At 43.8% G+C, this 121,896-nt stretch overlaps 4 protein-coding genes across 10 annotated transcripts; 2 read left to right on the forward strand and 2 right to left on the reverse strand.

Annotated features, from left to right (window-relative positions):
• The first annotated feature begins 16,517 nt into the window (after nucleotides 1-16,517).
• Nucleotides 16,518-37,089, forward strand: SEPTIN8 (septin 8). 6 transcript variants are annotated; one of them, XM_036106412.2, is made up of 10 exons: nucleotides 16,518-16,712; nucleotides 27,923-28,043; nucleotides 28,998-29,193; nucleotides 29,504-29,690; nucleotides 30,201-30,362; nucleotides 30,925-31,021; nucleotides 31,244-31,412; nucleotides 31,578-31,710; nucleotides 31,808-31,998; nucleotides 32,812-33,551. In XM_036106412.2, exons 1-10 carry the CDS (start codon nucleotides 16,683-16,685, stop codon nucleotides 32,987-32,989), a joined length of 1,464 nt encoding a protein of 487 aa, XP_035962305.1. In that variant the 5' UTR covers nucleotides 16,518-16,682; the 3' UTR covers nucleotides 32,990-33,551. The 6 variants fall into 6 exon arrangements, with proteins under 6 accessions (XP_035962305.1, XP_035962313.2, XP_035962310.2 ...); XM_036106420.2 differs by lacking the exons at nucleotides 16,518-16,712; nucleotides 32,812-33,551 and adding an exon at nucleotides 34,466-37,089; XM_036106417.2 differs by lacking the exons at nucleotides 16,518-16,712; nucleotides 32,812-33,551 and adding an exon at nucleotides 34,734-37,089.
• A 2,888-nt stretch (nucleotides 37,090-39,977) lies between these two features.
• Nucleotides 39,978-45,433, reverse strand: CCNI2 (cyclin I family member 2). Its single transcript, XM_036106422.2, is given in 6 exon segments — nucleotides 39,978-40,115; nucleotides 40,772-41,046; nucleotides 41,955-42,099; nucleotides 43,840-43,914; nucleotides 44,537-44,665; nucleotides 45,030-45,433. Coding segments are annotated over 6 exon segments (990 nt in total). The 5' UTR covers nucleotides 45,258-45,433.
• Nucleotides 45,434-50,622: 5,189 nt separating this feature from the next.
• Nucleotides 50,623-104,968, forward strand: KIF3A (kinesin family member 3A). 2 transcript variants are annotated; one of them, XM_036106409.2, is made up of 19 exons: nucleotides 50,650-50,807; nucleotides 53,729-54,002; nucleotides 67,025-67,169; nucleotides 67,316-67,400; nucleotides 76,829-76,934; nucleotides 82,135-82,274; nucleotides 82,678-82,875; nucleotides 83,187-83,361; nucleotides 87,731-87,829; nucleotides 89,703-89,774; nucleotides 91,865-91,873; nucleotides 95,030-95,186; nucleotides 95,584-95,764; nucleotides 96,362-96,472; nucleotides 96,829-96,954; nucleotides 98,337-98,390; nucleotides 98,752-98,820; nucleotides 99,409-99,533; nucleotides 101,500-104,968. In XM_036106409.2, the coding sequence occupies exons 1-19, from the start codon at nucleotides 50,802-50,804 to the stop codon at nucleotides 101,546-101,548; spliced, it is 2,181 nt and encodes a 726-aa protein (XP_035962302.1). In that variant the 5' UTR covers nucleotides 50,650-50,801; the 3' UTR covers nucleotides 101,549-104,968. The 2 variants fall into 2 exon arrangements, with proteins under 2 accessions (XP_035962304.1, XP_035962302.1); XM_036106411.2 differs by lacking the exons at nucleotides 89,703-89,774; nucleotides 91,865-91,873 and having other exon boundaries at nucleotides 50,623-50,807.
• A 7,280-nt stretch (nucleotides 104,969-112,248) lies between these two features.
• On the reverse strand, nucleotides 112,249-120,102 carry IL4 (interleukin 4). The gene is made up of 4 exons (XM_036106423.2): nucleotides 119,968-120,102; nucleotides 119,655-119,702; nucleotides 114,578-114,697; nucleotides 112,249-112,341 (listed from the first exon to the last, which is right to left on the reverse strand). Exons 1-4 carry the CDS (start codon nucleotides 120,100-120,102, stop codon nucleotides 112,249-112,251), a joined length of 396 nt encoding a protein of 131 aa, XP_035962316.1.
• Nucleotides 120,103-121,896: the final 1,794 nt, after the last annotated feature.

Here is a 121,896-nt window from a genome sequence, read left to right on the forward strand (position 1 = left end):
CAAAGGCAGCCGCCCAACCAACTGAGCCACCCAGGCGCCCCCATACCCAAACTTCTAAATCAAATTGAAGACTAAGGATTTTTACTTAACTTCTTATATCTCTTTCTTCCCATACCCAATATGAAGTAAGCCTTTTACCTTTTGAAATGTCTGAACATTTCTTTATTCTCCCTTATGCTGAATTGACAGGTTCGCTTGGTATAGAATTCTGGGTTGAAAATAGTTTTCCATGAGAATTTTGAAGACATGCTCCATTTTCGTCCAAGCAACCAATGTTGCTATTGAGAAGTCTAATGCCATTCTGACATTTTCTTGTATAGGGCCTTACTTTTTTTTTCATTTAAGGGAGCTTTTAGTATATTTTCTTTATCCTTACAGCGCTGACATATCACTATGATATGTCTAGGTGCAGGTCTTTTAAAATTAACCCTGATCCACACTTGCTTGGGGAGGTGGATAGGGAGAAGTATTCGATATGCAGGTGGCCAGTTAACCTCTGGCTTTTAGCTTCTCTTCTGATGCCTGCTTTCTGTGACATCAGTGGTCTCTGAGTACAGAGGCTGGGAGGCTGTGTAAACAGGTCGATGCAACCCCTTCTGTGAGGGTTCTGGTCTTCACCCACTCTGCTTCATCCCTGAGCACGCATCCTTCCACTTGCTGCCTTATAGAAATTTGTTGAAATCTTGCAGCTATCTCCTCCTCTTCTTTTCTGTACTGAGGAAGAAAAGAATATACTTTACATCTTTTACTTGTAGTTATTATCACGGGCTCTTGGAAAGTGTGGAGATGGACATGAACTGGGAGTGCTGGCCTCGTCCCTCAGCATTCTTCCCTGACCTCGGGCTGTTCTTTGTCCTGCAAGGGGTCTTGCTTTCTCTGAATTCTATTCCTTCACCCCAGAATATTTCTCCTTCCCCACCTGCACCCCACACAGACTTTGTGCCTGGTAACTCCTGTTCATCTTCTAGTCTGTGCCCGTTCCTCGAGGTGATCCCCTTGCTCCTTCAGTAGATCTGGTCCCCCCAACTTGTGCTCCCCTCACATTCCCTGCTTTCCCCACTGTCACACATCTCCATCAACTCTCATTACGTGCCCAGTGGCTGTCTTCAGACTCTGAGCCCCTTGAAAGCAGGGTCTCATCTGCCTCCTCATGTAGCATTATACTCCTGCTTCAAAGATGTTCTCTGTGGGCAGCCAGGAGCCAATGTGAGGCCAGTGTGTTTTTGAGGAAGCTATCAGGTGGTGGTGTGGGTGATGAGCTGGAGGGAGTCATGTCAGGGAGACTGATCCGGAGCTGGAAAAGCCCTGGACTAGGACAGAGGCAGGAGGGATGGAGAAGAGAGCCTGGCTGTGGAGAAGTTTCCGAGGGTGCAGGATTTGGTGGCACTTCCTACAGAGGTGAGGGAATGGGAGCATTCAAAGATTACTCCACAGTTTCTGTCTTGCAAGAAGAGGAAAATAGTGTTGCTGTTTCCTGAGATCAGAAAGATTAAAGGAGGTGAAGGTGCAAGTTGAGTTTGTACAAGTTGAATTTTTATGTTAAGGGGTATTTGGGGGTCACCTGGGAAGTAGCTGCAAATGAGGACTTGGAGCTCAAGAGAGGCATCTGGACTGGGGCTATGGGAGTCATGAGGTTCTAGATGATGCATGACTTGAGGATGTGGGCGAGCCTCTCCAGGGAGAAGGTGTGGGAGAGTGGGAGGGAGCAGGTAGATCCCTGGGGAATCTCAGTCCTGCAGGGGTGGGTGAAGGAACAGCTCATGGAGGGGAAGAGGAAGGAATGGACACAGAGCTAGGAGGAGAGTCACAAAAGCCAAAGGAGGAAAGAATTTCAAGAGCTAAGGACATAGGGAGAGGACTAAATTGTGGCATGGCCATCTCCTTGGACCATGAAGAAAGGAGAGCTATATATACTGATGAGGAGTCACGTGCATGCATGATTTTTGCTAAATGAACCCAGCAATTTTATTCAACCAATATTTATTGAGGGCCTACTGAGTGTCCAGGCCCTGGGGATTCATGAGTGAGCAAAGCAGCCCCAAATCCCTATCCTTGTGGGGCTCACGATGGTGGGGAAGACAGATGACAAATAAGAAAAATGAAATAGCCAGTATTTTAGAAGCAAATGCTAGTGTAGCAAGCATAATTGGTAAGGGCTAAGGGGGAAAATAAAGCAGGGGAGAGGGATAGGAAATGTAGGGAGTGTTGTGATGTCACATAAGGTGGCCAGGGATGGCCACCTCACGGAGAAGGTGACTTTTGAGAAAAAACTCAGAGATTGAGGGAGTGAGCCATGTGGATATCTGGGGAAGAACATACCAGGTAGGAAGAGGACTGTGTGTTGGGAGTGCTCCAAGGGCTAGAGTGGAAGGAACGAGAGAAGGGTTCAGAGGAGCAACGGGGCTTATATTATGTACCGCCTTGCCAGCCACGATAAAGACCGAGGCTTTACTGTGAGGGAGGTGGGAGCCATTGCAGGTTTAGGAGCGTGGAAGTGACAGGATCTAACTTGTGCTTCAACAGAATCACTCACTGAGCAAGAGAACTGGGATTGGAAGTTCATGCTTGGAAGCCCCGAGGCAACAGTACGTAGAGTGTAGAAGGAGAAAATTCAAGAGTTGGAGGTGCACTCAAGCAAGACAAACATTTCTGTGGACCAGAAACCTCATCACGCCAGAGACTCCAGCCACAGTCCTGATAGACTCACAGTCTGATGCAGGGGAGATATCCAGGAGCGTGGCTCTTGTGAGGTGGCAGGGGCTAAACACATTCCCCACAAGCCTTGTTGCTGGAAATCAGGTGCTGGGGTGGAGCGTGTATAAGGGGATGTATAGTTTTTCATGTTTTTCTTTTTTTAAATTTTATTTTTATTTTTAACGATTTTATTTATTTATTTGACAGAGAGCACGGAAGCTGGGGGAGGTGCAGGCAGAGGGAGAGGGAGAAGCAGGCTCCCCGCTGAGCAGGGAGCCCGATGCAGGACTCGATCCTAGGACCCCGAGATCATGACCTGAGCTGAAGGCAGATGCTTAACCGACTGAGCCACCCAGGTGTCCCTCTTTTTTTTTTTTTTTTAAATCCAATCTCTTAACCCAGTATATAAATTCTACTTTTGTTTATGTGTGGACAAATATCTGGAAAGACATGCATGGGAGTGGAGTGGCAGGCTGGGACACGGGTCTCCCAGTCTTTCCTTTTTCTAAACTTCGGATGTATTTGGCTCTTCCACTCGATGAGTATGTAGACCACAAGAGAGAAAGCGGTGTGGGCGGAGTAGGACCGGAATGGAAAAGAAGCCACTGCGTTTGGCCAATGAGAGGTCATCGGTGGCCTCAACAAGAACAGTTTCCTGGATTTCTGGAGACAAAGGACAGGCTGACAAAAGACACAGACACATGAGTTGAAAAGTAGACTGCTCTTCCAAGAGGTTGGACAGGAAAGGGGAGGAGAGAGACAAGAAAGGGCTGTGAGCGGGCAGCGGGTGAAGACAAGGCTTGCTATCTTCAGGGAGCCTCCATGAGAGGGTGGAAGGAGGAGGGGAATGAGAGATTTAAGCTGTGGGGAAAGGAAGGAACAACAGACACGCTAACAGGGAATGCCCGGAGGAAGAGCTGGGGCACGACATCCTGGAGCCCAGAGGGTCGGAGGTCCAGGGGGTGCTGCTGGGCCCCGGCGTTGGGCTCGGTGAGCGGTGGCCAGCGCGGCTAGGGCTCAGGGCTCAGGGCTCTCGAAGCTGGCCCATACCTAGCCACTTCAGTTTCAACACAGCCTGTTGGCCTCTGCGTCTTGCCTGTCTGGATTTCCGTCTGGATTTCTCTGACTCTCCTGTGAGGGCAAGAACCACTCCTGCTTTATCCCTGTGGCTGCAGCACACAGTAGGCCCTTCGTTGATGTTTGTTGACTGAATACATGGATTTTCTTCGTAGAAAAGAGGTCAAGTCCTCAGCTGAGCGTGGAAGGGGTGGAGACAGGGCGGGGAGTGGGGAGAGTGACAAATATTTGGAGCAGTGGCATGGGAAATGGGCCAGGGCAGTGGCTAGGAGCAAGCTTAGAATTTCTAAGCAACTCTGGGAGGTCTGCTGAGCATGGAAACATCGGGAGGTGGTGCTGTCACGCAGCATGGCTGTGATACTTTTTTTTTTCTCTCATGCAACTCCGGGCGGTGCAGGAGCATGCCGAGAAAGCAGATGGGTTTTTTGTACTGTGAGTTGACCTGCTGTCATTCTCTCAGTGGAGGCCTGGAAGAGTTAATGTCACTCCCCGAGGCCCTGGCTTCATTCCTAGAGAGGGTTTCTGCCTTGGGTGGGCTTATCCTTTGTGTTTGTAGCCGCTGTGACCAGAGCAAATTAGTGTGTAAGCCTCAGCCCAAATGTCATCCCTGGGGAAGCCTTCTCCTTCCCTCTCCCTCCTTGCCTCCTCCTCTGGCTTCCCCGGCCCGGGTTCTGTGAGTCCCCCTGGGAAGCCTGGGCCGGGCGGGTCAGCCAGCGTGGAGCACTCACTGGGAGGGCGAGAGCCGGGCTGGGACATCAGGTACCCGCCAGCAGGCTTTCCGCAGGATTGCAGAGCCGCAGAGAGAAGGAACCGCGGTGTTAGCTGGGACCCAGAACCCCCAGGTTCTGGAGGCCAATGGAGAACCCAGCACAGGCAGGCGAGGAGGGTGAGACAGGTATCAGGGGACAAGGCGGAGGTTGGCGGGGACAGACCACAGCAGGTTGCTGGCACAAGGTGGCTCAGGATTTGGGCTTAATAATGCTGCTGCTGTACCTTTTGATTGGACTCCCAACACATTTGGCTTTGCTGAGGGCAGATCCTTAAAGGGGTGGCCAAGTTTGGCCATATATTGTTATAATTAATAATGTTTATGTTTTCATGTCCAGTAACCATGCCTTATCCTCATGCCCCCGGCACACAGAGCGTGCTCAGTAAATCTTTGTTCTGCGAAGGACTAAATGACCTCAGTCCGTCCCGAACCTTCTATAATCATACTAGCGTGGGCCAGCAGGACCCTGAGAAGCCAGCCAGTCCATCCCCTCCACCCCACGAAGGACTTCACAGATGAGAACAAATTCGGAAAGTCCCGTATCTGCAAGTTATCAGAAAAATGGACTCTTTGATCTCAAATGAATCTTTGGCCTGGAGTCAGAACAGGCTATTTTATTTTATTTTATTTTATTTTTTCCAATAAAGTGTAGCTGACATACAGTGTTACCGTAGTTTCAGGCATACAACATAGTGATCTGACAACCCGGTGTGTTATGCTGCGCTCACCGCAAGTGTCACAAGCATCGCTCACCATACAACGCTATTTCAATACCATTGGCTATATTCCCTGTGCTATACCTTTCATCCCTGTGACTTCTTCATTCCGTAACCAGGAGCCTGCACCTCCCACCACCTTTCACCCATGTTTCGGCCTCCACCCTACCCCCCCCACCCCTCTGGCAACCATCAGTTTAGGACAGACTAACTCTTGTGACTTCAGGCACCTTCCCAATAGCCATTCTCCCCTTCTTTCTGACAGGACTCCAGTTTTGTTCAGATAGCAATGCTTCCAGCCCTGAGGGACAAATCATTAGTGTTTGTCATGTGGGAAATTATCTTGATGGGATGCAGCTTCTAGCTACTCCATCAGGCAAGCTGTTCAGAGGTCATGAACAGAAGGACTTATAGACCAATTTAAGATGGTTGAATAACTCAGTTTAAGGATTCAAATTAAAGCTTGCAACGAGAAGCAAGGGGAAAGAGTTGGAGCAGGAGAACCCACTTCGGGTAAGGTGTATGCATGGTGGAAGGAGCCCACGGCCTGAATCCTGTGTTCCCTGGTGTTCACATTCTCCACCCACCTCTCCCTCCCTCCCACCATCTTTCCCCACTGACAGTGTGGGCATGAGAACCAGAGTTGAGGTTGAACAAAGGCGCTCAGCAAACAGAAGGTTCCTGGAGCCACCATATGCTCTATCAAAGACACATGGAGCAAGTACCCTTGACTACAATCACAGCATGAGGATGACCCCATGGGCAGCTAGGGAAGAGCACACAAGGGGCCAGAATGGGATCATAATGAGGGCCATCAAGGGGGTGGGGGGTCATCCCCAGCTGGGGATGATCCCTGTCAATCTGGAATTAGCATGATCCTAACCTTATAACTTGGTTTTTCCATCCCTTTCTGTATATAAGTAACATTCTTATGTTCTTGTATCTTTTTAATCTATGTTCAACGTCCATATGTTTCATTTATTCTATGTCTAGCACGTCTTGCAAGTTACCAACTACTGTCTATACTTAACACATTTTATGAATTTTGCCTGTCTTTTATTTTTCTTGCCTTCTATAGCAGACTTCAATATTCTCAGTAATACAGCCAATACACATTATATTCGTCTGAGCCAGTCTTTGGCAATCCCAGAACTTCTGAGCGGGCATGTGGCTCATCTCTGGTCAATGAGACTCCAGGGGGAATGTTTAGGGGGCATCTGGGAAAGATTTTCTTCCCTGACAAAAGGCAAAAGCAATGTAGGGAAGAAATCTTTTGTCTTCTTTCCTCCCTCCATGTGTCTTCAGCAAACAAACAGTGGCTGGCACATAATAGAACCTCAACAAACAGTTGGTTGAATGAGTGAATGAACAGCACTGGTGCCCAGCCTTCATATCTGTGACTCTGAAATCATGCTTTGTCTTCTGATCAAGCTTCATTCCTAAATCCAGGGTTGGGAAGGTGGAAGCAGGGTAGTGAAAATAAATCTTGTGACGATCATTTAATAATAATAATAATAATATCAATAATAACAATAATAAATTAACTACAGCTTACATTTATTGAAAGTTTACTGGGTCAGGAATGGTCCTAAGCACATGATAACCACAAAATGACTACTACCCTTGTTTTGCCCATGAAGACGCGGAGTCACAGAATTCAAGGCAAGTTCCCTGAGCTCACTCAACCAGCAGATGGTGGCCTTGGAAGTGGAATCTAGACACCTTGAGCTCAGAGTGCACACACTTGGACACAACGCCATCCATGTAAGTTTCCTACTGCCACTGTAAAATTACCACATGGGGCTTTACACAACTAGCAAATTACCTGTCGTACAGTTCGAGAGGTCAGCAGGCCAGCACAGTCTTCCTGGGCTAACGTTAAGGTGCTGGCAGGGCTGTGTGTGGTCCTTTTGCAGGCTATCGGGTGGAGCATATCTCCCAGCCTTTCCCAGTTCTAGAAGCTGCCCGAATTCCTTGCCTTGTGGCTGCATCATTCTGAGCTCTGCTTCCATTGCTACATCTCCTTCTCTGATGCTCCTGATCCCTCTTGCAAGACTCATGATTACATTGGGCCCTTCTGGATAATCCAAGATAATTTCTCTGTCTCAAGGTCCTTAACTTAATCACATTTGCAAAATCCCTTTTGCCTTGTAGGGGAACATATTCACAGGTTGTGGGATTAGGGCAGGGCTGTCTTTGGGGCGGTCATTATTCTGATTATGCCACCATCCTACCCGTGCAGGGCCTGGACCCATGGGCCCTGAGTCCTGTAGCAGAAGTTCTATCACACACGAAGGAATGGAGGAGTGTCCCCTCAAACTTTTGTCTGCTTTCCCAAGAGCTTCTGTCTTGTCCAAGCAGGGGAGGAATCCTTAGTAAAGCAGTAATATGAACCAAGCAGGCGAATTATGGGGCCTTGGCCTCTGGTCCATCAGTTCATCTAGATTGTGTTCTGTACATTGACCAGGTTCTGTCTTCATTCCTCAGTCGGCTGGCCTTATCCTTGTGTGTATGTTCCTTATTGCTAATCTGTTTTTATTTCTATTTTGAATTCAAGTTAGAGTAATTTCTCTCAGGTCCCTTGAAATCATTCCTCCAGTCTCCCTGGCCAACCCTTTGGTTCCAGGGAAAACCTTACCTCTCAGCTATCTTGACTCAGACTCACTGGTTTCTCAGGATTCCTTCTAGCAGCAGTCCTTTCCAGACCCAGTTTGTCTGTCTGAATGGATTCCCCCCACAGGTGTGGCTTTCAGGCTTATTTTCCATCGCAGAGGAACCCTTCATTGAAGTGAAAGCCCACTATGTAGGGCAGAGGGAATGGAGTGGTCTGCGGTGGGGGAGCGGTCCAGCCCCTCCAAGGGGCCCCTGCCCCTTCCCACGCTTGGGCCCAGGTTGAAAACCATCCCTCGGTATGCTGATTTGCTTCTCCCCAGTTAACTGTCTCCTTTCCTCATGGCTTGCTTCCTTGAGTCCCTTGGCCAGCAGGAAGCATTTGTCTTCTCTCCATTTCCCTTATGCTCTTTTAAGGTCACATTTTCCCAAACAAGCACAACATTTCAACTTCTCATCCCTGTCTAGTGTGTCGCCAGATGGGGCTTCCTCTCACCTGCTTGCATCTCACCTGTTCAACCTTCAGGGATGGAGGCCATGCTGAAAAAGGCTGGCCAGCCTGCTGCCCATCACCTGGTCTCTCCCCCATGTGAGCATTATAAGTCCTTCACGTCTACAGGCCATAGCTCTCTGGTTATTGGACAACTGACGTATTTTTTTCCAGAGGATCCTCTTTGGTCACAACTACCTTGGGGGAGGAGAAATGCTTCCATCTCAGGGAGGCTGGGATTCCCTGAGACTGTTAGGAGATGAGGGGGTGGGCAGAGCTGTGAGCAGGATCTTCTGACAAGTCCCATGAAGCCCTTTGTAAAGTTGGTATCAAGCCCTGTCCTCAGGCCCTCCGAGCCAGGTTTGGAGTGGGCTCTCCTCCCCAGCGGGCAGCTCTGGACCACAGGGATTGCTTCAGGAGTCCCTACAGACTGGGACTGGGGACCTGCGGGTGTCCCTGCGGCCCATTTACTGAGGGCATCCTGGACCCCCTGAAACACACGAAACTTAAATTTCCAGGCCTCTCACTTACGTGGGTCTTTTCCAAGTTCCGTTCTTTTCTCATTCTAAAGAAATAATTATTTCCATACCTAATCTTGTATTTATAATTGTGTATTCTCTTTCTCGAAGAAAGCCTTCCAAATTCTAGAAGCTTCAGGCCTTCTAAAACCTGCATGTGTCCCTGCAAACCACAGTCTCGGGGCTCTCCCAGGGGACCCAGGGACCCGTGCTCTAGGGGAGCCTCTAGGGGAGGCAAAGATGCTCACCTCCAAGGCTTTTCAAGGTATTTGGAGTACTTTGTGTACGGGACGTCCGTGACAGATGTTCTGGCGGAAGGCAGGGAGGCCCAAGTTTTGAAATGCTTCTTGTCCTGTCTGCAGAATGCAGTTCCCACTGTGGAAACCCAGGAGGCTAGGGAAGGGCTGCTTTCTGCTGGGTGCTCCCCTTGTGCCACACGGCTCCTACATCCAGCTTTGATGCAAACTTTGGCCAATCTTTCTGGAAGGAGGAGTCGACATGGTCCCTTCTCTCCAGGATGGCTTTTCCATCAGGCTGGGACTCCTGGTCTAGGTTTCAACCTGGCAGTCCTGGTGCTTGACTACAGTTCTTAAATCTCCTTTTAAGAGTCATGTCTTATGAAATGGGAGCATTTGCCTGCCTGGGACATCTCGGGACTTGTGAGCTCACTGCCTAGGACCCAGTCAGCTTCTTGGATCTGCTCTTGGCTTCACATTGTTTCGCAGCCATTAATTCGGTCAGATGTAGAAAAGCCAGTGACAGCTAACACTGTTGTATGGTTTTGTTTTAAAGATGTATTTATTTATTTGAGAAAGAGAGAGAGAGAGCACACAAACAGGGGGAGGGGCAGAGGGAGAGGGAGAGCATCCCAAGCAGACTCCCCACTGAGCATGGAGCCCCGATGCAGGGCTCAATGTCATGACCCTGAGATCATGACCTGAGCCAAAGCCAAGAGTCAGATGCTTAACTGACTGAGCCACCCAGGTGCCCAGCAAACACTGTTTTTAAAAATGTGTGCAGACACTTCTAGATATAGATAGTGGATTAAAGCTTCCTCATAGCATTTCTCTTTCTCAATTCCTAACAAAAGAAAGTAGACAAAACCACAGGGGAAATTTATTATCAGCAACCAATACAATAAACTTCAAATTTGGCATCCAAAGAAAGATACAGAAGATTCTGGAATGACACGGCATGGCATAGCACATCTCTGCTCCCTCCCCTGTCTTGAACGCCCAGAAATGGACAAAATCCTGAACATTCTCCTTAGTGCTCCTGAATCTGAAAGGAAACAGATGTGACTCATGCCCTTATATTCTTCCTCTTTTGAATGAACCATATTAAAAAGTGTGCTGAGGAGAAATAGGGGAAGCAAGGACATGACCCGTGGAGCTGACTCAGTTGATAGAAAGAAAACCCCTAGAACAACACTCCCACTTCAGAAATTGATGCAAAGCCCGGGTTCTCCCCTTTCCTTGCAAAAGGTGTATAGTATCCTCCTTTCCATCCCCAATCAGGTGACCTGAGCCTTGTGCAGGACATTAATCAGAACCTCAGGACGGGAGCAAACACATGCATTCCAACAAAGGCTGCAGCACTCTGCTTTGGTTGAGCTCTCCTCTTTCCCTTCCTCCACACCTGACTACCAAAAAGTGTACAAAGTCCAAATACCCTGCCTCTCACTTAGCTCAGAGGGAAAAACAGACTGATGTCAAATAGTGAGGAGATAGTCAATGAGCTCCTCTCTCCTGCCATCATGTTACAGCAGCATAAAGTAGGTCTGGACAGAGCCACCAAATCAAGATGAAAAGAAATGGATGCAAACACATGGCAGCACATAATTAATGAGAAGTAGAGGGAAAACCATAGGCAAAAGACAAGGCTCCTCACCCCACACCACGCCCCGCCCCCGGTCAAAGAAAATTGCTTTCAATTGCTTCACATAGAAAACAACTTAATTAGGGCGCCTGGGTGGCTCAGTTGGTTAAGCGACTGCCTTCGGCTCAGGTCATGATCCTGGAGTCCCTGGATCGAGTCCCACATCGGGCTCCCTGCTCTGCAGGGAGTGTGCTTCTCCCTCTGACCCTCCCCCCTCTCATGTGCTCTCTCTCATTCTCTCTCTCTCAAATAAATAAATAAAACCCTTAAAAAAAAAAAAAGAATTCAGAAATCTCTTAAAAAAAAAAGAAAACAACTTAATTAGAACATGAATTTAATAATCGAAAGCTCAAAGATGGGATGATTAAAGGAGAATCGATAGCAAAGAAACAAACTGAGGACAAAAACAGCATCATGATAGAATGAAGAAATAACTTAGAACTAACAAGAAAGCCAGTGACAGCTAACACTGTTTTATGGTTTTGTTTTAAAGATGTATTTATTTATTTGAGAGAGAGAGAGAGAGAGAGCAACTAACCACACTGAACTCACATTACTGAATTGGGCAGCTAAACTAAGTAAAGAGATTTGAGAAATTAGAATTAATAGAAATGGAATACATACAAAGATGATCCAATATAAGGATTAATTGGTATTCCTGAAGAAGGAAAATAAAAAATAGAGCCAAAAGAGAATGTCAAATGCAGAAAAAATGTAAACTGCTGACTGAAAGACCCATTATGATCCAGAAAAGCTTGATTCAGAAGGTTTAATACCAAGACATGTCTTAGTTAAATTATTGAACTAAAAAAAAAAAAAAATGTTGGAAAGAGACTTCTTTAGGCATGCAAGCAGGAAAAAAGGGTCACCTACAAGGGGGAAAATTCAGACTTGTCTCAGATTTCTTCCAGAGAATAAAGGGAAACACCTACCGTATTCTATGGGAAGGAAGGTGAGACCCAAGAATGTTATACAGGCCAGAACCAGCCAAGATCTGGTTCCAGTGTAAAGACAACAGACAGACATTCTTAAACATTCAAAACCCTTCTCGATAAAACGGCATAATGATGAAACTCAGTCCATGAAGAGCTGAATTGAAATGAAGAGTTTGCAAATGGAGAAGCCTTGATAAAAGGCTTAGAATTCATTTAAATCTAGAATGTATACCAAGTAACTATGCAATTATGTTTTTACAGAACAGAATATGTTTCTCATAAACCTGTACAATGTAATGACAATAAGTAACAAACAGGAGGCAGGGTTAAGGGAGATGGAAAAACCAAAAGAATCATGAGAGCTAAGATGTCTTCCAGGGCCCGCACACGTCTGCACACACGCACACACACAATTCAAATGTATCATTTAAAAAAAAAGACTGAATATCTTAATGTTTTTCACCATTTTTGTTTACCCTCAGAGGTACCTTTCAACAACTAATGTCTCTTGTGGTCAAGAAACATTACTTGAAGGTCAACTCTTCCTTCAATTTCAAGTAAAATTAAATGGAATACTTTGAATTAAAATAGCATCTGTATTATGGTCCAATTCTTATGAAGTATCTCTGTGACCTTTCCTCCTATCTTTATGCACAGAAAGCTTTCTGGAATAATGTGATGTAATGGTCATTTCTGTGGTCAGTTCTGAAAGGTCGTATACAGCTGATTATTTTCTTGCTTGTCACTTTTTAATATTTTAATTTTCCGATACATCTATGAATAAAAAAATTTAAATATTAGAAACAAAGTTTTCTCAGGCACCTCACTGGAACGGAATAAATAGTCGAAAAAACAGACATGGCAGAGAGGACTGCTATTTCCCAGTGTCTACTCTCTTAACATTTTATGGAATTTTTAGCGTATACATGGTGGCCAGAATATAGACCCCACTTCCCAGCTGGGGTTCTGGCTGATAGGATGTAAGCAGACGTACCATGAGGCAGCTTGTGCCTCGTTGGAGAGTACTTGCTCATTTTCTTTTTATCACCTTCATCCCTTCCTGCTGCCTGGAATGCAGATATCTCTATATGGGAGCATGAGGTCAAGACCTTTCAAAGCAAAGGGACACAGAAGGTGCGTATAGAATGTCACATCACTTAGACTGCCTTTGTGGATAATGTGAACAAGAAAGAAACTTTTATCTTGTGACGCCTCTGTGGCTCAGTCAGTTAAGTGTCTGTCTTCGGCTCGGGTCGTGGTCCGGGGATCCTGGGATCGAGTCTCACATCAGGCTCCCTGCTCAGTGGGGAACCTGCTTCTCCCTCTGCCTGCCACTCCCCCTGCTTGTGCACACACACTCTCTCTCTCTCTGACAAATAAATAAATAAAATCTTAAAAAAAAAGAGAAACTTCTATCTTAAGGAAACAACGGAACCAAATCCTAACTGATGCACTTACCTACACATATGCATATAGAAATCCAGACTGTGAACAAATCACTGATGGCCCTAAATGTGACAAAAATTTTAAAAACACTTTGTAAGAAAATACAAAGGGAATATCTTTATGAATTTGAGAGAGGGAAGGATTTTTTAAAAAGAGGTTTTATGGTGAAAACCATAAAGGAAACAATAGGTAAACCTTACAACACTAACATTTTAAACTTTTGCATGGCAAAAGAAACTATAAACAAATGTAAAAGACAAGCAATAGTGAAGTCTGTCATGTTCAAGTTCACTGTGGTGCTGGATGTGTACGTGGGTTGGGAACAGAGGGGTGGTCACCCAAATTTGAGGAGAGCTGCATATTCATTCCCTTTACCTCTCAGATAGTGGCAATGCATATTAGCTTATCAAAAGATCTGAGAACTTCTACAGAAATCATTTTTTTCCCTGTGTGAAACTCAGCATTCATACAGTTATTTTATTTATTTAACTGTGGGATCACTGTATGTGTGTGTGTGTGTGTAACATATATGAACTTCTCCTGCATGTATAAGGAAGACATGAAAATGCTGCCATGAGAAATAACACTTTGCTTCACGTGAGAAATGGTGGTTGCATTCACCTTTGTGTCCCCACGGGTAACTCTTACTCCTTCAGTAGTTTTGACCATAGTAGCACTGGAGGGAAGGGGAAGGAAGTAGAAAGGGTGGAGAAGGAGGAGGAGGAGGAGGAGAGAGGAAGAGAGAAGAGGAAGAAGATGAAGAAGGGGCAGGGGAAGAAGAAGAAGAAAGAAAAAGAAATTTGGGGCTTGGGGAGTAGGTGTAAATTCCCCTAGTGAAGTGAACACATCCCAAGAGAAGGAAATCAGTTGTAATTTGGGTTGTTCCTTCTCACAGCCATCAGCTGGGACTACTAGAAGCAGACATTTTGAAACATGCCCAACTAGGGAAAAAAAGATCATTTTAAAGATAATTTAGGGGGCGCCTGGGTGGCTCAGTCGGTTCAGTGTCCACCTTCGGCTCAGCTCATGATCTCTGGGTCCTGGGATCAAGCCCTGCACCAGGCTTCCTGCTCAGCAGGGAGTCTGCTTCTCTCACTCTCTCCCTCTGCCCACGGCTTGTTCTCTCTCTCTCTCAAATAAATAAATAATCTTAAAAAAATAATTTAGGGCAGATCTCAGAGAGTTGTAACGCGGGGAAAATGGCATTTGTGACAGATTTCTTGCTTATGGAGGAAAAAAGGAAAGAGCAGGTATGGTCTAGGGTGGTCAGTTCAGCATTGATCTCTGTCTCTGTCTCTCTGTGTGTCTGTCTCTCTCTCTATTCTGACATTAAGGGCTTTATAGTCTTTTTATTTTTTTAAGATTTAATTTTTTTAAAAAAGATTTTATTTATTTATTTGACACAGAGAGAGAGAGCACAAGTGGGGAGAGTGGCAGGCAGAGGGAGAAGTAGACTCCCCACTGAGCAGGGAACTCGATGCGGGGCTCGATCCCAGGACCCTGGGGATCATGACCTGAGCTGAAGGCAGATGCTTAACTGACTGAGCCACCCAGGCACCCCTAAGATTTTATTTCTAACTCATCTCTACCTGTAATGTGGGGCTCAAACTCACAACCTGGAGATCAGGAGTCTCAGGCTCCACAGATTGATCCAGCCAGGTGCCCCAAAGCCTTTATAGTCTAGAGAGAGAGATTTTATTAAGCATTTTATTTCAAGTACAGTTTAAAGCCCTTTACTTATTTTGTCTCATTTAATCTTGTGACAGAGGTACTCTAACTCTTATTTTTAGGATGAGGAAAAAGACAGTTAATTGCGTAAGGTCAAAAAGTTAGCATGGGATTGGAGGCAGGATTCCAACCCAGAAGGTTTGCCATTGGTCCAACTCACTTTACCACTGCTCTGCCTATTTCTTATAGGTAACTACTATATAGCATATGAAACACCATGATAGAGAGGAACAAAGTGAACACACTGAGTCCAAAAGGACCAGTGGGGTCAGTTTATTTTTTTTTTAAGATTTTATTTATTTATTTGACAGAGAGAGAACACAAGTAGGCAGAGAGGCAGGCAGAGGGAGAGGGAGAAGCAGGCTCTCCACTGAGCAGGGAGCCCGATGCAGGGCTGGATCCCAGGACCCGGGGATCATGACCTGAGCCGAAGGCAGCCACTTAACCAACTGAGCCACCCAGGCGCCCTGAGTCAGTTCACTTTAGTGACAAGCTACAATTTGCCTGGGAGAGAAGAGGAGAAAGCCATTTCAGGGTAACAAGGTCACCTACCTGCCTGTAAGCCAGTGGAAGGGGCAGGAAGGGGGCTCCTCTTAAATCAGGGTGTGCCAAGTCCAGATATGGTCTTTGGGCACCTCTAGCCAGCACAAGTTTCTCAGTAGGAGGGACAGGCCAGGTTTTTTCTCAGGAAGATATTGGGAGTGATGAGGGGGAGGTACGGAGGGTGGAACGTGGGGAGATGAGGCCAGTGGAGCTGGAGGCCAACCCTGCCCTATTTCCTGAGAGCAGAAAGGCAGAAGGAAGGGTAAGAAAAAAGGAAGTTTTTAGATTTGGAGCTAGATTTTGTACTGGTAGTCAGGGAAAAGGACCAGAGCTCGCTGAAGCCATCGGCTCGGGCAGAAGTGTTCTTTTTCTGAGATTTGTGCACATTTTGAGTAGTAAGGTTAGCAGAGAGAATGTGCATGCCTTGGGATCTGTGATTCTCTTTGCACAGGGCCCAGATCGCATCACGACGTCGCCCCAAGTCCCTGGGGCGGGGTGATGACAACTTGCAATCTGGTGCCTTGACCGTCGAGGTGAAACGAGCATCCTGCGCATTCGTTGCGCAAGGAGTCAACTTGCAGGAGCGGAAGGCTGGTCCCTTCCCGGGAAGGCCGCCCGGCCGGACTCGCGGGTCCCGCCCCGGCTCCCGCCCTGGCTCCGATCAGAGCATCAGGTGGGGCCCAGGGCACGGGCATACGAGGCTCAGGGGGCCTCTCCTGGCCCCGATGGGCAGCAAGTAGCCCGTGGACACTCTGGCCGGTGGTCCCAGGGCATTTGCAGGCTCCGACGGGGTGCAGGCGGCTTGGTGGGGGACACCCCTAGGCGCTCTCACCACCCCACTCTCTTCGCCAAGGAAGTGGCTTCCTAGCGCGCGGGGCCCTGTCAAAACCACCCGGGCTCGGCCCCAGCCTCCCAGAGAGACGCGCGTCGGCCCTTGACCCCCCAGGCACTGCCCTCCCGGCCCCCCAACTCGCGGACTACAAGTCCCAGCAGCCCCCGCAGCTTGCACCTCCCGCCTCGCAGCGGAGACCCCCGGCCGTCCAAGCGGGGCTCCGGCTGAGCTCGTGGCGGGGCCGGGCGGGGAGGCCGGTCCCGCGGGCGGGGGCGGGGGCGGCTCCGCGACTTCTCCCGCCGCCGCAGCCAAGGGGAGTTTCCAGGAAGTGGCCATATTGGATCCATTCAGCCGCAGCCGCCCGGGCGGAGCGCGTCCCGCAGCCGGCTGGTCCCCGTCGCGGCCCGGGTGCTCGCCCCGGCCCGCCCGCGCGGTGCGAGCTCGCCATGGCGGCCACTGACCTGGAACGCTTCTCGGTGAGGGCCCTGCCGGGCCGCGGCGCGCGCGGGAGGCGCGGGGCGCGGGGAGGGGGCCGCCCTGCAGCTGGCCGGGGGCGCCGGGCGGGCTGTCAGCTCCGCGCGGCCGGGCCTCGACGCGGGGCCGGCGTGGGGACCCCCGAGCGGGCTCTTGGCAGCGCTAGCTTGGGGTCCCGGGGCGTCGGGCGGGGGCGCCCCCCTTGGGCACACGAGAGGCAGACCCCTTGAGCGGGAAGGAGCAAATAAATAACCTGCCTGGTTCGGGCCAGGTGCGAGGACAGACTGGGGCGCCAGGAGCCGGAGGAAGGCGCGGGGTGGGGGTAGGGGGGGGATCCAGGATCCTCCCGACCCCCACACCTCCCTGGGGAGATTCCTAGCCGCGCAGGTGCTGTCGGATGGGCACAGCCTGTGAGAATGAAGCCCAGAAGGATCCGAGGGAGTTCTTCAGATGAGCTCAGGGTAGTTGCAGACTTGGATCCTGAAGACCTTGGGCCTGCTTTGCCTTCCCCCCCTCCACTCGTCTCCCAACCTCACTCCCTACTTAAGCGCCCAGATCCTGGGGGCGATTCCAGGCAGGTCCCGCCTCAGTGGTCCGGTCGGAGGCAGCCATTCCCCCGGGAACGAGCGATTCTAGATTCAGCCAAGTGGATGTTTGTTTGGGCCCCAGTCTGGGTTTGCCTTCTGCAGGGCTACCGGCTCCGGTGGTCCCTGCGGGGGTGTCTGTGGGGCTGAGCCCGGCAATAGCCAACTTCCTGAAGATGTTTATAGTTCACCTGGGGGAGGGGGGCCTTTTGGGGATTGTGTCTGCCTGTCCCCTGGTGTCTAAGGCTGGATCTGGGTGTGTCTGGGAGGCTGGGCTGTGACAGTAAAGGGAGCTGTGTCCTCTTGCCAGCATGTGAGGCCCTGGTCGGGCGGGAAGGGGGAGGGAGGGCCCGGGGCTGTGGGGGGGGGAGGGGGAAAATGGTGAATATGTGACTGATAAGGAATTGGTTCTGGGGCTAAATTAAGGAGCTAGGACTTATGTAATTAATGCTATAAATACTATCATCTGAATTTATGTATGTAAATTTACCCTTTAATCTGAAAATACATTTGTTGGTCTACTTTGGAAATATGCATAACTGAAGCAGGAGCTTTTGGTTTCATAATTTCTGAGGTGTTTTATTCCCACTGAGGAGGGGGCTCTGTGTCAGTCAAGTAAGTTTAAATAACAGGAGGAGCCGACTCAGAGGTTGGGTGAATCAGAGATTTACCTCACCCCTGCAAGGTAAGTTGGAATTTATGTACCCAAGGAGGGCAGTCCCTGAATCCTAAGAGACCTGCTGATTAGCTGGAGGCCAAGAGATCTGGGAGTGTTTGCGCATCTGTGCGTGCGTGTCTGTGTACATTTTCTGTGCCCAGCTGACCAGAAAGTTATGTCTGAGTCTTGTCTGTGGCCAGAGGTTGCTCTAACAGTTGGTCTTGCTGGTGGGAACGGTATGTAGAGTAACCAGAATCAGACTGCCCGATAGGAATCCTGGACTCCTACTTATTGGCCATGTGACCTTGAGCACGTTAGTTAACCCCTCAGTGTTCTTCTCTGTGTATTGGGATAAAAATATTACCTTCCTCCTAGGGTTATTGGGTGGATTCAGTAGGAAAATCCAGGTGAGGTACTTAGAGCAGTGTCTGGCACGTGGTAAGGATTCAGCAAATGACATGTGATGCCTAGTGTCCGGGTGGATGTGGACACTGGCCCTCTGTGTAAGAAGGCAGCGGAAAAGGAGTTGGCTCCGTTATTCGGTGCCCTCCCTGGGGCTCCTGTCACCGCACGCCCAGAGATGGTCCTCAGACCCTGAGCTGAGAGGCCCGATAGCACTGCCGGGAGGTGGGGTGGCAAGGCCCTTCCCCTCAGATTCCCGTGTTGGCATTTCTGTGAGGAGTTCGGGTATCATCTCCTTGCTGGGTCAAGGCACAGACGGGACTGACTCAGGTATGGTTGTACGGCCCGAGCTCAGGGGCCTTGGTTACTGTGCCAGGTTAAGCTGGCTGGTTGGACGCCTTCCACACCCTCCACGCTCTGAGCTGTCAGCCTCCTGGGAGGACTTGCATAGGGTTGAATTTGGGTGGAGACCTTGGGTGGGGTTTGGCCTGAATTTAGGAGTCTGGACTCCGTTCTCTTCTCCTGGCTTGTCATCCTGGGAAAATCATTTCTTTTTCTATCTTGCTATAAAATGGGCCCAACCATACTAATATTCTTCAAAGAGTTTGTGGAAGGTTAATTGCAGTCTATGGCATGTTTAGAGATATGGTTAGGTGTCTCTCCAGCCTCAGGGTTGACTTTGGTGTGAAGCATTGGCCATGAGGGTATGATTTGATGGAGCTTTTGTAGGTCTACACTCCCTGCACCCCCCCCCTCCCCCCGCCCAGGCTGGCTTGGTGGTCAGCTCAGCCCTGGCTGGCCTGGAAACTGTCCCATCCTGGAGCTTAGATGAGCATACAGAGTTGTACCTCGAGGTCAGTGCTGGGTTCCTAGTCCCCACATAGCATGATATAAGTAGTCTTGGTAGCCTTTACATCCGGGCTAGCCTCTGCTCAACCCTAGGTCAGCCGTGGGGTTAGGGTTGACATCTCCTGGATGTGTGTGTCTGGGACAGCCTTCTGGGGAGTTTCTGGTGCCTCTTGTCTTCCTTGAGCAGCCAGACTCCTGTGCACTCTTGCTGTGCTCCTCCTCCTTACTAGGACGCCCCCCCCCCCCCATACTGGGTCCCGGAGTTTCCTGCCTCCAGGGCCATCTCCTGTGTTTCTTCTGTCAGAATCTCCCTCTAAGGTGAGGGAGGCTTTAGAGCCAGGAGAAAGTGCGGCTATGAGGGGGAGAGGGAAGAAGCGTGCAGCATGGCAGCCTCACGCCTGGCATTCCTCCCAGCCAGTCACCTCCTCCCCGCCCCCCCCCCCCCCCTGCCATCTCCGCTTTATCCCCGGCACCATCTGTCACTTCCGTTGTCACCCTGTAATCTTGACACTTCCCCAAGAAGCAAGCTATCCAGGGAGTGCCTATTCCCTCCCTAAAGCAAAAACTGGTGGGAAGGGGTGTGTGGGAGGCAACTCTCTCGTGCAACAGGGCTCTGTCATGGAGTGGTACCTCCCTGTCTTGTAAAAATGGCCAGGCACCTCCCGCTGAGCCGTTCTGAGAGAGAAGAGAGCTCGGCAAGGGCCATCTGGGAAGCTGTCAGCGCCTGGTGGTGCTGAGAGGTCGTAAGTGAGCACCCCTGCAAGGCTGCAGCTCTGCCCCACCTCCCTCACGGGCATCGTGCCTTGCTATGGGTGCCGACTTTAGGAAGGGCTGCCTGGGACCTTGCTTGGAACGGGTCAGAGCAGGGAGGCTGCTGGGAAGCCACTGGCGATCCAAGGGAACACATGATAAGGGACTTACCAGGGTAGAAAGAGAGAAGGTCGCAAGAAGGAGCCTAATTACAGTGCCAGCAAGATGGGAGAATGGGTGGAGGTTGGGACCCCAGGCCTGACTTTTGTCGAAAGCTTTGGATGTCACGGAAGGCTCTGGATGTTTTGTGCCCGTCAGGTTGTTGAGGCCTGCAGCCCGCAGTTGGGAGAGGCCGCAGACGCTGGTCATTGGTAAGTTTAGGCCTGGGACCCAACCCCAGCGCCCAAGTAACCCTTGCGATGACAAAGAGGGTGAAGCCCTCTGAGTTTTGGGCTCTGAGATGGGCGAGGTGGAGGTATGTATGTGGGGCATTAACTACCACGAACATCTCTGTGGCTTGGGTCCAGCTACCAGAAGAAAGCAGCTGCAGGATGACAGAGCAAAGGGCCTGAGGGCTGGCTGGCCTCTGGGTGTCCCCTGCAGCCTCTCCAGCCGTCCTGCCCCTGTGCTGCCGGCATGGGTCTCGGGATCCCCAGGCATGGCCCCCAAGGCACAAGCTTTCCCAGACAGCCAGACCTGGAGCTGTGCAGGCAGGAGGGAGACGCATCTGACCGGGGAAGGGATGTTTTCCAAGGGCAGCATGCCATCATGCTAGAGTCGGAGTGTTCTTTGCTGCAGACTTCTGCATCCTCAGGACTTATATGAGGAACCGTGGCTGGGAAGAGGTGGTGGAAGACAGGGCAAGGGGCATCTCAGTTGTATCTGTACTTGAATTGCCTTGAGTGGTCTTGGCGCAAATTAGATATTCTCCTCCTCAGAACACCTGGCTTTAGGGAGTTCTTGGTCCCTATCCTGGAAGCCTAACTTAGAGGGATAGAGTCAGGGGAGGAGGGAATAAGGACCTATTTCAGATTGCAGGTGCCAGCTACTCTATGGGAGGTCTCTGGGGCTTGGGCCACCTGGGGCCCAGGGTTCCGGAGAGGCTTTGGACATGAACCCAAGTCCACTTTCCGGACCTGGTTGTGGGGCCAGGGTGCGAATCTGATACTTTGCCTGGGGCTGGGGTGAATGGGGCAAGCAGCAAAATTATAGTACTGTGGCCCTGAGCCTCCACTGGCCCATGTTGGTGCCCTTGCATTTCTCCACCCCTTCCCAGTGCCGGCATCCATCCTGGGATTGGAGAGGGGGAGGGTCACCTTCAATGTCCACATCCCCCCTTCCAAGGGTAGGGTCTCATTCACTGTGGAACACAGTCTGTTTCCTTCCGGTGATGTCCAGACTATTTACGGCTTTCCCTGTTGCAAAGCAGTGGGGGCTGTCGCCGGAGTCCCTGAGCCAAGTGGGAAAGTATGAACACGTGGGTTTCCAGTACCTTCTGAGGCCCAGAGCGTCTTTCTCTTCTCCTCCATGGTGGAAAGGACCACTCCTTCTCGGACAGCACCATAAAGCCCAAGAAGTTGTTGCGTCCTAGGCTTGGGGCAAGCTGGTTGGACCTAGAGACCAGTAACTGCGCTTGGCTTCTTAGAAACCTTATTTTGACTTGAGAAGTGTGAAACAAACTATCCTATATTGCTAAACGGCAGCCCTGGTTTTCTGTGTGCACGAAAAGGGAGGAAAGTGCCTGCTAGTGAGACAGGGAAGCAGAGAGGATGGAGTATAGGGGTCAGGGCGTGGGGTGGCCTTAGGCTCCTGGGGGGTGGTTTTGCTCCTAAAGCTCCTTCACTTCCCAGGAGGGAGGAAGAGATGACTGGCCTTTCGAGAGTGATGGTGGCCTCCTCCTGGGGCCTAGCTAGTGTCTGTCATTATGTTCACCATGGTGGCACCGTGCAGGTTGATCCCTGCTCGTGTCTTCCCCCCAGGTTTTTGGTTTTTTTGATGCTGCATTAGGAGAGAGACACTTTTGTTCACAGGTGTCTCCTTGATTACAGATAGGTGAATCCTGCCTCTGTCCTCCCCTTCTGGCCCAGGAGAGCAACATTCTCCCCTGCTCCCTCCCGCACACGTCCCTTTGGTTATTTCCCGTAACCTTTGACCTGGGCTTAGAGGCTTGCTGTGGAATCCTGGGATATGAGCCTAAGCCTTTCCTGGGAAAATTCCTAGGATTCCTCTCAGACTCAAGGACAGTTGCGCTATGACCACGGGTTCTGGCCAGTGGCCTCTGCTCTGGCTATTTAAGGCCCAGGCTGCTTAGAGTAGCTAGAGCTGGGGGTGGTGTGGTTTGTGCCAGGAACATGGGTGGGGAAGGCTCCCAGTGGGGCAATGACTCCTTGGTCCCTTGCTTAAGATTAATAGGGCTTCCCTAGGGCTGGGGCTTTCCTGGGGAGTGGGCTTCCTGTTTGCCTGGCAGGTGCTCAGGCCAATGGGTTCTAGGCCTGGGAGCCTGGGGGAAAAGAGTTGTCTGAAGACCAAGGCCCCGGAGAACTCTTTGGAAGGCCTCGGGTGGGGAGTTGCTCTTTGTCCAGGATTCAGGTGCCAAATACCCGTACAGTGGGGTACCATTTCTGCTTCCATCCCAATGACCAACCGAGTTTGGGAGGTTTGACCTCAGAGTTCTCTATTCATCCACACCTTCTTTGGCTCTGTTGGTTCAGGCATTCAGCAGATTTCTAATTTCTTCAGGATAAAATCATGTTTTTGTGTGGGCGAGCTCTCAGACATGGTTTCTCTCCAAAGCCCACCTCTCTTCTTGGTGAGAGGAGTAGCTCCTCTGGGCTGGCAATTAGGGATGCTCCTGAAAGCTGAGACAGAGCATTTCCTGGTCAGGAAAACGACGTCCTTGTTATCCACATCCTCGTTATCCACCGGGCTGCATAAGAGAATGCCATTCTCTACTTTGTTCTGCATGGCCGGGCACGGAGGAACACGGAGGAACATGGCTGGCCTGAGTGGTTATTTTGGTTGTTGACTTTGATGTGCCCAAGAAATGATGTCACAGAAGCCCGAGGCCTGGCTCAGGAGCGAAAAGCTTGTTAGGGATTAGAGAGGGGATAATGGCCCTGTGTGTGTAGAGCTCAGAGCTGCTGACTCTCTGGTCTGGAGCTCTGAGGACAGTTGGAGCCCCTGAGCCAGCACCTCAGGGACCTGGGGGTGTGCACAGGGCCAGAAGCTGGGCCCGCTCCTCACCAGGGGCTGAGCTGAGTTGTCTCGCTGAAGACTCCTCCTGCGGAGCGCTCTCCCGCTGGCCTCCGCGCCCCAAGAGTGGAGACACGGGTGGGTTGTCCTTCCAGCTCACTCTCCTACCAGACACCGTGTTGCGGATTGTCAGGCCACAGACCGGGTACAACCCCCAGACAGGTTATGTTGGGCCCCATGGCATTCCCAATTTGTATTGGGTGCCAACCTTTAAAAATTAGGGGATTGCATATGATGATCTAGATTCGTGGGTCCTCTTCAAACATTGCTGGATCTGTCAGCACCGGGCCTACGTTCCCACAGTTGGCTGGAGTTGCCGCACCATGGTGGTTGTGGACCGAGCACAGGCTCTGCAATTCCCTGGCGTTCCCACCTCTCCCTGGGGGACCCCACACTCAGCCAAGTCAGCAGGTCTCACAGCCAGCAAGCCGTGCAGTGATGTAGCTGGAAGCTTGGGCTTTGCAGTCATCCTGTCTCCATTCAGATCCTGGCTTCACCCGCCTGAGCAGTGCAAATTACTTAATCTCTTGGAGCCTCGATTGTCTCATCTGTTTGATGGAGGTGATATGACCGCCTAGCTCACAGGACTGATGCGTGGACAAAATGACACTCAGAGCCGTACGTGGTAAGCACTCCATAGCTGTTAGGTATTGTTGTCCTTGTTATGACTCTACTTTTTCCTCTTCACGCATTGACATTACCTGCCTGGCCTCTCTAGGCCTTTGAATTTAAACTGTGTTCGACTGAGCCCCTGAGGTCTAGGATCCGGTGTCCTCATTTTTTCCTTGGCAGCCATCCCAGTGCCTGGCACATGCAGCGGATGGGTCCTGCGCGTGTGTGCCAAGTGACTGAATGAAGGGGTCAGGAGCCTTGTAAGAACAGGGAAGGCAGTATGGCCTGGTGGTTTGGGGCCAGGGCTTGGCTACTCTCAAATCCTGGCTCTGCCCCGATTTGTTCTCTAAGTGTCCGTACTCCTCAGTTTCCTTACCTATAAAATGGGGATAATAATGGTGTCTGCCACACAGGGTGGGGAGGGACTGTGTGGGAGCCTGTAAGCCACTTAGCTTAGTTTACACAGAGCGGTCCTCAGTGAGGTGTTGGGTCATTCATTTGACATCTGTTCCTTTCTTTGGTTGCAAACACTGAGACGTTTTACTTTGTGCACTCTTTCCTTCCCTGTCCTTGCTTTCCTCGCTTTCTCTCTGTTCCTCTGCATTCAGAGTGTCACTTTGGAAACCCTAGCAGTCAGGATGTTCTCAGTTGTGAGTGCTGGATAGGCCCACTCAACTAGCTGAGGCAGTAAAGGGGAGGTGTGGCCAGGGGTAAAGGGAAAAGCCCGGAGGTAGAGTAGAAACTGGCTTTCTCTCTTCCGTGGTTTTCTTGGCACTGCTGTCCTCTGAGTGGGCCGCAGCCTGATGCTAGCTCCCCTCATGGTTACGAGATGGTCATCCAGGTTTAGCCTGGGTCACCTGCCTGTCCCTGAGCCAGCCATGGGATCATGCTGATGGGGTCAGGGCTATTAGGACCTACCCTTAGAGTGGGAGCTGAAGTCTTACCTGCAAATTGCAGGGCATTTTGCAGCATCACCAGGTAGCCATTGGGAGATCTGAAGTTTCTTTCTGAGCTGCGTTAGCCGAGACGTGCCGGTGATGCTTCGGGGGCTGCTGGCTCCTCCAAGCCTGGGTCAGCAGAGACATCTGGGTCAGGCACCTTGGAGTGAGCAGTGCACCTTGGATCATATGTTGTTGATGCCAAATATAGGATCAGAGAGGTTGGCGTTAGTGAGAGTCACACCGCAGTGGAGCCAGGAAGTCAGATCAGTCTCCCCAGACCAGAGAAGGAGGACCAGTCTGTCCTCCTCAGGACCAGTGGCCGTTCTTCTGTGTGTGTGCATGTGTGTGTGCACGCATGCCCTGGAGATTGACACTCCCATGGGCCCTGAAGCTCCTGAGCAGGCATCAACTGCCCCAGGTTTGTGGTCCCTGGAGTGACAGAGTGCAGCCTGGGCAACAGTCTGGAGATAAACACCTCCCTGGACTCCACACACTTCTCCAGAGAGAGCCTGGGAGTTGTGTGGGTGAAGGCAGCCAGGGCTAGCTGAGCGAGGGAGGATAGGTGGACTTTCGTGAGGACCCCCCCCCCCCCCCCCAGTGCTGCTCTTAGCCTTAGGAGCCTGGAACTGTGACAGTGTAGGAAACTCAGAAATGGGATGGTCTCTGTTCCTGGGCAAGCACTCTGCAGCTGAGTGCGTGCGCGTGGTTTCCAGACGCAGCTGACTGGGTGGGTTTTGGCGGCAGGCTACAGGATGTTGGATTGCATCCTGATTGTGTCACCCTTGGAAGAAGATGATGAATAAACACAGAGCCTGCTCTGCAAGCACAGCACGCCTTAAATTTTGGAGATTTTCAGTCTCGCCTGAAGAAAAAAAAAAAACGCTCTAGACTAACCGTTCTGTCCTCCATTTGATCCTTAGGCTTCGATGAGCAGGTGGAACCGAGACTACATAATGCAGCTCTGTGTGAGGTGGGCAGATGCCCCCGATGCCGTAGCGATTGAAGGCAGTGTTCAGTGGCTTATAAATGGCGGCGTTGTGTGGCTTGTTGGGCATACTGGTGGGAGGGTGGGAAGAGCAGAAAGCCCGACCTCCCCCAGCCTGCAGCAGCCTCGAGGAACTTACGAAGAGTTGGAAAACCAGGATGCATAAAAAAAGGACAACGCATAGTGCAAAGAAATGGGGTCACAGCCAAGGGAGGGGTGTGGAATGTAAGTATGTAGGGCCAGGTCGAAGCAGGTGCCAGGGAAAAGGGAGAGTGAGCTGTGGAGTCTGGAAAAAGGGACCGGTTGGAAGAATGAGTTCAGAGTTAAACTGGCTGGGTCTTTGAGGAAGGCCTCAGACCATCAAGGGCCCAGAATGCCATGCTGGGGGGTTTGGACCTGGCCCAGGACATCCTATGCTGTCTTTACTGTTTCTAATGTGGGCACCAGTGAGAGGAAGCTGCCTTTAGGGCCTCTCTGTTGGGTCATGTTTGCAGTCCTGGGGGGAGCCTGGGCTTGAGTGGGGAGGTTGTAACATGATCCCCTGGGGATAGAGGAGATGGAGAAAGGGTCAGCTGTAAGAACAGAGGCTCTGTGGTGAGAGGGTTATCAGAGAGCAGGTGTAGGGGTAACCCTGACTTGTTTGAGGAGATGGTACAAGTGCCCAGAGGGTCCATGTGGAGTCTAGGCTACCAGCACACACACCTGGCTATCATCAGTTGAAGTCTGCAGTGACTGAGCCAGGGTGGGGGGTGCGGGGAGAGGGATGGGCATCATTGGTCAAGAAGGGAAGGTTGAGTGTATGTGCCAGGGGGCTGTGGTTGGGAGGAGAGAATGGTTAGAGGGGTTCAGGCTGAGCCAACAGGCTGTGGCTACTAAGGAGTCAGGGAAGGCTGAGGTGCTGAGCAGATCCCTCTGCAGGAGGGCAGGCAGCCAGGGCCCGGCCCACTGGTATCCACATTGGCGTGAGAACTGCCACCGTCCTGATCAGTAGCTCCCAGGGCTGCCTTCCTTTGGGCCTGTTTCCTCCCCCTCTGGAGCTGTGGACAGGACGGCAGGATGGGGCTCACACCTTTGCCCTTCCCTGGCCTTGCTCTTTCTAGCGGGCAGCCAGGGCCGAGGGGCTCAAGAATAGAGCAGATGTGTTTCTGCCCAACATGAAGCTGTCAGAGGCCTGCCCTCACGAGGGCCGAAGCTGGAAAGGCTGAGCCTGGGAACCTTCCCTTGGGAGGACAGCATTTTATCCCCATTCCCAGGGAAGCGGAGAAATCATCCGCGCAAATTGGAGTCTGACTTTGACCCTCTGCTTCGGGTCCTGGTGGTTTCTTTTTATAGTGCTGTGGATCAGCTCCAGTGGCCCCAGCTCACTCGGGACCTGCTGCCTGCCTCTCTCCTGAGGCCAGGCCTCCACGTTCTCATCCAGAATCCTCTGTCTAAACGACCAGGCTGGAGTGGGTGTGGGAGGGTGGCATGAGCCCGAGCCTGGGAGTCCCTAGAGAGCACCACGGAGGCAGGAGGGATGAGGCCTCAGTCACAGTGCCTCAGAGACTAGCCCTGAGACCCAGTGGCGGGTGCGAGGGAGCACCAGCCCCGTGAGCAGGGCCCATTTGTGCACTCCATGCTTGGGTGCATGGGGAGCAAGGGGTGCATGTGGAGAACTGTGAGCCCGGCCCATTGGTGGCGGGGAGGCCCTCTGATGGAGAACTAGTGTGAAGGGGTCAGGCCAGACCTGTCTCTGCTTGAGTCCTGCTTCAGTAGGAGTGTCTGTGAGGTCTGGGAGGGAGCTGCCGGCACATACACGCTATCCAATCTTGGCCTCTTGAAATCTTTATTTAAGATCTGGGGACCGTCTGGGGCCCCCTCTTGGGCAGGAGGACAGGTGAGCCCTCAGGGGTAGCAACTAGGATAGATGGTTTCCTGGGCCATCTGTGCCAGGAGACGCCCCAGTAGAGGCATGGGTGATAGCCCTTTTCTGGGATGGAATCAGGCGCCCTGACATGCCCCGGGCTTCCTCTCTAGAAGCTCCTCCTGGAGTTGGAGCTCTGGTGCGCTCACACTGTGTCCTGAGATTTGCTGAGAATTCAGACAAGGGAAGGGGGGCGGGACATTGGGGTTTGTCCTCTCCCCACGTGGCCCCCCTTCCCCAGGGGGCTCACTGCTTCCTCCGTTTCTCTCTTGGCAGAATGCAGAGCCAGAGCCTCGGAGCCTCTCCCTTGGGGGCCACGTGGGCTTCGACAGCCTCCCGGACCAGCTGGTCAGCAAGTCGGTCACACAGGGCTTCAGCTTTAACATCCTGTGTGTGGGTATGTGTCATGGTCTGGCTGGGGGTGGTCTCAGACCAGGGGGGTGGGGGACAGGAGCCATCCAGGAGACGGGGTGCTGCTGCCCTGTCCACCTGTTGAGCTACCAGGGACCTCCCAGGCAGAGAGACTCTTTGGGGGGGTCAGGGCGATGCTTTGACTGGTGTCTTTGCCAGGGTTAAGGACGGAGCTAGGGGGCCTGACTCCAGGGGCCTTGAGGAGTGAACAAAATTAGACCTGTGAACATGCTTTGTAAACTGAGAGTGTTTATCACAGAGGTTTTTAGATTTGTGTGTTTGTGTTAAAAACATTTACTGTTGTTCCTACTGTGTGTCAAGGACACTGTGGTAAACAAGACTCCCCTTCTATTATAGTATCATGTGAGCTCCAGCACACATCTGAACAAACAGAGCCCCAAACAGGGAGACTCTGGGAGGTTCCATGTGCCTCAGTGCTCCCAGAGGGCACAAAGAGCTCTGTCAGCCCCCCCCCAGGTGTCTACGCCCTGGCATCTGCTGGGCTGTGGGTGCGCCTCAGGGAGCAGCCTGTCCCGAGCCAGATAAAGCTAGATGGATCAAGAGGCCACTGGTGGTTTCACACCCTGGCCCTGCTGGGCCCATGACCAGCCTGGGCCCAGGAAGGATGGTGTGCAGAGCAGGTGACTGGGTCCCCCTGAGGCCAGCAGAGGCTACTGTCCGGTGGATCTCATAACTGCCCATTATAGCCATGGCTTATGTCCAAGTCAGCCTTCTGGCCCTTGCTTCCACACATTATTTTTGAGGCCACCGAGAAGGATGGTTTCTGGGGAGGGGAACAGCGAGGGATGGAGTTAGAGGCCTGCCCGTCTCTCTTGTGTGGAGGCTGAGGGTGCCTGAGCCCCACCCATCCTAGCCAGCAGCCAGGGACAGCCCCGGCTCCAGCCTTTGACATCCTCTCTCCTCCACTCCTTGCTCCCAGGGGAGACTGGCATTGGCAAGTCCACACTGATGAACACGCTCTTCAACACGACCTTCGAGACCGAGGAAGCCAGTCACCATGAGGAGTGTGTGCGCCTGCGGCCCCAGACCTATGACCTCCAAGAGAGCAATGTGCACCTCAAGCTGACCATTGTGGATGCTGTGGGCTTCGGGGATCAGATCAATAAGGATGAGAGGCAAGAGGCGGGAAGGGTGGCCCGCCTAGTCTCATCCCACCTCCCTCCCTCCCTTCCCCCGTGGCGGCCTTGGTTCACCCTGCCCTGACACTCTTCATTCCAAGCTGCCCCCGTACGAATCAGCCGGCCTCATACCTCACAGGGGCCAGAGGAAGGCCTCTCGGGGAATACCTCCTGAGGACCTCTTTGGAGGTTAGGAGACAGGGTCCCCCCAGGCAGAAGCCGCTCGTCCCCACCGAGGGAAGGCTGGCGGGCAGCCCCACGCGCTGCGGCTCGGTGCCCGCCTCCTGGGTGATGAAGCTGTCTGTAGTTACAGGCCCATAGTCGACTACATCGACGCGCAGTTTGAAAACTACCTGCAGGAGGAACTGAAGATCCGCCGCTCCCTCTTTGACTACCACGACACGAGGATCCACGTCTGCCTGTATTTTATCACGCCCACGGGGCACTCCCTCAAGTCCCTGGATCTGGTGACCATGAAGAAGCTAGACAGCAAGGTGTGCACCCCGCAGACTTGTTCCCTGGGCTTCATGGTCCTCCCCTGAGTTGGGGGCTGTGGTGTGACTGCCCACTGTGGTCCCTGACAGGGGCTCTGCCGCTTTGGGCCCTGCACATAGGCCCGTGGGTTGGTCCTCTCTCTGTCTTCTCTTGCATTTGTCCCTCCTGCTCCAGTGGGCTCCCCTCACTCTGGGCTCTTTCTCTAGAGCTCTGTCTCATGGGTCTGGTCCTGAGCCCCTTCCTTTTAGCTGAATTGATTCTTATTTTCAGGTCAAAGCTGGGTTTGCCCAGAGGACTAATTTTGGGGCTGAATGTGGTTTGGGGGAACCAGGGCTATAAGAAGCACCACCCATTAGAAAGGCCCCAGTGGCTGGGTTCAAGCCGGGACTGCCCACGGGAGCAGTTCCATCTCTCTGGCCTCCTGCCCGTCTGCCCAGGGATGTGGCCTGGGCAGGGCTGTCCATAGTCAGAGAGAACTAACCTGCTGCCCACTCCCCTGATCTTGGCAGGTGAACATCATTCCCATCATTGCCAAGGCTGACACCATCTCCAAGAGTGAGCTCCACAAGTTCAAGATCAAGATCATGGGCGAGCTGGTCAGCAATGGGGTTCAGATCTACCAGTTTCCCACTGATGACGAGGCTGTTGCCGAGATTAACGCAGTCATGAATGTGAGCATGGGGCACTGGCCTCGGGGCCAGAGGGCTTGGAGCCAGCACAGATCTGTGACACATAGCTCCAGAGACTCTGGTTTCCCAGGATCCCAGCCTTAGCTTCTCCAGGAAAGACGGGTGGGCATCTGGGAGCCAGCCGGCCCTATGTCCTATGGCCAGGAGCTGGGAGGAATCGGGTATTGGGCTGGTGCTGGGCCTTCCCTGAGTTTAAGTTTCACAAGATAAGGATTCTGGGCAGGAACTGAAACCTGGAGGAGTAAGCAGGCCAGATGCCAGGGCTTGGGAACTTGGAAGAAAGCCAGGCTTCCTGTGAGGGAGCCTCTACTGGCCCCTGGGGAGCCCAAGGGCTGAAAGGACCCCTCGAACGTGAGGAAGACGGGGTGCAGGTTCAGCCTGCTCCCCTGTTTGGAGGCTCTAGGATACTTCTCCAAAAGAGAGCCAGGAAGTGAGCCCTGGCCAGGCCTTGTTCAGGTCTGGCCACCCCTCCCTGGGGCCCAGGACAGGGTCTGTCCACTTGTCTGTCAGCCCCGTGCTCAGCCATCCTTGGGCTCCTTTCTAGGCACATTTGCCCTTCGCTGTGGTGGGCAGCACTGAGGAGGTGAAGGTGGGGAACAAGCTGGTCCGGGCACGGCAGTACCCTTGGGGCGTGGTGCAGGGTAAGTGCGGTGGGGAGAGCGTGTCCACAGTCGGGGGCCCAGATGGAGCATCCTGTCCTTCCTGGCTGCCCGCAGCCTCTGTCCCGTGTCCTCCCTGGGACCGTCCCTTGCCCGTCCCGCCTCCGGAGTCTGCCCGTAACACTTTGACCGCTGTCCTGTGTCCTCTCCTCCCGGTGCCCGTCTGCGTGCCCGCCTGATGACCCATGTGCCCTGCGCTTTCAGTGGAGAACGAGAACCACTGCGACTTCGTGAAGCTGCGGGAGATGCTGATCCGGGTGAACATGGAGGACCTCCGGGAGCAGACCCACAGCCGGCATTACGAGCTGTACCGGCGCTGCAAGCTGGAGGAGATGGGCTTCCAGGACAGCGACGGCGACAGCCAGCCCTTCAGGTGACCGCCTGTCTCCACAGCCACGCTGGCATCTGTGCCTGGGGGCTCGTGAGCCCGGGAGAGAGGCCGTGGGGGCCCCAGCATCGCCATCCCCCTTCTCTGGCTCTGCCCCACCCCGGCCCGCTGCCGTCCTACCCTTGGCCTCTTCTCTCTCGGCCTCCACAGCTTGCAGGAGACCTACGAGGCCAAGCGCAAGGAGTTCCTGAGTGAGCTGCAGAGGAAGGAGGAAGAGATGAGGCAGATGTTTGTCAACAAAGTGAAGGAGACAGAGCTGGAGCTGAAGGAGAAGGAGAGAGAGGTGTGTGCGGGCTCGGGTTTGTGGTGAGGCCAGGCGAGGGAGGCTGGGGCCTGGCAGGGTCCCCACGAAGCCAGAGCTCCCCCACTTCTGCTCCCAGCTCCACGAGAAGTTTGAGCACCTCAAGCGGGTCCACCAGGAGGAGAAGCGCAAGGTGGAGGAGAAGCGCCGGGAGCTGGAGGAGGAGACCAATGCCTTCAACCGTAGGAAGGCCGCGGTGGAGGCCCTGCAGTCCCAGGCCTTGCATGCCACCTCCCAGCAGCCTCTGAGGAAGGACAAGGACAAGAAGAAGTAGGTGGTGGGCCCCCTGTCCACACTGGCTCTTTTTCCCTCTGGGCGCCACTCAGTTTACTTTGGTTCTCGCCCATGCGCACCTGTTCACCGTTTTGCTCTCATTCCCACCTGCGTTCCCACCTCATTCTTGCCCACCTTTCTTTCCCTCTCACTGGTGAGCTTGATATCTCAGGATACAAGGTATTTGTGCACTCTTTGTCTTGCACAAGTGACCCCTTGCTACCCCCCCACCTTTCCCTCTTCTCTCTTTCTCTCCTCTCTCTCTTCTCTCTCTCTCTCTCCTCTCTCCCCCTCTTTCTCTCCCCCCTCCTTCAGCCCCTTCAGAGCTGGGGTAGTGAAGACTGGGCCATATATATAGGCAGGGTGTGGCCCCTGAGAGGGTGTAGAGGTCTCAGGGAAGGTCTTTCAGGCCCAGAGAGGGACAGGGCCTGGGAATGTGAGCATTTCCAGATTCCAAAAGCTCCTGTGGTTTCTGCTTGGGCAGCTGTGGTGCATCCCTCTCAGTCTCTGAGACAGCGGATGGGGGACCCGCATTGGCTGGCAGGTGGTGATGGAGGGCAGCAGATGCTTGAGAGCCCAGGCAGCACTGACCCCTTGGGCAGTAGGCTCACTGCCTGGTGGAAGGAAGGACAGCAGCTCCCCGTAGGGGGCTCTGGGGGTTCTGCCCCATAGACGGGCTGCCCTTCAAGTTAGAGTTGGAGGAGAGGGGACTGGGGAGGGCAAGGAGGCTTTTCCCAGCCTCCAGGCGTGCAGTCAACTTCTTGGCCAGGTGGGGGCAACTCTGAATCATTTCTCCTTGGCTTTTTTCAGAGGCTCTTTCCACACTCTCAGCTGGAGTCCAGATGCCCTGGCTCCTGGGGATCTCCCTCCTCCACCTCACTTCATTCAGTGTCCCGTACCACATCACACTGGGATCTCGTCCATCCCTGCTTCCCCTGCCCCTGGCCTGTGTCAGGTACCCTCTTTCTCTTGTCAGCTGAGGAACTAAGCGGGTGATTCCATTTTTGCCCTCATCCTTGGGCTCCTTGGACTCCCATTTCTTCTTGGAATGTTTGGGAATGTGTGTGTCCGGGTCCTCCTTTCCTTGCCCTGCGGTTAAGGCCATCCAGGGCATAGGAAGCTGTCGGCTCTGCGACGCTGCTTGTGCGTCAGCACCCTCCCCACCCCCAATACTTCGTTCCCCGACAAGCGCCCACCCGCGCACCTACACAGACATGGTCTGTCTTACTGTCACTCCAGCCCCGTCACATGCAGAGACTCAGGCACATATCTACCAGCACACACAGCCCCCAAGACGCATAAGTACAGAGGCGCAGACACATCTACGGAAAAGAAACTTCATGAGCTGCTCCCTGGGGGAGACCAGGGGGACAAAGCCAGGCATTTAGGAATTGAATGCTAGTTCTTATGCCTAAGGCCTGCCCTCTGCTTTGGGACAGACCCTCCTCCTTTCTATAGTCTCCTTCATCCTGCTCACTGGTGCCCCCCCCATCTGCTGGCACTGCTGGCAGAGATGATCCCCTGCCTGTCCCCAGGGAAGACGCTAGCCCCAAATCCACCCTCTGCCATGTGAATTTGCTCTCTGCTTTGCATTTGTTTCCAGCCCCGGCCCCATGTCCAGCTCTTGGCTTGGTGAGCCTGGGGACTCTGTAAATTGGAACCCATGTGGGTTTTAAGCGAGTGGCTCAGAAATCTGGTTTCTCCTGGAAAGGGATGTGTGGGTCTGTGTCCCAGGTGCTGGCACCTAACAAGACTTTGCCCTGCTCCTTGCCTCTGGGGCCCAGGCCATCTGGCTTCAGAAAAGGAGAGTCCGCTAGGAAGTAAGTTATGGAAAACCCCTCAGAAGCGGAAGACGAGGACCGGTGGCCAGGTCAGGGCCGGGGGGTGGAGAGCAGGCTGGCTGGCTGCCCGGGCACAGCCCTCAGGGTGGGAGTCCGTCCCCGGTGTCAGGGCTCCCTGCTTTTCCCATGTGGCTCGGGTCTGGGAGACAGGTGTTCTCTGCTTGCTGGACATGCCAGAAAGCTTCAGTCAGTTTGGCCACCAGGAGAGACCCTATGCTCCCGTGCTGGCCTTGGGGGGGGGGGGGCCAGGAGTGGGCTAGGCAAGGTGGCTGGGAGCTCTCCTTCCTCCCGTCCTGGGAAGGGGGTCAGTGTGGAGTGCATTCGAGGTGGTGGTGGTGGGGGGGTTGTTTTTCATGACCATTTAGTTGAATTGCTTTGATGGGTTATACTTGGTCTTCAAATTTTAATCCATTTTTGCAAAATTACTTCCCAATCAGATCTTGACCCTCAGCCTGGGATGCCACAAACTGAAGCGAATTCTCTGCTTTGCTCGTCACAAATGCCAAACTGACTGCCCTTTCCCAGCGTCCAACTTGCTGTCTTTTGTTTCTGTTTGATTTGGTCGTCTGCGTATCTTTTAATGTGTCTGTTTTTGTTTTGTTTGTTTTATTTTTATTTTTCAGTTAACGCACGCACAGACTTACATGTCAAGAGCGGACTTTAGACTTTCATGTGTTAAGTTGCTTGAGTTACACCTTGTGACCCTTCTTCTCCCATAACATGGTGTGAGGACGGACTGGGAGCCGGTACAGACTCCAGTGTTTACGGCCTTGCTTGGTCCCCCGCCCCCACCCCAGGCTGCCCTGGGCCTGGCGGGCCACCCCTCTCTATGCAAACACGTCAAAGCCATGAATGCTGGAATCCAAAACTGACAAGGTTTATTTTTTTCAGAGCCAGTGGCTGGTCTTCCATTTACAGTGTCACTATTCCTTGACGGAGCAGTCATGTGCCCCAGCCGGCGATGCTTGGCCTAATTGTTCAGCGTCAAGATGGCGACTGACGCGGTGCCCTAGGTGCGGCCGCGTGGTCTGGTACACATGCTGCAAAATTCACCCCATTCCCTTTCATTTTAATTTTTCTAACCTAGAGCTTAATTTCAATAATAACTTTTAGGAGACTTCTAAATTTTTATTTTGGCACAAGCGTGAAGACAGATAATACCCTCTCCCGTTATTTTCATAAGTAACCCAGATTCCCTGATTTTTAAGAACTAAAAATCTCTCTAAACCTTTCTTATGTATCAAGCATCCCTATAATATTTAGGGAGAGGTGGGCAATAAACATCCTGTGAGGACAGTGTTCGGCATTTCTTTACGGATGAAAGTGGGTCATGAACAAGGACCACGTCCAGTGTTTTTAATGCGAATGTAGATGGAAAGTAGCCCAAAGCCGTTGTCTGTGGGCTCCAGAGGTGCTGCCTATAAACAGGGACCAACTCCACGTGTGTGTTAAGCGTCTGATTCCAACTAAGACCCCCAAACCAAGCCTGCATATTCCCAATGCAGAGGACTCAGCCGGGAAAAGGTTTTTTATCTCAAGGTCACTGTTTTCTGTTTTCCTGGCTGAGTCACAAGGAAAAGAGATGAAGGTGTCTGATGCGTGTGGACAATTTCAGAAAACGCTACCAGCGAGGGAGCCTTCCCCTCTCCACTGCGTTCTTCAGGGGATCATTTTAAGAAAGTACTAGTGGCATTGATTCTTCTCCATTCCTGTGGGTTTGCGAGCCAGTGGGAGTGTCAGGGCTGAGGATATGGCATGATACAATAGGAGATGAAAAATGAGTAGCTCAAAGGAAGGAGCTCATTTAATGTTGATGGGGCACTGTGCTGGGCACAGGCTCCCCGGAATAACGCACAGCCCTACCCTCAAGGAGCTCACGGTCTAGAGCACTCCCTCGTCAGAAGCCTTGGGAAGCTGCACTAATTTATTGTTGCATTGGTCGTTTGTTTTTCCTTGTCCTCCATCCTCCTTCCCATCACTGTTTCTCCCTTTCTGCCTTGGCCCCTTGGCTTTACTGATTTCCAGGACCAAGTCCTGGCTTCATGCTGTGCTTCCGAGATGGGGCTCCATTCAGAGTGGGGAGGATGCCCAGAGTGAAACTCTGCCAAGTGTCCTGCCGTGACCAGGGGTGGATCCAGATTGTGAAGGGCTTCAGTGTGGGCATTCAAAAGGCAAATGGGCATATACCTAAGGCCCACGTGGGCCTCAAGTGACTTGGCTTTAGGGGGATTATATGCCTGAGAGTGTCTTCAGTTGGGTTGAAGTGTGACCTTTAAGATAGCCTCCGTGAGCTAACATATTTCTGAAGATGAGGCACAGCAACCCCGCGGATTCACTGGTTATTTAAGAAATGGAGACTCCTGGTTCATGGGCCAATCTGGGGACTCTGGAGTGGATATATTCTGCCACCCACCCACCACAGCCTGTGGGCCGCACGCACCCCAGGCATACTGGAACGCCAGACTTGTGGCTGGTTACCTGCCTGTGGGTGCAACGCTTCCCAGCATCTCTGGGGAGAGCCAGCACTGTTAAATTTTCTGGGGTCTGAGCTGCTTCCGCAGGTCCCGTTGGCTTTAGTGAGCCTCACTGCACTTCTCTGTCTGTGCTGCTTGTGTTTGGAAGTTTATCATCGTTAGCTGAGACCAAATTAGTCCTGGGTGCACGAGGTGAGCTTAAACCGGGCCGTTATTGAACAAGCTCCCCCGCCCGGGACGGGAGGCCTACCTGCGGTATCTGATGTGCCACTCCTGTGCAGAATCACCTTGTGGCATTATCGGGGCTGTCAGCGGGGCTACGCAGGGCATTTCTAGCGTGTCTTTCATAAGGCAAGTTGATTTTGGGTAGAATCATGTAATTTATTGTCCAAACTGAGACTTTTCAGAGTAAAAGGAGGTCCTGTTAGTAATTATGCCAGATCACCAGGTGTAAGCTGGAATGATCTCAGGCAGACCGGGATGTATGGTCACCCTGGTGATGGGTAACCCGAGTCTAGGTGGTTTGTAACTGTGCAGACTGACTGAATATATGTTTCTGTGTGTCTCTGTGTGGGTGCTTGTTAAGTGGGGCTCGTATTACTGGATAAGAGGCCCGAGAGAAGTGTGGCTTGCTCCTCCGTTATGTTAACAAGCTTTTCTAAAACTGCTTCACTTGTTAATTCATTTATTCCTTCATACATTGACTGTTTTTGTTCTTTTCCATTCACTTTGTACTCTTTTTTTTTTCCCATTAAATTTTGCATTTATTTTGAGTTTTTGTGGTGTCTTTTTTGGGCAATAGCTTTTCTGATTTAACCCGTTTCCTAGCCTATTAATCTGCTACAACTCTGGTAAAATACAGCTTGTCTTTTCTGTGAACTTTGTGGGGTTGACCAGCTTCTATAGGAGTTATGTTTTAACAGCGACTTCTGCTCTGGGCATCTGTGAAAGGCTCTGGAAGGGGTGTGGGATGGAGGAAAAAGTTAGGGAAGAGAAGTCACAGCCTATGGTCCAGGCATCTTCAGTGGGGGACTGGGTGCGGGACCAGGAGAGGGCAAACACTGCCTTTTAAGAGTTTACATCCTTGTGGAGTAGGCTTGACACGGGACATCTAATACTTGAGTTCTTGTGGTATATCAGCCATTGCTCTAAGTTGCATTACGTGCATTAATTCCTCTCATCCTCATAATAATCCTATGATTAGGTACTGTTTTCCCCATTTTGTAGGTAAGGCACAGAGAGGTAAAGTCACTAGCCAAGGTCACACAGCTAGTAACTAGGGAAATTGGGATTTGCATGTTGGTAGTCTGTGTCCTTAACTCCCGAGCTATAGCTCCTCCGTGGCAACCCAGTGGGATCACAGAAGAACAGTGAAAATGTAGCCCAAATTCAAGTGTGCAGTCTGACAGTGTGGGTTGGTGGACCTGAGATGGTTTGGTAGAGATGGGATGCCCTGTTGGGTGAATATTTGGTGGAAGAAGGGCAGACGGGCAGTTGAGGGAAGCGATGACAAGCTCGTGGATCCACTTGTTGAGGCGCTTTCTCTGTTGGGTACTAGACTAATCTCTGGGAAGACCAAAATGAGGAGAGGGAGACTAAGATCAGGGAGCTGACAGCCCAGCAGGGAGACTTGTGTTGCAGACTTCTCTCACGAAGGTACCGCTCAGCTCTGCCTGCAGGGAGGCAGGTACCAGGGAAGCAAAGTCTTCCTCGAGCTCTGAAGGACAGAGACTCTCCAGGAGACCAGGGGAGAGAAGGGCCTCATTGGTGGAGGGAACAGCACTGTACAACTCAGCTCACCCATTTGGGGGAAGTAGTATTTGGATAAGAAGTAAAAAGGCCCATGCTGCTCACCTATCCTGCTCTCAGCCCATCTGCCCGAGTCTCCACACATCTCCATTTTCTGCAGCCACAGTCCTTCACCAGCCCCTGCCCTTCTGGGGATGGGGACAAGAGCAAGACAGATTGTGTCCATATTTCTCCCACCACAGTGATCCCCGATCTCTGATCTGAGGTGGGAAAGGAGTTCCTGAAGAAAAAAAGGAGAGTAGGATGGGACCTGGAATCCCAAGGCACACTTGAACAGCATAACAACTTTTCTTAAACTCACAAGTGGTACTTTGGCAATGCACAAGTTTGCTTTCCCGAAGAAGAGGAATATGGTTTACTGAAAGGTGGAACAGGGCTGTACCTTATCCCAGTACAGGGCTCACAGGTCTGCCTTCTCCTTTTACTCATTTGCTCTGATTGAGAGATTAGCTCTGAGGACCCAGTTTACACCCAGAGCTACCTGATTAAGAGACTTTGCAGTTCTCCAAAGTCAGAGACAGCCTGCGCTGGGTGGGCCCTCGCTGTGAGCCCATATTTCGCCCACTGTGGCGCCCACTCCAAGTGCAAGGAAGGAGGCAGAAGGCAGTCGTGGCCCCCAGTGGGAGTTGTCCTGAGCAGCGTGCTGCCCCTCAGCCTCTCCCTCTGTGCTGGATCGGAGACAGTCGTTGCTGGGACCCAGGACAGGATATTCCAAGAATACTGGACTATCAAGTCTACATCCATGGTATCTGATACAGTGAAAATAAGATTCTGACAAGGTTGAAAGGAATTCAAGTTTATTTTTACAAAAGCTCCAACGAGCAGATTTGTGTGGAGAGGAGGTAGAGATCTGTACAGACCCTGGTACAGTTTAGCTGGTCTCTGACTGCTCTGCACCCACTAGCCGCCCCCGAGGCTTAGCGCACTTACAAAAGCTGCTCACGGCGGCAAGACTTCCCCAAGCACCGGTGAACAGTGCTGCAGGCATTCCTATCCGCAGCACAACTGGCCGACTGGCTGCCTGGGGAATGGCTCTGCGGCGTCGCGCTGTCAGAGAGCGGGCTTCTCCCTCACAGCCATGCTGGTAAGCACCTCCTAGCAGCACCGTGGCTGGAGCAGGCTCAGCCCCAGAACCTGCTCATTTCAACCCAAAGCTCTCAGAGCTGTGTTTCCCCCACTGGGGGTCGGCTGCTAAGATCATTCTTTAGCACAAAATTCCTCTAAGCTAATAGACTACTTTGATTAAGAGTAACAAAGGAAAAAACATGTTTTAAGCTTGATCAGCTTGCTGTACATTAAACAAAGCATACTTTATGATCCAGTTTTTGTAAGAGAAGACCTAAGTCAGGACCAAGTCAGGGGAAATGCACCTGGAGAGATGGTCCCATTTTTGCAATGATGGGCAGGGTTACTGGGACTTGAAGTGCTAGGTTTGTGCTTGGTATGAGCCTGGGAAGTTGGAAGAACCTGGCCAGCTCTGGCCAGTGGAGCAGCGAGAACTGGTCAGTCAGAACCAGCCCGGCCCTTCGGACCTGAGCAAGACCCTCCGCTGGCTTGACTCCAGCTCCCTGAGGGACCCGTACCAGCCCTTGCTGCAGAAGGAAAACCAAGCTACAGTATGACTGTTCATTCCTTCACCCTGGTCTCAGACCCATGGGAGAGAGGAAAGCAGGCTCTTGATTTTTCAGACTATCCTTCCCACCAGTGACCCTGACCTGCCTTTTTTCCTCTTTATTGCCTTCCAACGACCCAGGAACTTTTTCTCGGTTGCTTTCCAGTGCCTTTTTCCGTCCTTGTTACAGGATCAATAAAGCCTAGAATTCAGAGGAGTCCCAGCAAGAAGGGGTTGCCATTATGCTCTAAAGGATACTAGGGGTAGGGGCACAGAGGCCGGGAGGTGGGACAGAAAGTTGTCTGAGCAGGAGGACTACAAACTTCTCAGATGCTGCTTTACCAGTCCCTTGCAGTGGCTCAACTGCTCAGTACTGACCTGTAATTAAAATAGAGTGGTCATCCTTGAAGCAGAACCATTTTACATCCTAAGTCAAAGTTTGAGTGCTAAAATGTTAGCATAGAGCAATTTCAGGAAGGTCTAACCACTCGACTTCAGAGCATTAACCCCACCATCTCAGGGACATCCATCTCCAACCTCAGCAAAGCTGTTGTTAGTCTAACTATGCATTCCATCCTACCCTGTCCATCCTCAGGGATTCCGACCCTTCCATACCTGCCTCATGGTACCCCAGTACCTGGTACCATATAGTCCTATAAAGCGTGAGGGGTCTGAAATTTAACCTCTCCCATATTAAGCTCAGGGTTGCCTCCTCCTGAGCTGTGCATGTCCCCCTGACCTCACCCCATCCTCTTGACTACAAGGGCAGCCACTGAGATAAAGCTCTTCTTACTGTCAGAGAAACCCACCAATTGGTCCAGTAAAGGAAACATGTATCCCATACTCATCCAGAGGGCATGCCAAGTGTACAAAGCCTAGCCCTTAGGGGAGACTCTTCACAGAGTCACTGTGGCCAGAGCATCTTCTGGAGCCCACAAGGGTCAAGAAGGGTGATGCGTACCATTTTGGGGGCAGAGTGCGTCAGCTAAAGGGGCAAAGTGGAGAGCCTGGTCTGGGGCAAAGTTGATGTCTACCTGTGCTTTCTTTAGCAGATCAGATATAGGAGTACACCAGTCGGGCATGAGCCTCTCCAACTCTAAGGTGATGATGACCAAGGCCAGTGTGGAGCCCTTGAACTGCAGCAGCTGGTGGCCCGCCATACAGTGCTGCAGCTGCCTGGTCAGGGACGCGACGTGGAGGGAAGGATTCCTCTGAGGCAGCAGCTCCACCACGTGGGGCCAGCCCACGACCACCAGGGCGTGGAACTAGAGACCGTGGTTTTTAATGTTAGAACACAAACCCCCCCTACCTTTCATAGATAAATGACCAAAAGTGCAAACAATTTCAATTTCCATCAGGGAACATCAAAAGTTGCCCCACCCTTTTCATTCCCATCCATGGCCCCCCAAGGGACTTGAGGCTTAATACTCATTCTGTGGCCAAGCTGAGCTTCAACCTTGGAGAGAAAAGACAATCTGCTTCCTGACATGGTCATTATGAGCTTAAAGTACCTAGATTACAATGTTTCCATGCTGAAAAACAGAAGCATACTATTCAAGATTAAGGTAGCAGAAAAGTTACTCGTATCTGTTTGACATGAGAAGAAACTGCAACTTGGCAACAGTGGCCAGTTTCCATAATGAAACAGCCCTTAGTGATTTAATCTTCATGCTTCACAATAGACCAAAACCCCATGACATTTCCACATTGCATAATTTTGCCTTACTAACAGAATCATATCTTTAAGGATGACCATCATTCCCAAACTAAAAAAAATACCAACTAATACGACATTTTTTAAGTGCCAGATCAATATGGTCTAAAGCCTCAATAAGGATTGTGTGTAGGTGAATAAAGACAGCTAAGTGAATGTGTGTAAAGTGTAGCAAAAGCAGACAGCTTTTTATGTACAGTATTCATAGAATGGAAAGCTAAATATTTTTGCAGTGTGTATTTAAAAGAGAAACTCACCACAATAGTGCCGTCTAAAAATCTTTATAAAGTTAATTTAATGTCTTTTAGAAGTGGGAGTCTGGTGGAACTGTGTTGGATTTAAGATACATTTTCACTCTTACGTATGTCGTGAGCCTTGTGGGTCACCTCCCTGTGGTGCATGCTCAAGGGCGTGTGCCCGCCTGTGCTTGGCCGTCCTACGTTGTGAACAGCTGTTCCAAAGGTACAAATGAGTCTAGGGTAGACTCTGCCAACCCCTCGTACTTACTATGGTCAAGAAGTCCAGCGGCGTCGCAATATAGAGGTCCCAGTGCAGTCTGTCCAAAATAGCCAGCTCCATCCTCAGCAGCTCATTTGGGGTATAGCCAGAGCCATAGTGCTTTAAGAAGTCTTTTACGCGTGGAATTAACTGTAAAAAGAAAATAAAGAGGCCAAAGCCCTGTATCATGTTATGGTAACTTGTTTTCTTATCCATGGGAACTGGGAATCCATGACCCTAGTAGAGTTGTCTTCTGGTGACCTGCCACAGAAAATGCTTCAGAAAGAAAAACCAAGTCAGATCGTGGCAGCATGTCAAGTCCCCAGGTAGTTAGGATAACATGTAGTGAGTGTCACATGCTCACCCTCTGCAAGCAGGTTTTTATTTTCATTCCAGTGGAGTTAACATACAGTGTTATATTAATTTCAGGTGTATAATATAGTGATCTACTGCAAACAGGTCTTGATCCCCAAATACATGCCAGCTCATACCAAAGGTGATTTTGAGGGTGGGGCTGTGCCATCTGCCCTATTCAGCTGTATGAACTCACCCATGGTTTTCGTTCCTATCATTCCTGTTCCTGATCCCTACCGTGATTACTTGTCCCAGAGAGAAAAAGTATGCCTTTGAGCTTCCTGGTCTACACGAGACAGGCTCATTCACAAATCCTCCCATGGTTTTGGCAACACCATGGCTGCAACCACATTTCCTTCAACCTTGATTTAAGGCAGTTCATCTCTGGAAAAATGATGATTTTTTTCCCAGAAGGACTAGTAAGGCTTGTCTATGGGTACACGTTCAAGTACAGGTGCTTCAAAGACTATCTCCTTTTTTAGGTAAACAAAGTATTACCATAGCTCCCACAAATGCTTCTTTTAAGGGTCATTTGATTTTTAGTTGGACAGAAGCAACTTTGGGGGAGCACAGATTATATTCTAAAGAACAGGGATTAAAAGCTTTTTTTTTTTTTTTTAAGATTTTATTTATTTGACAGAGAGAGACACAGCGAGAGAGGGAACACAAGCAGGGGGAGTGGAGAGGGAGAAACAGGCTCCCCGCCGAGCAGGGAGCCCAATGCGGGGCTCGATCCCAGGACCCTGGGATCACGACCTGAGCCGAAGGCAGACGCCCAACGACTGAGCCATCCAGGCGCTCTGGTTAAAAGCATTTTTATGGAAGGTTTGGAACTGGACACACAAGCGATTTTTTTCTGACCCCTCAGACTCTGAGCTCAGCCAAGGGGGACCCTGTGGAAATGACAGAGACTTCACTATCCCCAAAGGGGGACAGGTTGTAGAGAGGGAAGGAGGGGGGTTCTGGGAAGGGTATTCAGAGAGAATCTTCTGAACAGAAACCACAGTGAAACTGCAAAGTCCAAGCAAGCCTGAAGCACTTGTGAGGGGGCGTCTCCTCTACCCCCAGCACATGGCCCTCCTGCCCCTCTCAGAGAAGGGTCCCGGAGTCCCTGAGGGCCAGCTTCATTGACACAGACAAGTCCTTAAATCTCAAACAGATTTCTCAGATGTAGTTTCTAGGGGTGGACGTTAGGCCACCTGGTTTGGGAGGCCTTTCTCCTAGCTCAACAGCAGAGGCTTCTGTCCAGTGGGAGGCGGCATCGAACATCAACCGAGGAGGTAAGATCCATCTGCTAGGAGGTCAGGCCTCTGGGTCTGCTGGACCAGGAGGATTCAGCTGTTCTAAGTGCCCATTTGTGGGTGTCTGGGGTGCAATAAGGCTAGAGAAGGGACTGCAGAGATCCTGGGAAGTTAATGAATTTTCCAACATGCCCAACATTCCTAAGGACACAGCCTTTTCAGGAAGTCTGAGTGCTCCCGTGTTACACTCCTCTACCTCAAAAGCAGCCCAGAGCCGACTGCCACGGACGCCTACCTCCTCTTCTTCGTTAACTTTGGCAGCGAGTCTCAAGGAAGTAATCATGGCACATTGGAGTATTCTCTCTCTTATCTGCAGTATGCAACAAACACATTTGAGCAGAACATGAATGCCAGAAACAAATGGTAAAGCACTGGTGGGTTTCTTTAGGAAATTACATTTTTTCCTTTTTTCAAAAAGAGACTGATTGTATTCCTCCACAAGTTAGGGATCTATAATGTGTTATATTAATTAATATGAATTAATTATATAAATGAAATTAATATAACAATTAATAGCGAGGGATCCCCTCTCCCCGCGCTCCCCCATTTTTAGCCATTTTTAGATTTGACCAGTGAATATGCTCCTGATTTCAGAACCACAAGAGACTAGTCAATAGTCCTTTGTTAGGGGAATGAATGATGGGAAATGCAGCACCATCTCAGGGAACGTACAGTCCCATCCTGGCCTCAGGCTGCACTGGGCCCGTCCAGACAAGCACACCTTATCTCACGGTAAGTCCTCTCCCCACCAAGTCCTCTCGGAAGGCCACACCACACTGAGCCAGACAGGCAGGCGAGCGCGATGTAAAGAGATTCCCATTACAGTTCTACCATTTCGAGCAAGTCCCTTAGTTTACGAGCCTCTGAGCATCTGGGATAGCAGAGGTCGGTTTCCTCTCCCACCCCATTACCATCCTCACAGGCCTCCCTACCTTTAATGAAACCAGGAGGCGGCCGAAGGTAGTGAGAGCCAGGTTAAAAGTGGTCTGGGAGAAGTCAAAAATGTTCTTAAGCTCCAGGAGCCACAACACGAGGTCCCGGACCTCGTGGCAGATCTCGACCTGCCAGAAAGAGCGGGTAGGGGAGGGCCGGGAAGGTCGTGGGTGGCCAGTCTCGGTCCTCCCGTGGCGCAGGACTGCCGAAGGTGACCGGAGGGGCTGTGAGGAGTCCCCGCACCTTCCGTTGCGGTGGGCCTACGTGCTTCTCTGTTGCCCAGCGGCTCAGGGACTGAGAAGGCCCTCCTCCTCGGCGAGAGCGGCCCGCGATTCCCGCCTCGAGCCTCGTGCCCCGCGCGCACCTGGGGCAGGTCCCGGCACCCCGGGGGCGGCTCACCTGGGCGCGGGCGCAGGTGGAACCCGGCCGCGGGGCGCGCGCGGGGAAGGGGGTGAACGTGCTCCCGGGAGGCCCCCGCCCGGGGCCCGCTACCTGGGGTTGGCCGCCCCGCCACGGGCGCGCCTCGCGACCCAGCGCCAGTTGCAGGTGGGCGACCAGCCGGCGCTCGTTCAGAGGGCCTCCCCTGTCCCAGGGCACCGGCCAGGGCGCGGGCCCGACGGGGGTCCGCGGAGTGCGCGGACCCGGAGCGGCGCGGAGGGCGGGGGCCGCAGCTCGGGGTCCTCTCCCGGCCGGCGCGGGGAGCCGCCCTCCCGAAGCCATGGCGAGCGCCGCGTCCCAGGTGTGAGACCCGCCATAGCCGGCCTTTTATAACCCGGCGCCCGGGACTTGCAGCCGGGGCCACGCGGGAGCCGGGCGGAGCAGGCTCTCGGGATCCGGCCCAGCCCCGGCCCGCAGCTGCCCCTGGCGCGCCCAGCCCGCCGGGCTTCGGCCCTGGCTCCCGGGACGCGGAGCCCGGAGAGCGCGCAGGGGGGCGGGGGATCCCCTCTCCCCGCGCTCCCCCCCCGCCCCCGCCGCCCACTGTGAGCTTCTTCCCCGCCCGGAGCCCGCGCCCCGGGACCGGAGTCCCGAACTCGGGACGGGGCAGCTGGTGACCACGCCGGCCCGGGAGAAGGACACCCGGCCGCCGACCCTGCGTCTTACCTCACAGTACGTTTTTGGGGGCACACAGCACCGGGTAAAGAAGCGTCAAGAGCGCCCCTCAGTCGGACAAGCTTGAGATGGGATTCTGACTCTGTGTGATCTCCTGTAGGTGACTTGAGCTCTCAGCCTCGGTTACTTCGTCCCTTAAAAAGCGACAATATCTTCCTCACAAAGTAGTTCCTTCATGCGTACATTTTTTTCCCGATCAGCAGTCATTCAGTGGAAGGCCTACAATGTGTTAGGACATGACAGTGAATAAAATAGACATGGAATTTACATTCTAGCCAGGAAAGATAGATAATAAGCATGAGTAGAATCCCAGCGATTTCACTTCTAAGTATATGCTCAACAGAAATTCATATATGTGCACCAAAAAGACACCTACATAATGTTCAGGTCAGCGGTATTTGTAATAGCCCCAAATGTCATCAGCAATTGAATGAGATAAACAAATTGTTGTATGTTCACACAATCGAATACTACACCACACTGAAAAAGAATGGACGAATGCTATACCCAACAAGAAAGAATCTCACAAACATAATACTGAATGTAGAGGGACAGGTACAAAAGACGTCATACTGGATGATTCCATTATTATAAAGTGTAAGAACAAGAAAAAATCTATAACGTTAAGAGTTAAGATAGTGGTTACCGTTAGGGGGCAGTGGATGGTAACTGGGAAGGATCGCAAGGACCTTCTAGGGGGATGGTAATGTTCTGTTTCTTGATTTAGATGCTGATTACACACATGGGATCACTTTGTGAAAACTGACCAAGCTGTGCATTTATGATTATTGCACTTTTCTTTATTTAAGATATACTTCATTAAAAATGTACTTTACATTAAATTTACATTAAAATATATGGGATTGTCAGAAGGAGAAGAAAGAGGAAAAGGAATAGAAGAAATATTTCAAGTGGTAATGACTGAGAATTTCCCCAGGTAATATCAGACACCAAACCACAGAACCAGGAAGCCCAGAGAACACCGAGCAGGGTAAGTGCCCCAAAATGATACCTAGGCATGTTGTATTCGAACTACAGAAAAAATTTTGAAAGAAGCCAGAGTGGGAGAAAGAAACTTTCTTTATAAAAGAGCAAAGAATTACATTGCATTTCTCTTCAGAGATCATGCAAGCAAGAAGAAAGTGGACTGAAATATTTAAAGTGTTGAGAGAAAAAAACTATCAACATGGAATTCTGTATCTAATAAAATTATCTTTCAAAAGTGCTGGAGAAATAAATATCTTGTATGACCAGGAACCTGCAGAATCCACTAAAAAAGTCTTAGAAGTAATAAACAAGTTCATGGAGGTTCAGAGCACAAGGTCAATGTACTAGAAAAAAATCAATTTTATTTTTATACAACACCAATGAACAATCTGAAAATAAAATTAAGAAAATAACTCCATTTCAGTAGTATAAAAAATAAAATATTTAAGAATATAACAAAAAAAGTGCAGCATTTATACATTGAAAACTACAAAACATCACTGAAAGAAATTAAAGAAGACCTAAGTAAATGGAAAGACATTCCATGTTCATAGATTAAAAGACTTATATTGTTAACATGGCTATACTTCCCAAATTGATCTGTAGATTCAACATAATCTATTAAGTTTCCAGCTGCCCTTTGGTGGAAATTTACAAGGTCCTTCCAAAACTTCAGTGGAAATGCAAGGGTATCAGAATAGCCACAACAATCTTGAAAAAGCAGAACAAAGATGGAGGCCTCAAACTATATGACTTCAAAACTTACCACAAACCTATAGCAATCAAGATAGTATAGTACTGGCATTAGGTTAGTCATTTAGACCAATGGAATTGAATGGAGAGTCTAGGATTCAACAGTCACATTCATGATCAATTGATTTTTGACAAGGGTGCCACAGTAGTTCAGTGGAGGAAAGAATAGGCTTTTCAGCAAATGATGATGGGACAGCAGGATATTCATAAACAGAAAAATGAGGCTGGATCCTTATATCACATACAAAAATAATTCAAAATATATCATAGATCTAAATGTAAAAGCTAAAACTATAAAATTCTGACAAAATAAGTCTTCATGACCTTGGGTTAGGAAATGGTTTGTTAGATATGTACCAAAAGTACAATGAAAGAAACAACAACAACAAAAAGAAAAATACATAAATTGGGTTTGATCTAAATTAAAAACTTTTGAGCTTCAAAGAGCACGCTCCAGAAATTAAAAAGACAACCCACAGAATGGGAGAAAAATTTATGCATGTTGTATTTCTGAAAAGAGACTTGTATTTAGGATTTAGAAAGAATTCTTGCAACTTAATAATGAAAAGACAAATAAAATGGGCAAAGATTTGAATGGACATTTCTCCAAAGAAGACGTTCAAATGGTCAATAAGCACATGGAGAAAGGTGCATCATTAGTTATCAAGGAAGTGTAAATCCAAACCATCATGAGATGCTATTTTACACCAGTAGGAGGGCTGTAGTCAAAAGACAAGAAAACAGGAGTTGGGGAGGATGTGGAGGAATTGTGAGCCTCATATATTGCTGATGAGAATATAAAATTGCTGGTGGTGTGGCCACTGTAGAGAACAGCTCAGCAGTTCCTCAAAATGTTAAACATTAGAGTGACTGAATGACCCGGCAATTCCACTTGTAGGCATATTAGACCCAAGAGAAATGAAACGTGTTCACACAAAAACTTACACAGCAGCAATACTCATAATGGCCAAGAAGTAGAAACAACCCAAATGTCTGTCAACTGACAAATGTATAAAAATGTGGCATATCCACACAATGGAATATTACTCAGCCATTAAAAGTAAAGAATTACTGGTATATGCTACAATAGGGTTGAAGCTTGAAAACATTACTCTAAGTGATAGAAATCACTCAAAAAAGGCCACATATTGCATAATTCAATTTATATGAAATGTCTCAAATAGGCAAGAGAGACAGAAAGTTGATGAGTGTTTGCCTAGGGCTGGGATGTTGAAGAGGAGGGGCTGGGGGGTGAATGGGAGTGACTGCTATGATTATAGAATTTCTTTTTGGGGTGATGAAAATGTTTTGATTGTGGTTGTGGTCTGTGTATATAATAAAAACCATTTAAGTTTACATTTAAATCGGTGAATTGTATGTGTGATTATATCTCAATAAGACAGGGTATATGTATATACATAATATATATATATATATCATATATACAGTATATCAGATGGTGATAAGTACTATGGAGAAATACAAAATATGGAGAAGAGATAAGACTGGGGCTAAAAGTTGAAATTTTAAGTAGAGAGATCATGGTAGGGCTCATTGGGAAGGTGATGTGTGAACAAAGACATTCTGAAAGGAGTGAGGGAGTCAGGTGTATATCTAGGGGGAGAGCTTTCCAGGGCCTGGGTTTGGATCTGGGCTTTGTCACTGCCCAAATATCTGACCTTGGACAAGTTATGTAATGGCTCTGAGCCTGGGTTTCTTATCTGTAAAATAGTTGTTCCTATTTTCGAGTAAAATGACTAATAGTACCTATTTCAGAAGGCTATTATATGGATTAAATTAATAATAAAAAAGAAAGTAAAGGGGCGCCTGGGTGGCTCAGCCGTTAAGCGTCTGCCTTCGGCTCAGGTCATGATCTCAGGGTCCTGGGATCGAGCCCCGCATCGGGCTCCCTGCTCAGCGGGAAGCCTGCTTCTCCCTCTCCCACTCCCCCTGCTTGTGTTCCCTCTCTCGCTGTGTCTCTCTCTGTCAAATAAATAAATAAAATCTTTAAAAAAAAAAAAAAAGAAAGTAAAGCACTTAGAACAGTACACTGACACTAAGTCAAATGCTTTATAGTTGTTTTTATTAGCTCCTACTGCAAGTGCAAAAGCCCTTGCCTTCTAAGATGGAACCATGCCCAGAATGTCTGTTGAATCAAGGAGGCCAAGTGGAGCTGGTGCAGAATAATGAGCAAGAGGGAATATTGTAGGAAATGGGGAGAGGGCCTGTGACTTTTAGTCTGTGAGATAGGTAATCATTGGCAGGTTTTGAATACAGAAAAGACACTATCTGATTCATGTTTTAACACCATCACTCTGGCTCCTGTGTTGAAAACTTACTAAAAGGGGACAAGGATGCACTCAAGGAAATCGGTTTTGAGCTATTGTGGTAATACACATGTGAGGTGGTGGTGATAGTGAGAAGTGGTCAGATTCTGGTTCTACTTTAAAGATAGAAACAAGCTCTACTGAAAGATTGGACATTGGGTATGAGGGAAAGAGACTGTACTGTGACCTAAGCAATTGTCAGAATTCAGTTTAGATTTATTATGCTGAGGGAAGTATGAGAAGGCACTTTTTTTTTTTTTAACGTTTGGAGGTGGGGCGGGGTGGATGGGCAGTAATATAGTGAGTAATATAGTGTGTGTGGGCGGGGGCGGGAATCAACCTTTCAGTTTTGGACATGATAATCTTGAAATGTCTATTGCACATCCAAGCGCAGTAGTTGGTGTTCAGAGCAGAGGTTCGGACAGGAAAGAGGATAGATCATTGGTTCTTTCACAAATAATTACTGAAAACCTGTCCTGTGCTAGGTCCTATTCTAAGTCCTATTCTAGGCTCTGGAAATACTTGTGAGAATACAGACAAAGCTCCTCCTGACTTCATCTGTAATAAAGATACGGGTTTTATAAACAAGTCAGCAATCAAGCGCATTAATGAGATGGACACGGTGTACAGTTGCTTGTATTTATTTGTGTATTTATTTATTTATTTGCTATGGTTGTTTTCAATATTTGGAGTACTCCAAGAGCCAGAAGACTAGCGGTGCGACCTAGGAATACCTCCCTCTCCCGACCGGTGGCAGCCAGGTATCCCCGCCCCAATGCGGGCCAGATTTCTAGCGCAGCCGACCGGCAGCATTGCGCAGGCGCGGCCTCAGTCTGGCGTCCTAGGCGACGACTCCGAAAGCCTCGGCGCAGGCGTAATTCAGGAGGCCGAGGGAGCCTGAGGCCCGGGGACGGGGCGGGGCAGCTCGGAGTGCGCTTGCGCACTGCCTGCTCTCGCCCGAGGAGCCGCAGTCTCGAGAGCGCCAAGGCGGTGTTTCGGTAGTCTCTGGCAAACCTCTCCCGCGAACCCGGCGCCGTTGGACTGCGCCCAGGGCGGGGACCTCCGCCGGGCACAGGAGGGAGCCACGATGCCGGTGAGGAGAGTCGCTCAGTGGCTGGGGTTCCTCATCCCAGCGGCCTGGCTCGGGGGCGCGGCCGTTGCCATGGAGGCGCGGATCAGGCAGGCGGCCGGGGTGGGGCGGGGCAGGGTCCGGCTCTGCGGGCCGGGGCGGTTGGGGAGCCTGGCGGGTGGGCTCCGTGGCCCGCGAGGTTCCAGCCGGTCCTGGGAGGGGCCCCGGACAGGCCCTGCCGCCTTCGCCGGTGCTGCATCCCGCAGGGCCTGCGCTGCTTGACATAAAGGCACAGCGCCAGAGGATGCGCTCTCGCTCCCAGCCCTGCTAGCTGAGTAGGGCGTCTGGGAGCGGCCGCGGGGGGTAGGCTTTGGATGCTCCGCACCTGGTGGGGTCTGTACGCCGCGGAGCCGACCCTTGGATGGTAGCGAGACGAGAGCTGCTTGCTTTTACTCCAGCCCTTGACTCGAGCTGTCATTTCTTTCGTGGTGCTTTAGCTTACAGTGCAGAATGTAACCCGTAGGTGTCTTTGTGTGTGAGGGGGGGTGGGGGGTGGTATGTTTGTCTTGTAGGATTTCACAGAGTGTTACTGTACACTTAATAGGGGGCGTCCTAAGTCCAATATAGGGTCATGGAGAACACTTGGGCTTTGGTCGGTTTTCTCCTGGTTGCGAGACCTGGGACAATTATTTAATCTTTCTGGGTTCTTAGTTCCCACATAATTAAACTGTTTCTCATGGGATTTTATCAGGATGAAATAAGGTAATGCACAGCGGAATTGAAGGACAGTGCTTGACATTTAGCATTAAATGCTCAATATTTGTTCCGTGTCGTTGCTTTCAAGTTACTAGTTCATTCAGCAGATATCGGGCATCAACCACATGTTAGGCACTGGAGGCAAAATACTGAGCAAAACCAGCCAGGTTCTTGAACTTGGGAAGACAGAAGCTTGCCTTCATGGCCAGAGGTGAAAGTCATGTTGATAGAGACAAGATGCTTATCATTCATGAAGCGAATGGGTGGCATGTAATAGAAAGTAGATTCTGGTCAATTGTGAAGTGTTCCCATGTAGGAGGAATGCTGGCCTACAGATGTCAGATCATCTTTTTTTTTTTTTCAAGAGAATATAGAAATTGTTATTTTTATGAAATTTCTCCATTTTTTAAAAATTTTAACAACTAATTCAAAAATATTGTTAAGTGCTATGAGCCAAACAAAAGATATATGTGGGCTGAATTCCGCCCCTGACAACCAGTTGGCAACCTTTGGTGTAGACAGATAGGACAGACATGAATCAAGTAAGGAGCGAACAAAAGTAGAATTGAAACTGGTGGTAGATGATCGAGGGAGAAGGGTGCTCTCAGGGCCTTTACCAGAATTTGACCTAGTTAGGGAAGTCTTCCCAAGTGAACTGGCTGTTTTGCTGAGATCTGAGAATAAGTGAAGGGGAGAGTGAGGAATGTTCTAGGCCAGAGGAACAGCACAGGGAAAGGCCTGTGGTGAGAAAGGGCATGGTGACAAGAAAAGGCTTAAAAAAAGCTAATGTGGCTGTGGCTAAGAAAGCCAAGCAGGGTAGCTTGTGAAATAAGGCTGGACAAGTAGACATGGGCCAGAGCCAGGTCTTACAGACCACCTTAAGGATTGTGATTTTTATCCTGAGATCTGTGGGAAACCATTGAGGAGTTTTAAGTAAGGGAGCAACATGATTAAATTTGTGTTGAAGCTGACTGCTCTGTAGAGAACAGACTGTAGGAGAACCTAACTAGATGCCGGTGTCCAGTTTAGGGTGGGATCATGGTGACCTAGACTTAGGTGGTGAAAGCAGAGATGGGGAGAAGTGTGTCATATTGATACTGTTCAACTAAACTATTGAACTTCACTTCAGTAACAGGATTGTATTTTTTTAATTGAAGTATAATTGACATATAACACAATAATTTCACTTGTACAACATGATTTGATATTTGTGTACCATGTGAAATAATCCCTACAGTGAGTCTAGTGACCATCTATCACCATTAAGAGTTATAAAATTTTTTTTCTTATGATGAACAATTTCAAGATATATTCTTTTAGCAACTTCCAAATATGCGGCGGTGTACTGTTGACTATAGTCACCATACTGTATATTATTTATACATGACTTACTTATTCTATAACTGGAGATTTGTACCTTTGATCTCTTTCACCCATTTTGTCCACCTCTGTACCCCACTGCCCTCTGGCAACCACCAGTCTGTTCCCTGTGACTTTTGTTTTGTTTGTTCCTCTGTTTTTTAGATTCCACATGTGAGTGTCTTTGCTTAGGGTTATATTTTAACATAGATGGTTAATCATAAAATTTCAAAAATTGAAACTCCATATATAGATGTTCATAAGGTTAGAGGGATACTAAAACATTTCTCTCTGCCATTGGACTTTATTTGCTGTGTTTCATTTCATGTTGTCTTCTATAGAGAAGATAGACTACTTATGTTACATGGTAAGAAACATTTTACTGATGCATTGTAGAAAATAAAACTCAAAGTCTCAGGGGAACACAGGACGTACTACCATATTCTTGATTAAAGTTGTTAACCATGTTCACATGTGTTTTCCTTCAGGCAGGAAACTCAGAGGAAGTCAGGGACTTTTGTGGAGAAAGACAGTCCATAATATACTGATTCATTTTCTGCTTGAACAGCATTTATTTACTATAAATGTAAATTAGGCTTTCTTTCTCCTCATTTGCATTGTAAAAGAAACTATTTGCCTTTTCGTATCATTTAATAAGCTTTTTCTATATAGCTGTAAGATCTTTAACTGCATTTAACAAATATTTGTGGAGTGCTTAATATGTGCAAGGCACTGGGATGGCACAGTAGCCTTTTTCACATTTGAAATTTAATTTGCTGAAGATAAAAGTAAATGTTCTTTCCATTATTTGTGAATATTTTCTCCACCAGATCAATAAATCAGAGAAGCCTGAAAGCTGTGATAATGTGAAGGTGGTTGTTAGGTGCCGGCCCCTCAACGAGAGAGAGAAATCAATGTGCTATAAACAGGCTGTCAGCGTGGATGAGATGAGGGGAACTATTACTGTACATAAGACTGATTCTTCCAACGAACCTCCAAAGACATTTACTTTTGATACTGTTTTCGGACCAGAGAGTAAACAACTTGATGTTTATAACTTAACTGCAAGACCTATTATTGATTCTGTTCTTGAAGGCTACAATGGTGAGTATATTGTTCACTTTTTCTTAACTTTATCAAGGTATTAATACCCTATAAATTCATCCATTGTAATTGTACACTTTGATGAGTTGTAGTAAATACATACAGTTGTGAAACCATCACCACAATCCAGTTTTATGACCCCTCAAAGTTCCTATATGTCCCTTTGCAGTCCCACCTCCAGGCATCCATTGACCTGCTTTTATCTATAGTTCTGTCTTTGCTCGAAATTTCATATAAATCAAATCATACCCTATCTCATCTTTCTAACCTGTTTTCTTTCAGTTGTATAATGTTGTTGAGGGTCAACCGTGTTATTGTATGTATCAGTACTTTGTTCCTTTTTAATGCTGAATTGTATTGCATTGTATGGATATACCACCTTTTACGATCTTCAATGAAAATCTGGATTGTTCCAATTTTGGGGCAATTATATATAGTCCTGCTATGAACATTCTTTTATAGAAAGTTCTTTGTGCAGATAAGTTTTGAAGTTTCTCTTGGGTAGATACCTAGAAGTAGAATTGGTGGGTCATATGGTTACTGTATATTTATCTTTTGAAGAAATTGCCAAACTATTTTCCAAAGTGGTGACTATTAATTTTTTTCCCCACCAGTGTGTTATGAGGGTTCTTTTAGTTTCTTCACATTCTCACCAACATTTAGATTGTCGGTCTTTTTAATTACAGCCGTTCTAGAGGATCTGTAATAGTATCTCATTGTTTTAACTTACATTCCTATAACAATGTTGAGCATTTAATCACGTCCGTATTAGCCCTTTGTATATCTTTTAAAATATTTTATCCTCTGGGGCGCCTGGGTGGCTCAGTCATTAAGCGTCTGCCTTTGGCTCAGGTCATGATTCCAGGGTCCTGGGATTGAGCCTTGCATCGAGCTTCCTGCTCAGTGGGAAGCCTGCTTCTCCCTCTCCCACTCCCCCTGCTTGTGTTCCCTCTCTCACTGTTTCTCTCTCTATCAAATAAATAAAGTCTTAAAAAAAAAATATTTTACCCTCTTTTCAGTTTCATTGCCTATGTTATTATTGAGTCATGCTTTTTATACATTCTGGATTCAAATCTTTTGATCAGATAAGTGATTTGGAAATATTTTCTCCTAGTATGTGGCTTGTATTTTCATTTTTTAAATGGTGTCTCTTGAAGAGAAAAGATTTTGAGTTTTAAGTCCAGTTTATCATTTTTTTTTCTTTTATCATCATGCTTTCATTGACATAGGCAGGAAATATTTGCAGAACCCAAGACCAAAAAGATTTTCTCTTATGTTTTTATCCAGAAGTTGTAAACATTGTATGTCTTACATGTAGGTCTGTGATTCATTTTGAGTTAATTTTTATTAAGGGTGTAAGTTCTTTGCCTTTTTTTGTTTTTCCCCTTCTGACCTATGGATATCCAGTTGTTGCAGCACCATTTGTTAAGACTATCCTTTCCCTATTGAATTAACTTGGTGCTCTTGTCAAAAATCAACAGACTACAGTTGCGTGGGTTTATTTCTGGATTCCCTATTCTGTTCCATGTCTATCCTGTTTTTATTACTGTAGGTTTATGTGTTGGAATTAGGTAGTGTATGTTCTCTAGCTTTATTATTCTTTTTCAGAATTGTTTTGGCTTTTCTGGATCCTTTGCATTTTCACATAAATTTTAGAATTACTTTGTCAATTTCCACAAAAAAAACAAAAACAAAAAATCTACTGGGATTTTGGTAGGGATTGTGTTGAATTGTTATTCTGACAATATTGAGTCTTCTAATCCAGAACATGGTATCTCTCTTATTTATATCTTGTTTAATTTCTCTCATCAGCATTTTGTTGTAGTTTTTTTTTTTTTTTTTTTTAAGATTTTATTTATTTATTTGAGAGAGAGAGAATGAGAGACAGAGAGCATGAGAGGGAGGAGGGTCAGAGGGAGAAGCAGACTCCCTGCCGAGAGGGAGCCCGATGCGGGACTCGATCCCGGGACTCCAGGATCATGACCTGAGCCGAAGGCAGTTGCTTAACCAACTGAGCCACCCAGGCGCCCTTGTTGTAGTTTTTAATGTACAGGTCTTGTACTTATTTTGATAAATTTATTCCTAAGTTTTTTTTTTACCTGTTTTTTTTTTTTTTTTTTTTTTAAGATTTTATTTACTCATTCATGAGAGAGACAGAGAGAGAGAGGCAGAGGGAGAAGCAGGCTCCCTGCTCTGCAGGGATGTGGGACTCGATCCCAGGACCCTGGGATCATGACCTGAGCCAAAGTCAGATGCTTAACTAACTGAGCCACCCAGGCACCCTCCTTTTTCTTTAAAGATTTTTATTTATTTGTTAGAGAGAGAGGGAGAGAGCACGCATGCGCACACAAGCAGGGGGAGGGGCAGAAGGAGAGGGAGAAGCAGACTCCCCTGCTGAGCAGGGAGCCTGATGGAGGGCTTGATCCCAGGACCCTGGGATCATGACCTGAGCCGAAGGCAGATGCTTAACCAACTGAGCCACCCAGGTGCCCTACCTCTTCCTTTTTTAAATTTAAATTCTAGTTAACATACAGTGTATTCCTAGGTATTTTTTATGCTTTTGTGAATACAATTGTTATTATAATTTCATTCTTAGAATTGTATATTTTTGATACATAGAAATGCAGTTGATTATTTTAGTAGTTTTTTTTTTATCAACATAAAATTCAAATAACATAGAATTCACTACTTTAACCATTTTACAATATACAAGTCAGGGGTTTTAGTACCTTCATAGTGTTGTGTAACTGTCACTGTTATTTGTTTCCAAAACATCTCCATCACCCCCCAAAGAAACTATGTATCTATTAGCAGTTACTCCCAGTTTTGCTCCCTCCTACCCTGGCAACTATGTATTTACTTTCTATGTATGTGAGTTTGCCTGTTCTGGACATTTCATTTAATAGAATCATATGCTATACAGTCTTTTATGTATGGCTTTTTTTACTTGGTATAATGTTTTCAGTGTTCTTTTACATTATAGTATGTATCAGGACTGCATTTTTTTTTTTTTTAAGATTTTATTTGAGAGAGAGAGAGCACAAGCAGGGGGGAGGAGCAGAGGGAGAGGGAGAAGCAGAGGCCCTGCTCAGCAGGGAGCCTGATGTGGGGCTCCATCCCAGGACCCCGGGATCATGACCCCAGCCGAAGGCAGACGCTTAACCGACTGAGCCACCCAGGCGCTCCAGGACCGCATCTTTTAATGGTCAATTAATACTCCATCGAATGGATATGCTATATTTTATTTATCCATTCATCCGTTGGTGAACATTTGTGTTGTTGCCATTTTTTGGCTATTATGAATAATGTTGCTGTGAATATTCTTGTATGTGTTTTTGTGTAAATATATGTTTTCCCTTTGCTTAGGTAAATATCTAGGAGTGGAATTGCTGGGTCAAAAGGTTAACTGCCATATTGTTTTTTGTTTTCCATAGCAGCTGCATCATTTTTACATTCCCACTAGCAGTGTATGAGGTTTCCAATTTCTTCACATCTTTGCCAAAACTTGTTGTTTGTCTTTTTGGTTACAGGCATCATAGTGGCTATGAAGTGATATCTCATTGTGTTTTGCAATTGATTTTTGTATATTGACCTTGTACCCTGCAACCTTGTTAAACTTGCTTATTATTTCTGGTAGGTTTTTATTTATTTATTGGTAAGTTCCCTAGGATTTTCTTTCTTTCTTTCTTTTTTTAAAAAGATTTTATTTATTTATTTGACAGAGAGACAGCGAGAGAGGGAACCAAGCAGGGGGAGTGGGAGAGGGGGAGAAGCAGGCCCCCCGCCGAGCAGGGAGCCCTATGTGCGGCTTGATCTCAGGACTCTGGGACCATGACTGGAGCCGAAGCCAGATGCCTAATGACTGAGCCACCCAGGCGCCCCTAGGACTTCCTATATACAAGAGTGTGTTACCTTCAAATAAAGATAGTACAATTTCTTTCTTTCCCATCTTTTTGTTACCTGAATTGCACTGGCTAGAACCTGCAGTATAGTGTTGAATACGAGTGGTGAGAATGGACATTTTTGTTTTGTTCCAGATCTTAGGGAGAAAGTATTCACTGTTTTACCAGGAAGTATGATGTTATCTATAGATTTTTATCTGATTAAGTTCCCCTGTGATCTTGGTTTGTTCCCCCCCTCCCCCGTAGGAATGGATTTTGGATCTTGTCAAATGCATTTTTTTCTGCACCTATTGAAATCATCTTTTTTTTTTTAAATAATTTTTATTTATTTATTGAGAGAGAGAATGATAGCATGAGAGGGAGGAGGGTCAGAGGGAGAAGCAGGCTCCCTGCTGAGCAGGGAGCCCGATGCGGGACTCGATCCCAGGACTCCAGGATCATGACCTGAGCCGAAGGCAGTCGCTCAACCAACTGAGCCACCCAGGCACCCGAAATCATCCTTTTTTTTTAGTTAATATTTTCAGTTACATTGATTGTAAATGTGAAACCAGTCATACTACTTGGTTATGGTATATTATCCGTTTGTATGTTGTTAGATTTGATATGCTAAAATTTTGTTTAAACTTTTTTGTCTATGTTCAGGAGAGATATAGTACTTTTCTTGTAATGTCTTTGTCTGGTTTTGGTATCAGGATAATGCTAATTTCATAGAATGAGTTGGAAAGTATTCCCTCCTTTTTTTTTTTTTTTTTTTTTTTTTTTTTAGTATTCCCTCCTTTTTAATCATATGGAAAAATTTGTCCAGAATTAGTATTATATGTTCCCTAAGTGTTTGGTAGAATTTACCAGTGAAGCCAACTGGGCCTGGAGTATTTTTTTGTGAGAAGGTTTTTTAAAGATTCAATGTCTTTAATAATATAGGGTTTTTTGAGTTACTTGTTTTTCTTTTAGTGAGCTCTGGAAGTTTACTCTCATCCAATTTGTCTCTTTCATCTAAGTTTTTTAATATTGGCAAAAAGTTGTTTATATCCTCCATTTTTCTTGTGTTAGAATGTGGTGATGTAATCTTTCTCTGATATTGGTATATGGTATTTGTGTCATCTCTTTTTCTTGTGATTAGTCTGGCAGAGGACTAATAAAGTAGGAGTAGGTTCTCCTACTTCCTCTTTTTCTGCTTATGGTGGAAGCTGAGGTCATTGTTTTGAGACCTTCCTAACTTTCGAATATGGAGATTTAATTCTATGAATTACCCCTTAAGTACTGCTTTAGTGGCATTGTACAGATTTTGACATACTGTATTTTCATTTTCATGCAGTGCAAGGTACTTTCTCCCTTCCCTCTTGATTTCTTCTTTGATCCTTGGGTTATTTAGAAATGTGTTAGTTTCTAGATAATTTGAGATTTTCCAGAAATCTTTCTGTTACTGATGTCTAGTTTAATCCCGTTTTAGTCAGAGAACATACTGTGTAAAACTTGAATCTTTTGAAATTAGAGACTTGTTATATGACCCAGAATAAGTTTATTATTAAATGTTTGTACATTCTTGGAAAGAATATGTATTTTGCTGTTGTTGGATAGAGCATTCTGTCTATAAATGTTTTACATCAATTTGCTTGATAGTATCATTCAAATTTTCTACTTAATTATTTTCTACTTGGTCTATCGATTACTGACACGGGTATTGAATTCTCTTACAATATTTTTGTATTTGCCTCTTCCTTTCAGTTCTACACTTTTTACTTGATGTATTTTGAAACCCTGTGAGTAGGTGCATAAATGCCTCGGAGTTTCAAGTCCCCTTCATACATTAACCTCATTTTCATTATGAAATTACTCTATCCGTAGTAATGTTCTTTACTCTGAAACCTCCTTTGATATTAATATAGACATTTTAACTTTCTTTTGTTTTAGTATTAACATGGTATATCTTCATTCCTCTTTTGTACTTTTAACATATTTGTGTTTTTATATTGAAAGTGCATTTCTAGAACCTCCTATACTGGAGGTCATTAAGATTACCCCAAATTCAGAGCTTGGTAGGAGAAGTCAAGGGTCTCAGGATATAATTGTACTTACAGCTTTGGTTTATTAGAGCAAAAAAGATACCGAAAAAAGAAAACAAAAAACAGCAAGGGGAAAAGGTGCACAGAATGAAGTGTGGAGGAAACAGGTAACAAACTTCCAAGAGTCCTCTCCTAGTGGGCACACAGGATGTGCTTAATTCTTCTACCATTTAATGTGACAATACTTGTGAAATCTTGTCTGTCAGAGAAGCTCTGTAAGAGACACAGTGTCCCAGGTTTTTGTCGGAGCCTGCTCATGTAGGCACCCTCAGCCTCGCACTTGCCAAGATCCCCCACCCGTAGAAGAGGGAAAGCAGGTGTTTAGTATAAACTACCTTGTTTATACAGTTTAGGCATAATGAGCTACTCTACTTGTTAGGGATTGGCGAGAACCCTCCCTGAATCCAAATTACCAGATGCTAGTCAAAAGCCAAACTTGAAAGCAGGCCTCTCAAAGAATAGTAGCCCCAGATCTGTTATTAGCTCTCATCTGCACGGCATTGTATAGTTGGTAGTGTTTTTTGTTGTTGTTGTTTTTTAAACCCAATCTTGCTGTCTCTGCTTCTTAATTGGGTTATCAAAACCATTTATGTCTTGCTGTTGGTTTTCTCTTTGTCCTCTTTTCCTTTTTATGCCTTCCTTTGTATTATTTCTGTTATTCCATTCTGTCTCTCTATTGGCTTATAGCAATACATGTTTGTTTTATTTTAGTGGTTGCTTTAAGGTTTATAGTATAAATCTTTAATATATCACACTTTATCATCAGGTGATATTACGCTACTTTTTGTATAGTAAAAAAAAATTTTTAAACTATACTTCTAGTTGTCTCCTCCCAAGTTTTGTGGTGGTGTTGTCGTACATTTACTTCTACATGTTATAAACTCCAAACCATATTGTTGTTATTTTTGTTTAAACCATCAGTTGTCTTTTAAAGAGATTTAAATAATAGGAAAAAACTATTTATTTTATTTTCTTACTTATGTACTCACCATTTTTGGGACTCTCTATTCCTTCATGTAGATCCATATTTCCCATCTAGTATCACTGTTTCTGCATTGGATAACTTCCTCAAATGTTTCTTAGAGTGCAAATCTACTGATGATTAATTCTTTCAGATTTTGTAGTCTAAAAAGTATTTTTTTGCCTTTTTTTTGTTGTTGTTGTTTATTTGTTTTTTTTTTTTTTTAAAGATTTATTTGACACAGAGAGACACAGTGAGAGAGGGAACACAAGCAGGGGAAGTGGGAGAGGGAGAAGCAGGCTTCCCGTGGAGCAGGGAGCCCAATGTGGGACTCCATCCCAGGACTCTGGGATCATGACCTGAGCGGATGGCAGACACTTAACGACTGAGCCACCCAGGTGCCCCTTGCCTTTGTTTTTGAAAGAAATTTTCATGAGATGTAGGATTCTAGGTTGATAGTTTTTTCTTTTAATACTTGAAGGATATTCCTCTACTGTCATTTTGTTTGCCTTTTGTCCTACTGGAATTCTGCTTTCCTTATTTTGGTTCTTCTTTATATAACATGTCTTGCTCTGGTTGCTTTTAAGATTTTCTTCTATATCACTGGTTTTGAGCATTTTGATTATGATGTGCCATGGTTTATTTTTCGTTGTTTCTGTGCTTACAGTTCATTAAGCTTTTTGTATCTGTGAGTTTGTAGTTTTCATCAAATTTGGAAAATTTTCAGCCATATTCCTTCAAATATTTTTCCTGTCCCCATTCTCTCCTTGGGGGACTGCAGTGACATGTATATTAAGCTGCTTGAAATTGTCCCACAGCTCATTGATGCTGTTTTTCTTTTTTCTATTTTTTCTCTGTATTACATTTTTTATTATTTCTGTTGGTATGTGTTAAGGTTAACTGATCTTTTATTCTGCAGTGTCTAATCTACCTTTATCTTATCTATCATATTTTTCATTTCACACATTGTAGTTTTCATCCCTAGAAGTTTGATTTGGGTGTTTGTTGTATCTTCCATCCAAGTTCTTCCAAACTTCCGTCCAAAGTTTCCAGTTAACTTTTTAACATGTAGAATATGGTTTTTATAACTGTTTTAATGTCTTTGTGTGCTAATTCTAACATTTGTGTCAGTCCTGAATTGGTTTTGACTGATTGATGGATTTCTTTATTATGAGTTGTATCTTTTTGCTTTTTTGCAAGCTTGGCAAATTTTGGTTGGATGCCAGACACTGAATTTTACCTTGGCTCTTGGATTTTTTTAATTCCTATAAGTATTCATGAGCTTTGTTCTCAGTTGCAGTTATCTGAAAATGGTTTGATTCTTTCAGATCTTTTTTTTTTTATTAGTTGCAGAGGTAGAATTTAGTGATTCATCAGTGCTCATTACTTGAAGTGCCCTCCTTAATGCCCATCACCCAATTACCCCATCCCCCCATCTCCCCTCCAGCAACCCTCAGTTTGTTTCCTAGAGTTTAGCGTCTCTTATGGTTTGCCTCCCTCTCAAATTTCATCTTATTTTATTTTTCCTTCCCTTCCCCTATGTTCATCGGTTTTGTTTCTTAAATTCCACATATGAATGAAATCATATGTTATTTGTCTTTCTCTGGCTCTTTCAGATCTTTTTAAGATCTTTAGTTAGGACTGGAGTAGTGATCAGTCTAAGGTTATTCCCCTAATTCAGAGGCAAGACCCTTTTGTTTACTGTACCTAATTTCCTGTGCTTCATGAGGTTTTCCAGTCTGGCTGGTGTAAACAGATACTGTTTCTGGCCTTTGTGAGCATTGAGGACTCTTCCTTCCAAATGATTCCCACCCCCCACCCCCATTTAGATAGTTTCCTCATACTCTTGAGATGCTTAGTACTCAGCTGAATACTTGAGGAAGACCTGCAGACCTCTGGAATCTGCAGCTTTCTGCACGGTGTTATCCTCTCCGCTACTGTGTCCTACAGATTCTAGCTGCGTTGGTCTCTCTGGACTCTGGGCTCCTTCTTGACTCAGAGAATCTGCTCATCACTCCTTGGATTCCCCCTCCTGCTCTGTGGTTGATTCTCTCCCAAGGCAGGAAGCTGCGCAGTCATAGGGCCTGACTTACCTGTTTGCCAACTTTGGGGGTCACAGCCCTTTATTGACGGAGGTTCATTGTCTTGAAAACTATTGCTTCATATATTTTGTCTGCTTTTTGTTTCAGTCAAGAGGGTAAATCTGGTCCTTGTTACTCTTTGTTGGAAGCAGAAGTGTCACTCATTTAATTTTGAAATAACAGAATTGTGTATTTTAAAAAATAAATGTTGTACGGAGTAGTATGTAGATGTCAAGGAACTTTTCACCTATTTTCCACCTATTCTGACTGAAAATTGTTGATGATGACATAGAACAATATGTTTAAAAAGGACAAAAATCAGGAATGCTATTAAATAGAGTGTTTACTTGGCATTATTCAAATGTGCAATGGCAAGTACATAATCCTTCCACCATTTAAAACTTTTTTTTTAATTAATAAGCTTTTTTAGAACAGCTTTAGGTTATAGCAAAATTAAGGAAAGTACAGAGATTTCCCACATATCCCTTATGTCCAAACATATACAAAGTTCCCCACTATCAACATCTTTCACCACAGTGGTACATTTGTTACAGTGATGAACATACATTGACATATCAGTATCATCCAAAGTCCATAGTTTACATTAGGGTTCACTTTTGGGGTTGTACATCCTATGGGTTTTGACAAAAATATAATGATGTGTATCCACTATTATAATATCATAAAAGATAATTTCACCTCTGCTCTGCTTGTTTATCCTTCCTTCCCCGGCTAAGCCTACCAACCACTAATCTTTTTACTGTCTCCATAGTTTCACCTATTCTAGAATGTCATACAGTTACAATTATGTAACCTTTCAGTTTGGCTTCTTTCACTTAGTAATATGCACTGAAGTTTTCTCCATGTCTTTTCATGGCTTGATAGCTTGTATCTTTTTTTGCACTGATAATAATCTATTGTCTGGTTGTACCACAGTTTATTTATCAGTTCACTTACATACGGAAGGACATCTTGTTTGCTTCCAAATTTTGGTAGTTATGAATATGCACTGCTGTAAACATCCATATGCAGATTTTTTGTAGGCTTTCTACCATTTTTAAGATGTAGTCATGAAATGGGGAGGTTGGGTAAAATTTCAGGTCATTTTTAGTTTTTAAAAAGTAAAGTTTGTTTTTTTTTTTTTTTGAAGATTTTATTTATTTATTTTTTGACAGAGAGACACAGTGAGAGAGGGAACACAAGCAAGGGGAGTGGGAGAGGGAGAACAGGCTTCCTGCGGAGCAGGGAGCCCTATGTGGGACTCGATCTCAGGACCCTGGGATCATGACCTGAGCTGAAGGCAGACACTTAACGACTGACCCACCCAGGTGCCCCTAAAAAGTAGTTTTAAGAGAAGTTCATCTTAAGGAAGTGCTAGCATTAGATTTGTTAAGTTGGACATACAAAAACTAGAAATTTGGAATCTCATCTCTGAAAATGAGATGAGATTCTTTTATTCTAAGGGATTCCTGGTCCTCATTTCTCAGTTTTAAAATTACAGATCAATATCCCTTTTGAATCCGTAATCTTCATTATTTAATGAATTCATAGAAATTTTATTGGAAATTAATTTTGAATTAAAATTTTGGCCATTACATACTTTTAAAAAATAAGGGCTCTAGAGCCAAATGGACTGTGTTCACATCTTGTTTCTACCACTTACTATGACATTGAACAAGTAACTCAACCTCTCTAAGCCTTTGTTTCCTTAGCTAAAGCATGGGAATATAAATAATGCCTTGCTCTTAGGATTGGGGTGAAAATTCAGTGAGGATGTGTGTAAAGTACATGACCTAGCACATAGTAGATGATCAGTAAATGATAGCCATTGTGTTGGCTCTCACATGCGGCCTGTGAGTTCATAATATTTTCAGCTCTCTTGAAGGCAATACGTTACGTTCTTAATGGCATAGTTTGAAATATTTAGTGAGTTAGAAAAAATCAAGATTTTTTTTATTCCCATGTATAAAAAATGGCTTCTGTAGTGATTAAGTATGGTGATGATTGTCACGGAAAGTCTGAAAATGATGGTGACATAAGAGGTTACTTGCATGGGGTGGAAGTAGTTGAAAAGCCATGTCGGTTGTGCTGTCTTCTCACACTGCGCTGTCTCCTGCAGCAATTGCACCCGCTCCCAGGGCTTCACTGGGCACATACATCTCATCCCTCCACCTGCCTGCTTGCCACATGCATTTGGGTTGTCATGGGCACTTAGAGCTCAGTATGCGCTCAACTGAATTCAGTCTTTCCCTTCAAACTGTCATTTCTTCTGGTGGTGTTCACCAGCCATACATCCCTTGTTCAAGCCAGAAATTTGAAAAGTCATCCTGGATTCCTCCTTTTCAATGGTCCCCTGGCTAGTTATTTCCCAGGTGCTGTTGCTTCTAACGGTTACATGGCTCTGAAATCCTTCCACCTTTTCTCATTCTCTTCTGTTGTCAACACCGTGTCTCATTTGGCTAACCACTCCAGCTCTTTGACTGGCTTCTTCACATCTCCTCTTGCTTTGTTCCAGTTCTTTGTACACAGTGTAGCCATAGTGATCCTGATGTCACTTCTAACTGCAAAATCATTCTATGGCTTCACTTTGCTTTTAGGATTAGTTCTTAAAACCTTAGCGTGGCCTTCATGGCGGTGTGCAATTAGGCCCTTGTGGTGTCTTTACCTCTGTGTCCATCTGCCTTCATTTTCCATCTCTGCTTCTTCCATTCTGATCTCATTTCATTTCCTCAAAACCTCTGTTTTCTTTCTTCCTTCTTGCTGTCCACTCTGTTGCTCTCTAACTCTTACTTATATTTCAGATTGTATCTTGAACCTTACCTTTTCTGGAAGGCCTTTCTTGACTTCCCTCCACTTTCCCGTTGTGTCATTTCTCCTGCCTAGATTGTATCCTTTTACTCTCAGCTAGAACTCCGTTTCTTATTCCCAACACTCATCCTGCTTGTAAATATTTGACCAGTGTCCCCTCTCCAAGATGATGCATACCATAAAATTAAGGATTCTGTTTGTCTTGTTTGTCACTGTGTCCCTGGTGCCTAGCATATGCCATACTCAGGTGTGTGCTATGTAGTTGCTGAATGAATGAATTTAGGTATTTAGAAAGTTTAAATTGTATCTATAATTACCTATAATAATTGTCACATTTTTTAACTCCCCCATTCCTTACAGATTTTACTTAAAAAATACGTATTTTTAAAATGAATTTATTTTAGGATTAAGAAGAAAAAAACCTGCCATTTACTTGTACTCTACCAGGCATCATGCTGGTCATGTGGAGTAAACTGTTTCATTTGGTTCTTACTGTTCATGTCGGGTAGTTATTCTTGTCCTCATTTTACCACTGAGGAGACAATCTCTGAGTCTGAGAGACAATCTCTTGTCTAAGCTCAGGTGGCTAAAAGTGGCAGATGTGTGGATTCACACTGAGGTCTTTCCGTTATAGAACCTGTATTCTTTTGTTGCTGCAATTACACTACCTCCTCCAATTTAATGTCCACATTAAGTAATTAACATACACATTATAGTAAATTTTTTATAATTAGCCATAATGTAAAATTTTGCTTTTAGGGCTTGGGATACTTTTCATTAATAATTAGGAATATCTCATTGACTCGAGAACTTTAACAGTGCTTGGCTCATGTGGCACAGAGTACATATTGTTACTGTTGATAATATAAGTGAAATTTGTAGGGGCGCCTGGGAGGCTCAGTCATTAAGCGTCTGCCTTTGGCTCAGGTCATGGTCCCAGGGTGCTGGGATCGAGCCCCACATCGGGCTCCCTGCTCGACGGGAAGCCTGCTTCTCCCTCTCCAACTCCTCATGCTTGTGTTCCCTCTCTCGCTATGTCTCTGTCTGTCAAATAAATAAAATCTTTAAAAAAAAAAAATTTATACTTGAATAAATTTTAAATCCAGGGAAGAAATTGCATCACAGTGTCAAAGAAATTACTTTTAAGAGTTATTGTTCTGTAGCATTAGACTCTAAAAAGTGATTTGATTCTCTTCATCATTTCCAGGAACTATTTTTGCATATGGACAAACTGGAACAGGCAAAACTTTTACCATGGAAGGTGTTCGAGCTGTTCCTGAACTTAGAGGAATCATTCCAAATTCATTTGCTCACATATTTGGTCATATTGCAAAAGCAGAGGGTGATACAAGGTAAAAGAATTCTTTTATTTTCTAATATTGAGAAGTACAAACACAAGAAAGGCATATAGGTATAAAGCTTATAAACACATTTGAAAACTACTCTTATAAGTATTTCTCTGCTCTTTATGCTTCCTAAAATGATGTTTTATTTATAGATTTTTGGTTCGAGTGTCTTATTTGGAAATATATAATGAAGAAGTCCGTGACCTTTTGGGCAAGGATCAGACACAGAGGTTAGAGGTAAGGATAACTGAAATTGGGGTACTTTCCAAAGTAGTAGAAGTTTACTAAATTAAGGTTCTTTTTTTAAAAAAATTAAGGTTCTTTTTATCCAAAGGTATTTTTAATATTTTACTTATTTTTTTGACCTGGTAATATGATCATGATTCAAAATTTAAAATACTGTGAAAATTAATGCTTTGAAAAGTTGTTCCTACCCCATCTGCCCACTTTTACCCTCAGATAACCACTTTCAATATTCCTTCATTGTTCCTTTATGTAAGTATCAACAAATATAATTTTACTTCTACTCTATAAGTAGTTATACATGTACCTTGATCTGCACTTTTTTTATTAAAAAAAATTTTTTTTATTTTTTAAAGATTTTATTTGTTTATTTGACACACAGAGAGAGAGCACAAGCAGGGGGAGTGGTAGAGGCAGAGGGAGAAGCAGGCTCCCCACTGAGCAGGGAGCCCGATGCAGGACTTGATCCCAGGACCCTGGGATCATGACGTAAGCCGAAGGCAGACGCTTAACCATCTGAGCCACCCAGGTGCCCCTGATCTGCACTTTTTTTTTAAATTAAAATTCTTATTCAGATAAGCGTAGAGTCACATGTGGCTGTAAGAAAGAATATGGAGAGAGTTCCCTTTACATAGATGTACCTTTTACATAGTTTTCCCCAGTGGTAACATTTTACAGAGCTGTAGTAGAGTATCACAACCATGATACTCTCATTGGTACAGTCTACAGATTGTACTCACAGTGCTCCAGCTTTCTTGTCCTCTTTGTGTTTAGATTGACAGATCCACTACCATGTTAAGGTACTAAACAGCCGTATCACAGAGATGCCTCCTGTTACCCTTTTATGACCACGTCCACGTCTAGCCAGACTGCATTGCTCTGTCGCCATCCCTCACCCCTGACAATCCCTAATCTGCTTTCAAGTTCTAGAATTTTGTCTTTTCAAAAATGTCACGTAAATAGAACCGTACAATATGTAACCTTTTGGGATCAGCCTTTTTCACTTGGCATAACCCCCCTGAGATTTATCCAAGTTGTTGCATGTATTGTAGTTCATTTACTTTTTATTGCTGAGTGGCACTGCATGGTGTATACATGTAAAGTTCCACCATTTACCTGTTGAAGGACATCTAGGCAGTTTATAGTTTTTGGCTGTTATGAATCAAGCATCTATGAACATTTGCACACAGATTTTTACATGAATGTAAGTTTTCATTTTCAGGTATAAAGGCTAAGAGTACTCCAGAATTGAATGAAGATTTATGCTTTTGTTTTATTCGAAGAGTTTTATAGTTATAGCTTTTATATTTAGATCTTTGATCCATTTTGAGTTAATTTGTGTATATGGTGGAGGTAGAGGACCAACTTCATTATTGTGCATGTGGATATCCAGTTGTCATAGATATCAGGTCATGATCTCAGGGTCCGGGGATGGAGCCCAGCATCAGGCTCTCTGCTCAGTGGGAAGTCTGCTTCTCTCTCTCACTCTCCCTCTGTGCTCTTTCTCTCTCTCTCAAATAAATAAAAAAAATAAAATCTTAAAAAAAAAAAGCTGCATACTGTTCTTTATGGGGACATAATTAAAATGTATTTAGCCAGCCCTCTCTTTTTTTTTTTTTAATTTTTTTATTGTTATGTTAATCCCCATACATTACATCATTAGTTTTAGATATAGTGTTCCATGATTCATTGTTTGTGCATAACACCCAGTGCTCCATGCAGAACGTGCCCTCCTCAATACCCATCACCAGGCTAACCCATCCTCCCAACCCCCTCCCCTCTAGAACCCTCAGTTTGTTTTTCAGAGTCCATCGTCTCTCATGGTTCTTCTCCCCCTCCGATTTCCCCCCCTTCATTCTTCCCCTCCTGCTACATTCTTCTTCTTCTTTTTTTCTTTCTTAACATATATTGCATTATTTGTTTCAGAGGTACAGATCTGAGATTCAACAGTTTTGCACAATTCACAGCGCTTACCAGAACACATACCCTCCCCAGTGTCCATCACCCAGTCACCCCATCCCTCGCACCCCACCCCCCACTCCAGCAACCCTCAGTTTGTTTCCTGAGATTAAGAATTCCTCATATCAGTGAGGTCATATGATACGTCTTTCTCTGTTTGACTTATTTCGCTCAGCATAATACCCTCCAGTTCCATCCACGTCGTTGCAAATGGCAAGATCTTATTCCTTTTGATGGCTGCATAATATTCCATTGTATATATATACCACATCTTCTTTATCCATTCATCTGTTGATGGACATCTTGGCTCTTTCCACAGTTTGGCTATTGTGGACATTGCTGCTATAAACATTGGGGTGCACGTAGCCTTTCGGGTCCCTACTTTTGTATCTTTGGGGTAAATACCCAGTAGTGCAATTGCTGGATCATATGGTAGCTCTATTTTCAACTTTTTGAGGAACCTCCATACTGTTTTCCAGAGTGGCTGCACCAGCTTGCATTCCCACCAACAGTGTAGGAGGGTTCCCCTTTCTCCGCATCCCCGCCAACATCTGTCATTTCCTGACTTGTTAATTTTAGCCATTCTGACTGGTGTGAGGTGGTATCTCATTGAGGTTTTGATTTGGATTTCCCTGATGCCGAGCGATATCGAACACTTTTTCATGTGTCTGTTTAGCCAGCCCTCTCTTGATGAACACTTGGATTGTTTCTAATCTTCCGCTGTTACAAACAATTCTGTAGTAAGTCGTGTTGTATATATATGACTTCATACATGTACGGGCATATCTGAGGATAAATTCCTGAAGCTGGATTACTGGGTCAGGTGGTGAACCATTGGTAAATATTGCCAAATATTTTAGGATGTGAGACAAAAGAAGGTTAGCCTTTAAAATGTTAATACTGGAATTTTGTTTAGAATTCCATTGTCAGTAAAATAATTAAAGAATAATGTGCATATAGTAGCTGAATAGAATACAGAATAACAGTAGCCACCTTTGTAGAATGGTGTAGAATACATGTAGAATAACAGCAGCTACTATTATTAAGCTCTTGTAATGTGATAGTAGGCATTCAGTGCAGTAAATTTTGGTAGTAGTACATAGTTTATTTCATTTAATCTTCTTAGCAGTTCAGTTTTGTTGCTGTGAAAACCAAAACCTAGAGGGGTTTCCTGACAGTCATGTAGCAGGCGAATGGTGGTATCATCTAGAATTACAGGGATGGTTTTTGGAGTCCTTCCATCATAGCTTGAGTTCTGGCTATGATATCTTGAGCAAGTTATTTAACCTATATGAGCCTTAGTTTTGCCACATGCAAATGGAAGTAATAGCAGTATCTACTTCATAGGATTATTGCCAGCATTAACAAATTAATACAAAGTGTTTAAATCAAGGCTTGACACATAAGATAGTATTAAATAAATGTTAGCCTTTTTTTTCCCCTTAGAGGGAAAGGAGAGGGAGAGAGAGAGTATCTTAAGCAGGCTCCATGCCCAGTGCAGAGCCCGACACGGGGCTTGATCTCAGGACCCTGAGATGATGACCTGAGCTGAAATCAAGAGTCGAATGCTTAACCATCTGAGCCATCCAGGAGCCCCTACCCTTTTTCTTTTTAAGTTTACTATATAAACTGAGCTTTTGGAGCAGTGTATTACAGGCTTAGGTATTATTTGTTGGACCTTAATGAAGGCTTATTCTGTAATGATGATGTATACATAGGAAATGTCAAGGTAAGTTTCTTTTTTTCTAGTTGTTATCTTTGACGTCAGTTTTGATGGATACTTTAATTCTATACTTTCACCTTTTAAAAGTTTCTTATTGCAGAAATTATTAGAATAAAAATCATTTAGAAAAAACATTTCCATTTGTACCAGTAATTACAGATCAGATTTATTCTCAGGAACATTCTCGTCAATGATTCTCAACTGTATTAGACCCAGGGCCCCATTTTTATAACATATATTTTGTAATGTCCCTTTAACTATTCTGAAATAAAATTCATAGATAATAAAATCTACCTACACACATAATTTTTCAAGTATTTATATAGTGACCAATTGTAATACAAATGAGAACAAAGTACTGAAAAAATAAAATGCTAGTATTTCATTATATAAATGCTTAGATGTGACCACACTCAATGACATAACGAAGTAGTCAGAGGCATAAGTAATCATTATGAATGCAACAGCTATAAATGCAGACTGTTATAGATATGCTGTTTTGGTGATCTAAATACCTTGATTGGTGTTACTGTCAATGAAATGGTTTTTTAAAATAGTGACAAGTTCTTGGTAGGGTTCTGAACAAAATAAAGTAGTAGTTCTTTCTTCAGTTTTCTGTATTTCTATTCCTTTATTATTATTGTGGAAAAGCACTTTGTTTATATATATAAAACAGAGTCAGGGTCTAGACACAGGTAATCATAAGTAATTTTTTTCACCCATGTGACTATATGCTAAGACATTCAAAATTGTGGGGGCATTTCTTTATTGGCAGACCATCCCACCCATTTCAGGATGTTTAGTGTCCGTTGCTCCTGCCTATGAATGCCACTAGTGCCCTCAAATGAACCAGAAACTCCCCCTATAAATCTCTGAAGCATTCTAGGTTGGGAGTAACTGCTCCTTTGAGATCTGTTCTTCTAGTGTTATAAACAGTATTTGTTACAGAAGTTAAATTTCTGTATTTTTATGACACAAATTACTATTTTTAAAGATTTTATTTATTCATCTGAGAGAAAGAGAGAGAGCCCGTGCCCATGAGCAGGGGGAGCAGCAGAGGGAGAAGCAGATTCCCCGCTGAGCAGGGAACCCGATGCGGGACTTGATCCCAGGACCCTGGGATCATGACCCGAGCTGAAGGCAGACACTTAACCGACTGAGCCAGCCAGGTGCCCCTGACAAAAATTATTTGAAGCATTACCCAATTAAAAAAAAACTTTCACAGGGCGCCTGGGTGGCTCAGTCATTAAGCGTCTGCCTTCGGCTCAGGTCATGATCCCAGGGTCCTGGGATCGAGTCCCACATCGGCCTCCCTGCTCGGCAAGAAGCCTGCTTCTCCCTCTCCCATTCCCCCTGCTTGTGTTCCTGCTCTCGCTATCTCTCTCTCTGTCAAATAAATAAATAAAATCTTTAAAAAAAAAAAAACTTTCACAAATTTAGAATCACATTTGATTTCTTCATCTTTCATATCTAATCAGTTTATTTACACTTATTAATTGAATTTTGAATTAATGTCATATTGTGATTGGAAATGACCTTAGATTTTGCAGACTAATGCCTGTTAGAAGTGTGTTTCCGGTCTGCGGTGACATGAGTGCAGAATGTGAGAGTAAACGCTTATAGCAATTTGACATTGCCATGACATCAGATGCATGATTTTTATATTTTTCGGAAATAGCAGTTTGGCAGATTAGAAATACACACATTGTTCTTTACCATAGATTTTCTGAGAAGCATTGATATAGACCAGTAATTTTCAAACATTTAAAAGTTTTAAAGCATTTAAATACATTCATCAAACCAGACCTTTACATGGAAGCACAGTGTCAAAACACCCGAAAGTGAAGCTCTCTTTAGAATTTGTCTCAGCCTGAGGACCCCCAGACTCCTACAGCAGCCTCCGCAGGGCCACCATGGGGTTCTCAGAGCACATTTCGACCCCCACTGGTTTATAGGGGCCAGCCTACTCCTTTACTACTAATAAATTAGGGCATATTTATATTCCGTGACAGAAAAAGAGTAGTTTTTCCTAATATATAAATATATCTTATAAATTGTTATCCAAAAAAGAAAAAACTCCCAAACCCCCAACTAGATCTCAAGTCAACACCTGGAACTTGGAGCGTCTGCCCTTGTGATTTTTGTCTTGGGATTGTTTTTTAAACTTTCGTTTGTCATCTTTGTGAGGTCCTACTACCTGTGGTCACTCCACTGGCAGCCATCGACCTCAGCCTCAGCTTCACTTTACAGGCATACCTCGTCTTACAGTGCTTCGCTTTATTGCGCTTTCCAGATACCGCATTTTTTACCCTGTGTCCAGCAACCTATTGGCACCATTTTTCAAACAGCAGTTGCTCATTTCATGTCTCCGTGTCATGTTTTGGTAATTATTGCAGTATTTCAAACTTTTTCATTGTTACTGTATTTGTTACAGTGATCTGAGATCAGTGATCTTTGATGTTACCATTGTAATTGTTTGTGGTGTGCCACAAACCATGCCCAAATAAAACAGCAGACTTAATAAATGTGTGTGTTCTGACCGCTCTGCTGACTGCCCTTTCCCCGTTTCTCTTTCTCTCCTTGGGACTCTCTATTCCCTGACAGACAGCAATACTGAAATTAGGCCAATTAACCGCACAGTGGCCTGTAAGTGTGCAAGTGAAAGGTAGAGTCGCACGTCTCCTTAAATCAAAAGCTAGAAATGATTAAGTTTAGTGAGAAAGGCATGTGGAAAGCCAAGATAGGCTGGAAGTTAGGCCTCCTGCACCAAATAGTTAGCAACTTTTGACTGTAAAAGAAGAGTTCCTGAAGGAAATTAAAAGTGCTACTCTAGTGTACACACACATGATAAGGAAGCAAACAGACTTATTACTGATGTGGAGAAAGTTTTAGTGGTTTGGACAAAAGGTCATACTAGCCACAACATTCTCCTAGCCAAAGCCTAATCCAGGGCAAGGCCCTAACTCTCTTCAATTCTGTGAAGGTTAAGAGAGGTAAGGAGGCTGTACAAGAAAAGTCTGAAACTAGCAAGGGTTAGTTCATGAGGTTTAAGGAAGCCATCTCCATAACATGAAAGTGCAAGATGAAGTAGCACCTGCTGATGTAGGAGCTGTAGCGAGTTAACCAGGAGTTCCAGCTAAGATAACTCATGAAGGCGGCTACACTAAACAGCAGATTTTCAATGCAGATCACACAGCTTTCTATTGGAAGAAGATGCTGTCTAGGACTTTGATAACTAGAGAAGTGAAGTCAGTGCCTGGCTTCAAAGCTTCAAAGGACACACTGACTCTCTTATTACAAGCTAATGCAATTGGTGACTCTAAGTTGAAGCCAGTGCTCATTTAACACTCTGAAAACTCCTAAGACCCTTAAGAATTATGCTAAATATACTTTGTCTTTCATCTATAAATGGCACAACAAGGCCGGATGACAGCATGTCTGTCCACAACATGGGTCACTGAATATCTTAAGTCCACTGTTGAGACCTCAGAGAAAAAGATTTCTGTCAGAATATTACTACTTATTGACTGTGCACCTGGTCACCTAAGAGCACTGATGAAGATGTGCAATGAGATGAGTGTTGTTTTCATGCCTGCTAACATGACGTCCATTCTACAGCCCATGGATCAAGTCTTGTTATTGAAGAAAAACATTTCCTAAGGCTATAGCTGCCATAGAGAGTTATTCCTCTAAGGGATCTGGGCAAAGTAAATTGAAAATCTTCTGGAAAGGATTCACACTTCTAGATGCCATTAAGAACATTCATGACTCATGAGAAGCAATCACAATATCAGCATTAACAAGAGTTTGGAAGAAGTCAATTCCAACCCTCATGGATGACTTGGAGGAGTTCAAGACTTCAGTGGAGGAAGTCACTGCAGATGTGGTGGAAACAGCAAGAGAACTAGGTTGAGAAGTGGAGCCTGAAGATGTGGCTGAATTGCTACAATCTCATGATAAAACCTAATGGATGAGGAGTTACTTCTTATGGATGAACAAAGAAAGTGGTTTTTTGAGATGGAATCTACTCCTGGTGAAGATGCTGTGAAGACTGTTGAAATGGCAACAAAGGATTTAGAATATTTCATAAACTTTGTTGATAGAGCAGTGGCAGGGTTTGAGAGGATTGGCTCCAATTTTGAAAGAAGTTCTGCTGTGGGTAAAATGCTAGCAAACAGCATCACGTTCTATGGAGAGATCATTCTTGAAAGGAAGAGTCAGTCATTGCCGCAAACTTTGTTGTATCATTTTAGGAAACTGCCACAGCCACCCCAGCCTTCAGCACCCCCCACCCTGACCAGTTAGCAGCCGTCAGCATTGAGATAGGACCCTCCACCAGCAAAAAGGTGTCGACTGGCTGAAAGCTCAGATGATGGTTAGCATTTTTAGCAATAAAATATTTTTTTTTAAAGATTTTATTTATTTATTTGACAGAGAGAGACACATCGAGAGAGGGAACACAAGGAGGGGGAGTGGGAGAGGGAGAAGCAGGCTTCCCGCTGAGCAGGGAGTCCAACGTGGGGCTCGATCCCAGGACCCTGGGACCATGACCTGAGCTGAAGGCAGACGCTTAACGACTGAGCCACCCAGGCACCCCTAGCAATAAAATATTTCTTAATTAAGTTATATATTACTGTTTTTTAGACATAATGCTATCATACATTTAAAAGATTACAGTGTAATGTAAACATAATTGTATATGGAGTGGGAAACCAAGAAATTCGTTTGACGTGGTTTGAGTATTCGCTTTATTGTGGTGGTCTGCAACCCAACCTACAGTAGCTCCGAGGATACGTGTATTTTGTTACTTGTGGCGGTGACTTCTAGGGCCTTACAAAGTGAATTTTATATTTCTGACACTGTATTTATATATCCTTCATATTTGGTAAATAAAGTTACTCACAGAAAGGTAACATTTTTACATAGATGTCATAGATCTGTTTATTTCACTCATTTGTTTGAAATCCTCCATTATCTTCAAGTTGCTGTTAAGATAAAGACCAATAACTATGCTTAGTCTTACCTCTGGGTACCTCTCTCGCCAGATATCCCACTTATTTTACCTGTGCTTCCTACTCTTCCCAGCCAACTTGGCTTTTTTTTTTTTTTTTAAGTGCCTGGTTTTGGCCCATTTCAGGATCCTAGCACATAATCTTTTCCTGCTACCCAAACCCGGATTGGCTACCTCTTATTTCATCAAGTCTTAGCTTAAACGTCATCTTGGGGGACACCTGGGTGGCTTGGTCAGTTAGGCGTCTGCCTTCGGCTTGGGTCATGGTCCCGGGGTCCTGGGATTGAGTCCCAACAGGGTGTCTGCTTCTCCCTCTGCCGCTCCCTCTGCCTCTCCCCCTGCCTGTACTTGTGCTCATTCTCTCTCTCTCTCTCAAAAATAAATGAATGGAATCTTTAAAAAAAATAATAAACATCATCTTGGGGAAACTGTATGTCCCTACTTTACTAGCTTAGTCTCTCTATAGTGTATTCTCAAGTGTCCTGTATTTTTTTCCTTCGTGACATTATCCCAGTTGAAATAATTAGCGTGTGCTGTTACTCATTTGTACGTTCTCGTCGTAGGTTGTCACCTGTGCAAGTGTAGAAACCATGTCTACCTTGTCCATCACTGTATCCTCACTTTTTAGCAGAGTGTCCAACACATAGTAGATGTTTGATAACTGTGGTGGAATTATGGTATGTGCATAAAATCTGAGGGTCATTTTTTCTTTTCTTTTTTCTTTTTTAGGTTAAAGAAAGACCTGATGTGGGAGTTTATATCAAAGATTTATCAGCTTATGTGGTAAATAATGCTGATGATATGGATAGAATTATGACACTAGGCCACAAAAATCGTAAGTGTAGTACAGAATTGTGATTGAACATTTGTGTATTGAGTAGGCTTTTAGAAGCAAAACTGGTATGGCACTTTGCCCCACAGAGACTGGATATTTAAAGTTTCTTGACAGCCCTTTCTCCTTGATTATTTACTATGTAGAGAACATACATGAATGAAAGAGATCACACATTGCCTTCTGTGCTGACCAAAATTTTGTTTCTTGGTAATACTGCTATATATTTGAAACTCATATAGCTAGTTGTCTCTTTTTAGCTATAATAATATTGGTTACATTTATTGAACACTTACTGTGTGGTAAGTGCTTGTGCTAAGTGCTTTCTTCATAAGAATGATCTTTTTAAAATTCTCAAACTGAACCATGAATGTACTAAATTCCTATTTTGTGACTGAGGAAACTGAGACTTAGTCTAAGTAACTTGTCCAAGGTTATGTACTACTTAGTAAGTGGCAGAGTGAGTATCTGAACCTAGGCCATTGGTCATCATTAACTGAGCACTTTACTGCCTCTCTTTTGTTGACAAGAAAAGCAAACCAAAATTAAATGACATTCTTTTTGTTTTATTTATTTTTAAAAGATTATTTATTTATTTATTTGACAGCGAGAGAGAGAGAGAGACAGCGAGAGCAGGAACACAAGCTGGGGGAGTGGGAGAGGGAGAAGCAGGCCTCCTGGCCAAGCAAGGGGCCCGATGCAGGGCTTGATCCCAGGACCCCAGGATCATGACCTGAGCCGAAGGCAGACACTTAACGACTGAGCCACCCAGGCGCCCCTAAATGACATTCTTTTTAATAAGTGTTTGAAGTTTTGTCTAAAGAATAAAAAGTTGCTGTGCTATTTAATACACAAAATGCCCCAGGCCTAATACTAGTGATGTTGCTAGCAGCAATTAGAGATCAGAGGTAAAGAACAAGAACATAGAAAGTAAACATTTTTTAAAAAATTTTTTTGGCTAGACTATAAATCTAGCAAACTCAAGGAAATTAAAGAAAAAATTAAAAAATCTGTTGCATTTTTATAAACTAAGTAGTAGAGAAAGGCCAAATTGTAACAGAAAAATGAGCAAAAGATGTACATGAATATGTTATTCCCAGAAGAACTATACACATCAACAAGCATACCACAGGATATTCAATTTAACAAGTAATTGGGAACATGGGTATTAAAACAACAGTGGGAGATATTTTACCTGTTGTTTTGGATGGAGGGATATCCAGGTTCATAAAGCTCTGAAGAGATGGGCACTGGTGATGGGAATGTCAAGTGCTCCAGCCTTTTTGAAGGGAAGTGTAACAGTATCTGCTGAAATTTTTAAAATGCATTTCTTTTGACCCAGGGTTTCTAATTTTAATATGTATCTAGATACATATCGATATATCTATATTGGTAAATATCTAGAAAAGTATCTTTAGATATAAACAATGCCTTATTGAAACATTATTTATAATAGCAAAAAGTTCGATGCAGTCTAACTATCAGTAAAACATTGGTTATATAAATTATGGCACAGAAATACTATGGACCGTAATGAAGCTATAAAAAAAAGGAGTTAAATCTACATGTAGAGACTTGAAAGATTTTCAAGATACATCGTTAAGTGAAAAGAAAGCAAATTACAGAATAGTATGTACTGCATCATCGCATTTATAGATGTGGAAAAAAGCCAAATTGTTGAACAGCTATGTATTTGGGCAGCGTGTGTGTATGTGTTTATCAACTTGTGTGTTTGTTAAACACTAGTGAAAGGACATTTAATAGTGGTTACCTTTAGGTAAGGGGAGGTAAGATTGGAGAACAGGGATATATGGAGCTTTTACTTTATGTTTTTGTATGTCTGTATTTCTGAATTTTTTTTATACCAGGAGTATATGCGTGTATTGCTTATTCAGTAAAAAAAATTTTTGACTTATGATTCTGTTCACAGTAGTGATCAAAACCACCCCTTAAAAACAAAACAAAACAGGGGCACCTGGGTAGCTCAGTCCTTACGCGTCTGCCTTTGGCTCAGGTCATGATCCCAGCATCCTGGGATTGAGCCCCGCATTGCATCGGGCTCCCTGCTCGGCGGGAAGCCTGCTTCTCCCTCTCCCTCTCCCCCTACTTGTATTCCCTCTCTCGCTGTCTCTCTCTCTGTCAAATAAATAAAATCTTTAAAAACAACAACAACAAAACCCACAAAATACCTTCCATTAACAACTGAAAGTTTAATTTGGTATGTGAGATTCATTCAAGGAAAACTAAACAATTCTAATGAAAGAAATAAAATGAAATGAAGACAAAGGCATTTGAAGACCTAAGAGAGCAGAGGAAAATACTCTTATTTAATAGATTGAGTCTAAGAATTAGACATTTTCAATATTACAAATATTCAAGTAGAAAACATCCAAGATATTACAGATACCCGAGTAGAAAAGTTCTAACATAAAAATACTAATTTTATCATATTGAAATAGAGTAAAATAACTATTCAGGGGAAAATAGCAGAGGGAGGAAATGTGACAGTAAAAGCCGCTATTTTAAATAGATGAAAAAATGGTACATGGGCGCCTGGGTGGCTCAGTTGGTTAAGCGACTGCCTTCGGCTCAGGTCATGATCCTGGAGTCCCTGGATCGAGTCCCGCATCGGGCTCCCTGCTCGGCAGGGAGTCTGCTTCTCCCTCTGACCCTCCCCCCTCTCATGTGCTCTCTCTGTCTCATTCTCTCTCTCTCAAATAAATAAATAAAATCTTTAAAAAAAAAAAAAATGGTACAAATATAAAATTAGTTCCTGTTTTGTCCAGGTGGTCATAGTATAGAAATAGTTAATTTCGCACTTAAGAAAATAAGCCTTTCATCCCATGAACAAATAGGTGACTTGCTTAGCAATTAAAATGCAAATTTAAAATAGTCACTTATATTCGCATTGTGGGCACCATTGTAAATTGGCTAATATTTCTGTAGAGCAGGGTTTTTCAGCCATTAAACCATTATTATTTTCTTTAAAAAATTTTCTTTTTGAATAGGTAATCCATACACATGCTGTAAAATTCAAAAGGCACCAAAGTATACATTGGAAAACAAGTCTTGGGGCGCCTGGGTGGCTCAGTCGTTAAGCGTCTGCCTTCAGCTCAGGTCATGATCCTAGGGTCCTGGGATCGAGTTCCGCATCGGGCTCCCTGCTTGGTGGGAAGCCTGCTTCTCCCTCTCCCACTCCCCCTGCTTGTGTTCCCTCTCACTGTGTCTCTCTCTGTCAAATAAATAAATCTTTAAAAAAGAAAAAGAAAAGTCTTTCTCCTACCCTTGGGTCTCAGTCACCTAGTTCCCACGCCTGTTGGAACTCCATTACTTTGTCATGTCCCCTTCCTGATACTGTCTTTGTATGCCTAAGCATGTATTTTTATTTATTTATTATTTTTTTAAGGTTATTTATTTATTTGTCAGAGAGCGCACAAGCAGGGGGGCAGCAGGCAGAGGGAGAAGCAGATTCCCTGCAGAGCAGGGAGCCCGATGTGGGACTCGATCCCAGGACATGGAAATATAGGAGATAATCTTAAGTGGAAAAGCCAGAAGATAAAATAATACTCAGTATGTGTATCACTACTGATCAGATGTTATGAAGTGGTGTTAGATTTTATTTTGTTTTTTTAAAGATTTTATTTTTAAGTAATCTCTGCACCCAATGTGGGCTCAAACTTAAAACCCTGAGATCAGGAGTCACATGCTCTACTGATTGAGCCAGGCAGGCACCGCTGGATTTATTTTTTAAGTATTTTTGGAAAAAATACGTAAGTTTGTAATATGATTTAAAAGAAAATTTGTGTGGAGTCACAAATTCTTGTATTTTCTTTCACTAATTTTTGTTTTATCTTCTTCCATTGGGCTTCCTTTATGACTGCAGTTTACATTCTAATTATCTGACTTCTAATATAACCATATGCTAATAAAGAATACCCTTTTAATCTTCAAATTATGAAATCAGAGCTTGCATGGAGAAGTTCTGCATGAATATATAGTAAGAAGATAATTTTGACATTGGCTAAAATTAACAAAATGCTTTTCGAATACTTGGCAATTAAAAAAAACTAATACATGCCTATTATAAAAAACAAAACAGACCTTTTTCTTTATTTACATAATATATTTATGTAAAATATTTATACTTACATAAATACTTGGTATATTTTGAGTGGATGCTTTTGTTTAATAGAAATAGAATCATACTATATATTCCTTTCTCTGTTTTTTTTTTTTTTTTTAGTTCATATGTTATGGGTATCTTTCCACATCATACATACAGATCTGTTTTGTGTTTTTATTTTTATTTTATTTTTTATTTATTTATTTTTTTAAGATTTTATTTATTTGCGAGAGAGAGAATGAGAGACAGAGAGCATGAGAGGGAGGAGGGTCAGAGGGAGAAGCAGACTCCCCGCTGAGCAGGGAGCCTGATGTGGGACTCGATCCCGGGACTCCAGGATCATGACCTGAGCCGAAGGCAGTCGCTTAACCAACTGAGCCACCCAGGCGCCCCTCTGTTTTGTGTTTTTAAAGGACGGTTTAGTAGTCCATAGTATGACTATTTTTCTTAAGATTTTATTTATTTATTTATTTAGAGAGAGAGCATACAAGCGGGAGTGGGGGTGGGAGAGGAAGAGGGAGGGTTGGATCTCACGACCTGAGCCAAAATCAAGAGTCAGACGCTTAACTGACTAAGCCACCCAGGTGCCCCATGACTGTTCTATAATAGATTGACCACTGTCCTTTTGGTTGTTTCTGATCTCTTGATATTGCAAACAGCGCTGTACTGAATATCCTGTATCATTTCATGCATATATGCAAGTATTTCTGTGATTTAGATTCTCGGAACGTAATACTTTTTAGAGACTGCTGAAACAGCAATAATTTTTTAAATTATTTAACTTTTTTTTTTACGTAAGTTAGTTATTTTTTTAGTCAGTAATACTTGGGATTGAAATTAAGTATTTTATCCTAAAATTACTTTTGTAGTATGAGAAACGTTACACATTCTTTTCTTATCAACATAAATTGTCAGAGAAATTTCTAATGTTAAATAAACCTATGCTTTTCTGGTTTAGCCGTGCTCTCTGGCTCTTCACTATGATGAAATTAAGTATTTTAAACCATTCTGGATATTTAATTATTTTTAAAAATACTCTCTCTTGTTATACTTTTTAAGAATTTCCTTCCTTTCCTCAAGGTTCTGTTGGTGCAACTAATATGAATGAACATAGTTCCCGTTCCCATGCCATCTTTACAATTACTATAGAATGCAGTGAAAAAGGCGTTGATGGTAACATGCATGTCAGAATGGGGAAGCTCCATCTTGTAGATCTTGCTGTAAGTAACAGGACGCTACTCAAGGAATAACTCTTGTGATTTTTTGCATTTTATAAGTGAATAAAAATTCAAGTGAAAGTGTGTGATTTACATACAGTTTTTAAGTTGTTTACTTGTGTATGTGTTTTTAACTTATTATTTATTATGGAATATTTCTAACTTCTAATGTCTACAAAAGTACTAAGAATAGTATGGTCTCCCATGTACCCGTGACCCAACTTCAATCCATTCATGGCCAGTTCTGTTTCATTTCTACCATCAGCCACTTTTTCCCTGCCTGTATTATTTTGAAGCAAATTCCAGATACCATAGCAGATTTTTTAGTGTCAAATTTTGTTTTAAACTTTCAGAGGAATATTCTGTATTTTTAATTTTAGCTTTATTTCTGTCTGTTTATTGCTAGGGTTCAGAAAGACAAGCAAAAACTGGAGCTACTGGACAGCGTCTAAAGGAAGCCACAAAAATCAATCTTTCGCTTTCCACCCTTGGTAATGTAATTTCTGCCTTGGTTGACGGAAAAAGCACTCATGTTCCTTATCGCAACTCTAAACTGACTCGTCTTCTTCAGGATTCTTTAGGAGGAAATTCAAAAACCATGATGGTAAGACTTAATTGTAGAATAGTTATCATCAGGAAAATTTCAGATTCCTGTTTATGCCAGTAATTGCTATGCATAACATTTTTAAAACTATTGATTATTTCACTTGTGATTTGTGGTTATTCTTTTTCAAGTACGCTGTGTGTGCTAATCCATATAATGGTGTTTGGAAATCCATGTGGTTGATGCTTTCTTGTTCAAGAAAGCTAGAGGAGAACAACTGTATTTCAAAAATTCTTTTTGATGTATTCATAATGGTAGTATTAATTTTAACTGCATCAAGTGTAAAATGTTTTGTATTCCTAATTCAACAGTGTGCAAATATTGGGCCAGCAGATTACAATTATGATGAAACTATCAGTACATTACGGTATGCTAACCGTGCTAAGAATATTAAAAATAAAGCTAGAATTAATGAAGACCCAAAGGATGCTTTGCTTCGCCAGTTTCAGAAAGAAATAGAGGAACTGAAAAAAAAGCTTGAAGAAGGTAACTTTTCCTCAAAATATTAATGTGAATATTGGCTAAAAATATGTTGCTTAACCACGAAGTGTTCTAATAAAAACAACTTATTAAAATTCTTTGAACATCTAACTTTGATACTGAAAGCAATATTTCTGCAAGGTAACTTGATACACACTTTAGCATTTTCATATTAAGTTTAAGTATAATTATGTAATATTTGTGTATGTAATTTTTTAAAAATTCATTTAATTTAAACCTCCATCTCAATCATCTCAGTCCCCATTTCCTTTTATAGATTTCATTTGACCACTTACTAAATAATGAATTTTTTTTGTCTTTGTATAACAGCAAGTTTTACCATATATGTATTTAGGTGAAAATGACCCAGAGTTCTTTGAGAAAGATTTCAGTCACTAATATTCAAAGTAAAGAAATCTATCAGAGTCATGGGTAAACAGAATTTACTATAAGTAAAAATTCATTGTGTGACTTTGAAAATATGCTTTCATGCTTAAATTTGAACATGAGATTCTGTTTGGGGAATCTTTTTTTTTTCTTTTAAAGATTTTATTTATTTATTTGACAGAGAGAGAGACAGCGAGAAAGGGAACACAAGCAGGGGGAGTGGGAGAGGGAGAAGCAGGCTTCCCGCTGAGCAGGGCGCCTGATGCGGGGCTCGATCCCAGGACTCTGGGATCATGACCTGAGCCGAAGGCAGACGCTTAACGACTGAGCCACCCAGGCGCCCCAGGGAATCCTTTTCTAACAAGATGTTAGAAGGTTAGAAAGTCTGAAGACCTTGTTCATGAGGATGAGAAATTTACAGACTGTCTTTAAGTGCTCGGTGACTCTACACTTTCATGCTAAGAACCGATTGGCATAGGGCTCCTTTTCATACCAGGTAAACAAAAGGCTTCAGAATGGTTTTTTTTTTTTTTTTTTTACAGTTTGTGGGGAAACTGGATAGAAAAGATATGAGTTGCAGAGATGCCACCATCACAGATGTTTGGAAAGGGTACTGATTCAATAAACTTGAGTAAGATTTTTGAGGAAAAGCAGTAATTGAGCTGCCTCTTAGATAATGAAATTTGGTATTTTAAATATGACCACTAGGTGGTATTTATAGTCAATATGTTTTAAAGATTTAAAATTTCTTAGATTTGTTAATGTTCAGTTCACACCTTTATTTTGTTGCCTTTATTTTTTTACATTTTTTCATTGTGGCAAAATAAACATAACGTAAAATTTACTACTTTATTTTTATTCTGTGGCATTAAGTATGTTGACATTGTTCTGTAACCATTACCGTCATCCATCCCTAAAACTTTTTAATCATCCTCAAATGAAGCTCTGTACCCGTTAAAACATTAACTCTCCATCCCCCTCTTTGCCTCAGCCCCTGGTAACCACTATTCTGTCTCTGAATTTGATTATTCTAGATAACTCATATGAGTAGAATCATATAATACATGTGCTTTTGTGTCTGGCTTATTCTACTTAGCATAATGTCTTCAAGGTTCATCCGTATCCTAGCATGCGTCAGAATTTCCTTCCTTTTTAAGGCTGAATAATATCCCATTGTTTGTATATACCACATTTTGTTTATCCATTCATCTTTTGGTGGACACATGGGTTGCTTCTGCCTTTTGACTACTGTAAATAATCTGGCTATGAATGTGAGTGTACAGATCTGTGTTGAGTTCTTGCTTTCAAGAACTCAGTTCCTTTGAGTATATACCCAGAAGTGGAATTGATCCATCATGGCGTAATGCTGACTTTATTTTTAAGACATTTCATTTCACTGATGCTTATGACATTTGTTTTTATAATCCAGTTACAGTTGAGTGTTATGATATGGTAAATACAGTTGATCATATAAACAATAAAAATCAGGCAAAAACATTAGAAGAGTAATTTTTGAAAATTTTTATAGACTTCTAGAAAACTTGGAAGTATAGTGAGTTCCTATATACAGATCACCCAGCTTCCCCTTATGTTAACATCTTATACGACTGGAACATCTTACATTGAACATCTTACAGTTACTGGAATCAGGAGTTTTACATTGATACAGACTTATTAACTCATCCATCGATCTTATTCAGATGTTGAGTTTGCCCTCCAGTGCCCTTTTCCCTAATCCAGGATGCAGTCTAGCATCACATATTGTATTTAGTTGTCTCCTCTAGTCTCCAGTTCCTCACCTTTCTCTGTCTTTCATGGTCTTGACACTGTAAAGGTTACATATTTGTAGAATGTTCCTCAATTTGGGTCATCTGTAGTTCTCTCATAAGTATTCTGCAAGGTTTCTTCACTCTAAATTCTATAATTTTACATTTTCCTTTGAACTTAAGGTGTGTCTTGTGGTGAGATACTTTGAAACTACTAAAAGGTCCTGTTTCTTATCATATTTTTTCCCACTAATTTGAGCATCCATCAGGGGTTCTTGCCAGCAACAATAATTCTGTGGCATTTGCTCCTTGGTGACTTTGTCTTCTCAGCATCCGTCTAATGTTTAATGTTTGGAATTCTGTTGTAAGGGGGAGAAGTCCCTCCTCCCCCATTTGTTTATTCAATTATTTATTTATGTCAGTATTGACTCGTGGATATTTATTTTAGTCTGTGCATTATATAATACAATAATATCATTATTTGTTTTATTGCTCAGATTGTTTGAGCTTTTGCCATAGGAGCTCCTGAATTCAGGGTAGTTGCTATATCCTTTCAGCATACTTCCATCAGTTTTTTGATTTTTGGTTTTGAGTGCTTCTTTATTTCCAGCACCACAGATGTTTCTTTTCTTCTTCTTCTTTTTTTTTTTTTTAAAGATTTTATTTGTCAGAGAGAGAAAGTGTACAAGCAGGGGGACCAGCAGGCAGAGGGAGAAGCAGGCTCCCCGCTGAGCAAGAAGCCAGATGTGGGACTTGATCCCAGGACCTTGGGATCATAACCTGAGCCGAAGGCAGACGCTCAACCGACTGAGCCACCCAGGCGTCCCTTAGGCTCATTTTATACGTTCCCTACCCTGGCATAAAACCATCTATTTCTCCCTAGCTCCTTTTTAGTGGAGAATGGTATTTAGAAACTAAGACTTGGGCATTAGGTGCATTCATTACTACCAGCGTGTCATTGTTATTAGGCCTAAAGAAAATATTTTTAATGAATTCTTCCAATATGCTTATCTCTTCCTATCCATTATTTACTGGTTTAGATATTATCATTTGTGATTATTGTATATTTATTTTTCTCCCCAAATACCTGTTTTTTTAGACATTTCATACACGGACAGTGTTATTTTTAAATAACTATTTTGAAGGTAATATAGTACTGATTTGCATTATTAGTTTAATTATACCCTTTGATTTTTGTTTTTAAGTTATTTATTTATTTATTTTTTAAAGATTTTATTTATTTGCCAGAGAGAGAGAAAGTGTGAGAGCAGAAGCAGGGGGAGCGGCAGGTAGAGGGAGAAGCAAGCTCCCCGCTGAGCAGGGAGCCCGATGCGGGGCTCGATCCCAGGACCCTGGGATCATGACCTGAGCCGAAGGCAGACGTTCAACCGACTGAGCCACCCAGGCGTCCCTGTTTTTAAGTTATTATACTCTTTGTACAAATAAGCCCTTCTTTTCTTTTGATATAGTCCTGAAAGTGGGATCACTGTGTTAGATGAGTTTTATGGTTTTTAAAAAATACGCAGGTTGAATGAATTTTTAAAAATCTTCAACAGAGGGGTGCCTGGCTGGCCTAGTTGATGGAGCATGTGACTCTTGATCTCAGGGTTGTGTGTTTGAGCCCCATGTTGGGTGTAGAGATTACTTAAAAATAAAAAATATTTAAAAAATAAAATTTTATACAGAAAACTGAGGAGAAAATGCTCCCCCAAAGTGATTACCTTTTTAAAAAATTGAAATAATGACTTTAACTGGGACTTTTTATATATACGTAGAACTTTATTTAAACTAATGATTTGAAATTGTAAGTAGATCAGAATTTATTTTTGAAAGATTTTACTTATTTGAGAGAGCAAGAGAGGGAGCACAGGAAGTGGGGAGCACAAGCAGGAGGGGAGTATGAGCAGGTAGGTGCAGCAAGGCTCTGCATTTTCTCCTCAGCTGGATGTGGGGCTCCATCCCAGGACCTTGGGATCATGACCTGAGCTGAAGGCAGATGCTTAACTGACTGAGCCACCCAGGCGCCCTTTAAGTAGATCAGAATTTAACTTCTCTTTAGGAACTTTAAAATAAAGCCTCTGTGTACATTATATCTTTTCCTGAGGTTAGCATGTGATATACTGTTTAGGAATATTAAAATACGTTTTGTTTAGGGCAACAAACTTAATGGCAGGCCATAACCTGGCATAGAATATAAATTGTTTTGTAAAATTTTGTTCAAGGGGAAGAGATATCAGGCTCTGATATCAGTGGATCGGAGGAGGAGGATGATGAAGAGGGTGAGGTTGGAGAAGATGGAGAGAAAAGGAAAAAAAGAAGGGGTAAGTTCTTTTTAGTGTTCTAGAAATTAACTGGGATTGCTACCTAAATATGGTTTAACATTCATCTGAGTGCATGCCTTTTCTTTTGCCATTTTTAGTTATGGTAGCAATTCACACAGAGGAAATATGCCATATACGTGATTAACTTTGCCTTATTTTTTTCTCCTATGCTCATCTCCTACTTACAGTTGAATCATAATGCCATATGTTCTTTTACAGTTTAGAATTGTAAAAATCTGTGACAGTGGTTATACCATGTAAAGATTTCATTCAGGGTTTTAATTTTATGTGAGGACTTGGATTTGTGTTGGGAACCTAAAATTTTTTTTAGGAAATCAGGATAATGTGGCGTTTTTCTCAAGCATGGTTAGGCTTTAAAAGTCACTGAATTTTAAAATGATGAATTTGTATGAGGATTCTATTTTTTTAATTTAATACTTTGCTTTATAAAATGTACTTTCATTCTTACCCTTTTATGGGGCGTTTGTTGCCAAGTGTGAAGTAAGTTTGTATTTATTGTGATAAAGATATAGATAACAGGCAAAAGAGAGAGACATATTATAATGGCCCACTTTTCAAACGTTTCTGCTCTTAATGTTTATTTGTTTCAGAACTCTCTTCCATTAATGTGGATCATTAATGTGTGGATCATTGTTTTCAAGCTGGTGCATATTTTGCTTGTCTTATTAAAATGATCTTGCTGAAAATAAACCCAGGAGTCCCAAATTTTAAAACCAAAGGTTCTGTAACTTCAAAAGACAGGAAGAGCATGATTTGGAGTAAGAGCATGATTTAGAGTAGAACTATAGTCTACTGGCCCACCACCTGTTTTTATAAAGAAAATTTTATTAAACATCCATGCTCATTTGTTTATACATGGTGTACAGCTGCTTTCCGATGAGGCTGTATGGCCCACAAAGCCTAAAGCACTTACTATCTGTCCCTTAACAGAAAATGCTTGCTGACCCCTTATTTAGATAAATGGTTGTGTTCATACCTATTTTTTCAGACTGTTCATAGCTAAAGCAGATCATAGATTTGTTAAAAATAAAATTTAAAATAGAAAAAAATGCTATTGCTTAATACGTTAGTAGGTTACCTTCCTTCCAGGCTTAGAAATTTAAAAATTTTTAGTGAGCCTTTCACAGTTTTGCCATGAAACCTGAAACATACGTAATTATAGCCAGTTGCTTGATGTTTTGGTGGAGAGTAAAATTGGAGACAAGCCAAGCTATCTGTGATGAAGGGTAACTCATCATTCCTATAGTTTTAATTGTGCATAACTTTAAATTTAAAACTCACTTCCTGTAGCTTACCAGGTAAATAGTTTAAATAGACTTAAACGTCACCAAATGCCTTGTTTTTTATTCCTGTCATTCCAAGCCTCTTGAGTTACTGCGTTGTAAGTGGGCAGTGGGGTTTGCCCATCGTAGACGCTTAAAGGAATCCAGTTTCTTTTTTTAAAAGATTTTATTTATTTATTTGACAGAGAGAGACAGCGAGAGAGGGAACACAAGCAGGGGGAGTGGGAGAGGGAGAAGCAGGCTTCCCGCCGAGCAGGGAGCCCGATGCGGGGCTCCATCCCAGGACCCTGAGATCATGACCTGAGCCGAAGGCAGATGCTTAACCAACTGAGCCACCCAGGCGCCCCAGGAACGCAGTTTCTAACTGCCCCGTTTGGCTTTGTAACGAGAGAATATTGGGTAGTCTACAAAGACTGGTATTAAGGGAAAGTACATTTTGGTTCTTTAATGCAAAGCGTGATTTTTCTTTAAAATTCTCTCTGTGGAACTGAATTTTCCTGTGTGTATGTGTTCATTTTCTTGTCTCCTCTTCCTTTGGCTCCCGTCGGGCTCACTTCCTTGTCTTCCAGGCAGTAGCAGCGGCAGTAGCTCAGACTCTACATGCTCTGTCATAGAGAAGCCTCTGGATAAGTCCTTGCCCAGTGAGTGCTAGCTCTTACATTCTCTCACGGAGCTTTGGCTTTCCCATCACCCATGGGCTTCATTTCAGAAATGCTGCGCTGCTCCCCGTCATTACTTAAAGAGTACATGTTGGACTTCTCAGCAGAACAAAGCATGTGATGATTTCCCCCTTCCTCATTGCTTCCAGTTAACTGTAACTGTTAAAACGTGTGCTTAACGCTTATGTTTGAGACAATGGAAGAGAGATTCGTGCTTTTGCAATTGAGATAATGTAAAGAGAGCTAGTAAGCTGTCTGAAAGAATAATTCTTATGGTTCCTTTTTATGTTTCAGGATAAACTTCCAATCCTGGTCAGTATAAGGGACGTGCAGTAATGAAGCCTGAATTTCTAAAAGTACCGATTACATTTGGCAACACACCAATGCCCATTATAACATGTCTTAAGTTATAAAGATTTTATGCTTTGGTGTCCTACTCTTAGGGGTAGCTTAAGATTGAAAGCTCCCAAAGTTTGAAGCAAGTAAAGATACATTGGATAGTCTTTTATTTCAAATGGCCACTTTCCTCTGTTTCTCAACTACCTGCTTGATTTTAAGAAATTTTCTAAGCTATGATTAGAGAATTCAGATCCACAAGAAGTTAATGCAGGATCTGTCTAGACGTATTTCAGTCATAAAGGCTTTTTCTTAAACCTTAAATCAGTTGAAAAGTATTACTAATTTTATTTATATTTTTAGAAGAAAAGGGAATTGATTTTTTTTCTACTAGATTGCAGCTTACTGCCTTTTAAAGCATTATCTGTGTACTTAACTTTTCTAAAACTAGTAACAAACACATTTGGTTATTCTTACTCATTTAGCTTTCTGGAGGAAGAATTCCAAGAATATTAGGAATCATTTTCTGTCTTGACAATTCTTACATTTTACCAAAACAATTAATTTTATAGGACAATTTGTGAAATACAAGAAATTGCTGTAGAAACCATATAGAGGTATTATTTTGTATTATAAATGGTCAGATATGAGAAAATACCTGAGTAGCATTATAATTTAAGTTTCGGTTTTAAAATTTACCTTAATCTTTAAAGAGTAGTTATATGAAAGTATGTTATGAAATGAGTTGTACTTGGTTCAATTCATGGAGTTTTGGTTACTGTTTGTGTACCTAGCACATAACATTAAGTTCTTCTGTTGTGATGTGGGCGTATTGGTGAAGTGGAAAAATGGTTTTCCCAGCATGTGGTTGCTGTGTGTAACTTGTACGTACCTTCCCTTTTAAAAATACGAATGGCTTTTTTTTAAGGTGTTCTTTGCTTGAATCATCAGTTGATCATTTACCTCAATGGGATTATAATTACCCTTAACAATCTACTAATGGATTGAATGCAAGTTCATTAGTATACAGGTGTACTTCACTTTATGCAATTAATTTTATTTCTGAAAAAATTGCTTATAAATCACATTAGAAAATCAAATCTGTTGGGAGAACTTGCTGTCCTTAACATTTCTTTATTAAATCCTTTTGTTAATCAAATTATCACTGCAGATTACTATAATCCAATTTATCTCTTTAGTTGATTGAGGTTTTTGTGTTGGATTTTCTTAAAGGGGAGGCACACCTGTATGGGATCTTTATATTAGAACATTGAATTGGGAAATTTTAGAAATTGACAATGCAAATTTTGCTACTTTTAACTTACTGATTTTTCAAATTGACAATTTTCTGTTTTGTCCTTTTACGTTACTTCCCAGATCTTAGCAGTTTCCCAATTCCATGTGTACCATTAGTATAACCACTTGGTGCTGAACTGTTATATTTGCAGAAGTCTGGGAGTCATTGTAAGCTCTTGAGATCGATTTGAATTGTAATCTTAGTCTAAATTAATGTTATTTGCTTTAATTACATCTCTGATTGTGTTGAATATGTTTTTCTTTTTACATAAAGCTGCTCTTTTTCAGTTTTGATGATTTATTTCTATATTTATACTATAAATAAATGCTGTTAAACATTTTTCTTTGTTTTACAAAGGAAATAATGTTTTTCTTTTTTTCCTCTTCATCTCTGTGCATATGCTTCCTGTCTACGATTTGCTTACTACTCTTACTGAAAGATCAAGCAGGTTGGTGTGATTGATTTGCACTCCACATGGTACAATTATTTAAACTATAAAGAACTTTGTTATTTAACTACATTACATTTTTTAAATTTAATAGTTTTTTTCAAGGTAAGTATCTGTCTTGTATTTCAAAAAATCTTTCAACATTAGCTCTTTTTTTTTTTAACTTTTTCTCCTAAATTAAAAAAAAAAAATTCATTTCAGTTTTTGTTCAGGAAGATATTAGGAACATTCTTGTTTCCAAACTATGTTTTTAGAAGAACAATTCAGAAGTTTTAGATTGACAGTGACAACCATACTGGATTCTCTAGACCTAATTGACAAAATAGACAAATATAACACCAGAACCAGATGACATGATCTTTTTTCCTAAGTTTTTAAAGACCCGTTAAACCAAATTTTGGTAATACAAATTTAAATGATTTTCACTTTCAAGCTTTTTTTTTAAAGCAAGGAGTCAAATGCCTGGTTACTTATGTCCGTAGGTGCTCCTGTAATGAAAATAAAATTAATTCAGTTAAGTCTTCCCAAAATTCTTCCCTTTCACTTTATCTTGCCGAAGTTCATTTTGGCAGTTTTGGTTGGAACACATGGCAAAGAGCAACTAAAAGTATTACTACTCCTGTTTGGCTTAATTAAATACTGTATGACATCACCTTTTTTTTTAAGATTTGTTTACCTGAAATTTTGTGCTGAATTGTATCATGCAGTATTAGAAGAAGGATTTTTGGTTGGTTTGGTTAAGATTTTTAGAAGATCTTAAAAAAAAACAATCTAAAAGTGACTTTTAGTGATGTCATGATTTTAAGTTCCTGGTTAGGAAAGTTGGAATATATTCACATTTAGCCTAATACATTATTTGGAGAGAAATACAGTGATTTATCTGAATAATACTGGCTAAAAATTATGTTACTTAAATATCAAACTTTTGAAACTGAACCTAGCTATAAATGCATGGTCATCTCTATGAGAATGTTGTAAGAGCACAGTAAGATTTTTGCTGCTAAAGCATAAGTTGGAAAATACTACCTGAATGGTTTTTAGTAACTAATGCAATTCAGGCCTAGTAGTAATTCATCAACAGGTTGTGCTTTTGTATTTCTACATGTAATATCTTTTTAATTTACTGCCTCTTAATGGGGTTGGAAACTGTAAGTTTTTAACTTACAGTTAACCAAACAATTAGAACCCTACATGCTTAAAAATTAATGTGCATATGTTTATCAGATCATTTCCACTATACTGTTAGTATCCATGTCTTCAGAGGTTTTTTTATCTTAACATACTTGCTGTTTTTTCTTTAAATATTTGTAATTCTGAGGTAGAAAGTAAGTTATAATTTTTTAATGCATGCACTTTATTTATTTTTAAAGATTTTATTTTTACATAGTCCCTATACCCAACGTGGGGTTCAAACTCACAACCCCAAGATCAAGAGTTGGATGCTCTACCAGCTACACCAGCCAGGCGCCCTCTGCATGCACTTAACTTTATACTTGAATCTACACTTTCCCCCCTCAAATTTCTCAGAAATAGTACTACTGAGTAGAAATCCTTTCTAGGAGTTCACTGTGAACAGGAATTAGATTACTTTTTAAAATTATTTTTTTTAACAGCATAAATCAGAACATTCAATATAGGTGACTGCGCCAAAGAAGCCAACATATTCAGGTCTACATCCTGACTTTTGGAATGCAATGAATCACACCACACCAAAGCATGAATTTGGATCAGTGCTCTTATTTACTCTTTTATTTAACTGACTTGTTTTGTGGCTTAAGTTCGCTTTGGACTTTTATTTCTATAGAAGTGAAGGGTAATGTATTTTAAACCCTTGGGTTTTTTTTTTTTTTAAATATAATTGTATCCTAAAGATTTGAAGTCTATGAATAATTCTTCATCTCATAGTTTCTGAAAGTATATATTCAGATATATATCTGCATCATCATTATTTTTCAGTTCTCTTTCCTTGTTAGCAGGAGGGGCTAGCTTTTGGGTGGAGGCATTAACAATTTATAAACTCCTCTGGTTTACATTCTTCTGTGGTCCTTTGGGAAGGAAGTTAAGAATGACAGAAAGCTTTCAGGAGAGCCTCACACCAGTTCTACGAAAAGTTTGTTTTTCTAAAGGAAAGTGTGTTTCAAAGAAATTGTATTACCAGAAATGAATTCTATTTGATTCAGTTTCATAACCAGTTTAATAACCTAGTTTTTTATTTTCTCTTTTTGATTTCTCATTTTAATTTTATGATTTTCAAATTCATTCAATAAGCTTTTATTGAACATCTGTTGTGTGTATATGAAACACTCTACTGGGCACTATAGTCAAAATAATCAATTGGAAGCTGTATTTCCAGCTTTATTATTTGGTAGTATTTCTACTTATATTTGATACTTGGCATATTTAAAATGGCTTAGGTTTAGGATCCTCGTTTGACATAGTAACAAGCTATTTTAGTTGCTCATTTAAGATATGATGATAGATCATGGTAGCTCAGCAACTTTATGTAAAATACCTGGTTAATTATAATATAACCATTATATAATTAGTATAAAACTTCGTCCTTTAAGGTATACTAGGTATGAGATGAAATACTTCCAAATAATTTTATTAGACATAAATTTTAGAAAAACTCTGAAGATACATATTAGAAACTTGCTATTTTGCCTGAGACTTTTATCTGTGCAATTTATGTCTATATGTGACTTCTGTTTATTCATTGATTTTAGTAAGTTTTGGGGAGGTATTTTGGGAGGCCACTTGATTTTGTACCTAGTTATCAGAAAAAAGTGACTAAATAATTATACTGCTTTTTTGAACAGATATCTTATTTGGGGACCCATAAATCCTTTGGTTTTTTAAATTTATTTGGCTTTCCTTTATTAACCTTTTTCTTTTTTTTCCTACTTACCTGTTTTGCTTCTCTTTCACATACTTTTGTTCTTAGTTATCATTGCACAATTACACAACATTTTGTTTAGCAATTAGTTAAAAAGTTATTCTAGGAACATAATAAATAGAAATAAAATATTTATTTGATTTCCTTAAAATGTTGTATTTTGTATTATTGAGGAATGTATCTTTTATAATTGAAGATAATTTACACAAATCTGAAAAATTGGCTCCAAAGTGATTGTTGGAATTAAATGACTCATATAGGTAAAAAGAAAGTATCCCCAGATAAGATGGTTGAAATGCAAGCAAAAATTGATGAGGAGAGAAAAGCACTTGAAACAAAGCTTGATATGGAAGAAGAAGAAAGAAACAAGGCTAGAGCTGAATTAGAGAAACGGGAGAAAGATCTTCTTAAGGCCCAGTGAGTATTACTTAATTGAGATGGATTCGTGATTTAAATTTCTGGTATTTTTCATAGGATATATAAGAAAGAAAATTGAATAGTAGTTAAAGGCTTGATTTTTGTCTCTTGAATAGCTTTTTTGGATAGAGGGTTTTGTTGTATGTGTTCTATATCCAAAAATTACATCTGTTTTTATTATTTCATCTCTATGTAGGAGGAAAAATTATCAGTGAACTTGGATGTTATAGATTAAATCATAAGTTAATTTATACTACCCTGTGATATAATTTGATAGAGGTGTTACATAATTATATCCCAATTTTAAAATTTTGCCTCCAGATACCTGTAAAGTTTTGGGAAATGATATTGGTAGAATAGTAGATAATTGATGGATATTCTCATTTTTAATCAACAGACAAGAACATCAGTCTTTGCTAGAGAAATTATCTGCACTGGAGAAGAAGGTAATTGTGGGTGGTGTTGATTTGTTGGCAAAAGCTGAGGAACAAGAGAAACTTCTTGAAGAATCTAATATGGAACTGGAAGAACGGAGGAAAAGAGCAGAGCAACTTCGCAGAGAACTTGAGGAAAAAGAGGTAATGTGACTTTCTGGTTTTGGTTGACACTTTGCCTTAAGTATTTAAGTCCTCTAGTGAAAAGCTTTATATCTATCATCTTTAATTAATTAAGTGTAGTGGACACACAGTGTTACACTAGTTTCAGATGTACAACATAGAGTGATTAAACTTCTCTATATGTTATTCTGTGCTCACCACAAGTGCAGCTGTCATCTGTCACCGTATAATCCTATTACAGTACGATTGACTATATTCCCTGTGCTGTACCTTTCATCCCCATGACTTATTCCATAACCAAAGGCCTGTACCTCCACTCCGCTTCACCCATTTTCCTGTCTCCCCCCAGGGCCAACCATCAGTTTGTTTTCTGTAGTGATGGGTCTGTTTCTGCTTTTTGTTTGTCTGCTTGTTCATTTGTTTTGTTTTTCAGATTGCACATATAAGTGAAATCATATGGTATTTATCTTATATCTATAATCTTAATAAAATTTTAAAGCAGATCTGTGAATTGCTTTGAAAGATAATAGTTGCTAAACATTTTTATCATTTGTTAAAAAATTAAATTTTTGATTTAATGAAGAAAATTATTCTAAAGTTTATCAATTTTTGTTGTAGCAAGAACGCTTGGATATTGAAGAAAAATATACCAGCTTGCAAGAGGAAGCACAGGGAAAAACCAAGAAATTAAAGAAAGTTTGGACTATGCTGATGGCTGCCAAATCAGAGGTTGGTCTCCTAGAAATTATCTACAAAGGTAGCTCTGAATTAAAAAAAAAAAAAATTCTTTGAGTAAGTATGATTAAGAATCCTAAAGAGATCTTAATGTATGCTTACAATTTTAAAGAAATAACATTTTCTCCTTTGTGTGCAATTTCAAATTTTAGCTATTAAGCTGTATTGTATATTTCCAACCTTAATAACATGGAAATAGACAGTGATGGATAGTGTCATTCTGTCCATTGTTTGTTGAAGGAATTGAGTAAGCTCTTATAGGATTTCTTAGGCCAGGGCCTTTATCAGTTGAAATTGTTTTATATTTAAAATCTTGTTTGCCCTTAATATTTTTATTGATTTTCTGGTAGATGGCTGATCTCCAACAGGAGCACCAGAGGGAAATTGAAGGCCTACTGGAGAATATTCGACAGCTTAGCCGGGAGCTCCGGCTTCAGATGCTTATCATTGATAACTTCATACCTCAAGATTATCAGGTAAGAGGGAAGTTCTCTGTTCTAGATATTATATCACTGGCTGGGGTGAAGAAATGAGGAATTAAATTATAATTTGATGGTAAATATCTACATTTCAGTTATTGACAGTAAAATTTTCCTGAACTAAGGCCATCACATTTCACTTCAGCTGTTAACTTTTCTTAATACATAATTCTATGAGTATGTAAGTATCTAAGAATTTCTCAGCCCTTTGGAGGAACCTAGATTTATATAATTGCATTCAGAATCAAGGTATAGGTCCTAGTTATACATTCAATATGATTAATCCTATAAATAGAATAAACAGAACTCCTTTGCTAATTTTTCTCCCTGCTTATGGATACCAATTGTGTGTGTGTCTATGTATGGCGTAGTGTGGTGTATATGATAAAATAAACATAACATGAAATTTACCTTTTTAAACTATTTTTAAGAATACAGTTCAGGGGTGCCTGTGTGGCTCAGTTAAGCGTCCGACTCTTGATTTCAGCTCAGGCATGATCTCAGAGTCGTGAGTTTGAGCCCTGTGTCCAGCTCTGTGCTCAGAGGGGAGTCTGCTTGATACTCTCTTTCTCCCTCTGCCCTTCCCTCCTTTCTCTTTCTCTCTCTCCCTCTCTCTCTCCAAAATAAATAAATTTTGAAAGAAAAAAAAAAAAAAAGAATACAGTTCAGTGACATTAAGTACATTCACAGCATGTTGCAGTCATCCCTGCTATCCATCTCCAGGTGGATACTGATTCTTAATTCTAGTATAACTTTAAAATCTCAGCCTTTCTTTTTCTTTACTCAAAATTTCTACTTTTCTAGTACATTTTAGTAAACCTTAACATACTGATTTTTCAAAAAATGTGAGTATATAAAGATTTTTTTCTGAAAATAAGCCTTAATATTTTTTTCCTTTGGACCTCAGGAGCACAGAATTAATTATTGGTTCATGGTACATTCTTCTTATTGGTCTTTGGATGACCTGCCTTTATTTAGTTGGTTAGTTTTGTTTGTTTGTTTGTTTTGGTTATTTTGTAGTGAACTTGTCATCAATAACAAAAGCTAATACCACAACAGTAACCTACTTCTAACCAAATGGTTTTCCTCTTCCCTCTTCCATCCCTTTGCCTCTTCCAACTCAAGGTAACCATCATCCTGAATCCCATGTTTTTCATGTTCTTTCCTTGCTTTTTATGGAAGAATATAGTTTACTTGCATTTACATGTATTCTTTCAAAGTCTGTATTTTTAAATATATAAAAAAGTTATAATGCAGTATATAATGTTTTGAGGCATCTTTTTTTTACTTAATATGTTAAGATTTTAGTTTTGTGAATATTTTCCAGTATTTCAAATGTTATTAAATATTAAAAGTAGACCATCTTTGATTCTTAAAAGGAAATGATTGAAAACTATGTCCATTGGAATGAAGACATAGGAGAATGGCAGCTAGTGAGTATTATCTTCATCCTTCCATGAAATACTTATGGAGTGTTTCCTATAGACTGGATCTGTGCTGGCTGTGAGGGGAGAAAGATGGTCCAGAGAATGAATCAGATGAGAATGCACTAGGGTGGATAAGATGTTTTCCTAATTAACTATATCATAACACACAGATGTTTCAGGGGAAATGGTGTAGTTTGGGACTTCATAGGACTGTATGATCTGTAAATCCTTTTTTTTTTCAGCATTCAAATTTTGAGCATGTTTTATGAGTGTAACATCAGTATATCTCATAGTAATTTGCCTCATTTATAGTACTAATTGCTAATTAAGACATTTTTCCTCCCTCCCCTTTTTTTCCTTTTTTGAGAAATGTGTTGCCTACACAGGAAATAACATGAGGAAGCAGACTCCAGCTCCTGATAAAAAAGAGAAAGATGTAAGAGTGCTTTTTTTTTTTTTTTTTTTTTTTTTATAACTACAGTTCCTTTATTAGGAATTGGGTTACTAAATTCTGTTATCAATATGATATAAATTAATCAGCTCTGCTGAAAAATAGGTGGATCTCTTGGGAAGAGAAGCCCCAGGAGGGGTGATAGAGGACCTTTCTGTTCTCAGTCATGAGGGCAGGCTTATGCTTTGTACGACACGAGGGGCATGGCAGCTTCTTCAGAGCACTCTTTGCCCCCTCTCCAGACTGTGGGGGGATAGTTAGAGACCAGAATGGGTCTGTACTTCTGCGAACTAGACCTAGACTTGGGTCAGCAAGAGCAGCAGTTGCAGGGAAAACAGCAGCAGTCCCCCTTTCCTGTAAAGGAATTTATAGTGTGTTGGGGCTTCTTATTTACCACCCCTTGGTGAATATATCTGAGACAAATGGCATTAGAAGAAGATATCCTTAGACATTTCTTTGGTCTTGTGTTCTGCAGATTTTTTCTAGGAGTTTATTCAGTTTTTTACATCTTCCCCCAACATCTGGTTTAAATCCTTTCTATAAGAGTGTCTTGTGTTTGTTCCCTTTACTTAGCCCTTTGAAGTGGACCTTTCCCACGTGTATCTTGCCTACACTGAGGAGAGCCTCCGGCAGTCCTTGATGAAATTAGAGAGGCCACGGACTTCGAAGGGGAAAGCAAGGCCTAAGACAGGGCGAAGGTAAGGACTGCCTTTCAGTACTAGGAAATAAAGGCAGCAGGATATTCTAATTAGACACATTTAGAGGAGATTTAGTTGTAATAAGTATTTTAGCTGTATTAAAAAGCTGCATTTTAGATGTATTTAAATAAATATTAATCCTTATGTAGTTATGATTTGAGTAAGTGAAAACTAAAGAATTAAGTCTTCCAGCCTCTTTAGCCCTCCTCAGTAACAGAGTTTATTTTTAATTTACTTTGTTCTATCCAAATGTATTAGAAGTCATCTGTTATCTTAATCCCTTAATTCTTAATAGTGATTCTTCTAGTGAGATGCTGATTCATTTGCCTGGTCGACTCCCAAGGTCTTGTATTTGCTGCCTTGCTTTTCTATCATAAACTTTGCCCCAAGAACCTTGACCTTCTCAGTCACCAGTTAAAGAAAACTTGTCTGACCATCTTTCCCTCTCCTTTGAGTACTGGTTTTGACTGTTGAGTAGTCTATATGTATCATAACAAGCCCAGGGAAATCGGGATGGAGCTTATTTCTTCTCTCCCTTCCCTACATCAAGTACTACTCTGCTTATTTAAACCGATTGTAATACTTGGGGCTCCTGAAATGATAGGAAATAATAAGCTTATTTTTCTCCCTACTTTGAGTATAGAGACTTCTGAGTTACATGTAAGATAAAGTTGTATGGTTTTAATATTTTTGTGTTACATAATATCATAGATATAGCCTAACATTTATAAATTTCGTATAGTTGAACTCAGGAGGAATCAATAGCATTTTAAAAGTGTACGAGTTTTTTACCTTTTTTAGCATTTAGATGCCAGTTGTTAAAAACTTTTCGTATGTCAACAGAAGCCATGTGCATAATATTTAGTGAATGAAGAAGTCAAAGAAACAGAAATCCCATTAGATCTTTTGTTTTTCCATTTTTTAATAGAGATATTTTCCTCTTAACTCTGCAGTTGATAAGAAAAATTATAGTGAAGGGTGATGATAAGCGGTAAGGCAGTTGGCCTCAGTGTAGGAGAAAAATAAACAGTGGCTGGGACTGGGGCAAAGTGGAGAGTGGTCTGTCTGGAGTAAGTGGCTACTACCCCTGTTCCTAGTTAGTTTGGGGAATAAAGGGCCCATTGCTGCTGGATCTTCTCGTTTCAAAGGAGGAGCCAAAATCCACATTATTTACATGACATCTCACAGTTTTTGTCACTTTTTTTTTTTTTTAACCATAAGGACCTAAAACAAACAATTTGATAAGGTATGTGGTTACAGTTTTCAGAATACTCACTTAAAAATATTTATTTTGTGGTTTAACATAAAAAAAGTTCATTTGAGCCTACATTAGATGAGCCACACTTACCATTCTCTGTGTACCAAAATTAGCCTTCTGTATTATGAAAATCATAGATGGCCATAAACATAGGTAAATATAGATAACATAAGGTTTATTGATACTGCGTTACTTCACCTGATAATGTTCAATGGGATATCCTTAGTAGAAATGCATAGGTCAGTGTGCCAAGCACAATTCCAGTGAACACAGTACGTTCGTGTAGCATTTCCGTGGTCCATTGTCTGTAAGGTGTTGCTTCAGATGATTTGTGTCTCCTTTTTTCACTGAGTGAGCTTGTACCTTCAGCATGCCCCAGAACAGATAATCAAGGGGTTCAGGTCTGACAAGCATGCAGCCCACGTGGCCTAGCCCATCTAGTCCAGCTTTAGAAGTTTTCATCCACTCAACCCCTTACATTCTGGTTGGGGGCGTGGAGTGCCGTGCTCTCGCTCTCGCTCCTACTTGAGGCAGCTTCCCCTGGCCTAAAAAGGTGGGCTTTAATTGATCTCTTAACATAGACCTGTCAAACGTTGGCCTGTTTCTAGACCTTATGGCCACCCTGTATTACCTGCTTCCTAATGTAAAGTGTTTGCATTCAGTCTTCTAGGAAAGCATTCATGTTTTCTTTTTCTCTCCTCCAAACAGAAAGCGTTCTGCAAAGCCTGAAACTGTACTTGACTCTTTACTTCAGTAAATGTTACAGACTTAAAGTCACAATAAAAATTAGTGATATTCTCATGCCTGGACAAAATCTTTACTTAAAACACTGAAGACTATTCTGTAATTTCAAATAATGGAAGCTGTAAGTCGTGGAGTAAGACTGGAACTAATGAATTGCCTAATAAGTCTTAGTCAATATAAATATTAATGTCATATTAAAATTGTACAACTGGTAATTCTTCAAATTGTCATATTACGCTCCAGTTTATACTGTGAAGGGAAGTTGGGGGAGCAGCTCATACTATAGAGAGTTGCAGTTTAAATATATACGTAAATCTGCTAGTGATTTATTCAACTGCTGTAATGATTAGGTAACTAGATAGTCAAAATAGAAGAAAAATGTAAGTCCTGTTTTGCACACAGAAAGTAGCAGATCTCATTGTCCTGTGTTGTGCTGTCATATATGAATGTGTGGGCTACATGTCTAAGACATTATTCGATCCTAACACCCGCGTGGCCTGTTTAAAAATGTTCTAATTTTTATACTAACATTGTGTTTTAAGTATAAGATAACTCATGTTACTGATCTTTAGAAAATTTTATAATTCAACAGTCTTTAGAAGTATACATGTTTAAAATACAAAAGTTGGAAATATGTTTCTTCTGGACCTCTCGACCATTTCTGCCACTTCAAGTCAAATGCACTATTTTTGTTCTGGTTTTGTGTTCTCTTGAAGCATTGAATTTGTATGTAGATAGAAAGGAGTCACAGTTGCAGAAAATTAAGAAGCTAATATTGGTCACTGATCTTTGCCCATATGTGTATATTTTCTAAAATTCACTTTGAAGTGTGACTAATGGATGATTGCTTTCCTATGTCTGAGTTCTAATTGTGATGGAAATTGCTCTATATCTCCCAACTGAGAAAGGTCTCCATTCTCCACAAAATGCAACCAAAGCAGGAAATATGTGTCTTTTAATTCTTTGGCTTTAAAACACTTTGTTTTGCTTTTATTCATATTTTATAAAAAGAAAATATTTTTCCCTTAATTCCTTTTATTGACAACTCCCAGTTAGACCATATTCCTCTAAAAATAAGAAATTTTATTTTATAGTAAATAAGTTGTAGTAGAATTGTTCTTATGTTGGCTGCTTACAAAATTTTAAATTTTTTGTAAGTCAAGCTACTCCTAAACCACTTAATATTTTATCTTTTATGATTTTAAAATTATGTAATCAGCCCTGAAGTCCATTGGTTGCAAGTTTGAGACTTCATAAATAAGTATTTACTAAGTGAACAGTATTTTAATAAGTTTGGTTAAATATTGGTTTGTAGTTACAAAGCTGTATATGGAGTGGGGGTGAGCGAAGGTGGCGGACTTGTGAGGTGGTGGTAAAAATGTGTCCCTAAATTTAAAGTACATTCCAAAGGTGGTGTACTAAATGTCCTGTGTATAGTGAATATTTTCTAGTTAATAAGAATTGCATTTAACTGGCAGCATTTTCTTTGTAATGTGTAAGATAGTTAGAAGTTTATGACTTCTGTGGGGCATTGTTTAGGTACTGTGAAGACTAGAGGTAAATTTGTGTCTTGTAAAAGCTTGGTGTGCACAGAATATCTTGGCAATTGTAGATGCACATTTAACTGTTAGTATTTGCTCTAGAAATATCTTCATTTTACCAGTAGAAAAAAACAGATGCAGACTTCTTTTTAAAAGTCCTTATCTCTAGCCTTTAACCATCCAGTTAATAGGAAAGGAATAACTCTATTTTTTATTTATTTTATTTTATTTTTGAGTAGAGTTGACACCGTGTTCCATTAGTTTCAGGTGGACAACATGATTCACCTGCTCTGTTACGCTGTGCTCACCACAAGTGTAGCTCCCCATCTGTCACCAGGCAGCACTCTTAAAATATCGTTGACTGTATTCCCTTTGCTGTGGGAAAGGAATAACTTTAGCATTAAGCTTATTTAAAACATAGGACATTTAAGCCAGTATGTTAGATTTATTTTTCTATTCCACTTCCGCTGCAGTAACAAAAAGAAATCTGTAAAAAGTCAAAACAATGAGGAATTTACAAAACAGGCCACTTTAGTAGTTATTATTTTTTTTAAAGCATTTACATTAGAACTGATTATACCAGATGTACATTAGATATTCATTTTATGAAATACCAAAATAAGATGTTCAAGCCAGGCTTGAATATCCATATGAAAACATGGATACTGACTTTAGAGTTACTCATTTAGCTTTAATCATAGCAATTCTGTGGTTTCTTCACGTGTACTGTGTCTTTGTCCATAAAATGAAATATTTTGTAACTTCAGTGTTAATTTCGTGAAAGGATATAGATGAAGAAACCTCATTATTTGAAATAAATAGGCAAATTTAAAATGAGTGTCACAGGGGCGCCTGGGTGGCTCAGTCGTTAAGCGTCTGCCTTCGGCTCAGGTCATGATCCCAGGGTCCTGGGATCGAGCCCCACATCGGGCTCCCTGCTCAGCAGGAAGCCTGCTTCTCTCTCTCCCACTCCCCCGGCTTGTGTTCCCTCTCTCGCTGTGTCTCTCTATGTCAAATTAAAAAAAAAAAAAAATCTTAAAATGAGTGTCACATATAAATAGGTTGTCGAGTATTTTCTCTTTAATTTAAAAAAGTAATGTTTATTTATTAAAAGATACCTTGGTAGAATGTATGTTCTTTAATAAACCCTGTTTTAAAATCTCAATTATATATACTAATAATTAAGATATTAAAATATAGTAGTACCCCCCATTTTTGTTTAGATTCTTGTAAAATATAAGCTTAACCAAGGTATAGGGGGGTGGCTTGCATCTTTGTGTTTATCTGGCAAGTAGAGTCCATTTGACAAGGTATGTCCTCTTTTTTTCTGGGGGAAGGGGACCTTTTTTGCAGCAAGAAATTTAAGGTTACTTTGGGGGAGGGGGTCAGTACTACTTCGTCTGTAACATGTTTTTTTAAAAGTTATGATTATGGATTTTGGGTTGTTGTTTTCAGTCTTTTAAAAATACCTTTCCCCTTAACTCTTATATTAAGGGAAGTCCCTCTTTCCTACAGGGCTCTGAATTAAGGAATGGGTAGAGTTTACATTTAAGCACGCCAGTGTCTGCCCAATTTCTTAATGTATACATTTGTTTTCCTTTTTAGTGATTCTTTGTTCTTAAAATGCTAGAAGAAAACATAGCTCTTCCTAGTGCCTTTGAACTTATACTGTAGTTTGATTAATTTAAATCATTAATAACTTCAGTAGGATTACTACAATACTGTATACTGGCCAAAATTGCATATCTTATAATGAGTTTGTTGCATTAATTTCAAAAGCCACACCTTCATTGTATTTTATGTATAAATTGTATTTGTTCAAGTTGTATATATTGATATTGTATGTATACATGCAGCATGGGTAAGTTAGAAATAAAAATCTTTACCTAATACCTATAGTGGTGGTCTGCTTCTTTCCCGAACTGTCTTGTGTTTACGTCCATCCTGATATTAGTAGGTATGCTCTTTGTGCTTGGCATCTCAATTTTGTATAGCTGAGAGAGCCCAGTGTCATTTTACACCCAAAATATTTCATGTTGTGAGTCTTGAAACAGAAATCATCATGAAACATAAACCTGGGAGAAAGGTTTTAAAATGTGCTTCTGGGGGCGCCTGGGTGGCTCAGTCGTTAAGCATCTGCCTTCAGCTCAGGTCATGATCCCAGGGTCCTGGGATCGAGTCCCACATCGGGCTCCCTGCTCAGCGGGAAGCCTGCTTCTCCCTCTCCCACTCCCCCTGCTTGTGTTCCCTCGCTCGCTGTCTCTCTCTCTCTGTTGAAAAATAAATAAAATCTTAAAAAAAAAAATAAAATGTGCTTCTGGGCACCTGGGTGGGTCAGTTGGTTAAGCGTCTGCCTTCAGCTCAGGTCGTGATCCTGGGGTCCTGGATCAGTGGGGAATCTGCTTCTCCCTCTCCCTCTGCCCTCCACTCATGCTTGCTCTCTCTCTCTGTCTCTCTCTAGTGCTCTGTCTCTCAAACAAATAAAATCTTTAAAAAATAAAAAGGTAAAATGTGCTTCTAATTGATAACATTTGGCGGGGGGCTCCTGGGTAGCTCATTCAATTAAGTGTCCCACTCTTGATTTTGGCTCAGGTCATAACCTCAAGGTCGTGAGATTGAGCCCTATTGGGCTCTGTGCTGGGCGTGGAGCCTGCTTAAAATTCTCTTTCCTTCTCCTCTGCCCCGCCCCCACCCTGCACTCTTTCTCTCTTAAAAACAAACAAACAAACTTATTTTTACCAAAAATATTTTTATCCAAATTTTGTTATCGTTTTTCACTTGGTATTTGAGAACAGAATCTTAAAGAGGTGCATATGTAAAATGTATCTGACTAAAAGGTAAAAGGAGACATTTCTTAGTGCTAAGGTACCATGATCTCTTTTAAAAATTTTTAATGAGCTTAATCTGCAAGACAAAACATTCCTTGAATTCTTGTTAATCATGTATTCTTGTAACACGTTTATTAATTAGCAGGCTTTGCACTGGGTGGCCTTACGAAAGTCACGGCAGGCAATGAGAAGTTTTGATTCGTCAGCAAGTCTCAGAGGACTTAAACTTGCTTTTTTGCAAAGGAGACTCCTCTGGCCCTTGCTGGGCTCGCTCTCTTCCTTTTCCCAACTGCTAACTTAGGTCACACTCCTACAGTGTGTGGAACACGAAAACAAGATGAAAGACCTGCCATGGCCTAAGCAAGAGAATAAATAGTGCTGCCTTTGCATCCGCTGCCCATCTTCCCCAGTTGAGTTTTGGAGCTGCGACGCTTTCACCGAAGCCATACCACTAAGATGCACCTGCTGCCGCCCGCCCATGTTGTCAGGATGCTGCTGAGGACATTGTCTGTCCTAAGGAAGACCCTCCAGAAATCTCTTTTAAAAAGCCAAGTACAAAAACAAAACAAAGCAAAAAACATAGCCGAGGACCAGCCTAGGGGACCACAGTTAGCCAGGGCTTGCCAGAGCAGTCCTGAAGCCACAGCCTAAACTTCAAGTGAGTTGGAGGAGCCTCTAAACACATTTGTTACAACAGTAGCTGAATGTCTCATTCTTAGGCTGTTTCATTTGCAAAACAAATCAGGTCTTCAGTCCTCCTTCGGAAGTTGAACAAATGTGTGGGAAAATGATTATGAAGAGGCTACTTCAAAAAGAACCTGTTTCCTCTCAGCATTTATCTTGGGCTTCCTGTGACCCAATCTTCAAGTTACTTTTATCAACGTTATCAGAACATCACTTTTTGTCTTACCCAAACACGTTTATGGCTCTGACTAAAGAATATGACAGATCACACGTTCTTCCACACCTGCTCCCCTCCCCCACCCCTTTTCAGAGGGCTGGGGAAATTTTAGTTTTTAATCAAAGGCTTTATTTCTCCAGTGGTACAAAGGAATTTAACTGGGACTTTTCAACTGCATAAAATATTTCTCGGAGTTGATGCTAATCTCAGTGAGAGGATATTGCCTAACCCAACCTAAAAGTACCAGAGTCATTACAGAAATATGATGTTGGCCTTGATTTCTACTCCATCACGAACTGTGCCACTCCGTCACTGGTGTCTTCTGTATTTACTGTGTGCCCACGCGGTACTGGGTGGAAGGTCTTTGCGATGCTCCAGCCTCCCCCAGGAGGGAGAGGTGACCCTGGAAATGAGAATGGCAGCTCAGCATGTTGGGGGCTGTCATTCAGGAGTGGGAATGGTGAGCGGCCAGTCCCGGTGTTCTTCCCGAGCAGCTGAGATGGTATCTAGCACATACCTACCTGAGGCTTCTTTCTTCCCAGGGAAAGTGCTTTTGAAGATGTCGCAAAAGTCGGGTAAAGCATCCCCGGCAGCAGGAGTAATACGAATTTGGCTGCCGGGGGCACGGGTAGGATGCTGGACGTAGGGCAGAAGGCCATCTGCACCGATGAGCCTGAAAAGGAAAGCGATAGGCCAGCGGGGAGTGGGAAGCCACAGAGGGATTTTAAGTGGGTCCTTCACGTCGTTTGTGTTTCAGAGAAAGAACTTGTGGAAGGTGGTGAAGGGCTAGCTAGCCGGGGGCTGGGACAACAGGTGGCGTGCACACCTGGGCTGCGGAGGCTCGCTCGGTCCTGAGCCACAGGAGCCCAGCGCCCTGGAACTCCAGCTGGAGCTGAGGAATTGAACCAAGGAATCAGCTCCGGGAGCAGAGCACGTGCGTGCCTTGCTCTCCGTGGAAGCCGGTAGGAGCTGAGGGGCCCGCCTGCGCGCTGTTAGACCGGGGTGCGCTGCGCTGCGGGAGAGCGGTGCGTGCTGCCCTCTGCACTGCAGTGGCCCACTCTCAGGTGACTTGGGCACCCCGACAGGCCCCCCGAGATGACATGTGGGGGCGGGCCACTGGCGTGGACCAGCCAGTAGCAACAGGAGCCCCTCCCCCCCATGCTTCAATAAAAGACATTCAACCATAGATTTGAGTGAAACATGTTTTCTTTCGTTCATTTATTCAGTAAGTGTTTTCTTAGCTACTAATGCCGGAGATACAATACATTCATCGGCAAAAGGGTGCAGATGGCTGATGGCCGGGAGGGAGCGGTTGAGACTCTGTCTGTCGTGTGTCGCTCGGGTCAGGCAGAGGCACGTCTGTCCCCTTCCCCCTGAAGCGTTGGCTGCTGCTCAGTTTCCTAAGTGAATGAGCTTAAATGACAACTGTCTCACCTTTCACTTAATCCCCGTTTCTTCACTTATTCTTTTTATGTGTGTCCTCAGCTCATATGCTCTCGCTCTCAGGGTAAACTCAAGGGCTCATTATTGGGTGTTTCCATGCAGAGCCCAGAACCACCCGTCCGGAAGTAAATAGAAATGTTAGTTGCATCTTAACCATCGAAACTAAGTTTATGACAGGCCTGCCTGGAGCCCACCTGTCCTTCCGATGGCCCCTTCTAAATCTTTCTTCCCAACAATCTTTCCTCTTACCATCCTGGCCTCGTACACAAATAAAACCCACAACTCATATCCTGTGGCAGACTACAGCTCACATTAGCCATTGAATGCAAATGAGTCTCAATCAAAGAAGAAAGGAAACTAAAGTTTTCAGCACGGCCTTAGAAGGCTCCATGACTCTCTTAGTTACTTGCTGCCCTTGGCATGCTGGTATTTTATGTGGGCAGGGTGAAACTGGCTGTGGTCAGGGTGAGACTTTAAGCTTTTGATTTGTTCCCTTATTTTGAAAGGGTTAAAAAGATGTTACATGTTTTGGTATAATTTTAGTACTAGTATTAATTTTTGTCACATACGTGTAAGCGAGGATGAAACGCGAGTGCTCATTCACTGTTACTAGATGCATATTCTTGCAGAGAGCATGGCTTCAAAAGGCAAGTTTCAACAACTTGCCACTGTTTTTGTTTACCCTTTTAATTAAAAAAAATAACAGCTTTATTAAGACACATACTGTAAGTATACTCATATACTATCAAATTCATCTTTCTCAAGTATGCAATTCAGTAGTTTTTAGTATATGCACAGAGTTACACAACTGTTACCACTATCTACTATGAGAACATTTTCCTCTCTCCTAAAAGAAGCCCTGTGTTCATTAGGAGTCGCTCCCTATTGTTCCAGCCCCCCAGCCCCTGGCAACCAGTATTCTACTTTTTACCTGTGTTGTTTTTCCTCCAAATTTTTATTTAAATTACAGTTAACATATAGTGTAATATGGTTCCAGGAGTACAGCTTAGTGATTCATCACTTACAGCACGTGGTGCTCATCACAACGAGTGCCTTCCTCAATGCCCATCACCCATCTGGTCCACTCCCCACTCCCAGCCCCTCCATCAACCCTCAGTTTGTTCTCTGTAGTTAAGAGTCTCTTATGAGTTGCTTCCCTCTTTTTTTCCCTTCCCTTATGTTCATCTGTTTTGTTTCCTAAATTCCACATATGAGTAAAATTGTATGGTATTTTTCTTTCTCTGACTGACTTACTTTGCTTAGCATGATACACTCTAGCTCCAACCACATCATTGCAAATGGCAAGATTTCATTCTTTTTGATGGCTGAGTAATATTCCATCTCACACACACACACACACACACACACACACACACACACCCCATCTTTATCCATTCATCAGTCGATGGAAACTGGGCTTTTCCCATAGTTTGGCTACTGTTGATCCACTTTTGCCCTCTATTGATTTACCTCTTCTGGACATTTCATATAAATGGAATCATACCATATATAGCCTTTTTAAAAAAAATATTTTGGGGGCGCCTGGGTGGCTCAGTCGTTAAGCGTCTGCCTTCGGCTCAGGTCATGGTCCCAGGGTCCTGGGATCGAGCCCCGCGTTGGGCTCCCTGCTCAGCGGGAAGCCTGCTTCTCCCTCTCCCACTCCCCCTGCTTGTGTTCCCTCTCTCGCTGTGTCTCTCTCTGTCAAATAAATAAAATCTTTAAAAATATATATATATATTTTGTTTATTTATTTGACAGACACAGCGAGAGAGGGAACACAAGCAGGGGGAGTGGGAGAGGGAGAAGCAGGCTTCCCGCTGAGCAGGGAGCCCGATGTGGGGCTCGATCCCAGGACCCTGGGACCATGACCTGAGCCGAAGGCAGACACGTAATGACTGAGCCACCCAGGCACCCCCGTATATAGTCTTTAGTGTCTGACTTCTTTCACTTAGCCTAGTGTTTGCAAGATTCATCCATACTGTAGCGTATATCGGTACTTCCTTTCTTTTTACTGCCAAGTAGTATTTTGTTGCATAGGAATACCGTAGTTTGTTTATTCTTTGATCAGTTGATTGACATTTGGGTTGTTTCTACTTTTTTGCTATTATGGATAATGCTGTGATGAACGTTGGTGTAGAGATTTTTGTGTGGACATGTTTCAGTTTTCTTGGGTAGATACCTAGGATTAAAATTGCTGGGTCGTATAGTAACTGTGTTTAACCTTTTGAGAAACTGTCCCACTATTTTCCGAAGTGGCTGTACCATTTCCCTATCACACTGGCGATATATGAGAGTTCCAACTTTTCCACATCTTTGCCAATATTTGTTATTGTCTGTCTTTTTAACTTTAGTTCTTTAGTTTTTAAAAACATTTTCTCATTTATGCACATGGTCACAGACTTAACATGGAAAGCCAACAGTCTTCTGTCTTGCTTTCACCGGTCCTTATTCCAAGTCCTATTCTCAACAAACCACCTTCCCTTTTTTGTTTCTAGTTTTTATGGTGGCTACTAGCATAATTCCAAAACAAAGATTTCTCAATTCACTCACTATGGGTTTTTCCCCCCACTTTTTTAATGAAAACTTAAAAACGTGCATAAAAGCAGAGTAGGACAGTTAGCTCCCATGTTCCCATCCCCAGCTACAGCATCATCTAATGACCACTCTTGCCAACTAGTTTTTGATTCTCCAGCGTTGGGTAGTATGTGTTAATTTCCCTTTTGAAAAGTGAGGGTTTACCTCATTTATCCTACCCCTTCCAAATTTTTTTATAGTAAATTATTTGTAGGCCTTGTATTACCTGTGTAGTTTTGAATACTTAAATCTCTCGTTCTTATTCCATCATCCTTAGACAGTATTATTCAACTAATCCCTTCCCCAAGTGAGCTGGGAGTATTAGTGCCCTACCTTTCTTCCCTTCTGCTTTTATCTCTCAACCATTTTCAGCTGTACTTTTTTTTTTAAGCCTTTTGATTTTTTTTATTACTCAAAAAAGCTTTATTGTTTTAATTTAGCTTTCTGATTCTGTGCTTGTGCCTTCCTCCCTTTGACAACGATTTTCTGCTCCTCGATAAGTAAAGCACACTTGATCCTGTCACAAGCACACTTAACACACGGAACCACCATAGGCCCTGCTGACGTGCTTATTTCATTTCACACAATCTCATAGGGACTTTAGGTCTCACCGCTCGAGCTCCTCGAAGCCGGCCTGGGCCCACACCGCACGCAGATGTTGGTGCTTTCCCAACCTTCTTGGTATAAAGGTAAACGATTCAATTACCAGGGGTTCGGGACAGCCTAGTTTTGGTAGAGGCTGTATTGCGGGACAGCCGAGGCTGGCCTGTCCAATGCTGGACCGTTCTGGACGCCTACGGGCCCCATCCCCAGAAGAGGCAGCTCTACCTTTTGTATCATCAGGTTGGTAGCATTCACAGTCTGTTCTCTAATTACAACTAAGTCGTCCGTGCTTTGTTGGTTGGTTAGTTCTAAGACTTGAAAATCAAGGGAATTTACATTATCAGGACTTTAAATATTGTTCAGGGCAGAGCCATGTAGTGTGCTGGAGTTCCGTCCCCTGCCGCCCCGACTCAGTGTGACAGCTGTGGGCTGGGGGGAGGATTGTCTAAGCATCCAGTTAACACCTTTTTTTATTCAGGATTAGTTGGTGGTTAGTAGTACTCATGGACCCACTCTGCACGCTCTCCTATCATGTACATCTTGCGTTGGCCTTGTATTCTTTAATCATTTTGTGCCTTACATCCCCCTCTGGAAGGGACCTCCTTGAGAGGGGAACCGTTTTTCTTCTTTTACTTTTATACCAATTTTAGTCTCTTAGTAAATTAAATTGGTTTCCCTAAAAGTTGTCCAGTAAATATAGCCAGTGCCATTGAAGTGACACCATGCTGTTAGATTCTGCATATACTTTATTTTATAATGTTATAAATATATAAATATTTTTAAAATAAAGCTATTAAAAACTCATAAATTAAAATATTCAGCTTCAATGCCTGTAGTATTTCCTTTGCATGATCGCTTTTAGCCTTTCCAAGAAGTCTTTCAGTGTACTCTTCTTGACTTCATTCACCGAACAGGTCTGCAAAAGACATATTTCATTAGCTTGCATTGCTGAGTCACTGAGTCTGTCTTTCATGCCTGCCCACTTGAGTCAGGCCTCCTCTGGCACACGCCACCCGAACAGTTCTTTCCAAACAGGGCCTCCGGTCTAGTCTGACTGGGAGTCTGTCTCTGCCACGAGGCCAGCACGGTTTGCTGGTCTTCTGTGCATGCTAATAAACTCCTAGAAATGGTTACTAACTGTGTACCTCTGGGGGGTGCCGCAGACTCTGGAGAGGTGTGCCACAGCTAGGTGCCGCTTAGGGGTGTAACATGCGGGGGAGGCTCAGACCTGCCTGCTGCCATACTGGGCCTTCTGCGTGGCCACCTGGACTGCGGAGAGAGAGGTTCATTCCATTCACCCCCTGCCCATAACCAGCAACCCTCCAGCTTGACAGCACCTCGGGTGGAAAGAATTTCAGGTACCTACCCCAGGTCACTGCTTCAGTCTGGACCTCAGCTCTGTCAACTTATTAATTACATTGCTTAGGACAAACTGCTTCATTTATAAAAGCTAACAGTTTCCTCCCTTGGTAAATGGGGACAATTGTGCCTGCTTTATAGGATAATTAAAAGGATTAAAACAGAGAACAAGTGTAGTGTCAGTTCCCTTATTCCTTTACCTTCCCTTAAAAATCAGGTGACACGCCCAGCAAGGGGATGACTGTCCCCAGTTCCTCCACTTGACACTAGATAACATCTATTCTGGGCTCTTCCTCTTTCCCACACTATCAATTCTCCCCTCTCCGCTGGATCATTCCTGCTGGTGTATTAACATACTGGATATATGCCCCACCTCGAAAGAACTTCCCTTACTCACTTGTACCCTTCGTCTCTTGTTCCATTTCTCTGCAGTCTAATAGCAAAACACCTCAAAAGAGTTTCCTGTACTCACTGCCCTCCGGCATTCTCTGTGGAACCCACTCCAGTCAGGCTCTCATTCCAGATCCAGTGGCCATTCTCATCTTCATCTGACTTGACCTTCCAGTACGTTTGACACATTGGATCTCTCCTTATTAAGAGTTTCTTCACTTGCTGCCTGGGGCACCACACATTCTTTGGTTTCCTCCTACTTCACTGGCTACTTCTCAGTCTCTTTTGCTGGACCTCTTTTCCTGACCTCTGTGAGAGTGCTTCTGGGCTCAGTCCTTGGATCTCTCTATGTCATTCAGATCTAGGACTTTCAATAACATCTTTCTGAGGACTCTTCATTTTATATCACGAGTTCTGACCTCTCCCCAAAGCCTCAGACTTTTCCTACAATCTCAGCATCTCCACTTGGCTATCCAAGAGGTACCTCAAATTTAGTATTGATAAATTGAACTCTTAATCATGTGCTCAACCTCCAGCCTTGCTTTGTGCCCAGTTTTCTAGGCACCAACCATCTCCCAGAAGACTCAGGCTAGGAACCAAGAGGCCATCTTTTACTCATTCCCTCACCCCTCACAGTGGGTCTTCTGGCTCTATTTTTAGTTATATCCCAAATCTAACAACCTCTATTGCTCCCAGTCTGTTGAAACCACTATTACCTCCAACTTGGATTACTGTGATGGCCTCCCAGTAGGGCAGCTTGTTTCCCTGCTTAGCCCTCGTCAGTTTATTTACCACACAGCAGCCAGAGTGATCATTTTAAATCATGTAGTCTCTGTTCCGCTCAAAACCCTGTGGGTGAATCCTGCCATACTTGGGGTAGAATCCAGAGACCATGTGTGATCTACTAAAAATCCCCTTTGCTCAATCTGATCCAGCCACCCTGGCTTTCCTACTGATCTTTGAACACGTGAACCTCATTTCTACCTCAGGGCCTTTGCACAGCTATTTCCTCTGCCTGGAATGTTCTTTCCCCAGTTAGTCATATAGCCTGCTCCTTCACTTAATTCAAATATTTGCTCAGATGATGTCACCAACTGTCAGCCCTTTCCCTCATGACCCTATATTCTTTATTCCTTTATTTTTCTTCATAGCACTTATCACTATTGGACATAATATTTCATGTTTGTTTGCTTTTCTGACTCCCCCACTAGAACATTCTGTGAGAGCAGGCACTGTATCCCCAGTGCCTAGAACATCACCTTGCACTCATAGAGCCTCAACAAATATTTGCTGAGTGAATGAATGGGTTGATTAATCAAGGGTATTACGACTCTTAAGGAGGAACGGTTAGGAGTCAGGCTGCTGTCCGTCAAGAGCCAAGTGGTCGGCATGATCCAGCTTACCATGTTTGCCATTTTCCTGAGGTTCCTGTGAAGTCCTTTGAGGAGTCTGTTGGAGCAATTGTGTGTAGAGAGCTGCTGAAGCACAGTTGTAGCTCTGCAGATTTCTTTTTCAGTTGTGTTCTAGAAAGAGAAATGCCACAGTTAGCCATGCGCTACCTCTGTTTTGAACATGGGAGAGACAGTTTTCCTTGTGATTGCTTCTTTTCAGGAGGACAAGTGGAGAAAGTGAGTTTGCTCAACTCTGGATCAGGTATTCAGATATTCCTTTCATGTGAATGAAGGCTGCTGGTCCCAATAAACAACCTCTTCCAATTACCTACAAATGCAGCAAACTTCTCTTTTCCCTTGGATAATTTTGCTGAAAGGCTACCTGAGTAAAGACACTCAGCTAAGTAAATGACAGAGTGGGGATTTGAGTCTAGAGCCATCTGTCTCTGCCCGTGATCTATGTCCGTTTCTCTCCACCATGTAAGCCTACATGAGCTTGTCGTCAGATTGTGCTCTGTCTCATTGCTGTAAGATTTTAAAGTCCAGGTTTCCCTGGAAATCCTACAAGCTTGTTGAATAAATGACTGCCCATCCTGTGGCCGGGACACTGGTGCTTTGGGCCGCACTCTCCATTTAGCCCACTCCCTGAGAGATGGCAGTGTGTGCAAAGCTCAGGGTCCACGTGAGGAGATGAGACATCTGCCCATGTAGCTGGAGAGGTGTGCCAAGATCACGGCTAGGCGAGAGATCAGAGGGAGCTTCTGGGAGAGGGTGCAATTGAGCTGGGCTGTGGACACAGCTTCTGGAAGAGGCCTTTGGCCTAGGAGGTGCAGCGCCAGAACTCCGTGGAATGCTGCAGCCCAGATGCGGGTCTGGCCACATGGCTCTTCCTGGGGACGTTTGGGCCTTAGATGAGGGAATGTACAGGTGGGAAAATAGCTCTTTTTGGGAACCTGGCAGAGGGATCGAGACTCTGTCTGAATCAGGCCTGGTATGTCTTCTCACTTTGCACTGAAGAATGAAAAGCATGGAGTGTGGAGAGCAGCCTTAGCTTGAGCCTGATCCAGCTCAGATCAAGCTGTCTCCAGCCTTTGCGAGGACATGCATTAGTCCCTTGCCACCCAAAGTGTGGTCCAGGAAGCAGCAGCATGGACATCACCTGGGAGCTTGTTAGAAATGCAGAACCGCACGCCTGCCCCCAGAAATCCTGAATCACAATGTACATTAACGTAAACCACCAGGGGATTTAGATGAGAAGTACTGTCAGGGCAGTTTTTAAAGTTCTTGCATATTTTTTCTGATTATTAAGGTAATATATGTTTACTGTAAAGGTAATATATATTCAGCAAAAATGCATTCACTGAATCCCACCAGCCAGAGATAACTGTTGATATCTTGATAAATATCTTCCCATTTTTAAAAATACTTTTTTTAAACCAACTGTTGATACTGTTTTGTAGGCTTTTTACACAATACATAGTACAAGCGTTAAGTCATTCAGTAGTATATAAGAACATGGGATTGAGAGCTGCATGGAAGCCTACAGCATGTTTGTACCATAATCGGGTAATACCCTACCATTGCAGTTTTTTGCTTCTGTAAAATAAAGTGGCATTGAGTCATCTGTGTAAATCTTTGTGTTTATCTATTTCTTTAGGCTAAATTCTAAAAGTGCATTTCATATTTTAGGGTTTTTCCAGGAAGATCTAGACCCAGACTCAGGTACTAGAACCCTAGGCTACAAAAGCTTCCCCGTTGCCCTGTGGGCCTTGATGGCCCATTGGCAAGGCCTTTCTTTGGAAGGACATGCACTTAATGAACCGGCCAAGAGCCCTCCTGGACTCTGACTGTAGTTGGAAATTTGAGAGCAACACCAGTATCTCTGGGCTGTGAGAGTCAAGAAACCCCCATCAGTCTCCATGTCTCTGGAGGCTTAGTGGGGAAGCAGAGGCGGGGAAGCCAAGGGGAAGGCACACGCTAGCTGTGTATGTACATCTAGGCAGACAGCTGTGCCGCTGGGGAGAGAACAGTGAGGTTCAAGAAGACCAAAAAGAGAAGAGCCCCTTCGCTTATTTTTTTCATCACAATCTCGTGAGACTTTTCTAAAACTTTAGCTTGGAGCCTAGAAATTAAACCGCCTCAGTTTTGAGTATATGGCCTGTAATACAGGAAAACATCCTCTAGACAGACTCTTGAAAGCGTTTTCTAAAGGCAGTTAGGATAAAATAGGAATTGCAAAGAGTTTGAATCAAATGGAGAAACTTCAAAAGAACTAATTCTCGAGGCAGTTTTCATGAAGACCTTAAAGTTTTAGTTCCATTGGAATTGCAGCTACAGGATCCTACCCCGGACTGACGGCTGGCGTCTGCTTGTCCAGGTTTTGCCACGTGAGGGTGTCCTGCGTAGCTCAGGGGGCACACTCCGACAGCCTAGTGGACCTTGCAGTTTAGGACTGCTCAGGAAAAGAGACTGAAAAGGGGAGCTTGGGCCTATGCTAGAAAGAAGCCCAGCACTCACGGGAACATCAGCAAAGGGTGGAACACCATCTAGGGCTGCTTCTGTGGCGGAGACGCTGTTCGATTTCTAACATGGTTCTTGACTAGCGTCATATTGGGCCATAAACGTCTAGTCCTTGTTGTGTTGTACTCATTATCCCCAACTGGGCCCAAATTTAGTGGGCCAGTGCTATACATGAGAAAGTCTTTTATTTCTACTTAAAAAAAAAAAAAGAGGATTTGAGAGTTGGTGTAGAACTCTGAGGAATCATGGACTTGAGCTCTCTTTGGAAAGGAGGAAATACTTCCCACTAATGGTCTACCCAAGAAATCCGTCGCGGACCAGCCAGCTTGCTTGTTTTCCACTTTGCTCTTTCTCAGACCACCTTAGTTTCAGAGATACTGGGCAGGCATTGCCTGTGAAGTCCAGGACTCAGATCCGCACTGTCCTTCCAGCAACCGCCAAGAACAGGATCCCACCCGACTTGGAGATAATAGAATTCTTGATCCCCCAAAGAAAGAAAATTGATAACCAAAGTCTTGGATTTTGGAAAGGTGTCCTTCTTTGGGGACACAAAGAAGTAACTTTTCCTGCCACATACCACCTTGGTGGGTTTTTAAAATAACAGCCTTTCCTTATCCTGTAATATCTGTAATATTCCTTATTCTGTAATATCTTTCCTTATTCTGTAATATCTGTAATATCTTGGAGGAAAAGAAAAAATGGAAGAAGGAGATTGGTGTAATCCAGGAGGAATAGAAGCAGTTGGAGGAAGGCCTGTGAGACAGGCTGGAGTGAGGGAAGACGGTGGGGACTCGCTTCAGCAGACGTCTACCCAGGTGAGGGGCCGTGTGATAACTGATGAAGAGAATGGCCACGAACAGCGGAAAGGTGGTGCGGCCCGGCCTGCGCCTCGGCAAGGATGAGACTGGCCTGGTCGTCTAGAGCTGGCCCAGACTGGAATCACAGAGAGTTGGATCTTTTCCAGCTACCGCCCCTCCTTCTTAGAATTACTGCTCCTCTGTAACCAGTTTTTGCCTTTAACCAAGAGTTATATCATTTTACAGTAACACTTTCCACTAAGTCAAGAATTGGATTCCAACCAACTTTCAAAATCACTTTCATATCTTCACATGTGGAAACTGAGGCACAAGGAGATATGGACAGTGGCCAAAGGCCACATAGCTAGTTAACGGCAAAACCATGGCTAATGCCACAGGCTGTGTCACTTCGAGACGCTCGGCACTTTGGGGTCCAGCCCTTGGCTTTGATGGAACCCTCTCGGCAGCGTGGTGCCATCTGGGGAACCCAGGGCACAGCCCAGGTGGGACTCCTGGCTATTTCTTATGTATATAAAATGTTAATAGATGATATTTATATATTATATGCTTCTATGTGTATATAAGATCTCCAAGTCCTTCCAGCCTCCTGATGGACAGAGTCTGAAACAGGATGAGATTCTAAAGGACAAAATTATGTAATATATAGTATTAAAGAATATGATACATTATGCATTAATATTACATCATATATATTGATTATATTACGATATTATGTAGTATTGTCTATCAGATTCCTGAACTAATGTGTAATGAGATGAGATGGTCCAGACAAAGCCTGAGGAGCAGTTTTCCTCACAAAGCAGGACGGGGGTGTTCTGTGGCCCGGCCTTTGGGGTGTCGCTGTGCTAACCTGCACAGCTACCCTCCCGGCCACCCCGTCCCCTCTAGGCCGCGTGGAAAGCAGGCGGTTAGGAGACCACTGGCAAATTGAAGCTTTGGGTTTTTCATTCTCAGTCTTGTGTTTCCATGAAAACAGGAACTGATGTGCCCAAACCTATTGACATGGCTGTAGTCATATGTTTGTCAGAGAAAATGCACTATCAGCTGTCAAATCTGTCTCCTCCCACTAAAGATAGAGGGGCGGGGGTGAGACGGTGCCGGAGGCGGAAAGGCGAGATGCCCAAGCAGCCAGGGCCAGGGATGTGTGGGACCCCCATGTGGCAGGGCAGTTCCAGACCGGGCTGGAAGGGGCTTGGCAGGACATTGCAGCGGGAGGTCTCCGGAGAGCCGCCCCCGGAGCCAGTGGGCTGTTAGGTGACCAGCTGCGGAAAAGGAGGGGCTCTGGCGATACCTTTTCTGTTGCTATAGGAAGTCTCTTAGACAAAATGAAAGCTCCCTCGACCTGTAATCTCCATATCTCTTTTTGTGACACTATTTGGTTTTTCAGAAATGTGCGGGCTAGAAAAACTCTCCTTCAACAAGCATTTATTGAGCGCCTCCTGTATTCCAGGTACTAGGCTGGGATATAGGAGGAAAAGAAGGAACTGTTCCTTGACCAGGATTTGGAATTAGGATCACAAAAATCCAAGCTTTCCATTATACATCTTCTAAATCAAGTGAAACCAGAAACACTAAAACATGCTTGAGAGTAAAGATCAGAATTTTCATTCTTAAAAACATCTAACACCTTGTAGTTAATTTGGGTCTGTTCACTTTCTGTTAAAAAAAATGTTTCTTGTTCAAACACCTGTGGATGGCTTTCCTCTCCCAAGTCACTCATGTGCCAAAGCAGACCCCGGGACAGCTCTTACCTTTGGGGCAGCGAAGACATCTGTGACGGTCAGCTCCATGCACGAGTCCTGGCCCGGAACGAGAGGGCAAGAGACAGAGTCACTTCCAACTGTACCGGGGGACCCTTGCCGGGCAGCTGTCACTCCCTCCAACCAAGCAAACTGCCCTCAGGACAAAAAAGCTCCTGCAGAGAAATCTCTGCTCTGCTCCCTGTCTGTCACCAACCACCAACCACCAACTTCTCTGGAAGCTGTGATGTTCCTCTCATAGTCTAAGAAGTACCCACGGCATCTCCAGAACGTCTGGAGAGATGGTGCCTGATAGCTTACTCACGTTTCTCGCTGTGAGGATGTTCAACGTTTTGATGATCTCTTTAATGGCAATACTGAAGTTATGTCCGTGGACGAAGGTGCTGGTGAGTGCTAGTAAGCAGACCAGAGTCGGAATCAGTTGGGAGGTGAGACCCATTAATAGATCTCTGTTTGCAGTGACAATATGAGACAAATCAGTTTACTAGGAGAGGCTCACAATGCAATTCTGACAAAGATAACTCTATATATAGATTTTAAAATTGCTGAAACTGAGGGAAAATGAGGGAAATTGGAAATTTTCGTTACACCAGGTTGTCAGTCATTTGGGGCCAATCAGCACCTCTCTTCCAGGAGAAAAAATACCTCACAGAAACAGGTAAAATGTTCCTGTGAAATCATACCAATAGGAAAATGAAACCTTTTTTTAAAATTAACTACAAAGTATCAGCATAGGAAATTACACCATAATTTGCTCTTTAGATTAATCTTATCAGCTTGGGGTTGCTGCTGGCTTTTTGTTTGCACAGAAGGAAGAGGCCACAGGTGTCCGAATTTGTTTTAGTGCAGTCCTCCTGGGGAAAGATAGAGTAATAACAAGAAAGTTTGACTTGAATAGTGTTTCAGCCTGGCGTCTTCCAAGTATGGGTGGCATCTTGGAAACTCTCCTCTTGTGGAAAAGCTGATCTGGGGCTCTTTCTCTAGGTAGAAGGAAAGTAATGGGCACAGACTCTCTCCTGTCCCAGCCCTCAGGCATGCCATTCCTTCAGGTTTAGGACTTGGGCAAAAGACTGGTGCCACCAGGTGGGGCTTAGTCTGGGTCACATCAGGTCCACAGGTCCTTAGCAATGCAGGGGCCCTCGGCAAACCCTGTCTATCTCGAGGTTTCAGGAATGACCACTTTGTAAATGGAACTTAAATACATCCTCAGCTAATGAGGAAAAAGAACTATAATCTTCCTGGTTTACAAACCAGTTGTCTTTGTCAATGTCCCACAACCTGCCCTGCTGCCTTAGTCTAATTCCCGTGGTCCCGGTGTGGTCCTCACACCCCCACTGCTCACGCAGGTGGAGCAGGATTCCTGTGCCCCAGCACCGCTCGGCTTTTTCCTCCCGAGACTCGGCTTCTCTATCCTATCTACTCCCTTCCCCTGCTCTCTGACCTTCCTCTCCCTACTGATTTTCTCAGGTCACGTAGAAAAGAGTCCTGCTAAGTTGTTCCTGCGCCTTGGATCTTTTTACAGTGCCTTGTGCTCTGTGAAGGACAGGATCCAGATAAGTGTATGAGGAAGGCCCTGTGATCATATTTTGGATCCTTCTGCTGGACCGTGGCACGAGTTTGCCAAACTCAGAGCAATGACTTCTGACGCAGACTACGCGGAGTTACGCTATACTTCCCAGGTTAAGGGCATGGCCTCCACGAGACTGCCTCACTTAAGACACAGGCTGCAAATTTCGAGGATTCCCAGTCCGCCCTCACTTTTGGCCAATTGGCTATAAATTCTAAAGTTCACACTACCTTCTCAGATTCTGTAGTTCGCCAGAGTGACCCACAGAACTCAGGAAAGCACTATACATAAGGTCATAGCTGTGTTACAGCAAAAGGATAGCAGTACCACCGAGCCAACAGAACAGACAGCAGGTGAGGGCTAGGAGGGTCCCAGACATGAAGCTTCCTCTGTTTTCTCCCCATCGAGTCAGAACGTGCTGCCTCCCCAGCACCTCGATGTGTGACAATGCACAGGGGCCTCCCAAGCAGGGCAGCTCACCTGAACTTCGGCGTCCAGAGTTTCACTGGCGTGTTGTTCTGTAGGTGCAATTGATGGATCATTGGCCCTGCGCTTGATACCCCTATGGGCTCCTGGTCCCCACCCTGAGTTACCTAATTAGCATAAACTCTCAGGGCCTGGACACTCTTATGACCTGGGAAGTCCCAAGGATTTTGGGCTCCTTCC

Source organism: Halichoerus grypus, chromosome 2, assembly GCF_964656455.1.
Source record: "Halichoerus grypus chromosome 2, mHalGry1.hap1.1, whole genome shotgun sequence".
Lineage (NCBI taxonomy): Eukaryota > Metazoa > Chordata > Mammalia > Carnivora > Phocidae > Halichoerus > Halichoerus grypus.

Excerpts from the sequence above, each read along its gene's own strand:
- SEPTIN8 (XM_036106412.2), top strand. The coding sequence starts at position 16,683 with ATGGCGGCCACTGACCTGGAACGCTTCTCG. Across the intron at positions 30,363-30,924 it reads AGATTAACGCAGTCATGAAT|GCACATTTGCCCTTCGCTGT; the intron begins GTGAGCATGGGG and ends GCTCCTTTCTAG. Across the intron at positions 31,999-32,811 it reads AAGGACAAGGACAAGAAGAA|AGGCTCTTTCCACACTCTCA; the intron begins GTAGGTGGTGGG and ends GGCTTTTTTCAG.
- IL4 (XM_036106423.2), bottom strand. The coding sequence starts at position 120,102 with ATGGGTCTCACCTCCCAACTGATTCCGACTCTGGTCTGCTTACTAGCA. Across the intron at positions 119,703-119,967 it reads ACATCCTCACAGCGAGAAAC|GACTCGTGCATGGAGCTGAC; the intron begins GTGAGTAAGCTA and ends GTTCCGGGCCAG. Across the intron at positions 114,698-119,654 it reads ATGTCTTCGCTGCCCCAAAG|AACACAACTGAAAAAGAAAT; the intron begins GTAAGAGCTGTC and ends TTCTCTTTCTAG.
- KIF3A (XM_036106409.2), top strand. Across the intron at positions 76,935-82,134 it reads GACACTAGGCCACAAAAATC|GTTCTGTTGGTGCAACTAAT; the intron begins GTAAGTGTAGTA and ends CCTTTCCTCAAG. Across the intron at positions 82,275-82,677 it reads TCCATCTTGTAGATCTTGCT|GGTTCAGAAAGACAAGCAAA; the intron begins GTAAGTAACAGG and ends GTTTATTGCTAG.